The sequence below is a fragment of the Sitophilus oryzae genome, unplaced genomic scaffold (genome assembly GCF_002938485.1).
Source record: "Sitophilus oryzae breed Bouriz unplaced genomic scaffold, Soryzae_2.0 scaffold_358_pilon_pilon, whole genome shotgun sequence".
Lineage (NCBI taxonomy): Eukaryota > Metazoa > Arthropoda > Insecta > Coleoptera > Curculionidae > Sitophilus > Sitophilus oryzae.
The window spans coordinates 3,282,314-3,426,492 of record NW_022146927.1 but is presented as its reverse complement, the minus strand read 5'-3'; positions in this window follow the sequence as shown (position 1 = coordinate 3,426,492).

Sequence of the window (144,179 nt, the reverse complement as noted above, 5' to 3'; positions counted from 1 at the left end):
CAGTCGTGCAGTAAATCATCATTATGTACAGAAAATTTGGCCAGAAAGAAGTGAATTTCAACCGGGTTCCCAAAATGTCAAGTATATCCCTCTTGTAGACCCCAAAGACGTCCTCCTGCCTCCTCTTCATATCAAACTTGGCCTCATGAAAAACTTCGTGAAAGCTATGAATAAAGAAGGTGATGGATTTAAATACCTAAGGCAAGTCTTTCCCCCAGTTGAGTGATGCCAAATTGAAAGAGGGTATTTTTATTGGACCACAAATCAGGAAATTGTTGGACGACACAAATTTCACAGACACGCTTACCAGGCAGGAACTCAGAGCATGGACCTCATTTGTTAGTGTAGTGAGGGGATTTTTGGGAAACAATAAGGATGCGAACTACGAACAATTGGTTAATGAGCTTTTAGATGCTTATAAATCGCTTGGTGCCCGAATGTCTTTAAAAATTCACTTTCTCCATTCTCATTTGTCATTTTTCCCTGAAAATATGGGTGCTGTCAGTGATGAGCAAGGTGAGAGATTCCATCAAGACATAAGGACAATGGAAATTCGTTATCAAGGACGATGGGATCCAGCCATGATGGGTGATTACTGTTGGTTTTTGAAGAGAAGACGCGGTCCCTCATAAAAGGAAAAAAGTAAAAGTTTTTGTTTATGTTTTGATCTCGTTTCGATTGTTTTGTACTTTTAGGTATAAGTAATGTTTGAGGAGTGTAAACTATAAAATATAATCGGTATATAGGCTTAAGAAGTTCTTAAATCATGTTTTGAATAGCTATCTTAATATATTGAATATTGTAATATTGAATGATGTTTTATTAATGTAACAAAAAAACCTTACGTGTTACGACTTTTTTTTTGCCACTTTCGTGATTAGATAGGTTCATTCTACCACAATATCCTATTGAGCTTTGTGTTACATCGAAAAAATTTTTTTTTGTCGGCCTGTGTTATCTTTTGGGTTTATATAATACCCGCCTAAATTCTGCAATAAATGGATTTTTATTCATTATATTTTTTTTTCAAAAGTATTGAATAATAATAATATAGATTGTTGGAAAATACAGAACTCTTACAAATTTCAATGACAATTTTTTTTCATGGTTAGGAACCATTATTTGTAATGTTGATTATTTTATTAAAAAGTATTTAGAAATATGTTTTGATCGTGAATAAATATGTTACTTTAAATGTTAATTTTGCAGTACTCGCATATCTGGGGAAAATTATTCTGATACACGCTCGGAATATATTGTCCAAAACATATTATTAAAATAATTTAATATATTATTATAATAATTTAATAACATGATAACTAGTTTTCAGAAGCGTTGTTGTGTGACGCATTGTGTCAAAATTTTAATAATGAAATATTACTTGATTCGCAAAATAGATTTTACTTATATTATACCGGGTGCGTCTCAAAAGTGGCTCACCCCTATAACTTTTTTATTTTTTTCAGTTAAAAAAACGAGATTTGGTAAGTTAGTATATGACATAAATTAGGATTGATCGTATTCAATTGTTTTCGGTCACTTGCTGTTTCACCGGAAATGACTACAACTTTGGATTTTTAAATGACACCCTCGGTATTTTTTACTTTATTCAATAGAAAATGACATTCTGAATATAATGACAGATCATATGTTAACTTTTGACATTTCGCATATGATTTATTTGGAATTATAACTTGAGGTTCGTAACGAAAATTTGACTCGAAATACCAAGTGTGTGGTATCAAATTAATCGTAAAAAATGCTTTTTCGACATACGAAAAAACTGAGATATGATTAAAAATACGATTTGTGCATTGTCTAACTGGTAAGGACAAGACACTAAAAACATTAGACGATCAAATCTATTTTTCCAAGGCTCCTTGATTAAGAATTAGTATTTTTAACATAGCCATGTCACTCTAGATTGAATTTTAAAATACGATTCTTTATTAAGCAAGAATGTCAAAAGTTGACATATGATATGTCATATTGATATATAAGATATCTGATATGAGATATCTGGGATAACCATGATTGAATGTATTTGGATAGTAAAAGTTAATTACATTGATATCAATATTACCACGATCATAGACATACATACTAGGTACTTATTACTCATTTATGAGAAAGGGAGAACATTATTTGAAATAAACATTTTTATTAGACAAATACACACATACCTATGTATACCTAAAATATTCAGTAATTACATGGAAATGTTTTAATTTATAATGGCCCTAGCGGTCATATTATGCAGGGTTTTTTGAATGGTGAATCTACATAGGTCGTTTGCAATGATATTAATTATGTAAAGGCCGGAAAGGGATAGGAAAAGGGTCACCAAGAATTCAGTAAAAAGAGCAATTTATTTCGTCATTATTACCTCGTTTATTATGAAAGTTATTTTAAGGTTTACCTATTTTAAAATCCACATATGCTATAAAAGAATATATTTTTGAGAAGTTAAAAGTTAATTTATAGTAGATAATTTTTTTTTATTTTTCTATTTCTAGAAATAAAGTTTTAGTTATTTTAAACCAAAAATTTAATAGTGTCTTTCTTATATAGTAAGCTCAACAATTTGTTTTTAGTTTTCTTAATTACATCAATAATGTTTTCGAATTATTGTTTGATGGACAATTCAATGTCAATTTAATGCATTTTTAGCAAAGTGGATACACATCACCAATCTTCAACATTAGATTTTACCCATAGTACTTATATAAACTGATTTGATTGAATGTATATTAATTCGACAGAGAATTCTCTTATATTTACGTTATGGTACGTATATATTGGCCAGTGTTCTTTTATTGCTTTATCGAACATCCTGCGATCCATAGAAATCCGGCGAACAATCGTTTAGTCGAGATATTAATAAATAATATAAATCTATATATATATATATATATATATATATATATATATATATATATACAGGGTGGCCCATCGAAAGCGTTCCGCAAGGCATAACGGCTAGGGTACTTTTTTTCAGAAAATTCAAAAACACGTCAATTTTGTTTGTGAGAGGGACAACTTTTGCCCCAAAAATGATTGCAAAATCTCCAACCCTCTAAGCGGGGGTGTCATCCCCCAATTTTTTTCAAATGGAAAGGGTGGTCAAGTGGTATCGCAATGAAAAGGGGTAAAATTTAACGATATTGAGGAGAACTTCAACGCACAAGTCACAGAACAGCTATCTAGCAACTACCGCACCTAATCGTTCAACCTTGTGGCAAGTGAAAAAATGCGTAAACATCTAGAAATAATAAGAAAAAACCTCAAATTGGTCGAAGGAATTTATCCTTATCATTTATTCTGATAAATGTTTAAATTAACTTTTCAAATTTCAATCCTTGATATTTCCTCAATCACTCGACCGATTTTCAAAAACAAGGCGGGGAAATATAGAGAATAGAAAGCTCTTTTCATTGCGGCGCCACTTGACCCCCCTTCCCATTAGAAAAATGTTGGGGGATGACACCCCCGCTCAGAAGATTTCGCAATTATTTTTGGGGTAAAAGCTGTCCCCCTCACAAACAAAATTGACGTGTTTTTGGATTTTTTGAAAAAAAGAGTACCCTAGCCGTTATGCCTTGCGGAACGTTTTCTATGGGCCACCCTGTATATTAGGTATTTACTTTAGATTTTCTGTACTTACTTCGTTATAAATATAGTAATAGTCAATCATACAGGATGTACAAAATTCTACGCCAAACTTTATAAATTAATTTTTCTTTGTTTTATTTTAAATGGAACACTCTCTATATTATTTTTTCAGTAGATGGAGAATTAAAAAATTAACATTTTTTGTATTTAGAGTATTTCAAAATTTTGAACGGCAGATATTCATGGTTTTATATTTTATATGGCATCTTCCACATTAATTTTTTTTCAAAGCCACTCCATGATTTTTCTCTCGTATTTTACCTATGAGAGAGCCATATGAAATAGTACTGCATGTATCTACAAAATCATTAAAAATTTTGGAATACTTTAAATACAAAAAATGTTCATTTTTAAAAAAAACAAAGAAAAATTATTTTATATTTTAGAAAGTTTGGGGTAGAATTTTAAACATCCTGTACGATTTAAGATAACGATATTTATAGCAAAGTAAGTATAAACCATCTAAAGTAAATACCTAATATAATTTTGATTTCAGGACAGTTCTTGTATTTGTAATTATTTTTTTAATAAAGGTTGAAAAATATTTATTATTTATTTATTTATTAATATTTAAAATATTTTAGACTTATGTAAGGCGATCTGAAAGGACGCCAAAAATGTAATAATATACAGTGTGTTTCATTTAAAAAAGTCATCCCGATCCACTCACACTTTTTTGAGCCCCCCTATATAAGTCAACATATTTTCCTGAAATACATCCTCGTCATACTTTAGGTTTACACTTAAAAAAATCTCTATTAGATATTTTATTAGAATAAAAAAGTTTTTTATTCTAGGAGCTATAGATGCCCGACGCACTATTGCCGGACCCTGTAGGGGAAAAGTAGCATGAAAGAGACAAGTTTTGAAAGAGCCGTTATCATTTCCGCGGTAGTTTTTGAATGTATCGTGTAGGTCTTAGTATTTTACGATAGTAACACTAGCCAGGTGTCGCCCACAAACATTTGACAGTTTACTGGAGATGAACAGCGCCTATATGACGTTTTGAATATCTTGTCGCCAAAAAGTAAAATTTCTAGTTAATTTTATTTGTTTTTTTTTTCAACTTTTCTTTATACAAATCTAATAGTTATATGATACTGTAACTTTATAATTATATTAGGCCTTATAGTAACATATATCTTTTGTCAGCAAACCTTTAACGTTATTTATTCGTCATTTTCGAGATTATGTTTCTTGAGTAGATATGTTTTTGAAAGAGTCGGGCAGCAGTGTGATGAAAAATCCAGTTTCAATAGGAATGTAATGGTCGAAATCAAAGGGAAACTCCAATTTCTTGCTTTTACTTAATGTTGATCTTTATTAAACAAATTTTTGGTATGAGTATAATGTATAATAATTCGACTTCATATTGACATAAAAGTTATTGCCTTACATCTTGAAGGAGATATATCAGATGGTGTATCGGCGTCGGAAACAGGAAATCCCATGCAAATTTTCAACTGTCCAAATATTGGCTCCCCTGTTTATTTTAGAGTAAAATCGTAAATAGGTTTATTAAAGGTTTGCGTATGCTTAATACACATACCAAATTTGAACAATTTTGGACAAGCCGTTTTTAACTAATTTAAGACAAACTACATTTATTTTTAAATTAAATCTGAACAGGTAACAATTCAAAACCAGGTAAATGTTGTTGTCCTGTCTACGGTGGTTTTATAGTACGTACGGTTAGTTTGTCCGATATGCATTTTTGTAATTTAAAACTTGTTCAAATTAGACAAAAGCCTAAGTTTTAGGAAATATAATTTGGCACTAACAAAATTATAAGTTAACAACTTAAGCTTTGTTGGCATTTAATTGGTTTTGCATTGTTATTTGTTAATTTATAAATAGATGCAGTTTTTTAAATTAGTTAAAAACGGTTTCCTCAAATTTATAAAATAGGGGAGCCAATATTTCGGCAGTTCTAAATTTACACGGGATTTCCTATGTTTCCAACACCGATGTACCACCGGGTATACGTTATTCTGATACATACTGTCTATTATGTGTATTATGGGTGTTCTGATTGCATTTTTAAATCTATTTTCTGTATTATTTCTTAAGAACGACTTGTTATGAAATAATTATCATCCACCGAATGGAAATTTAGGATAATCAAACAGAGCACTCATTTTTAGGAACGCTGCTATTACGAAATGCAGCAAAATTATTTTTGTATTTGTTAATGCGAATGCGAAGTTTAAAGAATTTTATTACAAGATTCTTACGCACCTGAATGTGTTTTTTGTGTCATTACTTTATACTATAATAATAACTAATGGTTTGTTAAGAAAAGTGTGCCTTAATCATTAAACACGAACATTAACGAATATTTAATGCGATGATAATAAAGATTTGCATGGTTTTTGAATCAGTATCTGCATGTTTATGATCTTTTTATTGTAAAAGGCTATAAAAACTTTATGGCTAACAATACCAAGAGACTTACATTTTTTAATGTGTTAGGTAATAATAATTTAGCCATATTTTTTTTTTCTCAATGAAAATCAGCAAGATTACGACTTATTTATGGCAACAAGAATACATTTTAGAGAGAGAGATTTCAAGAAAATATACAATAAGATTGCTTGTTAATAACAGTTGTCAACTGATGTACAGTAAAACATAAAAACTACTTGTACAGAGTATTCGAATTTCTTGTATTTTACGCGGTTTGTCGTTAAGAGTAAAGATACAAAGATGTAGTTTTCACTTCACTTTGCTATTTTTTATGAAACCAAAGATGCTACACGCATATTTTTCCTAGCCTTCTTAGTTCCTGATCTCAATTCCCTTCGTATTTCATTTATTTTAGACTTATCGAAAAGGTGAGTTTTATAGAGTTTTTCAAGTAGAATTATTCAGTGCCGCAACTAGATTTTCGCAGGAAGCTGTCATTCTTGAAAGGTGAACTAAACTTATATTTTTTTTAAATGGGATACACTATATATTATTTTTCATTTTATTAGCCTTGGGGTTATGATGTTTCTAAAAATACAATAAACTTATTTTATAAGGTATACTTATTTTTATAAACAAGGTAAAAAATGCATTATTTAACATTTTAACATAGGGAACCGGCTTAAATTGGGCAATCAAAACAATCAAATAATTTATTCGACGTCAAATTTTAGTTATTTGCTATTCCACGCTAGTTTCTGTCTTTCTGCGTATAGTATGATAGCTATAAATATGATGATAACACGAGAGAAAGCAAATATATCTGGTTAAATACAATAAAATAAAATAATAATACTCTTTTAAACTAGGTTGATTTATATTTAAAAGTTAAATAATGCATTTTTTATCTTTTAATGTCCCATTTGGTTGTAAAAACGGTTATTTCGCTTATTAGTGAAGATAGAAACTTGCGGTTTTCGCCAACATGGGGTACTTTTTTGTGTAACTTAAAATTCCACAAATAACATTTCAGAAAATTTTGCAACTTCAAACACCCTACGTAATCAAAAAATAAAAAACAAATTCTTATACAATTTTTTAACCGGAATTCAGTGACGCCAGTTAATGTTATACTTAATATTACTCTTTTTTGGATATTGATAAATGGTACAGCTTCTTAAAATTAGACCATAGTAATGTAGTGTAAGTTAAAGTCTCCTTTTTGCTGTCGAATTGAATGGCGAATTTGGAGGAAATTTACTGTATCCTTGGAGTCCGAACCTCGGTTTTCAACAATATACCTAATACCTTACTAACTTAGCGAGTGTTTAAATGGATACTTGCAAGATATTCCATCTTATCCGATCTCTAACCAGTACCGAGGTGAATGAGCAGTTCGTATCAATAGATTATAAACTCTTATCTTGAAACACAACGAAGATTTTCAGACGTTCGCCCCACTATACATCAACACACTGACTAACGTTGCTTAACTTTATCGTTTATCGGTTGTATATCGGTAAGTAGTCTTAATTTGTAATTACATATCTTACTTTATTTTAAAACATATAGACTATATAGAGATGATTATTGTTTATTAAAAAAATTGTGTCTGCACCATATGCGCATATCTGAAGTCAAAACTCTTACTAACAGCTATTAAATGAAGGGTTTGAAAGACGTGTTTGAAAAAGGGTAGTTTGAAATGTCGAAAAAGTAATATATTAAAAAATATATTTTTTACGCATAAAAAATAGCTTTTTATGCGTAAAAAATAGTTCCCATGTATAACAAATAGTTTTTTACAGGTAAAAAATAGTTATTTGTGTGTAAAAAATAGTTTTTACGCATTAAAAATAGTTTTTTACGTGCAACAAATAGTTTTATACGCGTAACAAATAGTTCTTTACACGTAAACATTTGATTCACTTTTACAAAATTTGTATTAAAATATCAATATTTCTGATAAACATGTGGACTTACAAATAATACACGACGCGTCACTAGATATTTCTAAAGGTATGATTCCGAAAACGGCGACAGCGATAAGCGACCGCGACAGACGCCAGCGATACCTGTCGTTACTGTGTTGCGACTCACTGATCTTTTAGAATCCCATGGAGTAACGTCGGAGTCCGACGACAGGTGTCGCGCGACTGTTTTTATCCAACATGTCGTCTAAAGGTATGATTCCGAAGACGGCGACAGCGACAAGCGGCGACGACAGACGACAACGATAGGCGACAGTGTCGCTTATCGCTGTCGTCATATCATTGTCGATGTCGGCGACAATGTGAGCGAGATCTACGATGTAGTTGTCAGTGTTAAAAAGACGTTCGCGAAGTAGTTATAATAATTAATAAATATGTCTGGTTACGTGATCGATAAAAATGTGTTACTTGAATTACCGATATGGAAGAGGATGAAGAGGACGAAATATTATTGTTACTTGTTGTAAAGAAAAGAAGAAACCCCATTTTATATATCATTATCCTTAATCAAATTATTTTATAATTCTCCACACTAGTATCATAGAGAGTAGGACATTTATATAATAAATTAATTAATTTTATCTTCTCCCTCCCCGGTAAAATCCATTTTTTGTCAAAAATCTGCGTGTGCATATTAGTGTTGGTAGCGAATATTTCCATTCGAATTTTGCAGGAAATTTCGGTCCCAAAATCGCGAATATTCGCAAAAATCCGAATTTTGCAAGAAATTTGGTTTACTAAAAATTTAACGAAAGTATATCAAGTATGCCTATTCTTAAATCAGAAGAAAAAGAATGCTTCCCCGCTTTACAAAATAGAAAACGTGTGGCTCTTAAACATATACATTGTGCCGCGAATCTCTTGGACCCCTGTTTCCTGGAAGAGCACCTTAACAATGAAGCAAGTTCCATAGCCGCTATGGAATTTATCAATAATATCACCAACAAACATCCTCAGTTTGTCAATAATAAAGAAATCATGTTTAGATATGTAACAAATTATTGCTCCAAATCGGGTTTATGGGCTCTCGACTACGTTTGGATGTCAGTTAAAAGTGTAGACTGTCTAAGTTGGTGGCAAGCAATGTGTAAAAATACTCAGTTGAAATATTTAGCTGTTGCTCTGCTGTCTTTAACAACGTCATCTGCAGCCACTGAGAGAAGTTTCAGTACTTACAGTTTTATCCATACTAAAAGAAAGGTATCGCTTAACTGCACAAAGAGCCGGCAAAATAATGTTCGTAGCTCATAACAATAAATTATTACTACAAAAACAAAAAGTGGATATGGAGCATGATATTCAACATGAAACTCCTCCAGAACCACTACAACGCGTAGAGGTAGAGGTCCATCCTTCAGAATCAGAACCAGATGATACATCAAATATATCTGATTTGGAAATAGAAACTGACGAAGACAGTACTACTACTAAGTATACTATGAAGATGGGACTAGCTCGGCGCCAGAAAGTTTTCCGAAATAGAATAATTCATTTATTTGTGTTTTACGTTTTTTAAATTTATACGTAATTATAAATTATTTCGTGCTTTTTTGTTTTTTTAAGTTCATAGTCATAGTTCATGGTTTATATACAAAGTACAATGTTACCAAATGATGTGTGACTTTTGTGAGTTATGTATTGTTTATTAAAAATATAATAACTAATATTATGTTTATTGTTTTTTTTTTCACTTACATGTTGGTATCAAATGTCTATCTAATTTATTCCTTTATTGTATCAACAAAAATATGTAAAATTATAAAATTTCATAAATTTCTGAAAGTTCCGCAAAGTTTCGGAAATTTCCTGCAACAATCAAAAATTTCTGAAATATTAACATCACTAGTGCATATGAATGACGACACGACAGTACTGGATAAATACCGGTAGCGTTGTAGGTCGCTTAGACGACATGTTGGATAAAAACCGTCGCGCGACACCTGTCGTCGGACTCCGACGTTACTCCATTTGATTCTAAAAGATCGGTGGAGTCGCAACACACTAACGACAGGTGTCGCTGTCGTCTGCTGCGGTCGCATGTCGCTGTCGCCGTCTTCGGAATCATACCTTAAGCGACCGACTACGCTACCGGTATTTGTCCAGTATTGTCGTGTCGTCATTCATATTCACACGCAGATTTTTGACAAAAAATGGATTTTACCGGTGCGGAAGAAGAGAAATATAATTAATTTAGTATGTAAATATCCTACTCTCTGTGATACTAGTGTGGTGGATAGTCTTCTGCAGTTATTACTTCTCGAGTAGTTTTAGGTTGAAGTTCGTTACGAATTAAACTAAGTACACAGTTGAATTGCTTTTTATTTAACGGACAATAGCTTCTAAAAGTCGTCTCGTCGCTGAATAAATGTTTTTTTTATGAGTAAGGAATAACTTCCTTCCCTAGGTCTGTTTTTAAACAGAGCTAAAATGTTTTTTTTTCTTTTCTTTGCAACAAGTAACAATAATATTTCGTCCTCTTCATCATCTTCCTTCAGTAATTCAAGTAACACATTTTATCAATCACGTAATCAGACATATTTATTAATTATTATAACTACTTCGCGAACGTCATTTAAACACTGACAACTACATCGTAGATCTCGCTCATATTGTCGCCGATATCGACAATGATATGACGACAGCGATAAGCGACACTGTCGCCTGTCGCTGTCGCCGTCTTCGGAATCATACCTTAAAGGCTAAGGCTAAGAACATAGTAGAGTGACGAGGATAGCGGCGAGCAAGCAGCGCGACATCGCGCCCAAAACAAACCTGCAAAGACAAGTACTTGCGAACATAGTAAAGCTATCTGCTCGAGCGGTTAGATCGAGCGGCGAGATCGATTCAAATAACTTTGTTTTCGTCGCTCTGTCGCGCTATAGAAAATGATGTATTCCCAAAAATTAATAGATTTAGTATTTCTAAGAGAGTTTTTATGGGATCAGAAAGATAGTAATCACCATAATCGGTACATTTTAGATAAGTTATGAGGTGAAATGGGCAACAAATTTTCGTAAAAATTATAAAACTTGCCACACTCTCTCCGGTTTTTGAAAATTTCATATACACTACACCTTTTGGTTTGTTGGTTTCAAATAAACCAAATGTTTGCGACACTACTGCCAACACTGATAAAAAAGATAAACTTGAACTAAAGTCGTCATCGTCCTTGAAAAAAAAATTAGTGGCAAGAGAATTTATTTTAGCGTAAAAGAAAATATGTTCCCTGAAGAAAAACTCTCTTAACTCAAGAAAACTTGTTCTCTTGAAAAATCCGAAAATTTCTCTTGAATCTATTTTCATTCAACCAAGTGCAAGTTACTTTGTTTTATAACAAAAATACGCTAGGAAGTACTTCATTCAAGAAACATGGTCATTTTTCCAATAGCTAAATACTCTTTTGATGAAAAATAATAACGACACGCAAAGACGATGACGAAGGATGGTATATATAATCAGTCGGCAGTCCGATCAGTCTCACGTCGCATTTGATAGGTCGCACATCATATTACGCACGGGTTTTGTTGCTTGGAATTTTGCGTAATTTGCTTTTTAAACGCATATAAAAATATATCCTAAAATTTGCCCATAAAAAATGACAAATACATGTTAATAACGATCACTAATTTGTTATATGATCTTTATCTTTAAAGGATTTTCTGAAAAAATGGAAACTAGAGCATTTATTTGCTTTATTTGAAGGTAAGAGACATTTACCTAATACACCTGTTTAGATAATACATGCCTGACTATAGATAGAATAAGAATATAGGTATCGATTTTTTTATGCAAATAATTACAAAAATTTTAGAATTTCAAGTCGTCGTATTAAAAAATAGAAAATGTGACCAAAGCTTATAATTTTAATAATTTGTTTGCTTTACTTTGATTAATCGTGATGTAACATTTTTTTGTAATTTGTAGAGTGATGAACCACCCCAAAAAATACCAAGGAATGAAGAAGCAGAAATAACTACCTACTATCGAGGAAAATAATATCACTTTACTTACTACAAACTAGGAAAACCTAAATTTATCAGAAAATAATATACCTCGTAATATGCCTGTATATGATGTACAGACTTTTCTTAGATCAAAATAAATTTTAGTTGAGTCAATGGTATTCGCTATTGGTTTAAGAGAGTTCTCTCTTTAATCAAGAAATGTCCCTTTTCAATCAAGAATTTTTGCACAAATCAATTCTTTTTGCATCCTTTTTTCAGTGTAGAATTTTAGCTACTGTTAACATTTTAAATTATCAATAAACAAATGAACATAATAAATTTGCAAGTACCTCGCTATTCCTCGCCGCTCTATGTTTCAGTGCTTCTAGGTTTGCTCGAAGCGGTATCGCGCTGCTTGCTCGCCGCTATCCTCGTCGCTCCACTATAAGCCTTGCCGTAGGTAGTCCTTACTACTTTTTCGATCATTGTTGCCTTTCGTTACCACTAGCTTATGCGTCAGAGCCTTGAATGTGTAATTTCACTTCAAAAATGACCACACTGTATAGTTAAATGCTGTTTTGTAATATCAGTTGAAAGGTTAAATAGTTCGCGTATAGAAATATTATGTGACCAATTTTGGAAAAAAGTTGGTAAATTCAGCTTCTTTTTGCTCTTGAAGATGTTTTATAAGTCAGTAGGGTACCGAAGTTCTTGTACTGAAAGCATTTTTATTTTTTAAAGGCTGAAAACCTGTATTATTTTATTATAAGGGTTAGATCCCAAATTTCGTTGAAAAAAACTGAAGAGCGTTTTTTTGCATATAAATGATTTTTTAGCCTAATAAAGGCTATAGAAAAGGGACGCTCTCGAGACGGTTGTTTTTTTTAAATATTCTGTAATTTATAAGTCAGGCATTTTTAATTATTATTTTTTCTCTTTCATGGAATACATTAGTTTATCAGGTTTGGGGTAATGCCATTGAGCCAGGAAGGAGATTTTTTTCCTGTGTGTTTTATATTTTTTTATTAAAATAATATCTACTAAATTTATGGTCAATATCGACTTCAAATTTTTAAAAGAATTAATTTAGAAATAATATATTTCACTAATAATGTGTTATCACGTACTTAAACACTACGAAATTATAACAGCTTTATTACTTTAACTTTTAATGTTCGCGTCGCAGCCACTCTAAACAGTAAATATTTACTGGCCAACTTGGAGTGAGTATTAAAAATTTAGAAAGACTTCGTTGTTTGAGACAAGTCACGTCCTAATTAAAATATCTTAAATGGTAATTACTCATTGCATTTAAAATTAAAATCTATTTTTAATGCCTTATCAAAAATTAAAGAACACTAAACATTACAGTTGAGGGTTGGAACCTTTGGTGTTACACATCAATATAAAAACACTAAATCACCACAATACACCAAAACACTTTTACTTTTACACTGGACGCGCGTTTCGCTAACCATGTTAGCATCATCAGCAGATGATTATAAACTAAAGTACAATCTACAAGTTGAGCGTTTATATACTCGCTCAGTGGGCACCGAGTGGGCGTGACAAAATCTAGCCAACCGAGTCAGAGCCAACTGAGCGTAACAGTTAGATTTCCGCCACTAGAGTAGTAGGAACAAAGAACTTGAAGGAATTGGACCGTTGACTCTGTTCATACTATCTTTACATTTATTAATTCTGATGCTTTCATATGCATCTAATTGCCTGTAATTTGAGACTTGTTTAATTAATTTTAAATTATTAAGATCTATATAATGTTCATTATCAACAATATGTTCGGCAACGTAAGATTTATCCGGTCTACCATATCTTATCTGAGCTAAATGTTCTTTAAATCTAGTCAATATTGATCTTCTAGTTTGCCCAACATATTTCTGATTACAATCTTTACAAGAAATTTCATAAATACCCGACCTTTCCAGTGGAGGTGTTTTATCTTTTGGATTACCTAATAATTGTTGTAATTTATTATTAGCACTATACACAAGTTTATAATTGACATTCTTAAAAATTCCTTTTTAGACCACGGATAACTCTCTATCAAACGGTATCGAAAAATATTTAGACGTATCTTTCTCCACTTGAAAAGTCGAATTTTCAGAAATCATTAATCTATACCTACGTTTTCTAATTAATTTATCAACTAGTGAAGGAGAATATCCATTACACTCAGCTACATTCCTAATGTAATCTCTTTCTATTTCATATCTTTCGTTGGAAAGTGGGAAACTAAGTAATCTATGAACTAAGAAATTTAAACTAGCCATTTTATGTTCAACACTATGATGTGATTCATTAGGAATATATCTGCGTGTGGTCGTATTTTTCCTATAGATATCAAATTCCAGGCAATTATTAGTATTTCTAATAACTAATACATCTAGAAATGGTAATCTGTCGTTATTCTCAATTTCATGCGTAAATTTAATGGAAGGAAAACGATTATTTAACTTAGAAATAAAATTATCTATGGTGTCTGAATGTGTGTCAAAAACAGCAAAAATATCATCCACATACCTAAACCATACTCTTGGAAAATACTCAAACTGATTCTTAGCCTCCACTTCAAACCTGCTCATGAATAAATTAGCCAAAAATGCAGACAATGGATTACCCATTGCTGTACCTTCCCGCTGTTCAAAAAAGTTGTTATTAAATTGAAAACAATTTTGTTTCATACATAACGATGTAAGCTCTATATATTCACTCACAGTTTTGTTGTGGAGACCATTTGCGTTCAGTAATTCCTTTAAGTAGCCTAAAGTATGTGGAATTGGAACACTTGGGAACAACGAAGATACATCAAAGGAGACCAAAATTTCACCTTCATGCAATGTTATATCTTTAATTTTGTTAATGAATTCAATATTATTTTTAACTGAGAAAGAAGGTTCATGATCAGGTAAATTTTCGAACTCTCTTGATAACCATTTTGCCAAATTATAAGTCGGAGAACCTACAGCCGAAACAATTGGGCGCATAGACTTTTCCGGCTTATGAATTTTTGGCAAAGCATACAATTTTGGTAATGAGGGATTGGATACTTGTAATTTCCTCTTTAAAGAAAGATCAATAAGGGTGTTACATTCTTTTAGAGTTTTTTTATCGTCTGCTACCATCTTAGACAAAGGATTCTTTTTCAAATTTATGTAGGGGCCATTATCGATTAAATTGTTAACCTTATCGTACTAGTCTTTTTTATCTAATATAACAACCTTATTTCCCTTATCAGCTTTTAGATAGAAACAATCTTTGTTACGCAAACTCTTGACAATATTGTGCTCTTTGTTAGATTTTAATGAATTACTTGAAACGATATTTTTGATAACTGATTTCTACAAGCTTCTCTTGTGTAAATACTTTAGAAGCCTCGGGCAAGTGCTGAATAGCAGTTTCAACACCAACGACGATTTCCTCCAAAGCGTACCAGAGTTGGGCAATGCATACTTTAAACCTTTGTTTAATAAACTGAGCTCTTGTTTATCAAAAGTCTGCGAAGAAAGATTTTCTACTATGTTTATGTCTCTTTGGAAAACATGTTTGTTTTTAGAGTTTTTTAATTTTTTAAACTTATTATTCAAAATGGACATTTTCTTAACAAATTTTGAATTGATGGTTTTTTTTGTTTTGTTTTGTTTTGTTTTGCAACACTAAACACACAAAAAAAGCACATAAAAATAAAAATATAGATACTGTCTTAATATAAACGCCAGGAAAAGTAGCACGTTATTTCAATGACTAAAATGTTGATTAAAATGTTTTTAACTGAAAATTTCAAAATTTCATATAAATGGTACCCGTATTTATCACACGCCACCCAAAATGGTATTGCAAAGTCGCGTTTCTTGTTTAATGGTGTCAGCCAGTAGCATTGTTATCCCAAACAATAAATAGCAAAAGCTTACCTATATGATATTTAAATAGAATTTTATGCTATTAAGTTATTATTTATTATATTTCGCAGTCCCGTCTCATATTACAAAAACACCATGTAGTTGTAGCTTGCTGCACGATTTCGGTACGACGTTTAAAGAGCTGAAAATAAAAAACCAACTACCTACCCATTGCGTCACCTGACGCATGCTATCAATCTCAGTGTTGTTTGTCGTACGATAAGGTGCAGATCGTTTTGTAGTGAGTGTTCAAAAATTGTTTGTTATCAGTGTGTTTTGGAAATTGTACACTTATCTATAATGGGAAAGTATAGTGAAAATAGAAAACGCCTTAGTAAAGCCAAAATCGACAAGGTTTTGAAGAAGCTACGTCGGGAATTAGCCCGGAGTAGCAGTAGTGAAAGTTAATTTTTAGATCTAGATGTTTTTATAATTTTTCTTTTTGTTTTTGAAGGCAAAGTGTTGGGTTACAAGACCATAAAAGCCATTTAGGCATTTAAATTTTGCATGTAGAAGACTCTTTATAGGCAAAAAATTTTTGTTTTTTGTGCGGAAGGCGACGAGAAATAAATAGTATAAAAATATTCTTTTTATCGATCGCCTGAACCGAGAATGTTTTTGTTTACGTTTCAAATTCTTATCAATTGACTATTAACATTCTAAAATTAAGAGAGTTTTTGCGTTTACCCATTGTTTTGACAAACTTTTTTTGTTAATTAAAAGGGTTTACTTTAGTTGTCACCTTTGTGATCAACGATGCAAAAACTTGGCCACCCTTTGTGTGCCACTTTGGTTTGCCGCTTTTTGTGTGCAAGCTCGAAATCCGTTGATGATATTTAAAAATTATCGAATAAGAGAGTTTTTGCGTTTACCCATTGTTTTGACAAACTTTTTTGTTAATTAATAGGGTTTACTTAAGTTGTCACCTTTGTGATCAACGATGCAAAAACTTGGCCACCCTTTGTGTGCCACTTTGGTTTGCCGCTTTTTGTGTGCAAGCTCGAAATCCGTTGATGATATTTAAAAATTATCGAATAAGAGAGTTTTTGCGTTTACCCATTGTTTTGACAACTTTTTTGTTAATTAATAGGGTTTACTTAAGTTGTCACCTTTGTGATCAACGATGCAAAAACTTGGCCACCCTTTGTGTGCCACTTTGGTTTGCCGCTTTTTGTGTGCAGGCTCGAAAAACGAGAATGTGCCCGAATAATTTTTATTTTTTTGTTTATTAAGGGCCAATGCTACCCAGCTATTGAAATTTTTGAAAACACAGCTCCTTAATACATACGTACGTTTATTACAGGCTCATCAGATATAAGTTCTTGTTCTTCCTATGTTTTGGGATCGGAGGAAGAGGAGCAAAAAGATACTAATCCTATAGTTACTCAAGCAGTAATAAATGAGGACCAGCGGGGAACCTCAAAAATTAGAGACTGTTTGGGGAGGATCCAATAAAATCTGTCAAAACGGGGCCTCCCGTAAATGAAGAGACAGCCACGTATTGGCTGTCAATTCTAAAAAATGGCTTAAATACGGACAGTCGGAAAGAACTGATGGACAAACATGCTATAACCGAAAACTATAACCGAAAAATGAAGAAGTTTCAGTGGTCCTTACAGAGGCTGTCATCCGTCATGATAATTTTTTCTTGCATATACAAAACCAGATTGGGGCAGGAATAAGTGCCTTAGTCAAGCCAATTGAAAGTCAACTTCAGCAAGAAGCGAATGGTACCAGTGAAATTCTACAAAGCTTAGTGGACTCATCAAAAATATTGGCGGATGTTCACTATAAAATATCAATCCATAGGCGATATTTAATGGTGAATTTTCTTGATTCAGCAGCAAGAAAGGTCAGCGAAACATGCCCAGTTGACAAGAAATCTAAAAATCTTCTAAAGAAATGCAGAGAGCAGGCCTGGGATTAAAAAGACCTTTTTAATCCCAGGCCTGCAGGCCTGCAGGCAAAAAAAAAACCTCAGCGCCCGGGAAGGAAGGTTAGGAGTCAAAATCAAGGAAATGAGTCTTTAAACTGGAAGTGTCAGAGAGGGAAGAAATGGAAGAAGGAGGAGGGTAGCAAATACAGACACACTGTCCGAATCAGGAACGTGTACCCGGAACGGTCGTTCCAGGAAATAGAGGTACAATATTCTGGTAGATTATATAAATTTGTTGGCAACTGGGAATCTATTGTTAAGGCAAATTCAGTTGTTCTTAACTGGATTAAAGGTTGCAAAATTCGTTTTTGTAGTATGCCTAGGCAGGACTTTGTTCCTAAAAGTAATATTACCCAAACGGATAAATACATAGTAGGTAAAAAAATTCAGGAGCTATTACAAATTGGAGCCATCTCTCCTTGTAATCAGTGTGAAGGTGAATTTTTATCGATTTTTTCTGATTTCAAAGCCCGAGGGTAAAAGTCGATTTATATTAAAAAAAAAAAAAAAGTTAAATACATTTTTAACACCTCCTCATTTTCAATTAGAGGACTACAGGCGTGTTAAAAATTTATTATGCCAACGTGCTTATATGGCTAAGATTGATTTGAGAGACGCCTATTTTCTATTGAAAATGCATGATAGTTCCAAGAAATATTTAAGATTTCAACATAATGATTATATGAGTTTAATTGTTTGCCCGTGGGCCTAAGTACAGCACCATTCATTTTTACAAAGCTTCTGAAACCGGTAGTTGCACATCTTAGAAAAGAAGGTGTTATATCAGTTATTTATTTGGATGACATTTTAGTAATCAGCAGTAGTGAAGAAATTTGTCATTGTTTATTAGGTTTTATAATAAAAGGGGAAAAAACTAATGGTTTCTGGGATAGTACAGACTCGGATAAACATATAAATTATTTAGAGTTATTAGGGGCTTTTAATTGTTTGAAATTTTTTACCAATCATAAAAATAATCTGAATGTTCTTTTAAGAATAGACAATACAATTTCATGGAAGGACCTCTCATTTTATGCTTTTCCTCCATTTTCTCTGGTAGTTAAAGTCTTAAAAAAGTTAAAAATGACCAGGCAAAAGGTATATTGATGGTACCAAACTGGCAAGGGCAACCATGGTTCCCAGTTTTCCATCAAATGTTAATTGCAGAACCTTTCTTTGTGGGGCCCAATAAAGAACTCTTACTTTCTTCTACTAGGCAACTACATCCGTTATGGAGGAAGCTTATCCTGGTTGCAGGGCTTATATCAGGAAAGCATTCTTAGAGAGGTCATTTCCAGAATCTGGTATGAGTGGAATAATTTCTTCCATTAGTACACAAACTTTAAAACAATATGATAGCGTCTACCGAAAATGGTGGAGTTTTTGTATTCATAGGTATAATAGTCCTTATAATTATGTGTTAGGAGATGTTATAACTTTTTTAAATGAAATTTTCCAAACAAGTGGTCCTTATTCTTTAGTTAACACGCATAAGTCCGCATTAACCTTAGTCTTACCAATACATAAGGCTGATGAAGATCTTATTCGTAGATTTTTAAAAAGGGTTGCACAATATTAAACCCCCCCTGAGCCAGATATTCAAATACTTGGAACCCTCATCCAGTCCTTATGTACCTCAAAGACTTGTATCCATTAGAAAGTCTATCTCTGGAAAACATTACATTAAAATTAGTCACTCTTTTTGGCTCTGATTTCAGCGCACAGAATGCAGACGTTAACAAAGATAAAACTTACTAATATAAATAAGACGGAAGAGGGTATCAAAATTTTAATAGATGGATTAATAGAAAGGATCAAAACGTCAGGAAAAAATACACCTCAACCGGTTCTATTTTTGCCTTTCTATAGAGACAATTTAAACTTGTGTTTGGCTTCCACATTAGAAATATATACGCAAAAAAAAAAATCGACCAATTGGTCTTGATTACCTTGTTTTAACGACTAAAAAACCGTTTCACGCAGCTACTTCACAGACAATTAGTCGTTGGATCAAATTAGTATTATCTCGAAGTATATAGCATTATATACAGGCTATAGCATTAAGCTTTCGGCAGTGTCCACAGCTAGCTTAGCTGGGGCTAACATTGAGGTAATACGGAAAGTGGCGGGTTGGTCGAAAAAATCCACCGTTTTTTGCTCTTTTTATAATAAACCTATTATAGCTTCGTCTGATACCTTTGCAAAGGCTGTTCTGGCGGGGGCGGGTATAAAAATATGATTTCCTCTTTTTCACTAGTTTATAGTGCTTGAATTTATTAATTATAGTTAAGTGTTACAAGTTTACATTATTTAATTAATTGTACTGTGTTGGTTCAATTGTAATTTTCCAATTGTCTAAGGGTTTTTCTTTTTAGATATTTTCAAAAAGTTAATAAAATATTTTTTTGCAATAATTGTAATATGTGTTTAAATTATGCAAAATATTTTTATTATAATAATTATATGATTGGCCCTAATTTTCTTTAAACATCTACATGGTGTTTTTGTAATATGAGACGGGACTGCGAAATATAATTATAAGATCAATCGACTTACCTTAGGAAGGTTGATCATAATTATATGAGCAGTCCCGTCGAAATATTACAAAATCCTCTCCCAAATATATGTATTTTTTATTAATTGCTAGAGAGTAAAACCCACCCTATACAAATTAGGGGCCAATCTCGCCACGTACTTCCAACCACTGAGATTGATAGCATGCGTCAGGTGACGCAATGGGTAGGTAGTTGGTTTTTTATTTTCAGCTCTTTAAACGTCGTACCGAAATCGTGCAGCAAGCTACAACTACATGGTGTTTTTGTAATATTTCGACGGGACTGCTCATATAATTATGATCAACCTTCCTAAGGTAAGTCGATTGATCTTATAATTATATTCTTAATGTGCAAATCCTGCCTTATCTGTACACAACACAGAACACGAAAAACGAATATCTTCCCATTTTCTTAAACACTCACGAAATGTACGCATTTACTAACAAAATATATCCTTGTGAAATCGCCTTTTTAAGATTTTTATACCTTTTTTATGTCGGTATATGGGGAAAACTTTTAGCTTTTGTTGGCTTATTGTTTTAGAGACTTGACTCTTGACTGATATATCTACTCGGGAATACAAGCGTTTTTTTTTTCTTAAACTATAATTAAACATGAATTGTATAAACTTAAAATGACTTAGTAAAACACCTAGTAAAACATGCTGTGCTTTCAGCTGTTTTAATAGCGTTTTATTTGCTTTACGGAGGGCGCTGTAGCCGGTAGGGCCGGGCCGAATTTATTAAATTAAAAACATTCTGTCGATAACCCTTTATGGTTCGAAAACGTGTAAGTGAAATAACGTGGCTTTGGCACAGTTTGTTTATACATATATTTTTTATATTGTTACATGCTGTTGAAATGTAGTTTTTATAATACTGTATGCAATAATCATAACTAACGATTCTCTAGTAAGAATGTCCTTCTCTAATAAGATATTACATATTACGTTAAAACTAACACTTACTTGACAGTGATCAATTGACAGAATAACAAAACAATGTCAAATCTATTTTAATTTTAAAATAAAATAAAAATCGGTTTTAATTTTGTTAAGCTCATTATTTCCTTATTTGAAAAATTGCCATACATTGCGGGTGGAGTACACACAATACCACAAGGAGATGTATAGGTAGGAAATTTTGAATTCCAACGACATTTTAATAGACGCAAATTCTCAGAAAAGTAAACATTGAATAGAGATTGGCTTGTGCTGACAAGGTAAGACACTTAAATTCGAGCAAAAACAATTTATTACATTCAAAACACACGTTTTATGTGTTCGTTATTAGAGGTATTAATAATTAAACTTAAAACTGGTTAAAGGGGTGTGTTTTATTCTAGAGTTATTTATTATGTGAATACCGAAATAGATAAATTAATCATAATGGCACAACTAGTATTTTTGCACTTTATAATACAGGGTATTTTATTCACACCTTTTCTGAATTTGTCACACCTTTTCAGCAATTTTTACTTTGTTAATTGCATTTTCTTGGATGAATAATTAGAAATATAAGAAGTGGCAATGTTGCATCCGTTTTAGTACCGTAACAATGCTAATATCAGAGATTAAGAAATTAGACCGTGGGAAATTTTGCGATGAACTGGCAGTTCTACAAAGTTTTCGAAAAATATACATGGAAATTTAAAAGAAAATGCCGACATCTTTTTCTTGGGAAAAAAAACCTCATATATAGTGTGACCAACGGATCTGTAGCTACGGGGTATCGGCAGGGGAACGCAGTTGTAAACAAAACACGCCCAATTTCATTCATAAAATAGGCATGGGCGTACGGTGTTATATGAAAATAATGTGTATCATAAATATAATACTCAGATTAATAATTTTTTTCAAAAAACTTTATGCTGTTTGAATCGTTACTGTTGAGTTAGCAGATACACACTAAAAGCTTTTATTAAAGCTCCCCTTAAATATTTTGAATCATTTTATTATTGTGTTGTTAATATAATAGAAGAAATAATTACAGCTGGGGGTTGGAACCTTTGGTGTTACACAGCAAAATAAAACACTAAATCAGTACAATACACCAAAACACTTTTAATTTTACACTGGACGCACGTTTCGCTAACCATGTCTGCCATCAGCAGATGATCAAGACTGAGTCTTGAGGTATATTTATTGTTACGTTTTTCGTCGGTTCCGTGTGGATAGAAAGTCACAATTTATTTAAACACTATTTATTTAACACTAATTAACAAAAACAATAACGATAAAAGACTTATAGAACTATTTACAAACGATTTATAACTAAGAATTTATTTTGAATTTTAGCGCGTCAACTGCACTGGTATATTTATAACTGCCCTCTCTAGGCCACTGCCGCCGGCTTTATACCGACAGGTAAAAGAAATCTAGAATAGTCCAAAGATCGTTAGGCGCATAGAGAAGGTTTTCGAATGTTCTCGTATGTACTAGTCCATTCCAGTGGGACTCGATTCTTCTCGAACGAATGAATCATTGCGGTGTCTATGCGATGTTAAGGTCATCCGAGGGCGGGCCATATTGTGAGGTTAGGTCGAGTCCACACCGGCCCGCAACATTATTTATATATCTGTACTAACTATATTTTTTTCTATAATACATAATTTTAGATATAACTATTTCCAGCAAAAAAAAATCTTGAAAATAGTTAACTTTGGAAGCGCAAACAAAACATAATTTTACTCATCAGTAGATCTGATATTGCCTATTACACCAGATATGGTATCGCTCCGCCAGCAGTTTTTAAAGGTTAGGTCATTGTCTACCCATATGTTACATCCAAATAGATAATACTTGGCTATATTTTCGAATTTCGCGTATATATATTTATATCTCTCTCTGCAATATAATGGGCCGCTCCATTAATATTTATCTGTTATTTTAACATTTACGCCAAAAAAATTCATTTGATTTTAATAACCCCCTAAGCGTTTCCCTGCAAAAGGAAAATTCGATTCTTCCTGCAATTTTTGCAAAAGCTTTCTAATTGTGGGGACGAGTTTGAATTCGAGATAAAATCTATTTATCAAATTCCTGACCACTTCGAAAAAGTCGTTGAGCTTTTCGACAGCAGTCTCACGTGGTCGTTTCTTTCCAGAGAGGATATCATTTTATCGGGGTTAGTTTTCAGCCTTTTTTTTATCTTCTGTGTGAATTTTTTTATAGCCGATACGCTAACTCCGGTATAAAGAAATATCCGCTCAAGTTTACGTTTAAGCGGCAACTCAAGCGAACTCTCTGTAGCTTCTTCATCGCAAACCCTATTATGAACACAAGGAAATACACCAAATGAGATTTCATCCACGTTATTATTAACTTACCTATATAAATTAGCTATTATTTCTCTTGTCTGACTATGTAGCGTCTTACCCTTAACAAATTTATTCGTTTTAAAACACAAATATACGATCAAACTTGATATTAATAATTAAAAACTACGAACGAAAAACATTATAACAAGATAACAAAACAATAAAACACAACTTAACTATCAAATATACTAAAAATATAGGAATAAAGTTTAGGATAACCGGTATAAAATAATGAAATAAAGTAATAATGATCAAAAAAATGACACCGCCACTGGATATTTCAATAGTATTCAATATTCCTACTCTTTTCAGAAGAGACCGTGAAGTTGGGGATAAAGCAAGCGAATAGGAAAGGCGTAAAAGCCATGGCAACCGCGTGGTAACAAATCCTGTGACGTACTGCCAATCATGTTCGATGAATAGGCGGCCATGCGCGGCGATGCCGGTTTGCCAATGATATCGTTGAAAATCTTCAACTTTCATAATAGGCAGATTATACAGAATGAAAGAAATGCATTTTCTTAGATGAATAATTAGAAATATATCGAACAATGTTGCATCCGTTAAAGTACTTAGTAACATACGTCAGATATCAGAGATTAAGAAATTAGACCGTGGAAATTTTGCGATGAACTGGCATGTTCTACAAAGTTTTCGAAAAATATATATGGAAATTTAAAAGAAAATTCCCGATTTTCGACATTTTTCCTGGGAAAAACCTCATATACCTAGACGTGTTCCTGGGGTCGAAATATATAGCACGTCTGAAAATATTTGCATTTATTTAAGACTTACCCTGTATAAGTTATACGTGTTTGCTAAGCTGTGTCAATGCTACATATATAATATTATTTCGAAAAAATAAAATAAAAATATGCTGGCTGTATTATTATTCTGAGAATAAAGTTGTAGAGGAAAAACAGACAGAAAGATATTGTTTCGGAGGAATTAGACACGCAAACTTAATCAGAAAACATGTAAATTACGGACGTGAGCCATTTCTTATGTAAATTTGCGGTTGGTTTCATTTCGAGGAGTGTCTCTATTCAGCACGTCTTAAGAGGAAAAAAGTAGATTATTTGTTCATTTCTTTGAGACCTGTGGTGTCAGTTGATAAATGTCAGTTGTTGTCTTATATTATTGTTGTTGTCTTTACAGTTACAAATATAATAATAAGCTGCATTTAAAAGTAAAAAATGTCTATTAAAAAAAATAGAAAAACAGGTGAGCTCCACAAACCAAGGAAATAGCTAAAAGTATCAAAAGTCAGATACATGAGATACATATTGTAATTCATTAGTTATTAAAGTTACTATAGAACTCTGTCTTATATTAAACGTGATAGTATTAAAAGAGTGACATGATGAGTGAGTAATGTAATATCAATGTAAATCAAGGTATTTTCATTCACTGAAAAAATTAATTGGTGAATTTAATAACAAGATCGAGGGTTATTTCTTGCCACAGATTATTGTAGTAAATTTACCATCCGTTCTTTATTTTTACAACTCGTTTGTAAAATCCTTGTATTTCTTGTTTGTAAAATCCTTGTACTACCTTGTGGCATGTATGTAAATATGTTGTAATATATCTTTATTTTCACCAATATTCTTTGTGAATTTATTTAATAAATGTGGATCTCATAGTAAATTTACTCATTCATTGTAAATTTATCTTTTAAAATCGCCAACTTCTTGTACTATTACTATAGAGTAACAACAAATTAAAGAATTTAGATCAATTTATTATAATGGTTAATAAAAAATCACAAAACAGGGGCCTGTAACTCAAAATCTACAACTGTAACAAGTGTAGAACTTGTTGAAGATTCACTTGTAGCTACAATTCCTGTTAATTTCTGTAACACAAAGTTCTCAAAATGACTTGTAATAACGGCGAATATTTCTGACAAGTGTAGCTAAAGCGCACAAGAGTTGTAGGACAGACGCACTAGATCGGTAAACGTTCGTTTGTGTATTATTGCGTATGGGATAAAAGACTTGTTTAGACAAGTTCGTTCTAAAATTAATTTTGGTAAAAATGTCTTCGAAACAAGTGGTGTTTGCTAGAAAAATGCAATGGCTTATGCAAATTAAAGAAAATAAAGAGGTTCTTTTTGGGGCATTCTCGGATACTCTTCGAAAAGAAGACAAGGTGAAGCAATGGAAAGAGTTAGCTTCTCGTCCTTAAAGCGTATGCTTACTGCCCTTAGAGAAAGATTGGACATGCGCAAGAGATACCCCCTTTGGCAAAATCTAAACAGTACAGTGTTTTATGTTGTATTTTGGATTAAAACAGATTCTCAAAATTACAAAAATAGAAAGCGTCTAATCGCGTATCTGTTTTGTTAGTGTATGTTATAATCATAGAGTGTTTTGCAAAAAAATACCTACTAATCCATAATCATTTAGGGCTTCTATTAGCTTGCACAATACATATACTATGACTATAGTATAGTGAAAGCTTGGCCATTTGTTTCTTTTTCATTTACGCTGAAGAACGGAGTATTTGTTGGTATCTAGAAAAATAGATTGCTAACCCCATTGCCTAACCAGTGTAGTGCAATCAACATTTTCTGTAGAGGCTGCAGCCCATACCACCGATTACTGCTGTTTTTGTAGCTCCGGGGAGAGGTCTTCTACGAGATCCTGGCATTGCGCTCTACTTAGTCGAAATCGCTCCTCAAATTCTTTATCGGAAAGGAATGCAAAGTCAGTTCTCTCTCTGAATCGATATGGCAAACTTTTTTCAACATTTTCGTCATCACTTGACCACATTGCGCTAGACGTGTGAATAAAGCAACGACTTCTTCTAAACTGTTTCTTGTAGAATTTTGTACCCACCTTTTAAGCATGGTTAAAATTTTCCTACAATTGTAATTGAATGTGTAACATAAACTTACAAGTGTTATCTTTGAGTTACAGAACAGAACTACAATTGTAAAATATTTTCCGTAATTATAAGTCCTACACAGGTAAGTACAAGTTGCCGTGTGTTACGAAACTTTACAAGTCTATATCCAAAAGCGTACAAGTGTAGCACTTGTAGGTCTTGTGTTACAGGCCCCAGAACTTATGTATGTAAGGTACTCATTGCATTTCTTCTTTTCTAGAAGCACCTTACTGTAATTCTGCGCCTAACCAAAACAGAAACAAATTTGCCATTAGATTTAGCCAGATCAAACCAAAATAAAAAAATATACAAATAAAAGATATCTAATTAAAACAGTCAACTTACCAACTTAGAGAATTCGGATGTATAGAGTCTCTCTTCTTCTACTCCGGTCCTCTATTAAATTTGTCCTCCGAAACACAGTCTGAAAGAATAAATAATACTTGGAGACAGGTTGGATATAGAGAGATCATGGAAAAATTATGTTTACATAAAAAAATCTCTAAAATTAAAATGCATATAACTATAATAAATGGAAATTGAAACTTAATATAATATACTTAGCCTTAAATTATAAAAACACTAATAACCCAAGCTCTGAGACTCCAACCTGTTCATAAAACTTCTTAGATCTTTCCTCTAACTACGTTTTCAATCTATTACTTATTTCGCATCAGCTTTACAAGAAGTCACGTGACGAGGCGTCATTTTTTACTAAATCTATTATGGTAAATTCATTCTAGTTTTATGAATATGTCTAGAGACATGCAATTTTACTACAAGATTGTATCTCTAATTTAAGTTTAATTTTTACACTCACGAAACTCATTGTGAAAATAATATCGTTTAGTTTGATAAACTGTTTTGTAAAATTACATTTTTTTGTGAAACTATGCAAAGATATCTTATTTTTACAAGTTTCTTATTAAAAATAATATAATATATCAATATGTTTGTTGTTGTTATGTTAAATTCAATTTTTGCTTTTAATAGTTCACAAAATAAAATCACTTTTAGCACACATATCATACGTTTACATAAGTTTATGCTCGTATATATCAAGGTATTATTACTTTTTACGTTAATGAATAATTCATATGTCATTCTGAAATCAAATTAATTATGAAGTTTATGGTTGCTATGGTAATTGAAAGATTCCAAACATTCGATCATTTGTTGTCAACTAATATCAAATTTGTGCCTCAACTCTTGTAAAATGATGGAAAGTGATCAAGAAACTGAGTGTTTCCCAGCAGAAATTGAAGAAGCGGCTAATAGAATTACTTTTGATTTATTACCCAGCAAGTCCAAAGATCAGTACGAGTTTTCATATAATCGATTTTTGAGATGGTGTGACCTAAAAAATGTTAGTGGCACTGGCAAGTTCAGTGAAAAAGTACTTTTGGTATACTTCGAAGAAAAGTCCAAAATATGGAAATCGTCATCGCTATGGTCAAATTATTCCATGGTTAAGGCGATGATAAAGATTAACAATCAGGACTTTAAAAAATATTACAGGCTTTTTGCTTTTTTGAAGCGAAAAGGTGAGGGATATCGTCCAAAGAAGTCGAAACTATTGACCAGAGAACAGATCGACAAATTTCTTGCAGAGGCGTTGGATGAAATATACCTTATGAAAAAAGTTGCCGTAATTTTCGGCATATTTGGAACGTGCCGTCGCGTCGTGAAGAACTATGCAACTTGGCATTAAATAATATCGAGGATGTAGGAACTTCATTAATCGTGCATATTCCAGATACAAAAACTAATGTGGAACGAACATTTGTTATTACTGGCACATTATATTTTGAATTATTACAAAAAGTACATAGCTCTCCGTCCAGCAACCATCAACCATTCAAGAATATTTATAAAATGTATTAAGAATAAATGTGCCAGGACTCCAGTTGGAATAAACACATTTGGTAAGATGCCTGCCAATATTGCTAAATTTCTAAATTTGCCCGATTCTCATCTTTATACTGGACATTGCCTCCGAAGATCCTCGGCTAGTTTGCTGGCAGATTCTGGGGCTAATCTTAATACAATTAAGCGACACGGTGGATGGAAGTCCAGTACCGTAGCGGAGGGTTATACAGGGTGGTCCGAACTGTATTCTGGAAACTTCGGCAGCATATTTTGCAGATCAAAATAAGTAAGAAACTTCGTATAAAAGTATGTCCTAAAATACTTAGTTTTGGAGATACAGAGTGTAGAAGTTACAATTTTATTTAGATTTTTTCCAATTTCTGAAGTAACGTAAACATTTGGATGAAAATTGGTGTCTGGGATTTTTTTGACATGTCAAATTTGATTTTCATGTCAATATGACTTCTCCTTGTAGAGGGCGCCACCTACATATTTTTAACTGTTTTGAAGAGTAATAACTTTTCGTCCGTACCTGTATTAGACAACTGAGTAAAAAATATGCATTTACAACGTTTTTTACGTAAAAAATATATCTTAGTAAAAATCGCTACGAGTAATGGTTCTCGAGATATTTGAAATCGAAATTATCAAAACCTGACATCTTTGTCATAAATTAAGCAGGTTGACTAAATAGTTATTAGGTTGAAATCATAAATTTGAAATGTTTTTGTGCTAAAAGTTCTTTATCATCATTTTTTCTCAGAAAAAATTAAGATTAATTTAAAAAAAAATATGTTCCCAAATTTATCATTTCAGTCAAATATATGTCTACTCAACATGCTTATTTTTTTGTCAATAATGACATGTATTGACTATTTCCATTCTAAATATCTTGAGAACGGTTGTTCGTAGCGAATTTTACCAAGAGACATTTTCTACGTAAAAAATCACGGAAATGCATATTTTTTCACTCAGTAGTTTTATACAGGTACGGACGAAAAGTAAATACTCTCCAAAACAGTTAAACACATGTAGGTGGCGTCCTCTACAAATAGGGGTCATATTGACATCAAAATCAAATTTTTCATGTCAAAAAACTCCCAGGCGCCAATTTTCATCCAAATATTGACGGTACTTCAGAAATTATTTGGAAAAAATCGAAATAAAAATGTACACCTACACTTTGTATCTTCGAAACTAAGCATTTTAGGACACACATTTATACGAACTTTTTTACTTATTTTTATCTGCAGAATATGCTGCCGAAGTTTCCGGAATACAATTCGGACCACCCTGTATATAAGACTCTTTACAAAATAAAACGAGTATTGCAGGTCAAATTTTATCTAGAACCTCAGCGGATACTACCATTGCTTCTAATCTTGGTACAAAATTCACGTCAGAGATAACTTCTACTTGTACTACAGCTATAAATGAAATTGACCATGGAATAACTTATTCCAATTGTAATTTCACTAATTGTACATTTAATTTGAGTAAATAATTATTTTACGTTGACTTGATTTTTCTTATTTTTTTTTTCAATTATCGCTTCATTGTTAAAAGTAAATCACGTGACTTACTTTTAGCACCAGTGCGAAAAGTAATTTTAAGCACTGAAAGCATGCGTTAAAAATTACATTTTTACTGACGTTTATAGAAAAAACTGTTTATTGAAGTATTTCCAACTGGGTATAATATTCTATCGCCTCTCCGTTCTCGTCTGGATCAAGGCTGGAACAATATATTGGCAAATTTCTGGATATGCACGTAGCGGCACGAGGACAAAGACCAGCGCCGCCGGTCATAATCCGCTGAATAAACAGACACGCATACAAAACGATGGACGAAAAATAAACGTCCTTTCAGAGCTGACACGGTGCTGATTCTGTATGTTCCACCTCATTGTAGAGGTGACCGTGCATCAGCCGCAGGCCATGTCTACTCAAAGAGGTGAGAGTACTGACGTTGGCCATTAACACTGCAAAGGAAAGGGTTAAATATAAATAGCGGCAGGGTTTTCAACTAACATCTTCTATTAATAATGAAATAGAAAGTAATATATAGACAGTACATGAAATACTGTATAGACTCTCTTTTACTTTAATGTCAAAACGGGAAATACCATATCAATCTAATATACCGCGTGCGTCTCAAAAATGGCTCACAAACTTTTTATTTTTTTAGTATATGGCATAAATTAGGATTGATTGACGTATTCAATTCTTTTAGGTCACTTTCTGTTTCACAGGAAATTACTACAACTTTTGATTTTTAAATGGCACCTTTATTATTTTTTTACTTCATATATGATATATCCTCGATTTGGTATGTTACTATATGACATAAATTAGGATTGATTGACGTATTCAAATGTTTTTGGTTACTTACTACAACCTATAACTTTTGATTTTTAAATGACATCCTTGGGATTTTTTTACTTTATTCGATAGAAAATGCTAACATTAACTAACGATAACGATTATGCTAACTAACAATAACACGCTGAATAGAATGACATATCATATCTCAACTTTTGACATTTTCGCATATAATTTATTAAATTGCGTTTCATAACGACTATTTGACTCGAAATACCAAGTGTTGTGGTATCAAATTTTATTCGTAAAAAAATGCTTTTTCCAAATATGCTAATGCGCCACCCTGGTTACATTTGAAAAAATGAGATATTATTAAAAATACGATTTGGGCATATTTTAACCGCCCAGGACAAGACACAAAGATATTAGATGATCAAATATATTTTTCCAAAGCTCCTTGATTAAAAATTACTATTTTTAACACAGCCAAGGCACTCATTGAAATTTAAAATACGATTTTTTAAAGCTAGAATGTCAAAAGTTGACATATGATGTTATTCTATCCAGAGTGTCATTTTCTATCGACTAAAAAAATACTTAGGTTGCCCTTTAAAAATCAAAAGTTGTAGTCATTTCCGGTGAAACAGGAAGTGGTAGAAAACAATTAAATACGTCAATCAATCCTAATTTATTTCTAAAAATAAAATGCTAAAAATAACTTTTAAGGATAGAAGACAGATATCAACAATAACGTACGACATATAAAAAAAATGAAATATTAAAAGAATGATAATAATAAATTAAACAAAACGTCCATTGACCTAAAGTTGGTTCATTTTAATGGCTATCCTCAACCTCAAATGAGAAAATCAGCAAATGTGAGAATATATGCCTTTTATTCCCTTATTTCAGGGATGGCCATTAATAATAAATCTACCAGGAAAAGTAGAATATTTTGATTGGTTTGATAATCTCTATCTTTAAAGTCATATTTCACCCGGATATCATGGACGCGCAACTAGTATCTGTCAACAAGAACGATCTTCGGATTGTCATGGGTTTTTAACAGGACAGTCTCCTCAATGAACACCTCAATAGATTGAAGCTAAGAAACAACGGCGAATGCAGTTTCTGTGGGGAAAATGGGGAAACACCAGAACACCTCATCACTGAGTGCGCCGAGACAATAACCATAAACTTTGGTACCACTGATATCGGAGATGGAGAACAGTAAAACTAGTCTCAGATACTGGCATTACTCTGTAAAACAGTCTCAGATACTGGCTATTGTCAAAGTCCTGACACTGTATGATGAGTGATAACTCAGGAAAGAATAGATATACCGGGTGCTCACACTACAAAAGTGGCTCACCTCTATTTTTCAGATAAAAGAAAACGAGATAATATGGTATGTCATAATGTTTATATGACATAAATTAGGATTGATTGACGTATTCAATTGTTTTTGGTTACTTCCTCTTTCACCGGAAATGACTACAAATTCTGATTTTTAAATGACACCCTCGGTATATATTTACTTTATTCGATGGAAAATGACACTTTGAATAGAATGACATATCATATGTAAACTTTTGACATTTTCGCTTAAAAAAATCGTATTTTAAATTTCAATGAGTGCTTTGGTTTGGTTTGCGCAAATGTCAAATGTTGACATGTGATATGTTATTCTATTCAAAGTGTCATTTTCTATCGAATGAAGTAAAAAAATACCGAAGGTGCCATTTAAAAATCAAAAGTTGTAGTCATTTCTGGTGAAACATTAGGTGACCAAAAACGATTGAATATACGTCGATCCTAATGTCATTACCAACTCTCTTTTTTTATCTGAAAAAATGAAAAAGTTATAGGGGTGAACCTCTTTTGAGATGAACTCGGTATAAATGTCCTAGGAAATATGACACTTAATATCGATGAGACAGTATTGGTAATCTATTTGCTGCTTTAATTATTGAAACTTGTATGTTAGCAGAGAAACTAAGTCAGTTTCTATCAGCTCATACAAGAGAACTTAATTATTTCTTCCCGTTCCCATTTGTATTTGCACAAATTGAACAGCATTCCAGTTCTTATCAGAACGAACTTATTCCGGATCTAATATTGGCTTCCAACAAGTCACCGCCGACGCGACGTCGTTAACCCTTGTGGAATAACGTTGCCGACGGAGCCGGCCAAAAAGAAACGCTAATTTCCAGTCTTGTCAACTGCAGAGATTGTTCGCGCTCCGGAATTCGAATAGAATATGCCGGGGGAAAGCGACCGTGCCCAAATTCGTTTTAAATAAAATACAAGCGGGAATTTTGTTGTTCTTTTTATCCTGCCAAGTAAATATTATTTTGAACAATAATTTAATTAAATAAGAAAATGCTCGGTATAATATAGAGTTCCAATGAAAAAGAAAAAAAAATACTGTGTGTAGACTCTCCTTAATTTGGACATTCTCCTTAATAACATAACATTAATTTGATTGTACCTTTGCAACCGCAAGAAAAATAAAATTGAAGATATGCAAACAACTCAGTTTAAAAACTCTTTTTAAATCTCGAATTGGGGTGATATGGAAATGTTAACCAAACGGTTCTAAAATCTACACTAATATATAAAATCCTTAAGCGACTGACATACTGATTAATCACGATCCTACTCAAACCACTCAACGTAAGAAGCTCAATTTTGGCATACAGGGTGATTCTAGGGTGTAGAGGTTCGATAAGAAGGGATTTTTCGAAATTCCAGTTCGAAGAGGGTGAAACTACCCCTCAAATATTTATTATTTAAAAAACGGTCAAGTTTCCGGAAAAACGCTTAAACACGTATATTTTATTTTGTTTTTTTACCTATTTTAAGATTTTTTAAAAATGTATACAGGGTGTTTCGAAAAATCTGGTCATTGATTAATCACGATCCTGCTTAAAGCGCTTGACGTAAAAAGCTGATTTTTGGAAAACAGATTGACTTTAGGGTGTAGAGGTTCGATAAGAAGGGATTTTTCGAAACTCGAATTCTAAGGGGTGAAACTATCCCTCAAATATTAAAATATTTTTTATTTAAAAACCGGTGAGTTTTTCGGAAAAACTCTTAAACATGTATATTTTATTTTGTTGTTTTACATATTTTAAGATTTTTTTATAAATTTATACAGGGTGTTTCATAAAATATGACCATTGAGTAATCACGATTCTGCTTAAACTGCTTGACGTTTAGCCGATTTTTGGCAAACAGATTGACTGTGGGGTGTAGAGGTTCGATAAGGAGGAGTTTCTCGAATATCAAATTCCAAGAGGGTGAAAAAGGCCCCTCAAATATTACAATATTTGTTATTTAAAACAAGGTTAGTCTTTCGGGAAAACGTTTGGACAAGCATAATTTATTTGTTTTTTTACATATTTTGAAATTTTTAAAAAAAATCATACAGGGTGTTCCAAAAAGTTGGGTAATTTCTTAACCACGATTCTGCTTAAACTGCTTGACGTAAAAACGAGCGTAAAAAGCTTATTTTTGGCAAACAGATTTTTCGAAAGCCAAATTCCAACGAGATGGAACTATCCCTCAAATATTACCAACTTATATAATAATATCGCCATATTGTTTTTTCTCATGCTGACATAAATGTGAGAAAATTTTATCCAGTTTGTATGTTAATGGAAATTCTTGCTTTGCTTTATCATCACCATTACAAATGATTAATTCGACGCGAACGAAGTCGCTGGTACACGCTAGTATAAATATAAATAGTAAAAGTTTACAAAGTAGTAGATCTGTAGACTACAAACATAGTCTACAGAATTAAATCTTTTAAATGGCATTAAGCTTCTGCTTACAACACTTTTCCTTTTCACTATCGTTGGCGAAAAGGGCGAACGGAATATACATGAGAATGGAATGGGGTGTTAATGATAGAGAGATATATATAGAAATATATACAGGGTGTCACAGAAAAAAGTGCAAGTATTTTAACTGCTAGTATAGTTCAACCCCAGAAACACGCCTATGAGTTTTTTTCGCAAAAAGAATTTGAAAATTCGAAATTTTTGGAAAATTTTTTTGGAAATTTTTTTAGTTTTTAGTTAAAAAACATAATTTCTTGATAATATGGCAACATAGGTATTAGATTAAATTTACAAGAAAGAAAATTCAGAAAAGATACAGTGGTTCTCAAAATTTTAGCAAAAATTCATTTTTTTTTAATTTTCTAAGTAAAATTACTCCGTTATTTTGGACTCATTTCTGGGACACCCTGCATAATAAAATTACAAATATAAAGACGTATTGAAATATTGTCAATGTTGAAGAGATTTTTATTGTCAATGTAGAAAAGAAATTTATGGGTTGGGTAGGATTCCATTTCAATTAATAATTTTTTAAAATATTACTTATAGGTTTCTTGACTTTTGATTGATATTATGTCTTCAAAGAGGCGATTGTAAAACTTCACTCATATTATTGGATTTCTTTCAGTTACGGTGAGGCAATGAGAAGGGAACTTGGCATCCTGGGGCGCTATTCTGTACAATCGTCGGTATCGGTAAGTTACCGACAGCTATCGGTACGTACGGCCAATGAGCGTCGTGTTGATTGTTGTTGTCATAGTTTTAGCTGTCATTAATAGGACATATAGCAAATTTGTACCGACGAATCTCGGTATCTCTACCGTGGGGTTAACAAGGACACGGTAGAGATACCGAGAGTCGTCGGTACAAATTTGCGATATGTGCCATAGGGCCGATCGGTAACTATGACAACAACAATTAACACATTTTTGCTATATACAAATACGTACTGAGAGCTGTCGTAACTTACCGATACCGACAGCTATCGGTACGTACGGCCAATTAGCGTCGTGTTGATTGTTGTCATAGTTACCGATTGGCCCTATGGCAGATATCGCAAATTTGTACCGATGACTCTCGGTATCTTTACCGTGAGGTTAACAAGGACACGGTAGAGATACCGATTTTCGTCGGTACAAATTTGCGATATCTGCCATAGGACAGATCGGTAACTATGACAACAACAATTAACACATTTTTACTATATACAAATACGTATCTAGAGGTGTCGTAACTTACCGATACCGACGATTGTACAGAATAGCGCCCCTGGATCTTGTTTGGTATTCATGAGATTTTTCCATTTTAAGTAGGGACTGATGTTTGAATATGAACATTAAACACTCATAGAAAGAGCTGGAACCGTCATAATTCCGAAGGGTTTAAAGTGTCCTCGGGAGCCATTCTATGTACTGAAGTTTCTTTATAAGTTTTGTAATTCTTTTCTGTATCACAAATATTTTGGCAGTTTCTAAGAGAATAATCACATTATTCCACAATTTCCACAGTATGTTATTATAACACCGTAGTGTTTTCATTGAGTTTGGGTTCACATAACTTGACACAATTACTTGAGCATACACAATTCTTAAACATAGTTTGTAAATATGTTGGGTTAATAAAAGGCTTAAGTACTCATCTATTCTAAGAAACATGCTTTCTCCATCAAGGCTGACATCCATCTCTCCAATTTTCAAATTGCTCGTTAATTCAATTTTCTACTGTTGTATTCGAAAAAATAGTATATTAGTTTTTTCTTTATTTAACATTAATTTCTTATCAAACCATTTATCCACGCTCATGAAAGCCTCAGTGCCATTTTTCTTTGGAATATCTTGTGTTGTGCCATCAGTAAGTAATTAGTGTCATCATGTCAAAACATGTAAGGCTAAAATTTTCATTGACTAATATTGTTTAAGTAAATGGTAAAAGGTTGAGGTATACCAATAAGTATTCAATCTTTGTATATTGGACTTGCTAATTTTTTCGTATTTTCTTGTTCTCCATTTGTCAAGTATGATGTAGTCCATTTAAGTACTGGACCTCGTTTATTAGTAGTATCACCTGTAACAATGAATTGTACGAATAGACATACAAAATTATCACCGCGTTGATTTTGGAAGGTTTTTTGGTTTAATATAAAAGATTGAAAATATATCCTGATGCAGCTCTTCTTTTTTCTTCCTTAGATAAAATTCTCGTGGTTATCGTCCTGCAGCCCTTTTGTAAATTAATTGACCAACCATGTTTACCTTGCTGCCCACCTATATATTTATTAATTAGAATTTAGAATTTAGAATGAGTGGGAGGAGGTGACATTTAATCGGCGTTAATCACTGCGACCTTACAGATCTATTGTGTCCCCCTTTCTTGAGTTATAACTCATCATACAGTCCCATTCTATCCCTTGGTGAGCAGGCACCCAGAGTAGGAGGACTTTTTTTTCTTTGCCTAATTTATTCAGCTTCTCTATGCATTCTTGGACCAATTTCGAATTGATTGATACTAAGTTGATCGCTTTTAACGCTGCTTGACTGTCAGATAAGATGGCTATTTCTTGTTTCCGATAGTTCCTATCTAAGATAAGTTGTACGCATCTTTCGATAGCGTAGATTTCTGCCTGTAGGATGTTGGGTAGGTACCCATTGGTTCAGAGTATTTAGTTCTCGGCCCAAATACTCCGATCCCTGTTCCCGCATCGGTTTAGGAAGCATCAGTATACCAAGTTATGGTATGGTCTTTTAACTGCTGAGCAGACGTTTCTTTCTTCCAATCCTTTTTATTGCTCAATACTACATTGAGATATTTCTCAAAGTTGTACATTCTTGGCATATCAGCCAGTGGGAGTTGAAGGAATGGTATTTCCTTTTCGAGGGTGTTCCAAGCCCCTGATCTGACAATTCTCCCAGTACTGATTCTGTTAGTGACCATTCTAATCATTGTCGCATTGGCATATCTACGGATGACAATGTGCAGTGGTGTTAGATGTAGAATGACCTCCATTGCTGCTGTTGGACAGGTTCTCATGGCTCCTGTGATACAAACGCATGCCAGTCTCTGGACTTTGCACATGTTTAGTCGTGCCGTCCGTTGCTCTAGTTTTGTGTACCAGGTTTGTGCTCCATAAGTAATCATGAGTCTTACTATGATGGCATACATCCAGCGCAAAATGTTAGGGGAGCAGCCCCACCTATTTCCATTTATTAATGTAGTATCGAATTTTTTCCTGATTTGTTGAAAGGGAAATAATACGCGTATACTTAAGTATACATGTATATATTAAATTAATAGCATTATATGCACATAATCTACTATCAAATACACATATTTTCCTAGTAAATAATGTCATTTAATAAACGGACTTTGTTACGTCGTTTTAACAAAAGGAAATTTCAGTAGAAAAAGCATGCGCCTCTATTTAAATTCCACCCTATACTTTGTGGTGTTAATAGCCAACGTCAGTGCCCTCATCCCTTTGAACTTGCCACAACCTCAGGCTATTACACAGTCGCATCTAGAATGACAAAGAACGGAGTGTGAGAACATATACCATCACTGCGTCGGCTTTGAAAGAAGCATACTTTTTTCGCCTCTCGGTTTCTATGCGTATCTGTTTACTCGTTAGATTATAACCTCGGGCGCTGGTCTTTGTCATCGCACCGTTACATGCACATCCAGAAATTTGCCAATATTTTTTCCAGACACGTAGGAAATTAGACTCGCGGGCCATTTTTGATTTTGTGGAGGTTTTATTGTGAGCTATCAAGGTAAACAAGGCGAAAATTTTAAATTACAATATAAATCGGAATTTCAAAAAAAAAGAATCTCCATCTAGATTATGGATTTACTTTTACTAATTTGCGACGTAATATTAATACTATACCATAGAGAAAGTCAATTTTTACTACCAAAAGGAGAGATCTCTACTACCAGAAATCAGCAGAAAAATTAAGTTAGCATGTAGTACTTATGGAAGAAACTCAACTATATTCAATGTGGCATTCAACTCAAGAATGCCACTCCATCTAAAGAAGAAAACATTCGACCAATATGTACTACTACTTAAGACGGACATCATATGGAAACTACAGGTTGTACAACTCTCAATGGACGAAATATGCTGGGAATAACCAAGAAAGACAGAATATTTTACGTTAAGGTAAAATCGCTAAACATCTGATGCGGTAACTCTTGGGTCGAATCGTTTCTGCGTCGGTTGAAACGAAATTAATATATACAATTTTTTTTATACCAGACAAAGTGCTTGTTTGTTCGTTGGTCCGTTAGAGGCCATTAAACTTATTTGATGATATTTTAAGAAGTTTATGATATTTTAAGAACCATTTTATTCCGATGTGGATCAGATTTTGGGTGCCTATCTTTTGCTAAGTGCTTTAACATTTGACTTTCACAAAGACCAATATAAAGTACAGGGAAGGGCTAAAACTATCCCCACCCCTACATAAATTTTAGTATAAAATATTTTCCAACTCAACCGATGACCGATTTTTTTCGTGATCCTTTTAGTATTTACATTTTTTGTTTCTTGTGAAAAACGCCACCGCGCATACTTTTTGAGGAAAAACAAAATTTTTCCGAATCTGACTTCCAAAAAATGTTTCTTGTCTACTATAGTGCGTCTTAAAAGTGACTTGCTTCTATAACTTTTTTATTTTGTCAGATAAAAAAAAAGAAATTTGGTATGTTCGTATATGACATAAATTAGGATTGATTGACATATGCAATTGTTTTTGTTCACTTCCTGTTTCACCGGAAATGACTACAACTTTTGATTTTTAAATGATACCCTGGGTATTTCTTTACTTTACTCGATAGAAGATGACATGAATAGAATGACATTATCATATATGTAAACTTTTGACATTTTTGTATATGGTTTATTTTAAATCGTAACAAGCGGTTTATAATGACAATTTGACTCGAAATACCAAGTGTGTGGTATCAAATTATTTGTAAAAAATGCTTTTTCCAAATATGTTAATGAGCCACCCTCGTTCCATTTGAAAAAAATGATTAAAAATACGATTTGGGCATCTTTTAACCGACCAGAACAAGACACGAAAAACATTAAACGATCAAAACTATTTTTCCAAGGCTCCTTGATTAAAAATTAGTGTTTTTAGCACAGCCATGACACTCTAGAGTGAAATTTAAAATACAATTTTTTTTAAAGCGAAAATGTCAAAATTGACATGTGATTATCGATATAAAAAAATACCGAGGGTTCCATTTACAAATCAAAAGTTGTAGTAATTTTTGGTGAAACAGGAAGTGACCAAAAACAATTGAATTCATCAATCAATCCTAATTTATGTCATACTAACATACCAAATCTCCTTTTTTATTTAAAAAAATAAAAAAGTTATAGGGGCGAGCCACTTTTGAGACGCACCCGATATAGTTTCTATACTATGTAGGCGCATACAATATCTTATGCGCTAATAATCTAGTTGGCAAAATTATGGAATTTTAAGTATCACATAAATGATGTTCGACAATAAGCTGCATAAATTTTAAATTAATTAAATTCGGGTTTATTTTTGATTATTGCCCTCTAAGGGACAAACTAAGCACTTTTGTATAGAGGTAAATTGCGTCCAATGAACTTATTTTGATTCTAAAAATACGTAGTAGTCGGAATATAATAATATAATAGTCTATGGACACGGAATATTGGGATACCCGGTATATTTCTATAATTTTTTTAGATTAGGTCAAAGAATAATTCCCCTAATATATGTTATTAGGAAACACCCGGTACACCATTGATCTACAATCAAACACTACTACTACAAAAAGCCCAAAAAATAATCTAAAAAAAGTCCAAAAATAATATTTTTTAATGTATTTTTCCTGAAGAAGTATAACGGTATTATGGACTTAATGAATATGAAAAAAAAATAATTTGATAACTAATAATTCTTTGAAGACGTGGATTTTTCCTGGAAGAAATCTAGCCAAATGACATAAATACGCCAAAAATTGGACTTGATCTATCTTTTATATCTATCTGTTATCGATAGAACGATGTTATATAACAAAACATTTCATGAAATTATTCAGGTAGAATTGCCAGCTCTAGAACAGGACATTTTTATTCTCAAGATTCCCGAAGGATTTTCGCTTTATTTATTCCAGATCGACTAGAGACAGACATATTTTTATTTCGTTTTTCGGACACAGTGTCACGGACGCGAAAGCCTACGACGACGCGGAAAGATTCAAAAGAGGAAAAGCTAGTTTTCCATAAAGTCGTTGCCTCGTAAAGAGGGCGAGAACACAAAAGGAGAAAGGACAAAGTAGTTTAGCATAAAGGCATTTCTCGCATTGTGCGGACGACGCTATTTAGGACAATTCTGTAAAGTGATATAAAAGGGCATGCAAATGGGAGGTCAGAAGAAGCAAAAAAAATCAAGATGTGTTTTTGTCAACAGCCAAGTAACTAGAAACTGTAAAGTGACGCTGAATATCTGAATTAATTAAATGAAAGAATGAAAAATAATTTTCTAATAAAATACTATTTAAAAGAATAGTCATTTTTTAATAATCTATTATAGTATTTCCGAAGTCATTGGGAATACTGAGACTCTTAATTCCCTTCTCCCGACGATACCTACAAAGATAGTGCCGAAATTAAGAGTCCCAATCTATTCCAATTAACTTCAGATAAACTATACCTACGTAATCTAAACTAAAGTAGCCTATTAAAAAAAATATTTCACAATATACAGAAATTATAACACACCCTCTACACTATGGGCGAGACAGTCCGAAGCAGGTCGAAGGTCGTGTTTTGACGCCTAACAGTGTCTTCGGTTGTCTCGGTTTGTCTATGCGTTTCTGGGCCTCTTTTTATTTCTTAAAAACGCCTCGAAACTGTTCCTGAAATTGCCGATAAGGACATGGGCGGATTTTTTTGGTGACTTTCGTTTGTCTCCTGTTGTCTCGTTTAATTCAGTTTTGTCTCGAGTTACTTCCACAACCTGTCGCGTCACCACAACAAAACATTTCAGGAAGTTATTCAGGTAGAATTGCCAGCTCTAGAACAGGACATTTTTATTCTCAAGATTCCCGAAGGATTTTCGCTTTATTTATTCCAGATCGACTAGAGACAGCCATATTTTTATTTCGTTTTTCGGACACAGTGTCACGGACGCGAAAGCCTACGACGACGCGGAAGGATTCAAAAGAGGAAAAGCTAGTTTTCCATAAAGTCGTTGCCTCGTAAAGAGGGCGAGAACACAAAAGGAGAAAGGACAAAGTAGTTTAGCATAAAGGCATTTCTCGCATTGTGCGGACGACACTATTTAGGACAATTCTGTAAAGTGATATAAAAGGGCATGCCAATGGAAGGTCAAAAGAAGCGAAAAAAAAATCAAGATGTATTTTTGTCAACAGTTATCTACATAATTTTATAACAAAATAACATTTGAATGAATAGTAATTTTTTAATAATCTATTACCTACGCAAACTAAACTAAAATAGACTATTAAAAAAACAAAATATTTTACATATTCAGAAAATATAATACACCCTATACACTACGAGCGATACAGTCCGAAGCTGGTCGAAGGTCGTGTTTCCTTGTCTAACTTTGTCTTCCATTGTCTCGGCCTGCCTTGGCCTATTTTTATTTCTTAGGCCGGCCGTACACGAGCGACATTTTGCAGTCATACCGACCACAATACTGTGGTCGCGTCTCAGCGAACTGCAGCTCATCGTAGTAGTTACAGTATATGCAATACACGGGAGTCGAGTTGCAGGCGAAGTGGGCATCTGCAGTTCATTTGTGGTCGACACCTTCGAGTGGTCGCGTTTTTCTGCAAAGTACTTGTACTGCAAATCGTCTTCAAGAATGTGGTCGAGATGTAGTCGAATGAACTACAAAAGTTGGTTCGACTGGACAGCAAATTGTGGTTGATTAAACTGCGAATTTGTGGCTCGTGTACGTCGCGCGTCGGCTTTTAAAAACGCCTCGAAACTACTGCGTGAAATGTGAAATTGTGGATAAGGGCGTGGGGCGTCACAAAAAACGCGTTTTTGGCGACTTTCGGTTGTCTCCTGTTGTCTCGTTTAATTTCGTTTAGAGATTCGAGACAACGTCGCCGTCGGTTTCTATACCCGAAGCGAAATATTTCAAGAAATATTTCGCGAAACATTTCGGGAATATTGTAACATGCGGTTCATATAGACAATGTCATGTGGTTCATATTAGTGATGGGAATGCCGGTTCCACATGAGTCCCGTTACAATAGCGACCGTTCCAGAAAAATACCGCGACAAAATACCGCGATTTTGTAACCGAGGTTCCGACTTCCAAAGTTGTTGCGGTCCTCGCTAAAAGTATATCTAACTTACCTATATTTGTAGATTAATGTAACTTTTATCCGCCACTCATTTTCCAAATATCGAGTTTATAATTGTGTATAGCCAATCAATCTCATTTTTAGAAAAACGATGACATTCCTTGTTATTTTTTTTCCTTTATCAATTTTCGTTTAAATAAAATGAACGGCTCATATTTATGTGTATTGTAATATAATATATTTAATGTTAAAATCAAGAACAAAATCCAAACCACTGTCAAAAAAAATGTTTATTGGTCTAACCTAACCTTAAAAATAGATATAAACAATAAAACATATAAACGGATAAAATCAAATAGAACAATTTTATTTTATTTGCTTTTGCGTTTCATTTTTCAAACAACACTATTTTATATCATGCCTAGTACATACCAAAAATCTCTATTTCGAAAGTAACGTAGCGACGGGGGCACCAACGCCAATAGTAACCGACCATATCGCGACAGACAAAATCGAAACCCTAGAAGCACTCTAGTGACTGCTGGAACGAAGTACGTGGCCGCCCAGGTCGAGCGTCGATAATCAGTTATAGCAGTTACTTCTGTTCGCGACAGGGAACTAAAACTCTAGGAGCGCGACGGCTGCGGCTGGAGCGAAGTACGTCGCCGCCGAGATCGAGCGTCGATACCCAGTTAGAGCAGTTACTTCTGTTCGCGACAGGGAACTACAACTCTAGGAGCGCGACGGCTGGAGCGAACACGTCCCGATCGAGATAGCGCGGCGCTACGGACATACCAGTTCCAGATACTACTGTTCGCGACCGACGAAATCGCGACGGCTGGAGCTAAACACGTCGCTATGCGGTTACTACGGTTCGAGCTAACTTCAAGTGCGATTATAAATAATTTATAATTTTGTCGTAATTATGATTCTCGTTCTTCAGTAACAGGTTCCTGATTCGTTGTGGAGCGCGACACGACGTTACAAAAAAATACCGCTCCAAAATCGCGTTGCTCAAATACCGACACATCACTAGTTCATATAGACAATGAAATACCAAGTGTGCGGCATCAAATTATTGGTAAAAAAATGCCTTTTCCAAATATGCTAATGAGTCACCCTTGTCCCATTTCCAAGACACGAAAAACATTAGACGGTCAAATCTGTTTTTTTTTCAAAGCTGCATATTTGATTGATTTTTCAAAGCCCTTTGAAAAATTGTTTTGTTTTTAACACAGCCATGGCACTCTAGATTGAAATTTAAAATATAATTTTTTTAAGCGAGAATGTAAAAATTCTATCGAATAAAGTAGAAATATGCCGAGGATGCTATTTAAAAATCAAAATTTGTAGTAATTTCTGGTGAAACAGGAAGTGACCAAGAACAGTTGAATACGTCAATCAATCCTAATTCATGTAATATACTAACATACCAAATCTCGTTTTTTTATCTGAAAAAATAAAAAAGCTATAAGGGTGAGCCACTTTCGAGACGCACCCGTTATACTACTTCAGAATTTCATACAATTTAATAGTATTTTTTTCGTCCTTTTATTGAGATTGGGAGTAAAGTTAAGTATTCTAATTTGGACAGTTCCAATTTATGGTAAAACTGACAAATTTAAATATACCCAGGAGTTTTACTTTATGATAATTCTAACATAATTATTTTACAATTTTATTAGATTATGATGTGGGTGTTTTGTAATCAGACTATTAAAGATAAACCATATTTCTATTTCTAAAAACCGTCAGTAGGTGTTAATCACCTGTTTTTTTAAATATTATATACACTTACGTCATGCCACTACGTACACTATTCGCTATTTAAAATAAAGAGTCTAATAAACATTTAAATGAGCTAAATAGAAAATAAATATTAGAAATATTTAATAGCATGTCCAAACCCCGCAATATAGTCCGTTTACTATTCGGTGTTCTGTTGGCAACCCAAAAATCGCCAAATGGAATAACAAGAAACCTTCGTTAACAAAGGTAGAAGAAGGACTTATACTTAAACAGTTGATAGCAGTAGCTGATTAGGGTTATTCTCTAGACAAATATGACCTAAACAAACCTTAATTAACCAGGGAAATATTTTGCTACTTGAATTAATGTACTGGTTCGTTAATTTTAGGTTTCAAGATTTTTAAGAATTTTTACTCAATAATTTTAGTTAATTTTCTTTTTGCATATTGCATAGTAAAAGTTAAACACGGTGCTAGAAAAAATAAACTTTAAAAAAAACTTTAAAAGTTGTATACCTTTTTTATGCTTAACTACCTATCGTACCACATAAAATAATCTTAATTACTTAACCTATCCTAACCTAACAGCGCTTTCCATGATGGAGCGGAACGTCCGCGCGGACCGGACCGTCGCCGTCGGCGCTGTTCGTCCGCGTGTTTTTTCAAGATAGCCCTCGGACGAAATTATCCGGACGGAGCATACACTGTAAAAAAAATTGAGTGAAATTTCACTCAGATTTCACTCAATACTTTCTCAATTTCTGTCCACACCCGATTGAGTGAAATTTCTACTCTACAGAACTGAGTGAATCTTCAATTCACACAGTGAAATGCACTGAGTGTTTTCACTCAATCGAGATTAGACGAAAGACTCGATTTTGATAATTTATTCACTTTAAAATGAGTGAACTCACTAAGTGTTGAGTTCAAGTACACCTTTTATTGAGTGACTTTTACTCAAATTTGTGTTACACTTAACTCGATTAGTACTCATATCTGAGTATTAATTTCACTCAGTATTGAGAAATATATTCTAAATGATTTTTTTTAAAGCTATATGTAAGCTAACTTGTTATTTTAAAACAGGTGGGCAGGTGCCTTTCAAAGGTAAGTTTCAGTTTAGGACATGGTCTCGAACATGTCCATTTCCTAAAATTCACTTTTGGGAGGCATCTGTTCATTTGTAATAAAATAACAAGTTAGCTTACATATAGCTTTTAAAAAAATCATTTAGAATATTTCGTTTTTTTAACAAACCAAATGAAAAACTGTAGAACCTTCAAAAATATTTTTATTTGTCATTTTTATTTGAAAAAACCAAATAAAACCAAATATAACACTATTATTATAATATCAAAAACATTTTAAAAATTTTTCAACTCTTTATACAGGAACTTTTTTAAGCTAGACGTCTAGAAAAGTTGCACCACATCGCAAAAATCCGCTTTATTAAGAGCATTCGTCAGCTCGGCCACCTTCTCGAATATTTCTAATTTCTAAACTAACTTTTAATAACGAAAATCCCTCGGAAAATCCAGATACTTTTGCTCCTGAAAATTAAAAAAAAATTGTTATTCTGCCAAATGTTCCAGTTCCCAATTCATGATTGAGAGAAAGTACCTAGATTTTCGCTACGCTAATTAGTCAAGGAAACATCAGCATTGCGGCATTGGCGCAGTCGAATTTGAATCTATGCTATGTTGGGCGGATTTCTGCGATGTGAAAAAAAAATGTTCTTAACATAAAACATATTATTAACAGTCACACTTTACATCACACTTTACACACACACTATGGGCTTGTGACCTTGGCACCTTCGAAGGGACAAGACAACCTACGACGTGCTACGACTCGAACAGATAATTACAAACTGAGGAACAGGGGAATAGCTTATTCGGTATCGAAGAAGCGCGTATGACGTATGATTAGTAATGAGCGAAAATACTCTAAACTGGGAGATTTCACTCAAATTTTTAATGTGTTAAACTATAACATGAGTTTTTAAGTTAATTTTTCTATTCCATTACTCAAAGATAGGAGATATAACTCGAACATGAGCTTATTCAATCGCTATTGATTAAATAGAGATCATATTTGAGTAAAATGATGAATTTACTCTATTTTAGATGAAAATGTACTCAATTATTTCACTCAAAAAATTCACTCCCTGAGAAATATGTGTTCACTCAGGCTGATTTTTTACAGTGTACGTGACCCATGTGATATTGTTCATATAAACTCATGGTACTTACTCGAAGTCGCGGACGGTCCGCTCCATCTGAAAGCGCTGTAATAAAATCTTATTTATTTCTTTACAGATTATCAGTTTTATAAAACAAAAGTTTGTCAGCAATGTCAGCATTCATGTTAAAATATATTTATAAATACTTATGTTCACTGTATTTATCTTTTTAATTGAAAATAATATATTCAGTATACAGGGTGCTACAAATTCGAGGTACGAGCAATGGTATCTCGGTAACCGTAATAGATACGAACCTGGTTAAATTGGGGCAAAGTTGCGCTTTCGGATGTTCACCAAAATGCCATCAAAAAAGTTTTAAAAATTTCAAGGATTGCTGAGTTTTTTGGAAAAAAACGGATTTTTTTGAAAATCAATTTTGTTTTTTCCTGTCGTTACTTTTTAGAAAATCAAAAAACTAATTGCACATCATCATAGCCACTTCATTAGGGCAATTTAATAGTATTTTTAGATTTTCAAATTAGCTGATAATGTGTGAGATACAGAGGCCAACATAATTTTTTTTAATACAGACCTGCATTTTTTATTTCAGATTTTGAAAGAACTCGGCCTCTTGAGTACAATGATATGCCACACTTAATATTTTTTTGTTTTGGACATTTGAACACAGTTTATTTAAACTAATTTCAAGTCCGCCTCTGTTTTAAAATATTTCATCTATTCACATTACAATACTGATAAGCTTTCAAACTTAACAATGGCGTGGGGTTAAACATTGAATACAACAATTGCAAAACAATAAAAAATAATATAAACAATCAAATCATTTCTCCGGAATATGGATTGGAAATGGTAGAGCATTATAACGGCCAGCGAGGTTCCTGGACCTATCGCCAAGGGACGGGGGGACATTACTTGAAGTCATTTGTAAAAGTGAAATCAATATATCTCAACATTTACAATAAAAAGTACAAAATACATTCGTAAGTACTTATAAGAAGAAAGTTCAAAGAGCTTTAAGCCGTAAAATTAAACGAAAAATAAAGTTGTGCAGTAAGGAGGGTGGTAACTCTTTCGAACATGTAGGGCATTTGAAACTAGTTTGTACAAGTTGATTTATTTATAATAACTACGATTAATATTATGCATATTATTAGATCGCACACTGAGATTTCAAATTCACAATAAAAAAAGTTAAAAATATTATCTTTAAATTGTTCACGTGGATATTATTTATTTGATTCTTCCGATTGGCTCGATTTTCCTTATTCAATGTTAATTAGCGCTGATCAATATTGGTGCGATGAATATAATCAAATTAAATAATTTAAAAAACCAGAGTCGGATTTGAAATTATTTTAAATAATAACTAAATAGTTTTATTGGTGGTAAGGTACCTAAAACAAAAAGAAGTATTAAGTGTGGCATATCGTTGTACTCAGAAGACCGAGTTCTTTCAAAATCTGAAATAAAATATGCAGGTCCGTATTTAAAAAAAATAAGTTGGCCTATGTATCTCACTAATTATCAGCTAACTTGAAAATCTAAAAATACCATCAGATAGCCCTTATAAAGTGGCTATGATAATGTGCAATTAGTTTTTCGATTTTCTAAAAAGTAACGGCAGGAAAAAATAAAATTGATTTTCAAAAAAATTCTTTTTTTCCAAAAAACTCAGCAATCCTTGAAATTTTTAAAACTTTTTTGATGGCATCTTGGTGAACATCCCAAAGCGCAACTTTGCCCCAATTTAACCATGTTCGTGTCTATTACGGTTACCGAGATACCAATGCTCGAACCTCGAATTTGTAGCACCCTGTATAGTATCATATTTTGATCAATAGTATATTATTTGCGTGTATTTAGTTGACTATCGAATGCTAGATAAATGTATGTATTTGCAACTCAGCGCGCTGGGATTTCCCTGTAGTTTGCTTTGGAATGAATAGATGCTTGGTTGCTAGGCAACTAGGCAGTTCATCGAAATAAAGAAACTTGTCATTTAACATTGAATATAATCGTTTAGTGTATTAGTGAATTTATTTTAAGTGTTTTATTTGCTGGTTATTGCGTCCTAAAATTTTCATGTGAGATAATAACTTTATAATTAACATTTTTGTGCCCTGAACATATACTAACAGCTTCATCGATACTTCTTAGCGAATAGGGTTTATTTTTACAATATGTTAATATCAGTTAAGGTTAAATAGCATTCTCTCATAAGATATAGATATTTTAAGTTAAGTAGTTAGTTAATTTATATTACAGTAGAACTTTGATAGTTCGGACACATATTGGAACAGCTACCGCAGAATTAATGAAGTATCCGGATTACTGGAGAAATATTTTTATATAATGTTATTGTTTCTTATACTTTAAACAAATTTAAACACATTTGTATTTATACCAAAACGCAAAGCACTTTATAAAACATATTAAAACTTCTTTTTGTTCTTATAAATTATGCTCATTGTTAATTATACTTTTATTGTTTCCAACCTAAACTCCAAATTTAAACACATTTGTATTTATACCAAAACGCAAAGCACTTTATAAAACATTTTAAAACTTCTTTTTGTTCTTATAAATTATGCTCATTGTACCTACATCCTACATGTGTACCTATATGCACCCATATAAAATAATAAACTTACCTAGTTCAGCGGCAAAAATATATAATTACCTAGTTCAGCGGCAATTCTGCTATTTTTATTTGGAATGTCCGGTTGAGTGCCGTGTCCGAATTAGAGAAGTTCTACTATGTACGAATTTTTTGTCACTTTTTTGGACGAATGTTAAAAGTTATTTATATTAGCCTAATTGCATAGTGTACTATTAATTTTAGCTTATTATGTGTTTCTTTCTTATTATATGTTACTCTTGTTACAGATTAAACAACAAAGTGTTTACAAGTTGCTTCGCAGATTGTTCAGACTGTGGTGATGCATAAAAGGTAGGAGATTATGCTATTTTGTCTCTTTGTTTCATGTTGTAAATGGGACTAACTGAACATCTATTTATTTTACATTATTTACATAATAGATTAGCGGTTTTAGCAATTTAAACCACTAATTGCCGTGCGTAAAATAAATTCACGCATTATAAATCCATTTATTTTTATTTGGGTTATGTTAAACTTTTAAAGTTGTTATGTAAAAAAACTGGATGAAATTTTATACTCGTTTTGCAAATCAATTAAAATTTTATTGGATTTTGCCATTCTGATCATTATAAAAATCTCCATGACTGAATTTAATATAATAGGATATATTATTCAAATATTCATTGCCACTTTTGATTAATATCTCGATAATACCGAGGATATTACGCTTCGTTATTAATTTTTTCGATTGCTAAATTGAGTTGGCTAAAATGTTTATTATGTTATTAATTAGTAATAAAATGAAATAAAAAATAAATCATAGTAAGCAATGAATTGCAAATCAAATTATGGGCCATATATTTAAATATTATTATATTTTAGGTTTTTTGTACTAAAATATTTTGCAGTGTTTAAAATACTTAGTTAATTTTTTAAACTGTTAATATAGTCAAATCACTTCACTCAATCACTTGCCAACCAGATGAAAGAGATTGGTGACATCATTTGACGACATATTCTTTTCAATAATTGTCATTTGATTTGGGATTAGAATTTCATTGACGGCCGTCGATCAATGTCAAAATTAAAATTTGATTGTTGCTGTAAAACAAGATTCAAATTTTTTTATTGCAAAAATGCCACAAAGATTTAACCAAAATGAACGAGCTCATTGTTAAGGTTATAAATTATTTTTTTCGAGAAAAAGACGCTGGTAGGACACTCTTGCCCGTATATGAACTGAGTACCACGCAATATGAACTGAGTGCCGTATATGAACTGAGTACCACGCAAAAGTGGTATATTTCTATGTAAAATACATATTGATAATGTTTTTATAGAATATAGCGAGTTGCTGATACTTTAGAAATAGGAATTTCAACAGTGCAATGGATTGGAATTAAAATGATCGTAACTGATAAAGAGTTCAAGAAAAAATTAATAAATGCCAAAAAAACGGAACTCGCTCAATCAATAATATAGGAACGTACTTAAAAGTTTCGAAACAATATGAACTGACTTCAGACTGAATCAGAAATATTTATTATTTTCCATGCAGATTGCTGTTTGACATAATTTGACACCAATATAACCTTTAATTTGACAAGAGCTTGACAAATTGCAAAAATCTTTGAGTTCATATGCATCTGACGCAATAAGACTGGTTAACAACAACAAGCGACGAGGTACGAGCATTGGTATCTCCGTAATAGATACGAACATGGTTAAATTGGGACAAAGTTGCGCTTTGGGATGTTCAACAAGATGCCATCAAAAAAGTTTTAAAAATTTCAAGGATTGCTGAGTTTTTTGGAAAAAACGGATTTTTTTGAAAATCAGTTTTATTTTTTCCTATCGTTATTCTTTATAAAATTAAAAAACTAATGGCACATTCTCATAGCCACTTTATTAGGGCTATCTGATTGGTATTTTTCTGGTTCTGGTATTTTTAGATTTTCCAATTAAGTGATATTTCGTGAGATACAGAGGCCGACTTAATTTTTTTAAATACGGACCTGCATTTTTTATTTCAGTTTTTGAAAGAACTCGGTCTCCTGAGTACAATGATATATCACACTTTATACTTTTTTTTTGTTTAGGACATTTGAACACAATTTCAAGTCCGGCTCTGTTTTTTTTTAATATTTATTCATCATTACAATATTGGTAAGCCTTCAAACTTAACAATGATCTGGGGTAAAACATTTAAAACGGAAAATCAAATGCAATAAAAAATTATGTAATATAAACAATCAAATAATTTCCCTGGAATACGAATTGGAAATGGTAGAGCAGTATGATGGCCAGCGAGGCTCCTGGACCTGTCGCCAAGGGGAGAGGGGTATTACTTGACGTCATTTCTAAAAGTAAAATCAATATTATTTAATATTTACAATTAAGAGTACAAAATGCATTCGGAAGTATAAAAAGAAGATATGTTCAAAGAGCTATAAATAAAATTGAACGGTTAATAAATTTGTGCAATAGGGAAGGTAGTAACCCTTTCGAACATGTAGAGCATTAGAAACTAGTTTTGTTACGGGCGAGAATTAAGGGGATCAGTTCATTAGGGTGAGTTAATGTATCAGGACTGTGGGCACTCACCTTTATTCCCGTTCTGGACTCGTACTTGTTGATTTTTTGCTTATAAAACACTTGAGGATAGCGCGCGCTTGGAGATGTACACTGTGTACTCGGCCGATCTTGTCACTCTGCGTATTCGACTACGGCTACGTACCGCTGATCAATATTGGTTGCGATGAATATAATCAAATTAAATAATGTAAAAAACCAGGGGAATCCCGATTTGAAATTATTTTAAATAATAACTAAATAGTTTTATTGGTGGTAAGGTACCTAAAACAAAAGAAGTATTAAGTGTGGCATATTGTTGTACTCAGAAGACCGAGTTCTTTCAAAATCTGAAATAAAATATGCAGGTCCGTATTTAAAAAAAATAAGTTGACTCACTAATTATCGCTAACTTGAAAATCTAAAAAATACCATCAGATAGCCCTTATAAAGTGGCTATGATAATGTGCAATTAGTTTTTCGATTTTCTAAAAAGTAACAACAGGAAAAATAAAATCGATTTCAAAAAATTCTTTTTTCCAAAAAACTCCAGCAATCCCTTTGAAATTTTTAGTAAAACTTTTTGATGACATCTTGGTGAACATCCCAAAGCGCAACTTTGCCCTAAATCTAATCCATGTTCGTGTCTAATATTGGTTACCGAGATACCAATGCTCACGTACCTCGAATTTGTAGCACCCCTCATAGCATCATATTTTATCAATATAATATTATTTGCGTGTATTTAGTTGACCATTATCGAATGCTAGATAAATGTATGTATTTGGTAACTCAGCGCGCTGGGATTTTCCTGTAGTTTGCTTTGGAATGAATAGATGCTTGCTTGCTAGGGCAACCGGCAAGTTCATCGAAATAAAGAAACTTGTCATTTAACATTAAAATATAATCGTTTAGTGTATTAGTGAATTTATTTTAAGTGTTTTATTTGCTGGTTATTGCGTCCTAAAATTTTTATGTAAGATAATAACTTTATAATTAACATTTTGTGCCCTGAACATATACTAACAGCTTCATCGATATTTCTAAGCGAATAGGGTTTGTTTTTTTTTGAATATGTTAACATCAGTTAAGGTTAAATAGCATTCTCTCATAAGATATAGATAACATTTTTAAGTTAAGTAGTTAGTTAATTTATATTACAGTTAGAACTTTGATAGTTCGGACACATATTGGAACAGCTACCGCAAGAGATGTAATAAAGTATCCGGATTACTGGAGAAATATTTTTTATATAATATTATTGTTTCTTATACTTTTATTGTTTCCAACCTAAACTCCAAATTTAAACACATTTTGTGGTATTTTATACCAAACGCATAAGCACTTTATAAAACATATTAAAAAACTTCTTTTTTGTTCTTATAAATTATGCTCATTGTACCTACATCCTACATATGTACCTATATGCACCCATAAAATAATAAAATTACCTAGTTCATGCGGCAAAAATATATAATTACCTAGTTCAGCTGACAATTCTGCTATTTTTATTTGGAATGTCCGGTTGAGTGCCGTCCGAATTAGAAGCTCTACTATGTATGAATTTTTGTCACTTTTTGGACAGAATGTTAAAAGTTATTTATATTAGCCTAATTGCATAGTGTACTATTAATTTTAGCTTATTATGTGTTTCTTTCTTATTATAATATATTTACTCTTGTTACAGATTAAACAACAAAGTGTTTACAAGTTGCTTCGCAGATTGTTCAGACTGTGGTGATGCATAAAAAGGTAGGAGATTATGCTATTTTGTCACTTTGTTTCATGTTGTAAATGGTACTAACTGAAAATCTATTTATTTTTTACATTATTTACATAATAGATTAGCGGTTTTAGCAATTTAAACCAGTAATTTCCGTACGTAAAATAAATTCACGCATTATAAATCCACATATTTTTATTTGGGTTATGTTAAACTTTTAAAGTTGTTATGTAAAAAACTGGATGAAATTTTATACTCGTTTTGAAAATCAATTAGATTTTATTGGATTTTCCACATTCTGATCATTATAAAATCTCCATGACTGAATTTAATATAATAGGATATATTATTCAAATATTCATTGCCACTTTTGATTAATATCTCGATAATACCGGAGGATATTAGGCTTCGTTGTTAATTTTTTTCGATTGCTAAATTGAGTTGGCTAAAATGTTTATTATGTTATTAATTAGTAATAAAATGAAATAAAAATAAATCATAGTAAGCAATGAATTGCAAACCCAAATTATGGCCATATATTTTAAATATTATTATATTTTAGGTTTTTTGGACTAAAATATTTTGCAGTGTTTAAAATACTTAGTTAATTTTTTAAACTGTTAATATTGTCAAATCACTTCACTCAGAGTTCTTTCCAAAACTGAAATAAAAAATACAGGTCCGTATTTAAAAAAATAAAGTCGGGCTCGTATCTCACAAATAATCAGCTAATTTGAAAATCTAAAAATACTGTCAGATAGCCCTAATAAAGTGGCTATGAGAATATGCAATTAGTTTTCTGATTTTCTAAAAAGTAACGACAGGAAAAAATAATTTTGATTTTCAAAAAAATCGTTTTTTCCAAAAAGCTCAGCAATCCTTGAAATTTTAAAAACTTTTTTGATAGCATCATGGTGAACATGACAAGGCGTAACTTTGCCCCAATTTAACCATCTTCGTATCTATTACGGTTTCCGAGATAGCAGTGCTCGTACCTCGAATTTGTAGCACCCTGTATACATATAAACCTATCCCTAGTTTTGAACGCTTTTCTAGGAATACTTTTACCCCTAAATCGGAGCGCAGGACGCCCATAAATCAGATATGGCCTGACATGCTTGAGACGCAGAAATACTTAGCAGGCACAAACTCTTAATATGTGTCGTTTTAAAACCTATGTTAAAAGAAATATTATTGGGAAAATAAACTCACGTTATAGGACATAATTTTTATTAGATATAAGATCCTGCTTTTTTAAACTAAAACCAATTTAAATAATCAAAAAGTGATTTTCTAATCATTGCTTATGTCGAAATTTTATTCCGTTTGTTTGCTATAAAAACTCATTAAGTCAAAAATGTCAGTCAGCTAAAAAGTTAAAATAATAAAATATCGACGACCTAAGTGGTTTTATTGTAAAAATTCGTTTATAGATTTCTGTTTTTAGAATTAAAATGAGTTGTTTTCATTATGGTTTTTCTGATAGTAGTACAGTGATAATTAATTTTTTACTACTATTTAAAATAATTAATTAAATGATAAGTAAAAGTAAAATAATAGTTAAGTAAATTTCTAGGTTAAGTTTAAATGATTTAAATCTTAAGTCTTTAACTTAAATCATTTTGTTTTAAGTAAATTCATATTCGTAAAGACTTAAATCAATATAATGCAATTTAAGTCGTTTTATGACTAAAGCCTATATTTTTTATTTAAATCATGATGATCTGCGAGGTAAGTCGACAAAATGACAAATCAAAATAATTACCGTCAAGATAGCCAAAATTCAATTTAAGTACCTATTTTTTAATGTTATTATAAATTTTCTTGTATTAGCGATTGGGGAGGGACATATTTCTTTATTACCTATATTATTAATTTATTATAATTCTTATTACCTATATTATTATTTTTATAAAATTTAACCGATTTTGTAGTACTTTATATGTATCCATTAGAGTTTATGTTATGGAAAAGTGGTTGTTACAAAAACTCGTGATATGTTTTGATCACCATGTAATATGTTGATGGCATAAGGTAAGAGGGGGGCTGAGGAATTTTAATGTACTCTTTAATGTAACGTCTTTTGAGTCATATGTATAACCAGTAGCGTAACTGCAATTCATCCTGGGGGTGGGAGCCTGGGGTTGAGCCCAAGGGGGACCTAGAGTTTTTTTTTAAATGAAAAATAATTTTAAAAAACACATTTTTTGAATAAAACCTTTACTTGAATTTCTCTATCAATAAATTTCATAGACTTGGTTATCAAACCGTGTTCACGTAGATTACTTAAATACCTAGAAATTTTCTAAAAAAAACTAAAAATTAACACATTTTTTGAACACAACAAAATAATATTAACTAAACAAAACTAGAAAAAGTCATTTTTAGTGCATCAACACATTTTTTGAACGCAACAAAATAATATTAACTAAACAAAACTAGAAAACGTCATTTTTACTGCATCACAAGCAAATAAAAATTAATACGTAGCCAAGAGTCATAATTCAAGATTTTTCTGGGGTAGGGGGTGCCCTGCAGTACCTGTGGGGCCCGGCACCCCTGTTGTTACGCCAATGTGCATAACGGGGTTAGGATGATTCACTTGAAAAACAACAGACTCATTATCATAATGAATAATCAAAACCGGTTCCGAAAACCTAACTTTATTTGCTAGTGGAAGTCTTTTATAAAAATATTTAAATCTTATTTAAGCCTTTTTTAATGACTTACTTTTTTTCTATTTTGAAATAACGATTTAAATCATATATCATTTTGAGAATTACTTTAATTTTAAGTTTCAAGTCAGCTTTTTTATTTAATGTCTTTAAAGTGTATTTTAAAGAACCGTTTTAAATTGTATAATCAAAATTGTCAATGATGAAAATATACCATTTTTCACTCGAAGATTTGCTAAATAAAAAAAATGAGGTGGGTTTCAGAAAAAAATCTAGATAAAACAACAAATAAATCAACAGCCATCGATTTTTCTTGTCGAAAGTCAAACCGAACGAATCGCCGACCATAATCGACTAATGATTTACGTCAAAATCGTCAATATACGATTATCGTCCGTTTTAGGCACGATACGTTGTGCGTGTTAATAAAAGAAATCTCGTTTTTAGCACTACGGTTCGGATCGGTGGTTCGCGGACTTATCGGACCAACAAAACAATTAATTACATATTATCTGAACAGTGTTTGTCCGCGAGTTTTCTACATACGATACTACATTTCTTTATAAATGATTTTGACTGATATCAAATATAGTGTAGTTGTTGTCTAACCAACGAAGTTTGGTTATAAAAATAGAAAATTCCTATTAATTTATTGAATAAAGGATACCACAGGACCATCCTAGCATCCTGCGGGCAGAAATCTACGCTATCGAAAGATGCGTACAACTTATCTTAGATAGGAACTATCGGAAACAAGAAATAGCCGTCTTATCTGATAGTCAAGCAACGTTAAAAGCGATCAACTCAGTATCAATCAATTCGAAGTTGGCCAAAGAATGCGTAGAGAAGCTGAATATATTAGGCAAAGAAAACAAAGTCCTCCTACTCTGGGTGCCTGCTCACCAAGGGAAAGAAGGCAATGAAAAAGAAAATGATCTAGCTAGAAAAGGAGCGAACACTCCACTATCTGGACCAGAACCGTTCTGCTTCCCAAGTGGTAACCAACTTAAAGCGGAACTCAAGCTTACTCAAGAACTCGGGCTTACGACCAAGAAAAATCAAAGATCTTCCTGGATTTAAGTAAGAACAATCTTCGGATTGTCACGGGGTTTTAAATAGATCTCTGTCTCCACAATGAACACTTCAGTAGATTGAAACTAAGAAGAAACGGCGAATGCAGATTCTGTGAGGGAAATGGGGAAAGACCAGAACACCTCATCTCTGAGTGCACCGAGACGACAACCATTCGTGCCATAAACTTTGGTACGACTGATATTGGAGATGGAGAACTACCCTCTGTTTGTCCCAGATACTGGCAAAGCCCTGCACTGAAAAAAAGGATCTCTCAGTCGAAATGAATATGACTTTGACCCAAAAGATTGGGGCTTTTCAATAGGGCCAAGAACGACGTTTCTTTGCCCAAAGCATTAACTCTCTTTTCTTAAGCTTTAAAAAATTACTTTAGAGAATAGAAGAATCTATCTATCCAAAGTATTTCACTCTTGACCCAAAATTAATATGCAAAGAAGTTCTTGCTACAAGAACAATAGTCTCTGTGATTCATGCAAAAATTCTTGATTGAAAAGGGACCATTTCTTGATTAAAGAGACACTTTTCTTAAACCAATAGCGAATACCATTGACTCAACTAAAATTTATTTTGATCTTAGAGAGGTCTATATATCATATACAGGCATACAGGCATATTACGAGGTATATTATTTTCTGATAAATTTAGGTTTTCCTAGTCTGTAATAAGTAAAGTGATATTATTTTCCTTGATAGTAGTAGGTAGTTATTTCTGCTTCTTCACTCCTTGGTATTTTTTGGGGTGGTTCATCACTCTAAAAATTGCAAAAAAAATGTTACATCACGATTAATCAAAGTAAAGCAAACAAATTATTAAAATTATAAGCTTTGATCACATTTTGAATTTTTTAATACGACGACTTGAAATTCTAAAATTTTTGTAATTGTTTGCATAAAAAAATCCATACCTATATTCTTATTCTATCTATAGTCAGGCATGCATTATCTAAACAGGTGCATTAGGTATTAATGCATTAGGTGTCTCTTACCTTAAAATATAGCAAATAAATGCTCTAATTTCCATTTTTTCAGAAACTCCTTTAAAGAATCCATATATCCTAAAATTTGTCCATAAAACATGACAAATGCATGTTATTAACGATCACTAATTTGTTATACGATATGCGTTTAAAAAGCAAATTATGCAAAATTCCAAGTGAAAAATTCCAAGCAACAAAACCCGTACGTAATATGATGTGCAACCTATCAAATGCGACGTGAGACTGATGGGACTGCCGACTGATTGTATATACCATCCTTCGTCATCGTCTTTGCGTGTCGTTATTATTTTTCATCAAAAGAGTATTTAGCTATTGGAAAAATGGCCATGTTTCTTGAATGAAGTACTTCCTAGCGTAGTTTTGTTATTATCTTAAAACAAAGTAACTTGCACTTGGTTGAATGAAAATAGATCCAAGAGAAATTTTCGAATTTTTCAAGAGAACACGTTTTCTTGAGTTAAGAGGGTTTTTCTTCAGGGCACATATTTTCTTTTACGCTAAAATAAATTCTCTTGCCACTATTTTTTTTTTCAAGAACGATGAGGACTTTAGTTCTAGTCTATTTTTTTTATCAGTGTGGGACTGTATGATGATTTATAACTCAAGAAAGGGGGACATAATAGATCTGTAAGGTCGCAGTGATTAACCCCCTCCCACTCATTCTAAATTCTAATTCTAAAAATTCTACCACAGGACCAAGATAATCCTATGCTATAATTTTACTTTGTGATACATACCTTTGATCGGCAAAACGTTTGCAACTAAGTAATTAGATTTTCTATGCTTGGAATTAATTGAAACAAATTAGCGGAAATAAAAAAATAGTTCTGCATTTTGAATAATAAAAAATGATATAGGTATAGCATGTTAAAAAGAAGTATAAAAAATACTCAAAAAAGTCTCGGTCTCAACGTTTATATTAAGTTAAACAGTAACACGTGTTTCGCTCATACGAGCATCATCAGACAAATACAATAAAAGTCAATCCACACACACGTTCACATTTTACATATTAAGTCACTATAGTAGCATATGCCAACAGTCTATAAAAATATTGAAAAGTATCAGGGATAAAAGTTGTTTAGATATTGATTTTCTTGGAATGTCTTATGGATATAATTAATTTATGAATGTCTTATGGATAAAATTAATGTCTTATGGATTAATTATATAATTAAAGTTTGAATTTGGTAGATTTTGTTTCCTCTATAGACCATTGTAAAGAAATTTGTGTTTAGAGAATTTAAATTTTCACCTTTATCAATACTTTGCGAGACACCGAAAAAAAAATAGTTCATTGGGAATTGTATTTATTAAATCCGATTTTCTTATACAGTGTGAGTTTTCTACGATGTTCTCTATGGGTATCTCGGAAACTACTGGAGCTAGAGGGTCGGTTAAACGGGGAAAGAATTGCAGTTTTGTGAATTCAAATATATTCGCCTTTCGGATTTTTGAAAAAAGTTTATTGCTTACTAGATATTTCGAAAAAAAAACAAATTTCGGCTATTTTAAAATGCTCCCTAATTGTATTATAATCTATTTTAAAGATTTCAGATAAAAGTTGTAGATAATCACATCCTTAATGAGATTGTTTTCTCCGTTTTTTGACATTGAAAATGTTTCTGTTATCCTATATAAGGGAGCCCAAATCGAATTAAAATGCTACATTTGCCACACCATGACGTCATATATACAAGGGTATAGGAAATCTCGGCGCAGCGGCGGCAGTCGGCCAGCGCGCGCAAAAACCATTACATCGCTAATTGTTTATTGATATATCTTTATTAGTTTAAAAGCAAAAAATATGGGGTTTGCTTTGATACCTTGTCAAGACATGAGCGAAACTTTTAAATTGTTTCTTTTTTTCATTTAGGCCTTCGTTTTTCGTTAAATGAAAGTTATATTAAAAAAAAATCTCTATTTTTAAACCAAATTTTCGCATGATTGAAATGATTATTCATGTTTAAAGTTTTTTTTTGGTCATAAGCGCTAATGGAAATGTTTTTTTGTAAATAATTATAAAAAATTACTCCCTACGAAGACTTTATTCTGTACTGGATCAAAAAATAAGTATTTGTTTTCTCTATACGGTGGTATTAATATATCGATTTTTGATGATAGTGCCTTTTTACCCTGTTTAATTTTGTACTACTTTCGGAATAAGGGTCCCCATATCATGTACTGTGATGTACTGTACTTCCATCCCTGAAAAATTCAGCTTGTGACACCGAAGTGAGAGGTAACGTCAAAATAAGCTTTAATCTACCTACATCATCATAGGTAGGTGTAGGTACTCTAGGTAAATTCTACCTAGACAGTAGCTGAACTAGCTGACAGTAGTAATTAATTTGTTATCCGATAAGTAGTTGTCATTATATAAGTTTAATCGTCTTATACCTCCTATAACGGTAGGTTTTGGATTTTTCCTGATTGGTTTGTTAAACAAAAATATACTGGGCATATAAATGTCTGTTACAGGTTAATTCGTTAAAGAAATATGTTACACACATATTATTTTAATAATAATAGTATAATAGTAATGGCTATATTATGTTATAACACATTATTGAATTAACAATTGAAAACAGTATTGAATGTACTTATTTTAACCAATGCATTGTTTTGTTTTTTTAATCTCACAAATAAGAAATATTTTATAGTTTTTATTATAAAAAACAGTGATTATACAATTTATTTACACCCCTTACACTGTTTTCTGTAAGGGGTGTAACCAGGAGTATATTTCGTAACCTTTTACGATATAAGAGGGCACAAAGTGTTTTATTACTTAATGCTTAAAATTTAATAATATATTTGTACATAAAATAAAATAGACTAGAAAGTCAATTAATTAATATTGACGTAATTACTAAATAAGTACAAGATTTTTTTTCTAATTATTTTAGTGTATTTTTAGTCACCGAATTATAAAGGAGAGATATCCAACCATTGCATTATTTTACTCACAAATAAATGTTTTATGGTTTTTATTATAAAACAACGATTAATTTATTATACACCCCTTAACCCAAACACTCCAAGGAGGATATTTCGTGACCCCGTATTTAAAGTGGACAAGGTTTATTAGTCAATGTTTTAATTACCCAGCGTCTTTAATAAAAATCTAATGTAATTTTTCATAGAAATGATCTGACATGAAAAGCAAATTTTATCAAAAAACTTTTTGATTATCTACAAGGAGTAAACCGCTGACAAATGTCTGTATACTAATGCCAAAGTAATGCCAAAAATACAAATTAAATACCAAATTTCTCATATAATGCCCCACTAATGCCAAGCTGATTCCAATATAATACCACTAATACCACGAATAATATGTAACACATTTGTTTCACGAATTAACCTGTAACAATACTGGTAGGTACGTGCACAGATTTTTTCCTAGGTAACTTAAAAGTCGTTAAAAAGTCTAATTATATTTAAAGAAGATATAATTCCAACAAATTACATTATAAGGCCAATAATGCACAAGTAATACCATTAAAATTTTAGCGTTTTTAACTTGTGTAACATATTTCTTTAACGAATTAACCTGTAACAATAGTGGTAGGTACGCGCACAGATTTTTTCGCTAGGTAACTTATTAAGTCGTTAAACAGGCCTATAAAAGCTATAACAACATAGGTAACTAATATTTATAATTTAATTCGAGTTTTAATCTCAAATAATAAATGTTTTTACTGGTGTATTTCTGAAGTGTTCATTATTAAAAGTAGATATTCTTCAAGTTATGCGAAGTAATAAGTAATGTTTCCGGTGAGACCGCGTATATGTCACCGGATTCTGGTTAGTATAAAGACTTTTTCTATAGAAAGAGTTTTTTCTATATTTTCCTTTCAAAATAAGACTAATTTCTTCTTATTCTTTTAAATATTACAGTGTTTCTTTTTCCTAAAATGTTATACTTAATTTTCGCTTAAAATTAAAAAATCACAAATGGAGGAAAATATACGTTATTGAATAAAGTTTATACAAATCACTTTACCATAACAAAAAAGTAAAAACATGTCATGGCGGAAGATATTCAGGTGGCATTTCACACATTTATCTATTAAAATCGAGATTAAAATAATAAACTTGCGTAACATGTTATACACGAGATAGAAAGTTTCAGAATCGATTAATACGCAATACGCTACGCAGTCAACTTATTCCTATGCGCGGATGAGCGTCTTCAAGACTCTTCCTTCGGCCAGGGTCACGACGCCGCCGAAGAGGAATCGGCCTACGTTTGGCTAAACAGGCTGGACACGGTGGAGTACGATATTGGCGAGTCTGAATATTTATAAAAATTTGCAAAGTAAAATATGTTGGAAAAATAATTAATCCATACATATATAAAAGCTCAAAGGGTTTTTTTGTTGCATCCATCCCGCCGAAACCGCTTTACCAATCTTGATGATTCTTTTTTTAAATGAAAGGTATATATGTGTAGATTTGTTATGAAGTATTTTTATAGTGCTTAATGGCTATTTCTTTGTGTAAAACGACTAAATACTAAAACATACCTGAAAAACACCTACACACAATACCTCCAGAAATAAATTATTTGTCATTGTCAGTGGTGTGTCAGTTAGATTATATATTACGTTTTTAGATATTTTAGAGTGAGTTCATGCCGCCAGCTTTAGATACATAAATATTAGCACAAAGGTTCGTTTAAACGACATTAGTGAATTAGCTACACAAAGCGATTTTAGGAAATTCATCCTCTTAGAGAGTAAAATTATCTCGGAACAGTTTGTTGTATGAAAATTCCTTACTATTTGGTCTAGAAGAATGAAATCCTACAAAAAGAATTAGAAGAAATTTTTGAAATTCATCAACCAAATGGGTAAAGTTAGTAAAAATTTATATAAAACTTGGTGACTCTGGATTATACACACATAAAATTGGCACAAAGGTAAAAGCGAATTTATGAAATTTATACCCTTAGGGAGTAGAATAGGGAATGAAAGTTTGCTGTACGAAAATGCAATACTAACATTATAAACCAGACAGTATAAAATTTTATACAAGGGTTTATTTAGTGACATCATAACGAAATATATCTTCGTCAATTATCCTTCAAAGAATAAAAAATAACCTATAAAGAGAGTATTAGTGCTCTTAATAAATAAAAAAAAGATGAAAATTAAAAAACATCTATGCTCACTAGCTCTCTATAAAGAAGTAAAAAATCATTTAAATCAATGCATAAACGATTCGAGGTGTAACGCGAACGTAGTCGCGAGAAAAAGCTAGTAATTTATTAAATTATTTTATTTAACTCATTAATTTTCACTGAAAAGGAATTTTTGTAATTCGCCACTATATTAGTAAAAAACTAAGAAACTCATATCAAATTTAAGTTTTGCGATTTTGACTTATACTTTTTACAAAATCTGAACACATTTTAAAAGAAAAAAATTTTTTGATAATATTTGTGTAGATTGACTACAAGTTGTATAACATAAATTTCTACGACCGGTCTACCTAGTGGTCTGCAGCATCGCCTTGTGGTGCAAACGTGGGCCTGTTAATCTGTGACGTGACGCACAACAGCCAAGAAAAACAGAAGCGTGGCTAAGAATTTAGTAATTTAAAAAAAGTCTTTTAAATACAGTAGTAGGTATTAAAAAGTTTTGTGTTTAAATGGGGTTTGCCTTTAACAGGTAAAAAGTTATATCGTAAAGTGTAACTTTCCGTAAGAATTCTTTATCTGTCATTGATCATGATCTGTCATCATGTTAACCTGATGTTTTGTATGTTATTTTGTTTTTTTCGAGGTTTTTTTGCTTGCTTGTTTTACGGATAGGTGCGATCGCATAATTATTATTGATAGTGTTATATTTAATGTTAACATTACTACTTTTTCAGTGAATCTTTAAATCTGTTGTTTTTTGTTAAGTTCGTTATTTAAACATATGTATGTAATACACTCATATTAACACTAATCATATTTTTACGTTTTTATTCATCATTTTCAATGCCCCCCCGGTTTCATCTTTGTAAAGGACTGTGAATTTTTTTCTAAAGCCCGTAATTTTTGACATGACACAAACATACGTATTTTCTAAATGGAAATCATTGTGCCATGACTATAAAAGGGGCCATTTTTTAAGCTTTTTAGCTATATGAGAATATGTTTTTTTTTCGAAATATTACTGAGTTATAGCCAATTCTTATCTTTTTTGGCTAATTTCACTTAGGTATTCTTATTTTATCATGATTTATAACTTATAACAAGACTAAGAATATATTATTAAACGGTTCTTTATAATTTACATTAATTCGTTAAACAAACCCCTTAAACAATTTAAAACTTAAAAACTAATATAACTACATACACTTTAAGTTATTTTAACAAATGTTCAATAAATCCGCCATTGTTTTGAGTACATAAAATGCATCTTTTTAAAACTGAATTACAAGCTTTTCTCGCAGTTTGGTGGTTGACATTATTAAACTTCTCCCGTATGTACCGACTCTTCTAGTGCCTCTCTTGATTCGTAAGTTCCCTTTTACACCTCCCTCGTTGTTAACCATACTGCAAAAAAAATCTAAAAGAGATAAGTCAGATGACCGAGGGGGCCTATTGAACTGGTCCACCTCTTCTTATCTTTGAGTTTGCATAATTATAATCTAAATAATTGTTAATATTTCTTTCATTATGAGTCGAAGCGTTATAATGAAAGTCATACTGGAACCACTCTATTGATGAACGAGTCTCTAAATTTAAATAAACATGTCTTGGAAACCGTTCTCTAAAAAGCGTAAAAGTAACGTTCACCGGTCAACGTGTCCTCGAAAATGTATGGTCCAAGAAGAGATGAACTCACACGCTTTTCTTCATTTGAAAAAATCATATTCACAATTTAGTTGCGTCTTGATAATATACAGGGTGGTCCGAACTGTATTCCGGAAATTTCGGCAGCATATTCTGCAGATAAAAATAAGTAAAAAAGTTCATATAAATATATGTCCTAAAATGCTTAGTTTCGAAGATACAGGGTGGGTGGAGAAGTTTCTTATGAATGAATTTTACTGCCAAAAAAATGATGACAAAACAGTTTCTTTTGAACTTTTGACACAAAAACATTTAAAATTTATGGTTTCAGTCTAATAACTATTTAGTCAACATGTTTAATTTATGTCAATGATGACAGGTATTGATAACTTCGATTTCAAATATCTCGAGAACTATTACTCGGTAGCGATTTTTACAAAGAGACGGTTTTACGTAAAAAATATCGCAAATGTAGATTTTTTTACTCAATAGTTTTATACAGGTACCGAAGAAAAGTTATTATTCTTCAAACCAATTAGAAAATATGTAGGTGGCGCCCTCTACAATGAGCATTGCAACTCATTTGCAATGAGTCATATTGACATCAAAATCAAATTTCTCATGTCAAAAAACTCCCAGACACGAATTTTCATCCAAATATTACGAAAGCGTAGAGCTGCCATCGCAACATTGAAAAATATTTTTAACAAAATTTACACTTTTTCTGTAAATTTACAAAATTTCTGTAAATTTACAGATTTTCTGTAAATTTACACTTTTTCTGTAAATTTACACCTTTTCTGTCAATTTCTGCGTTAGTGGAAACAGTGGTGCGTTATTCTACGAGTAGTTCCCATCGAACTCTCCAGTTTCTAGTTTTGTATTGGAGACATGCGATCTATATGACAAGATTAAGCAATATCCCAGTATAAATATTCAAAGGTATATTTTGTTCTGAAATCACACTCCCTTTAAAAATACTTGAAGAATTATTCCTCATCGTCTATACTGAACCTGGGACTAAAAAAAATTCCGGTGATCTCTTATTTTAGAGATTATCTATTTGATTTGGAATGTATGTGATATAACACATATAATATGCTTTTAGGCGACCCGGAAAGTATTGTCACCCTTTCCGCTGTATTAGTATTTGCAACAGGATCTGATTGTCCGCCACTTCTGGGATTTCCCTTAATGCCACAGATCATGTTTTTGCATGAAGATCAATCACAATTTCCTATGGCAAATGCTCCTTGCAGTTAAAACTGCCAGTCATTCATAAGAATTATGAATATTTTAAAACAGATATGGATTTTGCTATAGGTAATGCTAAAACATTTGGATTCGCCTAATGTTTTAGCGCTACCCATGTTTTGGTTTATTTTATTCGTAGGATAATAATTGATTTTATTTACGTTTTTATATTAAGAATACTCTGTTTTGTTATACAGTTACAATTTGGTTATCTATATTACATTCTAACATTGATGTAGATTTATAATGTTAAATAAAAATATTTTTATGCATACTTATACAGCTGAGTACTTAAAGAATTTCGAAATAAATTAGTTCGTCCCAAATGCCTTCGCAAATGACGTAAACTTAGGGCGTAACAAAGGACATAACCATCCTCTAATGTCAAAATTTCTTTGTGACTTAATCCGGTTTGAAAGTAGTTTTTAATGTATTCGTCCATAATCTCTGATGAATATCTTTACTTCGTCGGCACAATGGCAACTTAACCAGCAGAGAACAAGGCTCACTTGTAACTAACGAACAGGTCAATGCCGAGAGGTAACGCGTCGTCCTGCTGGGTAGTAAATTTCGCATGCAATTTAGAGAAAAAGTGTAAATTTACAGAAAATCTGTAAATTTACAGAAAAAGTGTAAATTTACAGAAAAAGTGTAAATTTGCAGAAAATCTGTAAATTTAAAGAAAATGTGTAAATTTACAGAAAAAGTGTAAATTTTAAATTTACAGAAAAAGTGTAAATTTACAGAAAATCTGTAAATTTACAGAAAAAGTGTAAATTTTGCTAAAATTATTTTTCAGTGTTGCGATGGCAGCTCTACGCTTTCGTGAAATATTGACGTTACTGCAGAAATTATTTGGAAAAAATCGAAATAAAAATGAAACTTCTACACCCTGTACCTCCGAAACTAAGCATTTTAGGACATACATTTATACGGACTTTTTTACTTATTTTTATCCGCAGAATATGCTGCCGAAGTTTCCGGAATACAGTTCGGACCACCCTGTATATTTGTTTGTATGTGACAGTTTGACATCTCTGAGAGCAACGACGATTAAACATATTTCCATGGCTAACTGAATGAAATTGTTTAAAAAAGATAATAATTGGCTATATCTCAGTAATTTTTTGAAATAAAAAACATATAGCTTATATCGCTAAAAAAGTTTAAAAATGGCGCATTTTATGAAGACATTGCCAACTATGGTTTGCATTAAAAAAAACATATATTTGAGTCATATGTCAAAATTGAATTGACAGCCTTTAAAAAAACGGAGAAGACAGTCTTATTAAGGATGTGATTATCTACAAATTTTATTCGCAAATTTTTTATCTAATATAGGTTATAATGAAATTAGGGAGCATTTTACAACAGCTGAAATTTGTTTTCAAAATATCTAGTAGCCATAAACTATTTCAAAAATCCGAAAGGCGCATATATTTGTCCTCTAAAACCGCAATTCTTTCTCCATTTAACCGATTCTCTAGCGCCAGTAGTTTCCAACCATATCAGAACATCATAGAAAACTCATCGTAGTTATTATTCAAACAACACTTTCGTTTACATGGTGCCGCGCTAGTCACATTAACAAAAAGTGTTTACAAGGTGCCACTAATATGCAGGATACTGGCGCCAGCTACTGGATACGTGTAAATTGGTCTCTAGGTTTTAGCGCTTCTTACCTTTTTGTGCCATAGGTTTAACAAATTTTTGGCAATTTTTTGACATGGCGTGTTTTTCCAGTAGTACTGAGAATGGGCAAATACAACCTTTTTACACTGTCCTTTTTCAAGTGACTTTTAGTAGTGCCAGTGAAATCTTCAGATACACGAAGGGGATACACGCGCTCTCTTTTTTGAGAAATAATTAGCTAGTTCATTATTTTTGAAGTGAAACTTCTTTACGCGCGGTGGGAGTAAACATTAAAGGCCGTGCCACACGAGACGGGAGAGGAAGAGTGGTAACAATCTTGGAGTGTCATAACTCGGACTCTAAGTGAGCTAGTGTAAAGAAACTCTGAATGTAGATGGGGCTCGAAGAGCCTCATCTTTTCATGATATTTTGACGACGTTTCGTGCACTACAGAACCCCATCATCAACGAATAAAATTAAAAAAAATTGCCCTATTTAAATGACATTTGGTATCTTTAAGAAATGTCGCAATAATGCATAATATATTAGTTTTAATAAATTTAGTTACTTAAAAAACTGTCGATAAATTCAGCAGTGGAAATTCATTTACTTCGTAAGTTTTAAGTTTTGAAAGTTATGTTTTTTTTTCAAACGTCACAAAAGTATTAACTTTTGCGACGTGATGACAACATAAAAAAGTCATTTTAATGCCTAGGCACAAAAGTAAATCCCTTTTACGGCTAAGAACAAATATACCAAAATATATTATTAAACTGACATAAAGTGTGTCAGATTCAACGAGCGTAACCATAGTTTCTTGACATACATGTAATTATTGCTTATAAGGTATTACTTCTAATTTTTTTAGATCTGTTATTTGGAACGTTTGAAACTGTTTAAAAAATTATTTGTGGCGTTTGAAAAAAAAAATAGCATGTTTTTTGTGCCTTGTCTGTATGGCTAGTATACAGACTAGTATACAGCTGTATACATCATTTTTACTCCTAATAAAATAATATATGTAGGTACTATTTTTGCTCTTATATCACTAAAAAATGTTGACGTCCGTATTTTGTATTTTGTTCGGATTTTTGGAAAGGCTTGTCCGGGGTGGACCAGTTTTCATCTGGTAAGTAAGAAGAAGTTTTACTTCAAATATGCGCACATAGTGTACACAATTTTTTTTTTATATAACCACCCGACATAGTACCCAAGTTTAAAAAAGAACGAAAAATAATTATGAAAGACACAATTAGGTAGTAAACACTGTAACATCTCAAGATAAATGTTATCAGAAAAAAATATAGAAAAATAAATTTAAAAAAAGATAAATTCCCAGCATATCGAAAAAAAAATGCAAGATATCTATATCATTGTACAAAATGTGTAAAAAATCCAATCTAGATTTCCTTTTTATATTTGTACTTTTGAAATTTCTATTAGCAGGTTCAGCTCTGGACATTGTATATCAAACAATTACATTTTCTATTGTGTACGTTCGTATAGAGAACCAGTATTGTAGTTTGTAACAGTAAGGTAAATATTTTAATTAAATCGTAGAATTGAAAAGAAACGGCCACCTTAGAAACTCGATTTATTTCGACCATTCCAATTAATTCTTTCGCAGTGTAAAATCGATCTAACAGAATAACGGAAACGGTAAATCTGTCTCGAGCTACCTTAATACCAAGACGGTGAAATAATCGGGCACGACATTCAAAAAAACAATTCGGCCGGTATTAAACTCTGGCGCAATATCCTCTGAATACCGAATTGTTTTTTGGTCTCCATTGATTGATGCAAGAGAGTTCCGAATTAACAATTTACAGAAAATCGGTGTCTTTCGCATAAAAGATGAGGTTAATAGCCTTAACGTTCGATTTTGTCGGTACATTGTCTCTCTAATTTGTATCTAACATTATTAAGGCCCATAGATGTTAGCGTTATCAATTTGTAATGCTACCTTTCGAAAAAAGTTATATTTTAGTAAATAGTTTTAAACTTTTATAGTTCTTTTTGTTCCGTTATTTTTATTATTTTGGTGAAGATTTTCTACAGTATGTTCCTGGATTGTATTTACAACAGGAAAAACATTAGTGGCATTTTGAGAAAAATACATTCTTCATAAAACTTGTTGCTTATTCTAAAGTGGTTAATCCCGTTTATACTTCTCCAAATTTCCATATATTGTTTTAGAGAAAATTAAAAAAATGTATTAAAATACAGTTGAATATTTTCAAGGCAACGGCCCAGCTACATCGAAACACCGGTTCCCATTAGAACACCGAAGTTAAGCGACGTACGGCGATACTAGTGGATGGACGGGTGACCGGTTCGAAACTCTGTATCGTGCTGTTGTCCAATAAAGGCAAAAGTGTAAAATGTATTGACACACACTGCTCATTCACGCCGGTTCGAGGTCGGATGAGATCGGATATCTCGTGAGTAAGAGTTGATTTAGACACTTGTCAAGTCGGTAGGCCATTGACCATGATATGGCCGAGGACCGCGGTTCGGATTCCGCGTAAACAAAGTAGGCCTCGTCCAGATTAGCCCTGGCAGCAAAAAGGAGACGTTAACTGAAAGCTTTACTTTACTTTGCAGTTGAATATTTTCAAAAATCCCGAAAATCAAAACGCCTTTCTATACAGGGTTGTTCACCACATACGACATGGAGTATTGTAGCTAAACGATTAAAAAAAAGTTTTGGGTTCGTTGAAGGACTATTAGAGCTACAATTTAAAAATAATTTTACAAGATACAGAGTGTCCCAAGTAAGTAAAAAATATTATAGTTTTATTTTTTAAATGGAACACCCTGTATATTATTCTATTTTCAGATTCTTCGGTTGCAATAAAGGTCAATTTGATTAAGGTTTATAATACTTAAACCTTACAATTTTTTTAAATATATTCAATTTTGTGAAATTGCAGTAAAAAATTTAAGGCTTCATTTCTCCAAGGGCAGTTTTTAATAATCCTGTATATATATATATATATATATATATATATATATATATATATATATATATATATATATATATATATATATATATATATATATATATATATATATATATATATATATATATATATATATATATATATATAGAATTTTAATTAACGTAATATTTTCTTCTGTTTTAAAAATGTTAGTGAAGCACAACATTTATTTAGTTCAATGCTACCGAATGTGTGATAATAGTCGGAAAATATGATACTTTAACGACAGCAAAAATATGACCTTACGACAGCAAAAATATGACCATTCATAATATAACCATCTACCAAAGAATGAAACCTAAATTATATTACCACAGAAAGGCGTTTTGATTTTTAGGACTTTTTTTTATAGGAAATTTAACTATAATTTCATGTTTTTTTTTAAATTTTCTCTAAAACCGTATGGAAATTTGGAAGAGTATAAACGGGATTAACCATTTTAGAACAAGTCAAATTTTTTACGCAAAATGCTTTTTTCTTAAAATGTCTATATCAAAAAAGTGTTTTCTCTTGTAAAGACAATCATGGACATACTGCATACTATTTTTGTAGTAAATTTGGTGTTATAAATAGGTTTGATGTATTAGGTATACTGAATTAAAACATGCTCAAGGAATAGCCATTTTAGGGCTGTTAAGTTTGTTCCTTTCTCATAAAATATATTATTAATAAAATCCAGTTGATGTTGGAAACTCTGGACTCACAACAGCAAAATACCAAGTTAAAGAGGTGGAGAAAATGGATACAGATCCTCCCGCCTCCACCTCACGGGTTCCTCAGTCGGAGGAAAGCTCCTCGACTGTGAAGGGCAGCACGGAGGGCCAAACTCCAACCGTGGAAGGGTGTGTCCCTCGGAGGAAGAACTGCTGTCAGAGGAGGATGGGAAATACCCTGTCCCTTCTACAACAGGGGTATGATTGGCTATAGACTATGTGATGACTCAAGGAAAGGGAGCACACACACAATAGGTCTTCATTCTACATTCTACAACGGCAAAATAGCTCCACAATACACCAAACACTTTACTATTATTATTCTGGGGTTGTACTTCGTTAACGGTGTTATACACAAAGGTCCATTTTGGTTGTGGATATTCCAGATCATGAATTTTGTGCATTGTGTGATTTCAGCTGCCCTTGGATTTCCTCGCCTCTGTCCCAATGTGCGCGCTGCTTTACAAGAAAGTTGAAATTGGAGCTACACCGAATTAATTTTCTGAAAAGTAAATTACATATCGTACATTTTTTTTGATTATATGCAATAGTGCTGTAACGAATATCAATCTAATTAATCGTGAATGTGAATATCTGCAGCCAAATTTATTATATTCGAGGCTAATGCCAATATTACAGGTGGTATAATTATGAAAAAAAAAAAAAATGTTAAATATTTCCTAAAAGTAATTTAATTATGGAATATCTTGGTTGGTATTAGTATTTTCGGTTATAAACGAAGACATTCTTATATATAAAGTTGAAATTAAATGTTGATTTATATAATAATGGGTAAGAATATAATTATTCTAAACCAATACCGAATATTACACTAAAGGCTGAATCTTATTGATGTAATTGCAAGACTATGTTAAGTTACAAGGATAAATGTAAAGATAAATATTTCGTAATAAAAATATACGCATATTCCTTTGTGCAATTTATCTAATGTTATTTATATTTTTCAAATGTTGATGTTCTCGAAATATTCGCATAAATTTTGGGAATGCAAATTAGAATATGTGTATCAAAAATGTCTATCACTAGCAGGTGCCTTGTATTAGGTGTTCAGAAAGTGTAGAAAAATAGAACCAATCTGACATCTGACTTTACACAAGGAGTTACACCAAAGAGTGAGTTTCTCATTACGTTTAGAATGTAGAATGTAGGAGAGGGGGTTTAATGACTGCGACCTTAAATATCTATTGTGCCCCCTTCCTTGAGTCATTACACAGTCTATAACCAATCATACCTCTGTTGTAGAGGGGACAGGGTATTTCCCATCCTCCTCTGACAACAGATGTTCTTCCTCCGAGGGTACACCCTTCCACGGTTGGAGTTTGGCCCACCGTGCCCTTCACAGTAGAGGAGCTTGCGTCCGGCTGAGGTACCCGTGAGGTGAAGGCTGGAGGATCTGTCTCCATTTTCTCCACCACTTTAACTTGGTCTCTCCTTAGACATGATACCGCTGTTGTCCCATATCTATAATAGAAGATATGCCTCTCTTTCTCTATTGCCTCCTTGGATTTGAGGTCAGTTCCTATTGTGAGGACCTGACCATGACCCTCCTCCCCCGAGTTGGTGACTCGCCAAGTCAATGTCCTTACATTGAAGTTCTGACCCTGGATAAGGCTCAGCAGGTAGGTGGTGTCTTTCCCCTTGCTCCTCGGCAAAAAGACCGTGATGGCCGCCCCTTTAGGGATGTTTTCTCCCTTCACTGCAACCAGTTCCGGCCCCTGCCAATTTTTAAGCTTAGGTGCGATTTCCACCAACCAATTCGCCGATTCTTAAGATACACAATCTATGATGATCATGCCGACCCGAATGTGTATCCCCGCAATACGCAACTGACCCACATTTTGTAGATCGTTGTGTTGCGATCCGATCGCCACTACTTTGTTCAGTATAGCCTCTTCTAGAGAAGTTCGCTGGTCGGTGGTCAGAGCAACCTCTGGGAAATCCTTTGGCAGCACCGCCATTTTTACTTGTCCAGCAATAGCGACAAAACTGGTGATACGTCCCTGCTTGCCTCCCGGTGTTGGACGGTTTTCTATCCTGGCTTTCTTCTCTCCCTGCCGGAGAAGAGGTGGGCGGTTCTCGCTCCCTCTCTTGTCCTTTGATGGAGATGACTCAGGTTGTTTCTTGATTTCATTACTCTCCCCTTTTCGGAGGAGTGTTTTCGCTTTTGCTTCCTCTGGAGCAAGTCCTTCTTGGAGCAGTCGGAGATGTCTCCGTGCTTCTGCTCCGCTAAGACCTACTCTCAGAGGATCGTCTAGCCCGCCTGGTTGACCCAGGTCGGGTAGACGAAACGGCAGCTTGTGTTGCTTATTAGGTCTAGAGGTAGACTCCCGACCCTTACTAGAGGAGGTGGTAGCTTGTGTGCCACTTGTGGAAGCTGGCCTCGCGCAAGTGTCAGCCGCCTCTCCTGTAGTGCATGATGTTCCTGTTCATTCATAATGTCCCCAGTGTTTACTAGGGGGTTTCCCCACAGCTTCACCAGTGCTGTTTTTATGATTGTTTGATCTCATAGTGTTCCCACGAATAGCTAGGGATAGTCGGTCCACTTCTCCAGAGCCCCGCATGTAGAAGTAAGTTTATGGCATGAATGGTTGTCGTCTCGGCGCACTCAGTGAGGTGTTCTGGTGTCCCCCCTTTTCTGGATTCGCCGTTATTTCTTAACTTCAATCTACTTAGAGGTGTTTGTTGAGGAGACAATGTCCTGTTAAAAAAACCCTGACAATCCGAAGACTGTTCTGACTTAAATTGAGGAAAATATTTGAGTTTTCTCGGTCGTAAATTCTAAGAAATATCTTCGAGTGTCTTAGACCGTGGGAGGATTCTCATTTCAGGTTCTTGAGTTCTGATTGTTCTGTTGAGTTGGTTCCCACTTGGGACGCAGAACGGTTCTGGTCCAGTTAGTGGAGTGTTCGCTCCTTTTCTAGCTAGATAGTTTGCTTTTTCATTGCCTTCTGTCCCTTGGCGAGCTAGCACCCAGATTAGGATGATTTTATTTTCTTTTCCCAATTTATTCAGCATTTCTAGGCATTCTTTAACCAACTTCGAATTGATGGTTACCGATTTGATCGTTTTTAGTGCTGCTTGACTATCGGATAAGATGGTTATTTCCTGTTTCTGATAGTTCCTATCTAAGATAAGTTGTAGTTGTCCATCATTACTTTTAACCGCAATAGCGATTTACAACATTTGAATTGAAACCATTAGGTGAGCGGACTAAGAAGCACTGTTTTATGTATGAGAATATCCGCAATTTTTTGAAAGGACTCTACTGTTAAAAGTGGAATATCTTTAGACATTGTGTACTTTTTCGCGGCAAACGTATTCAGGTCTTCATGTAACGTGCTGTGAAATGCCTTTTCCTGAAAAATAACTTTTGTTTCGCTCCAGTAGGCAGACTTTCATTTGGCGTTATGGATAATTACTGTACTATTATGTGCTAATACGAATACGTTGTTATGCGTAATCCTGTTTAAAGTAATTGTTTAATAGAAAAATAGAACTAAACGCTAATAAATGAGCACATTTCTAAAGTAGTTATCTTCTTCTTCTTCTAGTGCGAATCCATTAATGGATGTTGTGATAACATTTTCCATCGCTTCTCTATTCCTGGTAGCAGCTTCTCTATTCTAAAGTAGTTAACGATAATGTAAATATATCCCCAAATTTAAACTTTGTAAATAACTTCTTTATAGAGGGTGAGTCTTAAATAAGTGCAAATATTTTTTGGGGGTGGAATATTTCCACTTTTTTTTTAAATTTGGATTTTTTTGAAAAAAAATGATTTTTTTAATTTTTATTTAAAAAACATAATGCCTTGTTAATATGGCACGTAGATTATATTTACAAAAAAAAACACAAAAGATCCAGTGGTTCTCAAAATTTAAGCAAAACAATATAGATCTTTTTAATTTTTAAACTAAAATAACTAAGGTCCGACCGAGATCTCGGTCTCGGTCTCGGTTACAGTCATTCTCGGCGAAATATCAGGCCGAGATCGCGGTCTCGTTCTCGGCATAAAAAGGCCGAAGGAGATTATCAGCCACGACCGAGACTGCTCACGACCGTCAAATTAGCTTATTTTTGAGCGTATCGCTCCACTATCGATGCGTAGATGAATGAAATAATCGTCAGTCGCAAGTCGAAAATAATAATGGTTCATATCTGATCCATAATATTATGATGTGATCGAATCACGAAGTGGATTTCCCGGACGGCTGAAGAATCGTCTTCGTATTTCGATGCGTAAACAATGAAGGAAATGTTAGATGTTAGTGTCTTTTATATAATAATGTAAGTTATATAAATTTAACAGAATTGTGTTTTTTTTTGTAAAACACTCGTATATTCTGCTAATAAGTAAAATTTTTGTGTGTAATTATTCACCTCCATACAGAGTACTGACACCAACAGCTTTTAATGCTTGTTGGTGTGCACCACCAACAAGCGTCTCTTGCAAACAACTATTTAGAAAGAATATAATGAAACACTATATAAATTGAAAGGATGCAATGCTGAAAAATTATTTTTTAACATATAAACATAGACTAAAAAAAGTAATTATATTGGTATTAGTAATTTTATAGTATTAAATCTCAATAAAACCGTTTCTGCATGAAAATAACGTTTTTATTACATTATTGTGAGATTTTTTTTCACATTATAAATTATTAAAAAAATATTGCATCGTGTCTTGGTCTCGGTCTTGTTCTCGGCCGAGAATTTCTTTTTTTCTCGGTCTCGGTCTCGGCCGAGACTGAAAATTCAGGTTCTGTCGGACCTTAAAAATAACTCGGTTATTTTGGACTTATTTGAAAAACGGCGAAGAGAAAATAAGTTTTTTTACCGAGATCTACTAATTCTGAAATATTTGCCCTTGTTTAAGATTCACCCTGTATATATAAATAAATTTCCTAAAAAATATAACTTTTTTATGCGGCTCGGTGTCGAAAAGCGCACTTTGTTACATTAATACATTTTCTTTCTAAATTTAATTGAATCCAAACTGAAGTAACAGGGAAATCATAAAGTAAAGTTGATAACTCCAATTTAGATACAAGTCACTAATCTTCTTCGGCAAAGATATGTCGGTTTTTGAGCTCTAAAAGATAGCACAAGAAAAAAATTTATCTAGGATTTTTTTAAATAACTATCAAAGGATATAAAATAATGCTCTTTTTAGCATTGAGAAATTATACCGTGTGGTGCATCGGTACGCGGGACATAGGAAATCCCATGTAAATTTTAGAAAGGTCAAATATTATCTCCCCAGATGATTTTGTGCAAAAATTGTATTAGGATGTTTTGAGAGAGAGGCGTTAAAGTTGTTCTTTAACGCCTTAAATTCATTTACCCACTAGTAGATATAAAAAGCATTTTTGGTAAACTCTGTCTCAAATAGTTTCTGAAAAATAAAATTAATTTTCTTAAAAAGGTCCGATTAAATTTATATCTCCGAAACTAAAGTTCCAAGAAAAGCTTGTCGTCTAGAATGTCGTTTTATTTGGAATAGGCATCTAAAAGTTATTTACAAAAATCTACCTTTAAATTACTAAAAATTTATAATACGGCCCAGAGGAAGCTGCAATTAAAATACCAGCCAAAAAAAAAGATTTTGTCATTGTGAAAAAAGAATTTGAATTTACCAAATAAAGTAATTTTGTATTTTTGAGTGTGCTCGACAGGTATGGAATAAGTTGTTCGGCGAAAGATCCTGTAATGTTTTCCTACTGTATCCGACAATAAAGGGAGTCAATGTTTTTCTTTTCTTTAACATGAAGAATATTCAAGTCATTGTTATTTTCATCCTGTTCAATTATTATTGTCTTCACACTTCCAGGTGCTAATACCTTAGTGCCTTTAGTGCCAAACCAAACCTCCAGTTTAAGGTTGATTCTCACTATACCTTCCATATCCATAATTCCACATCCATTCCATATCCGTTCCGTATTTTTATTGTATTGACGCTATACGTAAACTTCCGTTCCGTGTCAGTTCCATACTTTTTATTGTACAATTTACATAATTACGAAAGTTTTATTTTAAAAATTTGTATCTTTTGAAAAAGGTACTAGATTTAATTAAGAGGCGAAATAATAAAGAAATATCAGCAAGATTTTCAGAGAGCTGGTACAAATGTCAGAAGTTGACAACGCTGTTTCCGATACCTTTCAGTCCGTCCGCCAAAAAAATGTATAGAAGGAAAGGATATGGAACGGAAGGGAAACGGAACGGATAGTTTGCATTTTCCTATTCATTTACATAATATAATATTTTATGTAAACGGAAGGGAAACGGTAGGGAGCTGATATGGAAGGTATATGGTGAGAATCAACCTTTATTCTTTAAACTGTTTACCTACTTATTCGGTATAGGCTTTTCGGAGACTGAGCTGTGAACATAGCTAATACAGCGGGAATACTTTTTCAAGCAAAATGCCGTTTAATCATCGCAACCTGTACAGAAGTGGCGAAATTCATAATTATTTTATACAAAATTACTCTGTTTGGTACCTTCAAATTTTTGTAAACAAAATGTGACATCGAATTTGACAATGACGCAATCACTTTTTTTTCTGGTATTTTATTTCTTTCTAGTTTTCTATGGGCCGTATTATAAATTTTACTAATTTGAACGTAAATTTTTGCAAATAACTTTTAAATGACTATTCCAAATGAAATTAAGTTCTACACAAAAGTACAATTGTAACGCCTCTTCCAAAAAGTCTAATACAACATTTGCATAAAATCATCTGGGGAGATAATATTGGACCTTTTCAAACTTAACATGGGGTTTCCTGTATATTCTAAGAAAGATATAAAAGTTTGAATTTACGCACGCATATTTATTTACGATATCCGAGTTTTTTAGGCGAGTTAAAAATCAAACTTATTAGGTTTTCAAAAAAGTAAATTGCATAACAATCTACCCACTAAAGAACAACAAATTAGGGAAAGTTCATTTCCTGCGCGAACGGCTTATGGTTACGATTCTGTTTCTCAACTTCCTTGTAACTCGACTTCGCCAACTTGGATATCTAATAGCATCCTCTCTAAGGAAACTATCGGATCCACATCAGATTACAGCAATTTACTTGACAAATTACCGAGTAACGGGTCTCGGTAATATCAGGACAGAAGGACCTCTTTGAATAAATAGTCGATTTGCAGTCGGTTCGGCGTTTACTTATTCTTCCGGTCACTGTTTTTACTGGAAGAAATAAACTTTGTTGACCTATTTCTATCTAGTCAGACGTTTATTAGAACAATTACGCGAATACTTTAAATAAACAGTCGACAAGGAGATTTGTCTTTACTATAGATTCACTGTCATTCATTTGTCTTTACTATAGACACACTGAAAAAAATAATTTCTGAATTTAATAACAATATTGGGGGTTATTTCTTGCCACAGATTATTGTGGTAAATTTACCATTCGTTCTTTTGTTTTACAACTCATGTTTGTAAATATGTTATAATATATCTTTATATTCACCAATATTCTTTGTGAATTAATTTAAAAATGTCTATCTCATAGTAAATTTCCTTATTCATTGTAATTTTATCTTTTAAAATTGCCAACTTCTTGTAAATTACTATAGAATAACAACAAATTAAAACATTTTATTATCGTGTACAAATGTAATTGTAAATTCACAAAGCGTTTAAAATAATTTTTTAATAAAATTTTAAATTCACAAAGCAATTAATAAATTTAATAAAACACGTGTTTATAATTATAATCTTTATTTATAAAGATTATATAATAAAAAGTTACAAAACAGAATTTATGTATGTAAGATACTCATTGCCACCTCTTGTTGTCTAGAAGAACCTTACTGGAATTCTGCGCCTAACAAAAATAGGAACAAAATTGCCATTACATAGGTTTGGTTAGGTTAGAGTCCTCTATAGTCCTCTAATCGGGTGGTCTAATAAATTTGTCCTCCGACACACAGTCTGGAGGAATAAATAATACTTAGAAATATGTCAATATAGAAAGATTATGGAACAGTAATTATGCTTACATAAAAAAATCGCTAAAATTAAAATGCATATAATTATAATAAATATAGATTGTGTTTTCTAAGAGAGCTGGTTTTGATATTTACAGTATAAACTACATATATAAACGTAATTAGTATAATATAAAAAGAAGAAATAGCCTCTAAAAGAAAAATAAAAGAGGCTTTTGTAATACAATCTAATAAAAATAAATGTATACTGTTCATGCACCTGTAGATGTTAAGTAATGTATGGCAATCGTTTCTTTGATTTTAAAGAACACAACATACGTAAATATTGTTATCAGTTAGTAATTGTTCATTTTGAAATTTAACTTGACATAATGTCATTTTAACAGAACGTCAACGGTTTTTGTAGACGTATCTGTTTAAAAAAAAACAAAGTTTTCTCGAATAGTTGCATTTAGATATTTTAAATAATTTTTTTCTCTCTTCTTTGTATTTTTTTGCTTCCGACGACGGAAAGAGATATACTTTCCGAAACGTTAAGCATTTTATAGCGTTTTTAAACCACTACCACTACGAACGGCAGCTTTTCATCGGTAGAGCAGTCGTGGATACTGTACTTCACTGGTGAAAAAACTAATTAACAATAATAAATTAAAAATATAGATATTGGGCACCAAGCATGAACAGAGAAAGAAAACACAGTTGTATATTACTTAAAATTAATGACTATATTTATTCATGAGGGACTCTGTTGATAGTTTACTTACTATTCTACAATGTCATTTATGACATTGTAGAATTCTAGCAATTATAGTTGTTATAGGTCGAAGAAAGTTATATTAAAAATAATATTAAATATGTTCAATGAAAGACTATGGAAGACAATATAGATAGAGCTATTAAAAATATATAAAAGGTAGCATTACTTTTTATACGATGTTGAATCCGAGATGTTGCAAGCAGTAGATTGTAGAATTTATTCGGTTATCCATCTATCAAAGTTAGTCTATAACATATAGAAAGTAATACTATTACAAAACGTAATGTTCGCATAGAAACTAAGATCTAAGTCATATTTTAAATACTAATCTGACATAAGTATTTTAACCACTAAGCATAAAGTCTGTACGATATTAAGCATAAACTAAGACTTAAATTTAAACTTAGCTGTTCGTTCTTTAGGTAATCCTGCTTCAAACAATACAGCGTGAGATGGGACTTGTATCACTCCCTCTCGGCTTCGCCGTTGGCTAATATAACAAAAGAGGTCAGTATGAGTACACCATGAACCATTATAGCCGTAACTATCACCTTAGGGCTTAAGCTACATCCATACTGAGATACTACAATCTATACATGAGATAAACTATTCGTACAGTGACACTCGTCCATAGGACATCCGTACATAGGACACTGTCCGCACCTTGGACACTACCCGTATATAGGAAACTACTACCCTTACATGGGACATCCGTCCACACCTTGGACCCTCGAAATACTTTCGAGGGCTTAATAATACACAAATTCATCTGTCCTTTCTTCCATTCAATATTCTGGTACGAGTTGAGTTGGGTCAATCCAAAACTCTACCCTAAAAATACGCAGTAATAATAGCGAATCTAAAAATGATAATATCTCATCTTTACCTGTTTGAAATAGCAGCCGATTCAAATTTTTCAGCAAGATTTAAACAATTACAATTTCTCTAAGCCGGGTTGCTGATGGCGACAGAGCGGCCAAACCAAAAGTGAGGTTATATCTCGGAGAGCAAAACCTTGAAAATGAATGTCCACAAAAGCAGCGCAGGGTTGTCTGAGAACGTTGAAACTACGCCAAGCGTTCCAAATAAATTATCAGGCCTGAACGATACGGAATCCGGTGATGATACACCAGACATCATATATTATATACCTATAAAGGACATGTAACGAACTAAAGACGTTACAATTTTTTTGTTTATTAGTAAGCTACTGCGCTGACAACTGTCTCCCTTGGATTAACGCAGCAGTGTTTACGAAAAAATAACTATTTTATTTTAGTAGATTTTCTTACAGTTGTGAAATACGTATATGACTTTTTGGGAAAGATTAAAATGAATGAAATTTTGAGACATTAAAATATGTTACATAAATACGACATATCTTAATGCTAAAAAAGTGCCGACATATTTACCAGAGACGTGCATATGGGTTATCACTGGAATATTTTTCTTGTTAGCGAAATAGTGTAAGCCATATCAACATAGGTCCGATTCTGCTTTGTTTCGTAGCTACAGGGTGTTAATGTCTTAATATTTTTTCGATTTATTATAATTTTCTTCCAAGTACTTTTAGCGTTTCGAATGAAATTTTGAGGGTAAAAGTTACTATAAATGCGACATATTTTAAAGCCTATAAAAGTGTCGACATATTCACCAGGTACGTGCACATGGGTTATCACTGGAATATTTTTCTAAATAAAGCATGTATGCCACTGACTTTTTTTTCTTTTGTTAACGAAGTAAGCAGTTCAATGCCGATTAAAAGTTGTTTCTTGATATTTTTTCGATTTCGGCCTCCTTGATGAGATAAACGCACTTTAGAAGATGACGAACGCAAGATAAACAAAGCTATATCGGACCTATATTGGTATGAAAAATAAATCTTATTTTTACGCGAGGGGGGTGTCTCCCACGAGAGATAGCACATGTTTTTTGAAACACCCTGTACAGGGTGGCGCTTCTCATACGCAGCGGAAGATCCAAGGACAACGGTAGTTTATATCGAAATGAAATTTTGCCAGCGTATGTAGGTTAACTGAAAGCATTTTATAAAAATATGTAAAATTATACAGGGTGTCCCAAAAAAAGTTACACATCAAAGTTGTGTTTTTCTAATGGAACAACCTATATATTAATTGATTTTCGGATTCTAGGAAAAAAATAAAGGTGAGTTTTATTAAAGAAGCATATACCTAAAATCTAAGGATTTTGACATATTTTATATATTATGAATATGATGGGAAAATTTAAAATTTCGATAACAGTTACCTAAATTTTAGTTGACTTTGTATAGCCTCATATTTAATTACATTAACCATTGTATGTTAAACCAAATTGAAATTTGACGCGAAAAGTTATACAGGATGAGTCAAAATTAATATGGAACATTAGTCCCTTTAAAAACCAAGTTACTTCTTTATTTTAAATGGAACACCCAGTATATTTTTTCGGTGTTAAATGGGGACTTTATATATCTTCAAAATATGATTAAGGTTGCCTACACCTTAGACAAAGATTTTCCTAGATATTTTAATTTTTATGATTTTGTGTCTTTTTTTAATAATTAAATTTAATAATTAAAAAAATAAAGATTTTAGAGTTAAATACTCAAAGGTAATAAAAAGATACACGTTTAAAACATATTTTAATAATTACAGAATTAAAACTAGATATAAAATTTATAATTATGTGACAAAAATTAGCTAGAAGAAATGAAATGCTCAAAATGCTTCCTTTCCTGTTAACTGCATAAAATGATTGTCTTTTTAAAAGGATCTTTTCATTTTAAAAGGCCTATATGGAGTTCTACCTCGAAAAAAGCAGCTACAGTAATTTCTCTCATGTTGTCGACAATAGTTGGTCGAGTTTTGTAAACACTGTATTTAACATATCCCCATTAAAAAAACAGACTAGATAAAATCAGGAGCATTTAAGAATTCTAATAATTGGTGAATGCACACTGCATTCGCCATTGAATAGAATAATATCAATTCTTTCTGATGTAGGATAGGTTTGCATTTTCGGCAAATTTCTGAGAATTTTTTTGTTTTAACTGACACAAAATGATAACTAGTTGTTAAAGTTGGACTAATTAGACAGATGTGTTGAAGTTACGCCAGACATATCACAGCCACCTAGATTTTATCAAATTATAAAGATCTACTCAGATCAAATCATGTAAATGAAATTATCTGGGAAAATCTTTGTTTGAGGGGTAGGCAACCTTAATAGTATTTTGAAGAGACATGAAGTCTCCATTGAATATCGGAGTAATATGCTGGATGTTCCATTTAAAATAAAAGAGTAATATGCTTTTAAAGGTGACCAATGTTCCATATTAATTTTGTCTCACCCTGTATAACTTTTTGTATCAAGTTTTAATTTAATTTAAATTACTATAGTTAGTTTAACTGCATATTAGGCTATACCGGGTAAATTCCAATTTAGGTAGATTTTATTGTAATTTAAAAATAAAATTGTTCTTTATTTCTAGAAAATGTTAAATGAATGTGTCAAAAACCTTACATTTTAATCATATACTTCTCTTATAAAACTCACCTTTATTTTTCTCCCAGAATTCGAAAATCAATTAATATACAGATTCATTACAAAAAACACAACTTTGATATGTAACTTTATTTGGAGACACCCTATAGAACTCTCTATATTTTTAAAAAGTGCTCTGAATTTCTTACAAAATTTCATTTCAATACAAACTGTCTTTCTCCTTGGAGCCTCCGCGGCGTATGAGAGGCGCCACCCTGTATAGGAGTCAAATTTCTACATTAATAATGTTATTATTAGCTTTCTCTTGTAAAATTACAACATACCCAATCACTCCCTGTCTCTTGGGGTGTAATTCGGTTGATAAATATCGGTTCCCGACCTCAGGCTGACCGACAGTTTCTTCATTTCGAAACTGTCACCGCAAAACTGGGGTATGGACAGTAACCCGCTGGACTGTTCCATCCAAATTACCTCCCTGTCCACACGCGCCCTGTTATTACTAAGATGGTCCTGCCGACCGGTAATTTGTCAAGTAGATCGCAGTAATCTGATACCGGTGTGATGTTATGTCGCGCGGGCGAGATGGACCCCATTAGGATTCCGTCTTTGGATAAGTCGAACTGGAGGGAGATGGAGATGCAGTTTCGTAACCTTAAACGCTTTTACGGACTTTCTCTAACTAGCGACATCGATCAAACAAGATTGAGCTGAATTTGTTAAATAAATAATAGTTTATTGCTCGACAGGTTAATAATCCAAATTAAAGACAATTAGGTAAATAAAATGTAAATTCAAAAGTAAAACAATAAATATTCCTTCAAATAAAATAAAATGAAATAATTGAATAAACAGAACATTGATAATTTATTATTGGAAATTAAATTAATGTATACCGGGTGCGTCTCAAAAGTGCCTCACCCCTATAACTTTTTTATTTTTTCTGTTAAAAAAACGAGATTTAGTATGTTAGTATATGACATAAATTAGGACGTATTCAATTGTTTTTGGTTTTGGGATGACTAAAGGTTGTCCTATTCACCGGAAATGACAACAAATTTTGATTTTTAAATGGCACCCTCGGTATTTTTTCACTTTATTCTATAGAAAATGACATTCTGAATAGAATGAAATATCATATGCCAGCTTTTGACAATCTCGCTTAATAAAAAATCGTATTTTAAAATTCAGTATAGAGTGCCATGGATATGTTAAAAACACTGGTTCTTAGTAAAATAAAAACACTAAATCACCACAATACACCAAAACACTTTTACTTTTACACTGGACGCGCGTTTCGCTAACCATGTTAGCATCATCAGCATGGTGTATTGTGGTGATTTAGTGTTTTTATTTTGCTGTGTAACACCAAAGGTTCCAACCCTCAACTGTAACTAATTCTTAATCAAGGAGCCTTGGAAAAATAGATTTGATCGTCCAATGTTTTTAGTGTCTTCTGGCCAGTTAGAAAATGCCCAAATCGTATTTTTTATCATACCTCAATTTTTTCAAATGGAACGACGATGGGTGACTCATTAGCATATTTGGAAAAAGCATTTTTTAGGAATAATTTAATACCACACACCTGGTATTTCGAGTCAAATTTTCATTACGAACCGCAAGTTATAATTTCAAATAAACTATATGGGAAAATGTCAAAAGTTGACATATGATATGTCATTTTATTCAGAATGTCATTTTCTTTCGAATAAAGTAAAAAAAAATATCGAGGGTGCCATTTAAAAATCAAAATTTCCAGTCATTTCTGGTGAAACAGAGGAAGTGACCAAAAACAATTGAATACGTTAATCAATCCTAATTCATGTCATATACTAACATACCGAATCTCGTTTTTTAACAGAAAAATAAAAAAGTTATAGGGGTGAGCCACTTTTGAGCCGCACCCGGTATAGAGGATTTTTATTGATAGCCTGGGGGATGACTAAAGGTTGTCGCCCACTAGACCACGGCGCGACGCGGCGCGGCGCCATGTGGGAATTTCTTTTGTCTGCTTGCCATGTATTTAAATGGACCAACGCACATTAGAGCGCGCAGCGCAGAAGCCCGCCGCGGGATTTCCGTCAAGAAGTCGGAAGACTTCTCTAGCAACTTTTTTCCGTCTCCCGCGTTACGGCGCGTTGCAGTGTGCGTACTCACAAGGGAAATAATTTTGCATTCGAGTCTTTTCAGTTGGCTTTTTGACTAGGAACTAGTGATATGTATCAATGGCAGAATTGTATTTTTAAAGGTAAATTAGGCAAATCGATTTTCATAAAGGAATATGATATTTTTTTTAGTCTTCCCTCACTAGAGAGAGATGGACGAAATGCCTTTCTATCAAAGATTTAATATAATTGAGGGGTGTAGAGGCAAAACTGGCAATCTCCACTTTTTAACAAAAGTGACAATCTCCATTTTTAAATTCTAATTACCTAAATATATAAAAAGATCAGGTTTTTTTGACCACATAACTAATATACACATCAGAATAAATAAGAATTATCAAAAATATTAGTAATTTGTCTCTTCAGAAAAAATATGATGAGTAGATATACCCGGTGTTTTTTCTTCTAAAACCCTCAATTGAGGAGTGCGTAAAATGTTTCCTTTATATTTTGTAATACTGAAAAAAAAATGATTTTGTCTTTTATTAAATCTGGAAAAAGATGGTAAAATTCTCCAAACTTCTTTCTTTTTTTGTTAATCGTATGAGTCTAAACTTTTCCTCACCCCCTCTTCCTCTTCCTCTGTTAGAAGAGCACAAAAAATACGCTTTCGTCCGTACTTGAACTCATTGCTTTAAAAACTAAACTACAGTAAGTAAAAAACACTTCGACTATAACTAAATAGCGTTGCCGCGTTTCAAAAGCGCGCTATAGTGGGCGCAGTCCCGTCGCAGCCGGAAAAAATTCTCTTCCCAGCGCCGCGCCGCGCAGCGGTCTAGTGGGCGACAACCTTAAGTCTCCAAGTAAGACCGGCTAGGATCTTCTCCATCTCGCGTCTAACTCTGTTGATGTCTAGATTAATATGTGATAACATTAAATAATGAACAGGCTCGGTAAATTGATGACTTTGTGGCAGTGCAAATTTATGAGGTGTGCAGGTAAGGTGAATAACCCTGCATATATACCCATGAAACTTAAAATTAAAGCTTTTGGGTTATACAATAAAAAAGCTGTTTTATTATTGGATTTTATATTTATGTGTAATACCGCAATACCCAGACGTTTTCAAGAGTTAATTATTATGCTGTGCTTTTTATTAGGGCGGGGTAATATATTATATGGTAGCTATTACAACTTGTTTACATTTATGCCATAGGAAAATCAAATATTGTCCTATTTTGTGGTAAATGTAAACATATTTTTTTAAATGGGGTAATAATGAACCAAGAACTATAGAAGTTTATTTTAGTTGAATTATAAGTTTATCAATGTGTTTACAATTTGTTTACAATTTTCCCCATGGAGACAAAATAAAACATTTTATTATAAAGACAAATTTTTTATTACTGTTTCATTAAAAGTGTATTAAAAATATTAAGGTTTTCAAAAACAACTATCTTTCCGGAAAGCGAATATATTATCTTCCTTCCTACAAATTTGATTTGTGGTTGTAGAATGGCTTCGACCATATCAAGATTAACATAATGATGTGGCTTCGTTAATGTAGAAATCCGTACTAGTCCCGTCCTCATCTGTCTATTGTACCACACATACATACTTATACTCGATACAATGCAGTACAGTGTTTTTAGGAAATCCTTTATATATTTTACAAGAACGAAGGTGTCCACTTGTAAGTCATCCCATTTTTCCTACTAACTACTGTTACTACTGATTACTAATACCCTACTAACTAGTTTCTATGGTAATATCAATACATTTCATTCTTTGATTGATGGTAATTAATAATGTTGATTAACGTCATATTCTTTGCTGTTGTTAAAGTATCAGATTTTTCGATAAGTGTCATCACTCTTTCCGTAGTATTGAACTAAATAAATTTTGTGCTTCTTTAACATTTTAAAACAACAAAAAATATGACGTTAATTAAAATTCTATGAATAACAAAGAATGAAAACGAAGTTAAATTACCATAGCAACGCGTCTTGATTTTTAGGAAAAAATTCAACAATATGTTCAGGTTTTTCTTAATTTTCTCTAAAACGGTATGGAAATTTGGAAAAGTATAAACGGGATTAAACCATTTTAGAACAGCAACATTTTTTATGAAGAATGCATTTTTTCTCAAAATGCAATAAAGAAGTTTTTCCTCTTGTAAAGGCAATCCGGGGGGACATACTGTAGTTATTAATACAACTCCGGACTTTATTTTTCTTGCCAACATATACTTTTTTACTGAAAAGCTTTCTTAAAGTTAGTACTTGTGTTAAGGAAATTTGAGCTCGTTTGTTTATCCAGAGGCGCCATGTTGTCTTACTATTTTCAAGTCTTCGCTATTAGGTAGTTTGTCAAGTAGATTGCAGTAATAGGATGTGGGCGGGATAGTTTAGCGGCGAGGAGGCTATTAAGAGTCCGAATTGGCGAGGTCGAGCTACAAGTAAGTCGAAACGTAGGGCTGTAACCCTAAACCTTTTGCGGTGGCGAACGGAAGCCTTTCTCTAAATTGTTAATTTGGAACTCCGGACATCAATCAAAGGGGCCGGACAAAATTTGGTATTCATGAGGCAGTGCGTTCAGACGACCTTAAGGTTTTTCGGTTCGCAGATTAAATTATTTTGTTAGTCTTTAAATTCGCGTAGGACCAACTTGCCAGTTGTGGAAATTGAAATATAAACATTGAAATATAAATAAAATTAGTGGTTGAGTAATACCGCATGGTTGGGATGATAAAACGGTGTCAGCGATGGCTATGAAATGAAGATCGCTGTCATTTTATATGTAAATTTATATGGGAAATGTCATCGATCGTCATTTCTCAGCCCCCTAGATTACCGTACGCACTAAAACATTATATCCCTTGATCTAGCCACAGCGCGAAAAACTGACCAATCAAATTCGATGTTCTGTTTCCAGGGTCAGAATATTATTGTGTGCGAAAACATTATGACCCTTGATCTAGCCACAGCGCGATTCTGCCACGCACTTTAGTATACAAGATACAAGTAATACGTGTTTGCAGCTGTTTATTAGTAAGACTATAGGCTCTTTTTGTAAGCACCAGGCAGGAGTTCTACATTACTTTCAGAGGGCATCTTTAAATGCTCCAAGCTGTAGTACAGAATCAAGATACTTAATGGCTCAACTAGCTTTTGGAGAAAATGTACAGCCGAAGTAGTTTTATATGCCATTTATAAATCAAAAGCTAAATGAAACTATGAGTGGTGCTCCTGAGTTTTCAGATAATATGAGTTCAGATATTAGTCTGCTACCCAAGAATGATACGACAAATTGTCAAGGCTTCACTGAACACCAATCTGGGGAAAATATTAATGATTTTCATTCGAGTCACTTATTAATCTGTTGAAGGAAAAAAACAAAATTTGGTACTACTACCCAAAGTGTTAATAGATATTCACGTACAACCAACGTCTATTGCTAGAAGAAGACCAGGAATTGTAAGGGGATGCAAAAGAGCTCCTATAGGCCGCGAAGCAGAATACGATCCCAAAAAAAGACCAAAACGGCACAATTTGGCAGATAATGTCAAAGGAAATCGCCCTAATGCTATAAAACATGGCACTGCGCATTGAGCATGGTCTCATACTTAATGATTAATGTTGTACGTTTTTTAAATATTTATTTTAATAAAAACTTGTTTCTTAGGAGGTATTTATTTATTTAAATAATTTTTTACCATGAAATATTCCAAATAAAGTATATCCTGCTTAATGGTGCTCGCTGTATTGTATGCAACGTTCTGACCCACGATTTGACGCACAATACCATTATGACCCTGAAAATAGAACAACACATTTGATTGGTCGGTCGTTTGCCATGACGTGGCTAGATCAAGAGTCATAATATTTTAATGCACACGGTACTAATTCTGTAATTTTAGCCCAGAATGGTATGGAAAAAGATATAATTTTTGCTTCAGAAAAAAAACTGAATAAATATTGTCTAAGCCTTTGTAGCAGGTCCTTTTCTTTGAAAAAAAAATGGGTATTTCGCCATTGAGAGACCAAAAAAAGTTATTTTCCTAAACACCGTTGTGTAGGATGAAAACGGAAACTATATTTGATATCAATTAACATTTAGTTTTAGACATATGTACTTGACGCCAGGCTGACCAATTGGAATTTAAATTTCCCGCTGGGATTCAGGTGGTAACTCTGCTGTAAAAAATGTCAAGTTTCCACATTTATTTATTTATAATAGACAGGCAAAATATCAAAATAAAAACTTGTTATACAATTTTGTATATACGAATATATTTTAGTGTACCAGTAATACTTCAATGTCACTAAGGTTTGCACAATAGTAAAATATTTAATTTATGCTTGTTTTAGTGGCATTTCGTTGAAGATTAAAATCAGAACTTTTAATATCATATTGTTACGAAACTCCTTATATTTGTAGAATGTTTACCTCTATTAGCCCTTTTTATCATTTCCCGCGGCATTGTAAAGCATTGTTCTCGATCCTTCAAGATGGGCTACGAATAATCCAGCACTTACTAAACTTACCATAGTCCGTAGAGTAGAGGTGGGCAAAGATTGAACGAGTCGTTCATTTGAACGAGTATTAAAAACGAATCGTGAGATTCGATTCACCATTTAGAATACGGTTCGTTCAATTGAATCGTGGCCAGGACGGTGTTGTATTACCGTTTTGTTGTATTTGAACGAACGAGTTGTAAAAAAGAGCTGTAGGAATTATTGAATCGGATCACAAAGAGTCGTGAGAATTAATTCATTGCTTACGATATACGGTTCGTTTAGTTGAATCGTGCCAGCCCGGATCCATAAACTGTGAACGATGAGTCGTTAAAAAGATTCGTAAAATTGAATTGGATCATAAGGCAACTCGGTCGTTCAAAGAATCGTGAGAGTTAATTCATTACATACAATACGGTTCGTTCAATTGAATCGTGGCCAGCACGGCAGCACCGATCCATAAGATTTGAACGATGAGCCGTGAAAAAGAATCGTGATTTCTCACAATTCTCACGATTCTTTTTTCGGATTACAATGCGACTCTGATTTGGAGCGTGTTCCTACGACCGGCGCCGACGGTGGCGGCCGCGGTGCGCGGTGATATAGGCATAGAGAGATCGGTCTTGATCGGTCGGGTGTCGGGTACCATATTTCGACTTGAACAAAAGCCCTAAACAAACAGCATAGGCATAAATTTCCCGTTTAAAGAACATCAACCCATAGACGAGGAAACAAGAAATATTCCTCTTCGCTATTTCAACACCTATGCTTCATGTAGTATACATGATCTTCACTATATTCAACCTTGGCCTACTTCGATTTACTTCGTGAGTAATGCAGAGGACGTTTAATGTTAAGCAATTCTTAGCTCACCTTGAAAAAAAAGTAAAAAGAAAATTAAGATTTACAGTGTAATTGAGGCTATAATACATCAATTTTATATTACATGTAGGTATACATTTTTTCAGTCGGTTGCTCATTTTATGATTTGGTAGTTAAATGTTAAAAATACATCTACCATATTCTTTTCTGCTAAACGAAAATATTTCCCCGCGAGGCAAGCGTGAAGGAAAAAGGTAGTATAACATTTTCCGCCACATGCTTGTGCCCTTTTAAATATTACTTGATGTTTATTACATGAGCAGACTCCTATCGATCAAAACGGAGCGATGCGCTATTGTTCGCGTTACCTTTTCTGAAGAAATCATTAAATACATTTTTACATTATTTGCTGAGTTTGAATGTACAGAAATATATATGTACAGGTTTTTTTACGCAACTAATTTATTATAAGCTCTTTAGGATCTAATATAGATACAAATTTGAATATTTCAAATTATCTAAGTTTATTTCGAGATGTAGTTTCTTTTTAAAATAACCTTCTATTTTCAACTTTTTGGCACTTCGGTTTTACCAGAATTACTCGACATCTTTATTATTTTAGATAGAATTGATAGATAAACACATGGAATCTAAACATGCGGAAGAAAAAGATCTTTCAATAAAGTTTAAAACATTCAGGGTGTTCCATTAAAAAAAAGTGAAGTTATTATTTTTCTTAATTTTCTGATCCTCTTTTGTAAGCCAAGTTTAAGTCTTCAATAAGCCAATTTAATGTAAACCCAAGGGAACCGTTCACGTATACGTGAGTACCCTATACCAAAAAGGGCCATTTACACTCTCAGTTAATTTGCGTAAACTGGTTTGCTCATACCAAACTGCACCAATAATATTAGACTATCTTTAAAAACTCACCACAATTAAATACACATTCGATAAAGAAATTGTGACGTGAAATGTTCACCAAAAAATGTGACAGCTATCTAAAACCGTGCTAACGCTCAGTTAACAACGACGGCTAGACAGATTTTTATTCAAGCCAAATTTTTGAACCGCTATGACAAACTAATAGTCTTTTGAAGTAATAGGCTTTGAACTGCTATGACAAACTAGCGAGATATGAAATGTCTCGTGTTTTTTTGGGGGGAAAATCTCCAGTAGATAAGACTGCAGGCATGGTACTAAATATTTGTGAAAACCATGTACCTAAGTTTATCCCATTTTGGAATAATTCGAGTTTTACGTTAAATATGATATTTTCAGAGCGAATGATAATTAAATATTCTTCAGTTTCAGTGATTTTTTTTCATTCAGTGTCGGTCATTTTTCATAACCGGCTGATCTATTTCGGATGTTCAAAATGTCTTTATTTTTTTTATTTCACTTCTTTTTATGTTAAGTCTATCGTTAAAATAGTAGTATTTTGAGAGCCAATTTTGGAAATTCCATTTTTTTACTTTTAAATAAATTTAAAATATATTATATGGAAGCAGACATAAATAATTCCTTTCGTCGATGGATCGACGTGTTTACGAATTTGCACCGTAAATGTAATCAAAACAATCCATATTCATGAGTCGGTCAAACAAAGCGGTTAAACAAATATCGCCGTACTCTATTCGATGCAATTCGCTCGCCAATGAAAAGGAAGAAAATAATTGACAATTGTGCTTATTCTAGGGATGTGGTAAGTGTTCTCATTTACATTATTACTACACACTTATTTTTACAGGTGTTTTTTTAACATAATCTATACAGGATCTTCCATTCAACTTGTTTATTAAAGTTTTTTAGGATATAATTTAGATACAAATGTAAATGTTTTAGGTGGTTTTGAGGTGTAAGGATCTCTTGAAGTGTAACTTGTAAAATTGGAAACTTATTGAGTACTTATATTTAATATAAGCATATTAAATTAACCATAATATAAAGTAATTCTTTACTAAAGAGATGCTGTTGATGACTTACTTTTGATCTTAGTATCTGTATCTGGTATGTACAGGGTGTCCCACTAAGAATAGCTCTCTAAAATATTTATAACTAAAGAGACTATGACAAATTGCTGGAAATTATTTTCAAGTTTGTAGAACGCCCGCTAAGCGGCGCAACTGCAACAAAAAATAAGAAAATGGAGTTTTACACAATTTTGCCTAGATAAGGTGTACTATAAGTAATAGCTTCTTAATCTTCAGTAAATTTTAAATATTTTTTGTTAGAGCCATTTTTACCCTATCTACCAAAATAAAGTGGTAGGGGAAAGTTAGATCTATTTTTAAATATTAATAACTCTGGACTGTATGATCGGAATCCAACAAGCGAGGGCTCGTTTAAAAGAGCGTTTCTTACTCTATATTATACCATATAAACAATAATAATAAACTTTTGAACGTAGACGCTAGGGGGCGTTGTCTTACAATTTAACAAACATTGCGCGTTTTTTCAAAAAAATTAAATGCAATAGTGTATGTAATTTTAGCTGATCGTAAAGAATAGTAAAAGCTTAAAAAGTCAGCGAAAACCTCATCTTGATATCTTCTTTCAAACCGAAGATATTAGCAAAATTATAATCTTCTTCTTTACGTGCCGTCTCTTTCGTGGAGGTTGGCGATCACATTGGCAAAATTTTCACCATTCTCGGCTTTCCTTATGAGTTCTTCAAAAGTTAGGTGAGTCCAGTTTCTGATGTTTCTCAACCAAGATAGTTTCTTCCTGCCGAGACCTCTCTTTCCTTCAATCTTACCCTTAACTATCAATTATAAGACGTGGTATTTTTCATTTCTCAATATATGTCCTAAGTATGATGTTTTTCTTATTTTTATTATATTGAACAATTCTCTTTCTCTGCCTATTCTGTTGTAGACTTCGGTATTTGTGATATGGACTGTCCATGGAATTTTAAGCATTCTTCGATATATCCATGTTTCGAACGATTCGAGGCGATTCATCTCCTGAGCTTTCAGTGTCCATGTTTCTGCTCCGTATAACATGATTGATAACAGGATTGACCAAACATAACACTTAAAATTATAATATATACCAAAAAATAAGCTCTTAATTACCTTACTTTTACAATACGGTATCAGTAGCCCTCTTGATTATGTCTATTCTAACATAAAATAAGATAGAAACAGTTAGTTTATTTTAAAATCGTCGAAATACCAGAATACCATAATACCAGAGGTATTAATATCTAATAATTAAGATATTAATAACAGTGGACAAGAAACGATAATTCAGTGAAGTCATGGTAGGTTTTGGAAAAAAGTTGCTTTTCACGTAATAGTATAAACGTCAAATTGTTATTAGATCAACATTTTGATAGTCTTAGCAGCGTTTTTTTTTTATCTTTTGATTGCTTTTTCAAAATGCCAACAACTTCAACTACTTCAAATAATAAAATTAAATAACTGGACTGAATCATCGTTTCTTGTCCACTGTTATTAATATCTTAATTATTAGATATCTGGTATTATGGTATTCTGGTATTTCGTCGATTTTAAAATAAACTAACTGTTTCTATCTTATTTTTTGTTAGAATGGACATCAAGAGGGCTACTGATACCGTATTGTAAACATAAGGTAATTAAGGGCTTATTTTTTGGTATCTTTATAATTTTGCTAATATCTTCGGTTTGAAAGAAGATATCAAGATGCGGTTTTCGCTGACTTTTTAAGCTTTTACTACTCTTTCCGGTCAGCTAAAATTACATATACTATTGCATTTTATTTTTTTGAAAAAACACGCAATGTTTGTTACATTGTAAGACAACGCCCCTTAGCGTCTATGTTCAAAAGCTTATTATTATTGTTTATACGGTATAATATAGAGTAAGAAATGTTTTTTTAAACGAGCCCTCGCTTGTTGGATTCCGATCATCCAGTCCAGAGTTATTAATATTTAAATAGAAACAGATCTAACTTTCCCCCACCACTTTATTTTGGTAGATAGAGAAAAATGGCTCTAACAAAAAGTATTCAAAATTTACTGAAGATTTTGAAGCTATTACTTATAGTACACCTTATCTACGCAAAATTGTGTAAAAACTCTATTTTCTTATTTTTTGTTGCAGTTGCGCCCCCTAGCGGTCGTTCTACAAACTTAAATAATTTCCAGCAATTTCTCATAGTCTCTTTAGTTATAAATATTTTTTTCCGCAGACCCTACGGCTAATACTTTCCGAGATACAGCCGAGAGCTATTCTTAGTGGGACACCCGGTACATGTGTATACAGGGTGTCTTCATATTCCGTGTACATAGAACTACTACGTACTTTTGGAATCAAAATAAGTGCATTGGACACAATTTACCTCTATACAAAAGTGCGTCGTTTGCCGTCAGAGGGCATCAAACTTTAAAAAAAAAAAGGCATTTTTTTCAGATATGTAAAGAGCCGTTATTCTGATTAGAATGAGATTTTGGGTGTCTATATTTTGCTAAGTGCTTTAACATTTGACTTACAAGAAATCAAGAAAAAGTACGAGAATGGTAAAAACTACTCCCACCGCTACATAAATTTTAGTATAAATATTTTTCAACTCTACCGACGACCGATTTTTTTCCGTAAAATGACCCTTCTAGTATTTACTACATTTTTTGTCTCTTTTAAAAAAACGCCACAGCGCATACTCTGAGGAAAAAAAATATTTTTCTGAAGCTGACTTCCAAAAAAATGTTTTGTCACATCAAGCTATGGAGGCGCATAAAATATATTATGCTTTAATAATTTAGTTGGCAAAAAATTGAATTTTATGTTAGTATGATTAATTATATTTGACAATAAGCTTCATAAAAAGCTTAAAAGTTAATACCTACATTTTAAATTATTTAACGTTCTGGTTTATTTCATATGCCCCCTAACGAACAAATGAAGCACGGTTTTTTGTATAAAGGTAAATGTTGTGCAACTAGCTTATTTTAATTCAGAAAATACCTAGATGTTCTATGTCCACGGTATATTGGAACACCCTGTATAATTTTTAAGTCTGCTGTGGAAAAATAAATTCTCTAAACATTTTTTTCTCAAAAACTATGCGGCGCTTTTTACAATAGACAAAAATTGTAGTAAATACTAGAAGGACCATTTTACGAAAAGAAAATCTGTCGACGATAAAGTTATAAAATATTTATACTAAAATTTACGTAGGGTTGGTGGTAGTTTTCACCCTTCCCGTATTTTTCTCGGATGGAATGGAATGGAAATGGGAATAACGGTTCTTAAAATATTTGTAAAAATGTGTTTATTTTTTTATTCCCTCTAGCGGACAAACTAAGCAAATAAGTATTCGTTGATATTCAATGCATAGATGAGTATTAATGAAATTCTATATTATCTGTTTAGCAATTAGTACGTAAATTTAATTTTACACACAAACTAGCTGTGTCGGGCGAATTCTCTTTATTTTTAATTACTTTCCTGGTATCTTTATTTATGAATTTTTGTGTAGATACCGTATGTTCGTAAATAATTATAATTAAGCAAGTCATGGATTAATATTTTGAAACTAAAATATGGTTTGGTTTGGCTGCTTTTTAGCTGAATATGTTTTTTCTGGCCTAATATGAAAGTCCTTTTTAAATGTTTTAATTAATCACAAGCTCCACAATGCAATTACTTCTGAAAAGAAACTTTCTTCTTGTTAAATTGATTTAATTTTAAGATTTTATACGGGGTTATTAAGGTAATTCTATACAGGCTAAATGGTTTCATTTCTAGAAAATGTAGTATTAAACTAAATTCCGTATGGTTCAGAGTCTGCCATATATTGTGGGAAGGATATTAAAATTATATGTTTTTTTTTAAATGGCGCACCTTGTGTATTAATGTACTTTTTGTTTCTATGAGTAAAGGTCACTTGGATTAATGTTTATCTTAATCCAATTTTTGGTGGAGACTGTAGGTAAATATCTTACCATCAACTAGAACGTCAGCACGCTGACTCAGAAACTGAAAGAGTATAACTTTATAGTTTAATTTAAGATCCTGCTGCAGGATTATTACGCTCATCATATTTTTAATCAAAACCTAATGTTTACATATATTTATGAATAGGGGAATACACTTTTAACAGGGTGCCAATCAAAAAGTTTAAATCTGTATCTCATGTGAATTACAGTCGGGTATTTTATTGATGAAAGAGCCATATGTAATAAAAACGCAAATATTTGCGAAACCGTTAAAACTTTTGAAATACTTTAAATATAAAAAAAATGTTTATTTTTAATTCTCCGTTTAACAAAGGAATAATATACAGATGTTCCATTAAAAAAAATCATCCCGATCCATTCACATTTTTTTGAGCGACACTGTAGAAGTTAAAATATTTTCCTAAAATACATGCTAACACATACTTTAGGTTGGCACTTATATAAAATTCCTATTTTTTATTATAGGAGCTACAGATACCCGACGCACTATTACCGGGCCCGTATAAAGTATTAGCACAAATTATACAGATTATAAACTTTGTTTTTTCTTTATTGTTTTTCGTGGTTCCAATGTTCGGAATCGGGCACTAGTTAAGTTACTAGTTTGCGCACATAGCACGCCCACTTATGGCCTCTAAAATTGTGCACAGCGCCTGACCGGCACAGTTATTAGAGAGATATCGGAAAACCGAATAGCGTCTTGTAGTATTTACGCGTACCTTATCATGGTTATGATATGCGCGACTCGAATTTTTAACGCAACACCCGCTAATAACGTTACCGCCTAACGTAATTTGCGGATCAGTTACACCAGGCGCTATTTCTAAATAACGTTTAAAAATTGCTTAAATGGGCATGTGCGGGTATTTGACAACCGGGGCCGGCCGGCTAGATCTTTTATTTTAGGTAATGTTTGAATTGTTTTGAATTTAATGGTATTATATCAAATTGGTAATTTGATATTTAAGTAATTGGGATTAGTTTTAATTAAATAAATATGGCCCAAAATATGGATTCCACCTCTTCCAATATTAAAGTATCTATAAAGAGGCTTAGATTTAGAGCAGATGAGACTACTTAGCCCTTCTAAGAGAATTTGTTGCTTGTTGCCCTAAACCCACTGGCAGACGTTGAACAATAAAGCACTGGAAATAAGCACTTTAGCTCTTTAGTTTTAAAATACCTAGTAAACAAAACAATTTCAAAGTTAGGTTAAGTTTAAATAGCGGGCGCGACGGGCACAGAATTCTTTCCGATCCAATAACTATAGATGAAGAGAGTTAATACCACCTCACGTAAAGGAAATAACACCTGGCCTTATTAACGTCCATGCACGCTATTCGGTTTAGCAATATCTCCCTATTACGCTGTTTATTGTTATTTTACGCGAGTTTATTTTTGCGCACAGGAAATTTTACTCGTTTGCACATCGTCATAAAAAACAATTTTCGTATCACGAATTAGGGACAAGATTTTGATCTGTATACTTATAGGATACCTAATCTGTGGTATTAGGAACTTGAACCCACTATTAGGGACTTTGAACCCAGGCAACCCCTATTTGCGGCAACTTTTTCATAGACACCCGTATAACATCATGCACAGACAAAAAATAGCTTTAATTTGAGATGTAAAATGTAGAATGTTTAGGAGGGGAGTTAATCAGCGCGTCCTTACAGATCTATTGTGTGTTCCCCTTTCTTGAGTTAGAACTCATCATACAGTCCCAGGGCTTTAACAAAAGCCAGTATCTGAGAAGGCTCCACAGAGGCCAGCTCTCTATCTTCGACATCAGTCGTACTAAGGTTCATGGCACGAACGGTCGTCGTCGTCTCGGCGCACTCAGTGATAAGGTGTTCTGGTGTTTCCCCATTCTCCCCACAGAATCTGCGTTCGCCGTTGTTTCCCACCCTCAGCCTACTGAGGTGTTCGTTGAGGAGACAGTGTCCTATTAGAAACTCCGTGACAATCCGGAGATTGTTCTTACTTAAATCAAGAAAAATCTTTGATTTTTTTCAGTCGTTAGTTCCGATGAACTTTTTCGAGTATCTTAGACCGTTGGAGGACACCCATTCCAGGTTACGAATGGATTCATCTTCATATAAACGATCAAAAAAAATTATGAACGTAATGTCATCTCCAAAATCAGTTATTATTATTATATTATTAATTAAACATAGTTGCGGCAAATTTTTTATTGGCACCCTGTTAAAAGTGTATTTCCCTATTCATAGATACGTAAAAATTAGGTTTTGATTAAAAATATGATGAGCGTAATAACATGCAGCCGGATCCTGTCTTATTACTGACACTTAACTTATTATATAAATCAAAATGTATACTTGCAAACACGAATAAGTTTATAGTATCTTTGTTGCCCGTGCCTTCACCAATAGATTACCATTACCTTTCAAGTCTGACTTCTGACCGCTTAAATTACACAAAACAACCTAGCGTGTCGACATAGCTGGGCTGTTGCCCCAAGAAAGAAAGCGAAACACAAATAGAAAAAAAAACGAATTTAGTTACAAATTAATTATTGTCTATGTTTGACTCAAGAATAATTGTACAAGAACAGTTTTGTTTCGTATATCGGTTCATTTGAATAACAATGCTTCGTTATGGTGCCAATTTTCTTAATCGAATGACATGGCAATTAAAAGGAAGGAAATGTCAAGGACTTGGTGCGGCACTATTCCCGGATCTCCCACGGTGCAGCCGCTGCTGAAGTCTTAATGTTGCCGACGATGCATTTTCCATTTCCTGCGATGAAAGAATCGCTCTCCCGAGAATTTTCTTCTAGCATCCCTAATTTCCAATTAGATAGAGGCAGTCTAAAAGCTTTTTCGTGTTTCTGTACAACAGAAGAAAGATTTGAGTCGCTCGGTATCTATAATTTTTGTCGCTCGGTTAGGGCTGAGACCGTATATAGTAAACTAACCATTTATTACATAATTTACTGCTGCAGTAAAATGTTTGTGTTGTATACTATGTATGTTAGTGCTGTATGCCTGTACTTGTCTTCCCTTTTTATGACAATGTGGGAAAGCTGGGGTTTTTAGAAAACATTTTAGAAAAAATCGCTACATATGCAGAATAACCGATTTTTTAACTGCTAGAAATTTATATTTATGGTTCATTGAGTACAGATAAATAGTATTCATATATTTATCCATAAACAACTAATTTTGGATATTTGAAATAGTAGAAAATACAATTTGTTATTCTTTTAATTATATGCTAAGAAAAATATGTTGTTTAGTTAAACAAAATCACTAAAACATTATTTTTTGCACTTCCTTATGTATTGTTGCCATCAGAAATAATTCAAATTGTTTACATTAATCATTTACAATTAATCTTATAGCACAGCTTAAGTAAAAACCAGCTCGGACAGTGTAGCGTGCCGCTTTGATCTTTTTACGCTCGGATTTGCGATTCGAAAGAGGGGGAACACTAGAGCGGCGAGGTCTCTCGCCAAAACCAATAGCCGCCTAAGCGCCAGTCAGCCCAGAGATGTATTCAAAAAAAATTTACACGTGACGTAAAAAATTATTCGACTGGTGCTAGAACATAATTTAGATACACGTTTTTTAAATTGTTGACTTTCAATAAATATGCATTCTCAAAGAAAAACATTTAAAAAACAAATTAATTAATTTATTTCTAGAAATAACAGCAAAATGAAATAGGTACATTGATTACTTATAGTTATTTACGAATGTTTCTAAATAATCTAAAGTTTCTAAAAAAAAAAAAGCTTTCGGTTTTTGTTTGCTACATTTAAGTTCTTATTAATATTCTTTAAGGTATAATAAATTCTAACTTTTGCGTATAATTTTAACAAAAAATACATTATAGGAAAATTTTGATTGATGGTTGAATTTAATTGTCTGAAATAATTTAACGAATTTACATAATATATTTTCATTTAAGGAAAGTTCTTCAAAATTGTTCTGAAAAATTTTATAAAAAAACTTTTTTAAATCAAGTTTTTATTTAAATACACTAAAAAGAACAAAATAAACTTTTTCTTTAAAACTTTTATTATGAACTTATAACGTCATTACACAATTTTAATATTATATAAAAGCTTGTCGCGAGATTTGAGTGTACAGTTGCACTCATAAAAATCTGGTACGACAACTTTATCTTGTAATTCCTGGTCTAGTGGTCTATCATAACACAAACTTTGAAAATGAGACAGGGTAGACACAGGTTTTAGTTAATTTACTTGTTTATCGATGTAGAGAAATTTCGCGACAAGCTTTTATATATCTAATATTAAAATTGTGTAATGACGTTCTAAGTTCATAATAAAAGTTTTAAAGAAAAAGAGTTTATTTTATTCTTTTAGTGTATTTAAATAAAAGCTTGTTTTTTAAAAAGGTTTTTTAAAAATTTATTTTCTACTTTTTAGTTATGCTGGTTTCTCAGTGCCACACACTTAAACTCAATTTTTCTTAAATAACTTTCTATGGGTATCCTAATAATATGTATATCGATTTTCATTAAAAAAGGAGAACTTAAAAAAAACGACAGCTGTCAAATTTGACAGTTCAAATGTGAGACAAATAAAATGAAAACCGACTATGGGGTAGGGGGCATCAATATATCGATTTTTATCAAAATCGGACAAATTTGAAATTATTTGATAGCTGTCACATTTGACAGCTCAAAATTTTTTTTCTTTCATTTTAGCCCACGGCCATCATCGATTTTTATCAAAATCGGACAACTTTGAAATTTTTTTGACAGCTGTCAAATTTGACAGCTCAATTTTTTTTTCTTTCATTTTAGCCCATGGCCATCCCATATATCAATTTTTATGAAAATCGGTTGACTTTGAAATTTTGACATGTCATTAAACTGTCATTTTTTCAAGATGGCCGCCCATATATTTTTTTTCATATGTATATACCCACAATATACCTATGCAGGTTGTTAAATTGTTCATTACTCGCGGCAAGAGTTTTATGGTTTAAATAACCTCGGCCCGCTCGTCGATAGACGACGCGACGGGACGAGTCGGTAGAAAAATCAATAATGCATACGTTCTCAATAGGCAGTGTTGCCATTCTGTTTCCCTATAAGTAACTGTCGAGTTAACAACCTGTATATATTTATATATATATATATATATATATATATATATATATATATATATATATATATATATATATATATATATATATATATATATATATATATATATATATATATATATATAATTTCAGCCCGATCCATTCATAAATAGAATTTTAAAAAATCAAAAACCTCAAAAATGCCGCCATTTTGACAGCTGTCAAAAATTCGGGCCATGCCTTGCAAAAAAATGTATTGTCATCGGGACTGAACCTACATGCCAAATTTCAATCTCCTATAATAAAAGGAAGTGGTTTTAATTTAGCTTACAAGATTTGCCCCGAACAAACATACATACATACAAAGCAAGTTAAATAAAAGCTTATAAAAATAGCATCCAATGAGGAAACTAAATAAAAAAATGGTCACTTGGCATTAGTAAGCCTCCAAATAAGTAGTCTTCATCGTTTTGAAAAGCTCTAAAGTGTGAATATACTTTTGAATTGAACATTAATTTTGAATTGAATTGAAAATTAAACAGACTATATTTTGAATTATTTCCATAATTATTTGTGCAACCAGCAGCCGCACATCCCGGAAAACCTTTTCCCATTCCATCAATAAAAATAAAATTGAAATAAAAGCACAAATACCTATGGTTAAATATAAGAAAAAAAATCGAATTAAAATCTTCCGTAATACGGCCCCACGCGCCACCGGTGGAGGCTATGCATCGACTGAATGAGGCTGACTGTCGGTCGCTTAATTCAGTTAGCGCATCGTCGGAGTAGGGCGTTTTAAATTCGAGCGTGGGAAAAATTGGCGAGTGTCCAAGCTATATTATTCTGTAAGCTGTGCTTATAGCTTATTCCGCTCAGTTTGTCCAAAACGTTCCACTACCCTTTTGGTCGTAGAGCGATGAGCCACATATTCATATAATATTTCTTATCTTCAACAAGAACAACGATTTTTGCACAATCTTCGACATTAAAATCAATATTCAATCGTAGGTATACAAAATGTAATTATCAATATGATATTACGATGATATTCATTAAAGCCACCTCGTCATATTAAAAAATAATATCAAAAACTGATGATGACTGAACAAATTTGCAAATTAGTGGTGGCAAGTTTATTTCCCTCTTAAAAATTGACCAAGGCATGTGTTGATGTGAGCCAAAAAACAAATACTCAGTAGTCATGGATGAAAAAAAATGTTTATAGGAAAATTTAGTCACGAAATTATTGAACAGGGTGTTTTAAAGTTAGGTTAAAAAACAATCCTTTGATTAGTCCTGCATAATAAGCCCACTACAAAAGCTTTTAAAAAAGTGATTTGCTAATTAAAGTAGATATGTATATTTATACCGGGTGGTGCATCGGAATGCGGGTCATAGGAAATCCCATGTAAATTTTAAAAAGTCAAATATTATCTCCTCAGATGATTCTATGCAAAAATTGTTTTAGACTTTTTTGAAGAGGCGTTAAATTGTACTCATGTTGTCCTGTCCTCTAGAATTTCGTTTTATTTGGAATAGGCATCTAAAAGTTATTTGCAAAAATTTACCTTCAAATTACTAAAAATTTATAATACCGCCCAGAGAAAGCTACATTTAAAATACCATCAAAAATATGATTATGCCATGGTCAAATTCGATATTACATTTTTTTTGTTTACAAGAATTTTTATGGTTTGAAAAGGGTGGTTAATTTTTTTCTGAATTGGAATGATTATCCACAAAAGAATTAGTTGACTTAAGAATAGTATTCGCGGTGTATGACTTGCTGTTCATTACTCGATCACTTGCATGCTTCGCTCATAAATCCACAATAATTAACGAATAATAGAAATATTTGTAACTAATGGACCTTTATTAAACTATGCTAATTAATAAAATGTTTACATAATCCCCTATTCACAGCCAAACAATACCCCAAATGATTGTGAAATTTACGCCTCACAATTACAAAGCTGTCAAAGGGAGAATCTTTCGCAATCCACAGAGATGTCGATTTCAGTCTATCTAAATTTCTGTATTTATGCCCATAAAGACGGTTTTTGAGTGTGCTCCACAAGAAGAAGTCCTTCGGCTAAAGATCCTGTGGTATTTTCGTACTGTATCCCCAATAAAGGGGAGTCAATATTTTTCTTTTCTTCAGCATAAGAATATTCAAGTCATTGTTATTTTCTTCCTGTTCAATTTTTTTTGTCGTCACACTTCCATGGCCTTAATACCTTAGTACCTTTAGTTTCAAACCTCCTGTTTAGTCTTTAAACTGTTGACTTATTCGGTATTATAAGAACTGTAATTATTGTTGGGGGCGATTATGCATAATATAACCGGGTGTCCCATGTAAATTTTGAATATTTTTTGTTAGAGCTATTTTCCCCTATCTACCTAAATAAAGTGGTGGGGGAAGGTTAGATCTCTTTTTATTTAAATATTAATAACTCAGGACTGTATTATCGGAATCCAACAAGCTAGGGCTCCTTTAAAAGAGCGTTTCTTACTCTATATTGTACCATATAAATAATAATAATAAGCTTTTGAACGTAGACGCTAGGGGGCGTTGTCTTACAATTTAACAAACATTGCGCGTTTTTTCAAAAAAAAATGCAATTGTATATGTAATTTTAGCTGATAGTAAAGAGTAGTAAAAGTTTAGAAAGTCAGCGAAAACCGCATCTTGATATCTTCTTTCAAACCGAAGATATTAGCAAAATTATAATAAATACCAAAAAATAAGCCCTTAATTACCTTATTTTTACAACACGGTACAGTAGCCCTCTTAATTATGCCCATTCTAACAAAGATATAAGATAGAAACAGTTAGTTTATTTTAAAATCGACGAAATACCAGAATACCATAATACCAGAGGTATTAATATCTAATAATTAAGATATTAATAACAGTGAACAAGAAACGATGATTAGGTGAAGTCATGCTAGGCTTTGGAAAAAAGTTGCTTTTGACGTAATAGTATAAACGTCAAATTGTTATTACATAAATATTTTCATAGTCTTAGCAGCGTTTTTTATCTTTTGATTGCTTTTTCAAAATGCCAACAACTTCAACTATTTCAAATAATAAAGGCATTTCGAAAAAGCAATCAGAAGATAAAAAACGCTGCTAACACTATGAAAATGTTTATCTAATAACAATTTGACGTTTATACTATTACGTCAAAAGCAACTTTTTTCCAAAGCCTACCATGACATCACCGAATCATCGTTTCTTGTTCACTGTTATTAATATCTTAATTATTACATATTAATACCTCTGCGATGGTATTATGGTATTCTGGTATTTCGTTATAATTTTTTTCCGCAGCCCCTACGGCTAATACTTTCCGAGATACAGTCGAGAGCTATTCTTAGTGGGACACCCAGTATATACGCCCTATGTATGCATAATGAAAAATGTTTTAACTAGCCTCAACAGAAAAAATCTTCTGGAGCTGATGACATGGCACTAAATAAGCCCGTAAGTTGATAGAGAGCGAATTATGTTGATTTCTTTCTCCATCTGATAATGAGCATAAGTAAACTCATTAAAGCTGCTTTTCAGACAAGAACGAATTGCGAAAGTCGACTTCCGGCGGCCAGGTCCCGACGTCGGCTGAACGTTCGGAAGCTGCACCTAATTCGACTTCCTTCCATGTTTTTGTGACGCGAGCTCCTTTCCAGGATGCTCGAATTCACTCGGCATCCTCCACCTTAATTAAAGGCAGTCTTGTATAATTCACTGGCAAACTAGGGCTTTTGGAAACCTAATAGGTGTACTTCCTGTGCCTTGCCGTGTAATCCGCGTGAAAATATCGCTTGTTTAAAAAATATCTTCTATGAATATAAACGAACTTCGTATAAGGGATGAAACTAAAAATTGAATTTTGTGCATAGTACTGTTTTATATTTTCCAGAGTTTGATGATTATTATGTATTAGGATATTAAGATACATTTTTTCAAATCTGTATCAGGGTCATATGTATCAGGTTGACATACTTTCCCAAACCATTTGTATATTTTGTTTTTCCTTCATTAATTTAAATATAAATACTACGAATTATTTTGTTTTCACTAAGCAAAGTATTTCTGACAAATCCCAATAACAAATACTACCAAACCAAGCCAAAATATAATATATATTTGTTGAAGACAATTTCAATCCAACTCCCAGTGGATAACATATCGAGAATGTACAACTTTGAGAAACACCTCACCGTAGTATCGAGCAATAAAAAGGATTGGAAGAGAGAAACGCTTCCTGATGTGAAGTTTGTGTGAAGGAATCATCATCTTTCAGGCAGAAATTTACGCTATCGAAAGACGCGGACAATTTATCTTAGGAACTCTCGAAAATAGGAAATAACCGTCTTATCCGACAGTCAAGCAGCACTAAAAGCGATCAACTCTGTAACCATCAATTCGAAGTTGGTCAAAGAATGCCTAGAGAAGCTGAAAAAATTACACTATAGAAAATAAAGTCATCCTACTCTGTGTTTGGTTTGGTTGGGGCTTCCTACTCCGGGTTGGTTTTGGGTTGGTTTTGGCTTTTGGTTTTGGCTTCCTACTCTGGGTTTGGTTGGATCGCCCATCACTTAACCAAAACCGTTCTGCTTTCCAAGCGAAAACCAACTTAAATCGGAAACTGAAGAATCTGGAGGACTCTGCATCCGTAACCTGGAATGGGAATCGTCCAACGCAACGGTCTAAGACACTTGAAAAAGTTTCCCAGAACTTACGACCGAGAAAAATTAAAGAATTTCTTTGATTTAAGTAAGAACAATCTTCGGATTGTTACGGGGTTTCAAATAGGACACTCGTCGTCTGCTCCACGAACCCCTGAGCAGTTTGAAGTTAATAAAACAACGGCGAATGCAGATTCTGTGGGGAAAATGGGGAAACACCTTATCACTAAGTGCATCAAGACGACAACCGTTCGTGCCATAAACTTTGGTACGGCAGATGTCGGAGATTGGAGTGCTGACCCCTGTGGAGCCGTCTCAGATACTGGCATTTATCAATGCCCTAAAACTGTATGACGAGTTAAAACTCGTTGTAACTCAAAAAAGGGTTACATTATAGTTAACGTCAGTTGTAAAAGTGAAATCAATACACCTCAACGTTTACAACAAAGAGTAAAAAATGCATTCGGAATCTGTTGAAAGGGCTATACATAAAATTGAAAAAAAAATAAATATGTGCCATAGGGAAGGTGGTAACCCTTTCGAACATGTAGATCATTAAAAATTAGTTTGTAGAAGTTGATTTATTTATTATAACTATCGATTAATATTATGCATATTATTAGATCGTACATTGAGATTTGAAATTCACAATAGAAAAAGTTAAAAATAATATCTTTAAATTGCTGACCTGAAAGTTATTTATTTGAATCTATCTTTCAATTGGCTCGGTTCCATACCAACAGGTATGGTAGGCTACTTATAAGATCGGCAAAATTTTTTTTTTTAATTTCACTCAAAATGAGTTATTTGGGTCATAAATGACCTATAAATACAAAATATTTTCATGGTGTCTGTCTGTCTGTCTGTCTGTCCGTCTGTAACACGATAACTCAAAAACCGCTAAACCGATTTTAACCAAATTTGGCACAATTTGGTAAGGGGGTGTGGGAGGGGGTTACAAATTTTAAAAAATTGTAACTCCAAAATTACAGTAGCTAGCGAAACGCGGTTTCAATTTAAGATTAGGAATATTTGCAACAAAATTTGTAATAACATCAGAATTAGTCAAAGTCGCAGTTTTTGAGATATTCCGTGTTTCCGTAGTCCGTTTTTGAGAAAATCCGTGTGAAGAACTCCAAACTCCTATCGGACGCGACCTCAGGTGGCGGATAGGGGAAATTACTGCGGACCAAAATTGGGAAAAATTCCTTTACTTTGAACCTAAAAGAACTGCCTACCAACTTTTTTAGTATGGGCCTATATTATACGTGCCTCCCGTCGCCAATTTTTTGATAGCATGTTGGCGAACATCCCAAGGCGCAACTTTGCCCCAATTTAACCTTCTTGGTACCTCGAATTTATAACACCCTGTATAAATCAATTTTTCAGAATAATGATTTTTAACCTAATCGTGCTATGTTTACATGACAGTGTGAAAAAATTGCATATTCAGAAATCGGCTACTCGATCTACAACGAAAATCGTTCGCTGGTTCGACTTTTTCTTTCTTTTACCAAAAACACGGAAAAGCTTTTAGTCGGCCTACGTCTAATTGAAAATTAGAATAGTTTGAGAAAAACTTGCTCAAGACGGTCGATCGTTGCCGGTGCTCGGATCGAAAATGCATCGTTAGCTACAATGGTCGGAGCATTCATTTGCAGATCTCGCAGTTCGAGGCAAATAATCGACGTTTCCCTGCTCTTTATTATGCCAACGATTGGAAATTTCAAAGGTTTAATGAGAACTCTAACTACAAGAGGAACAGTAAAAAGAACAACAAAAGGAGGAGCTTTAAATGAATGAAGAGATTGGATATCCTGTTTCGTTCAGGATGCACAGGAAAATCTAAACTTAACTTTAGTTATTTTTGTATTTGTAGTATTTTAATTCTGAATTATTTAATTTTGAAGTAGTGATGGGCAAAACTGTTATTTTTAGATAACAGTTGAAACTGTTATAGTTATTTATAAAAAACAGCTTAAAATAACAGCTCAAAAATAACAGGTTTCTTTATTTTATTGCTAAATATCTGAAAGAGTATGAAGCGGTCGCCGCCAGGCGTATTAACGCAGTTGCAAGTTGCTACAATGACATGCTCGGTGGTAGTATTTCCAGGGTGTCTAAAAATTTCTAAATATCGATTGTTATCTAAAATATCTCTCTAAAAACGGTCGTTGTTTACAAATAAGCGCTGTTTACAAATTGCGATATAAAAAAGCCAAAATTCCGCCACTCGTCTATACGTATACATTCCGATCTACCTACGCCTTGCCCCTCGATCGGCGTAGATCCTGAATTGCGTAGCAGTGTACAGGGTGCATCTCACTCGACGGACAAGAAGCTCTTAGTTATAATTTTACCATTTGTGGTCAAAAATAGCAATATAAGAAAATGTGTAGTATATTCTTCATAAGTAAACCAACTATACACTAGAGTTCGAATTAATTTTACACTTAAACTAGCGTGTACCCGCGACTTCGTTCACGTCGAATTAATAATTTGTAATTGTGATGATAAAGCAAAGCAAGAATTTCTATTGACATACAAACTGGATAAAATTTTCTCACATTTGCCAAAAATAAGCTTTAAACGTCGAGCAGTTTAAGCAGAATCGTGGTTAATCAATTACTCAACTTTTTGGAACACCCTGTATTATTTTTTAAAAAATTTCAAAATATGTAAAAAAACAAAATAAATTATGCGTGTCCAAGCGTTTTCCCGAAAGACTAACCGTTTTTAAATAACAAATATTGTAATATTTGAGGGGCGTTTTCACCCTCTTGGAATTTAAGATTCGAGAAACCCCTCCTTATCGAACCTCAACCCCACAGTCAATCCGTTTGCCAAAACTCAGCTTTAAACGTCAAGCAGTTTAAGCAGAATCGTGATTACTCAATGCTCACATTTTATGAAACACCCTGTATATATTTTTAAAAAATCTTAAAATATGTAAAACAACGAAATAAAATATACGTGTTTAAGAGTTTTTCCGGAAAACTCACCGGTTTTTAAATAAAAAATATTCTAATATTTGAGGGTGGTTTCACCCCCTTTGAATTCGAGTTTCTTACCGAACCTCTACACCCTAAAGTCAATCCGTTTTCCAAAAATCAGCTTTTTACGTCAAGGGCTTTAAGCAGGATCGTGATTAATCAATGACCAGATTTTTCAAAACACCCTGTATACATTTTTAAAAAATCTTAAAATATTATTCTGAAAATTTTTCAGAATAAATAAATACCTAAATATTGAAACTTAATAACGTACTCAAACATACAGCGCCATAATATCTCGACCTCCGCCCGTTATGCTCGTAACAGGTTGAAAAACAATATATCTAAAACAACTGATGCGTTATTCTCCAACCTGTTTCGAACTTCCATCGACAATCGACCGATGCAGCAGCCTTCCTTTCCCACTCCTGTTATCTCGACCGCCAGGCGTTATGCCCGCAACTGTTTCAAAAACCTGCTTCTTTTATATCCTATTATTTTTAAGCTGTTATAAGCGCAATACGACCGTCGACGGGATCGACCGAAGCAGCTACGTTCGCCGTAGCGCATTCCCCACTCCGTTGTCCGTTGTCTCGCCGCCTGTATCGATGGTTGACGAAATAACAGGTTTTCCATCCATACTAGTTGTTTTTTGGAATTGCTTCGAGCAGCATAGAATTTCGGGGCGGTGCAGAGCGCCGACTTCGTTTTTCGTTTCACGTGCGGCCGATCTCTACGTGTCGTTATTTTATATCTGTTATTTTTTAGAAGTAGTAACGGTTGCGTTATGTTATTTCTAAATAATTGTTATAAAATAACAGATAGTTAAATAACAACCCATCACTATTTTGAAGCCATTGTATTGTATTTTAAAAAAGTTAGTTGTGGTGTGAAGGAGAGAGATATCTATTATCTAAAAAGGTTATTAAAAAATATTGGAAATTTTATAATTTTTATTTCTTAGTAGGTACCTATTATAAAATATTTCTAAATTTTATACCGGGTGCGTCTCTAAAGTGGCTCACCCCTATAACTTTTTTTATTTTTACCGATAAAAAAACGAGATTTGGTATGTTAGTATAAAATAGGATTGATATTATTAGACATAAATTAGGATTGATTGACATATTCTAGTGTTTTCGGTTTTCGGTCACTTCTTGTTTCACCGGAAAGGACTACAACTATTGATTTTTAAGTGGCACCCTCGGTATTTTTTACTTCATTCGATAGAAAATGACACTCTGAATCGAATGACATATCGTATGTCAACTTTTGACATATTCGCTCATAAATAAATTGTATTTTAAATTTCAATCTAGGGTGCCGTGGCTGTGTTAAAACACTAATTTTTAATCAAGGAGCCTTGGAAAAATAGATTGGATTGTCTAATGTTTTTAGTGTCTTGTCCTTGCCGGTTAAAAGGTGCCCAAATCGTATTTTTAATCATATCTCAATTTTTTCAAATGGAATGCGAGTGGCCCAATTGGATATTTGGAAAAAACATTTTTTTACGAATAATTTGATACCACACACATGATATTTCAAGTCAAATTGTCGTTATGAACCGCATGTTAAGATTTCAAATAAACCATATGCGAAAATGTCAAATGTTGACATATGATATGTCATTTTATTCAGAGTGTCATTTTCTATCGAATAAAGTGAAAAAATACCGAGGGTGTCATTTAAAAATCAAAAGTTGTAGTCATTTTTCGAAGTGACCGAAAACAATTGAAACGTCAATTAATCCTAATTTATGTCATATACTAACATACCAAATCTCGTTGTTTTATCTGAAAAATTAAAAAAGTTATAGGGGTGAGCCACTTTTGAGACGCACCCGGTATACACAAAATATATTTTAAAATAAATATAATAAAACATATATTCTGTCAATCTTTAAAAAAAAATCAAACACCACTAAGATTTCTTAGATAATCAAAAATTAATTGAATTTACTATTTTAAAAGTAATTTTGATTAATAAAATTATTAATTTTTTAAAATTATTCATTTAATAAAATTGATAATTTACTAAAGTATAACTTAATCATCCATATTTATCAAAATTCAACTAAAAAATGCCGATTTAAATAATTTAAAACAAAATAAAATTACATTGAAGCGTAGCAAAGGGTGTATATTTATTTATTATTTATCCCAATTAAAGTTAATGTATAAAGTGATTCTGGGTGAGTTGGAGCAAAACGTTTTTGATCTCATTATCAAAATAATAATTGTATGAAATATCTTTTGAAAATAAAAACCATCGCATCTAGAAATGATAGGATACATAATATACCTATTTTTATACAGGGTAGTCCATTAGTGCGAGGAAGTCCAATATCGTCGTTGGTGTGGCAGATATAAAAAAAAACTTTTATACAAAAGTGCATATTCTTAAAACATTATGATGTATACAGGGAGTCCTAAAGAAAGTAAGGTTTAAGTTAATTTTACTCCTGTTTTTAACCACTTTTCGGATACAGTGTTTTCAACCAAAATTTCAGTTATTAAGAAATAGAATGTCAACACCGCTTAGTCGCATCCAAATAAGAATAGCGTACGATATGCAATTTTTTTTGCTGAATCAAATTCTGTACAGAAAAATGGGGGTTGCAAGTTGCAAAAGAAAAAATTAAAAACTTTTATCATTACTATTTTTCGAAGCTCTTGCGTACAATTAAATATTTTTGTACTTAAACTTTCAGATCTTCTATAATAAAGGCAATATTGGACTTCTTTGCACTAATGTGCCATTCTGTATGTATTTTTATGGAAAGGTATTAACTTTATTATGTTGTATGATCCTAACAAAAGCCTAAAAAAATGCAACGGAAATTTTTTTCGTCAAATTTATAGTGTTATATTTTTTATTTTTAGCTCTATTTTCAAGATTTTTTTTTATAAAAATAATTACTAATAAAATAATTTTTATTTTATAAAAATAAAAATTTACATAAACTCTAAAAAATAAAGTTTTTTTATAAATTGTGGTATTTTTTTGTGTTTATTATACAGGGTTAACCCAAGGGTTGTTTTTTTACCCTGTAAAACACCTTGTGCTGTTTTTAACTGTAAAATACCCTGTGCAATAATTTCACCCTAATCAAATTTTTCTAAAATATTATATTTTCTAAAATATTATCTTACAACCATGTCTCCTGAGCATTTTATTTTTTGGATCATGTCAATACATGCCTTGGTTAATTTTTAAGAGCGAAATGAATTTCCCACCAACAATTTTCAATTTTTTCAAGTATCATTTCTTTTTTATGATGCTTTTCTTTGAGGATTATTGTGGACTCTATACTGCTATGAATTGTCCAGCATGTTCGACAGATCTGAACTCTATAGAACACGTTTGGGAAATGCTTCGCAGGAAGGTTAGAGGTCGCAAAGTGGCACCAGCTTCATTAAATAAACAGCTGTGCTTGGTTTTTGAAGAAAAATGGGAAAACCTAACGCAATATGATATATGCAGATGCAGCCTCATTGACGTATGAACGGACGTCTCAGGCAGTTATAGCATCCAAGGGAGGCAATACAAAGTATTAGAGTATTTTCTACACTTTTTTTTTCCTGTTTGTATACTTGATTAATACAGATGTTTTCTGTATTATCTTTAGTTCTGTTATCGTTATTAATCTAGCGTAATATGATGACAATAGTCATCAAGGCCACCTCGTCATATTGAAAAATAACATAACCTAACCTAACCTAACCAAAAGTAATGATCATTGAAAAAGTTGCAAATTGTTGTTGGAAAGTTCATTTCGCTCTTAAAAATTAGCGAAGGCATGTATTGACATGATTCACAAAATAAAATGCTCAGGAGACTTGGTTCTGACCGAAAAATAATATTTTAGGCAAATTTGCTGACGAAATGATTGCAAAAGGCGTTTTAAAATTAGAGTAAAAAATAACGATTCGATAAACACTGTATAATAAAACACAATAACTAAAGTTTTTAAAAAACTGCATTTACGGCTTAAAATTGATATATTCTTATACAGTTTGCCAAAAGAATCATAAAAATTGGGCTAAAAAATAAAAAAAATATATAACACTTTAAATTTGATGAGAAAATTTTCCGTTGCTTTATTTTTGTATTCTGAGTGTATATTATAAAGAATAAGAAAATTCAAAAACTTAAAAAATCTGTTTTTATTTAAAAGTCATTATTATCTACAACCTTCAAACAAATCGCTTTATTATATTACACTGAAATGTAGCCTTGATACGATTTTCATATTCAATTTATCTTTAGCGGTGTCACGTTTTCGATATAAGGACTATACTAGAATAATCCCTGTCGAAGCATTTTACAAGGGTCTCATAAAAATAGGTATTAATCTATCGTTTTTTCGCCTACTGGCGGTCTGTCGATCGGCCGGGAATCCGCCCCAGTAAAACAGTTGGCGTCAGCGGTGTTCCGGAAGCGACGGTGCATTTCCATGCGAACCTGCAAGAGAAATTGATAAATCGACCAGTCAGAATGAGGATATCCGAAAGGACGTTAAATTTTTCAATTTATTTTGACAAGGAAATTTAACATTTCTTGATCTTAAATATTTTTACGAGTATTTTTATCTATTTTTTTAAAATTAAGAACTAAAGTAAAACATTACAAAACATTGGTAATCTCTGTATTTTGTTATACCACTTTATAAATATCTTTTGATATTAATATCTATTTATATTATTAGCTTGTAGTTTGTATCTTTATCGTAATGATAAAAGTATTACAAGTAGAGGGGATGGTTGATTCTGCCTCCACCATATAGTACGCGAGCTAGCAACGTCGGGAAAAAAGTATTTTGAGAAAGCTGGGCTCTTTAATATATCGTTTACTATGCTCTATAGAACAGCATGCGGCCCGTCTGGCTGCCGGTAAACGTTGCGTTCCGTACTTCGCATTGAAAGAACCAAACCAAACCAAACTCGCGTCTAGTGCAAAGGTAAAGTGTTTTGGGGTATTGTGGTGAATTAGTGTTTTATTTTGCTGACATTACATAACTAATAAACACTATTTCATAGTTTTGTTGACTAGGACCAAAAGCAAAGGCATAGTTGTAATGTAAAGATTACGAAAACATGTTTGTGTTTTCATAGTTGAATATCTCCAAATAAAATATAGCTATTGAGATGAACCAAAAAACAAACTATCAAGAAGAGATGCCAGATGGGAACTTTTATTTTTAATTTAGAAAGGTATACTGAAAAGTGAAATAATTTAGCTACGAGTTGTTTAAAAAATCAAGTCCATTAGAACACAATATAGAGGGTGTTTCAAAAATATGTGCTATCTCTCGAGGGGAGATTCCTTACGTAAAAATAAAATTTATTTTTCATATCAACATTAAGTCCGATTCTGCTTTGTTTTGTAGCTACAGGAGGTTAAAGTCTTAATAATCTTTCGATTTATTATAATTTGGTTCCAAAAATTTTTAGGATAAAGCTGCATTAAGAACTTCCCAGTTAGTGGAATAAATTAGTGGTTTCAATTACACTTTATACTTTTTAGTTTACGATCATTCACAATGTCTAAAAAACATAATTAAAATTAATAAAACATCCTAGCAACAGTAGCAGAGAAAGCATAATATTTAGCTTATAAAACAATAAACAACGGCCAAAATGACATTCCGCGCAAATTTTGAAGTATAATTAGTGGAAAAGTCAAAAGTTTGTTAACTTTTTCCACTAATTGAAAATTACTACAACTCATTATGACGTTCTGAATGCTTACATTACAATTAGGTGAGCAAACTTCTACGGCAAATTGAAACTACTAATTTATTCCACTGATTTCCAGGTTCTGAATGAAGCTTAAAAGTTACTAAGTGCTACATATTTTAATGCTAAAAAAATATCGATAAATTTATCAGGAACGTGCATATGGGTTATAACTGGAAACTTTAAAAAAAACATGTGCGCCACTAATTAAAAAAGTAATTAAAAGTTATCTCTTGATATTTTTTTTCGGTCTCCTTGATGAGATAAACGCAATTTTATTAATCATAATAAATAAAATTAAAATAAAAATAAAATGAATAAATTACATATTTTACCTAATTTATTATTACTATTAGTTATTACTATTAGTCCAACATGCAGCAATTAAAAATAAAAAAATAACGGTATTTAAGATAATTACAACAAAACCTAATTTTAAAAAGTTTTAACATCCTGTAACTAAAACTATGCATTTCCATACCCATGTTTATGGGATTTTTTTTTCATATTTTGTGAGGAATCAATGAGTACTTATTTAAAACTTTCGCAAGTTAATGATATTGAATTTTCTAAATGCTGCTATTATCTCATCAAGGTGGCCGAAATCGACAAAATATCAAGAGATATATTTTAATTAGCATTAAACTGCTTACACAATTTCGCTAATAAGAGAATAAAAAGTCAGTGACGTACATGCTTTTTTTTAGAAATATATTCCAGTGATAACCCATATGGAGTATGGTCCCTGGTAACCTATATGGGATATGGTTTCTGGTGAATATGCCGACACCTTTTAACTTTAAAATATGTCGCATTTAAAGTAACTTTTACCTTTTACTAAAATATCATTGGAAACGCTAAAAGTACTTGGAAGAAAATTATAATAAATCGAAAAAATATTAAGACTTTAACATCCTGCAGCTACGGAACAAAGCGGACCTATGTTGATCTAAAAATAAATATTATTTTTACGTGAGGAATCTCCCCACGAGAGATGGCACATGTTTTTTGAAACACCCTGTATAAACTGTAAACCTTTAAAATATATCAAAATTTTAAGTTGCCCGTTTTTCGTGACGGTGGCGGTGAGGTGTATTTTTGCATTGTTTTTACATTAACTCTCAAGGATTTGAAAAATGTCCTTCCCCATAAATTTTCCCTAATTTTAGCCTTAGAAGTTAAAAGATAACTGTATTTAGAAATGGTGTTTCGAACACAAAGGGGAGAAGAACCTTCCAGAGAAAAATGAACAATTTCTGCGGACAGACGTCGCGTCGAGACATAAAAGACTAGAGCGGAATGATTTATGGCTTAGGGCTGGAAGTTATCTTCTCTTCCTGCTAAGAAAAATAATCCGTATTAAGGAAAATATTGTGCTGTGAAATAAGAAAATTATTGTATCGTTACGAGTTGGGAGAGAGTTGCCATTCGGGTCGGAGCATCTGCAGCGTGACGATGAAGAAGCTTAAGAACGTTTTCGGATTGTATTACAAGCTTGCGCTTAAATTGGATAAAATATTTTTTTGATATTGATAAATTTATTAGAATTTTATAATTTTTAATGGGTTTCTCGTTTATTAGTAGAGATGGGGGATTTTTACTTCAGTATACTACTTTTTATGAAACTAAAGATGCTACACATAAATTTGTCCTAGCGTTAATTTTAATTATGTAAAATATAGGTTTTATCCAAATATTACAAATGTATATCAATCTATTCCGCTATTAACTTTAGTACTAGCTTTTGCCGATGACTTCGTTCGCGTTACATTTCGAATATGTACCTATACGTTATGTATTTTGAAAAAAATCGGAAAATTTAAATAACGTGTTTTATTTTTTCATCCTCTGTGTATTACCTTATGACAGACTTTTTTTATACCAAAAATGTAACGTTTGATTATACTCTTCGGAAATAAACAATCTTAATAATACTGAAAATTATCATATCAAGTTATTTTAAAGAATTTCAATTTTGGCCTCAAAATTATTTCGAAATCTTGCTTTTTTACACTTTTTTTTAAATTTTTGGTTGGATAAAGGATGGATGGCGCTCTCCCATGCCGTTTTTTTTATTTCCTAATTATATATAGAGTATTTTAGATGTCAAATCCGCGCGCGAAAATACAAATTTTGCAAAATCTGAAAAAAGCAAATCTCTCAAAGATAACAAATAGTGAAATGAACGTTTACTCTCTATGGATAGAGCTAATAAAGAGCCCTACAAAGAACTTACTTCTTACAGTGCCATTTCTATATGGGGCATGGTGGTGTATGTGTCTACTGCGCAGAGAACATAAAATTTACTGAAGTAAAATTTATTGTTGATAGTAGCATTGAGGGTACAGTGGAGTATGCCTGCGCTGTAAACAAAGAAAACAAAATTATTGTAGTTTGTGTATATAGAAGAGGACTGAGTTGTTTTCAAGAATATTTGGTAAGCTTTGAGCAAATTTTAAAACACTTATGTACAGTTTTTTTTAATTATAAATTAGTCATAGGAGGTGACTTTAATGTTAATCTGCTTGCCAATGATAATCAGTCAATAAGTTTTTTGGATCTAGTAAATAGTTTTAATTTAAATCAGTGTATCTTTCAACCAACTAGAGTAGGAAAGTATTCTTCTACAGTAATTGATAATTTTTTTTACAATAACGACCAAGATTTTCAGGGGTTTGTTATTGATACAGCGCTATCTGATCATCATGGTCAAATTCTAGTAATTGATAGATATTTACAACCAGATAATAAAATAAACTTTCAAGTTAAAAGAATATATTCCCAATCAAAACTAAATCATTTTTATGATGAGCTCTCACAGACCACTTGGGTGTCAGTATATGAATGTGACGAGGTAAACTCAGCCTATACAGCTTTCTTTCGGGAATTTATGATTCCATTTAATCAAATATTTGTAAAGAAAAAAGTTAATGTTTCTAATAAGAGGCATAATAATTGGATTACATCTGGTATTAAAATATCATGTAAAACTAAAAAGAAATTATATGCAAAACAAATTAACGCACAAATATCAGAAGAATATTATAAAAAATATTGTAAAATTCTTAAAGAGGTTATTGTTAAGGCAAAGAGCATATTCTCTGAATTTTGAATGCCCATAACAAGACCAAGGCAACTTGGAAGTTAACAAGACCAAGGCAACTTAGTGTATTCGCAAATTTTTCGGAAAAATATAATGAAGACCTTATCTTAAATAAACTAAACGAATATTTTGTTTCTTCCTCTCATACAGTATTAAATAGTAACAAAACAGAATTTCAGATTAAAATAAATAACAATTCCTTATTCTTACTTCCTACAAATCCAACAGAAATTCAAAAAACTATCCTCAGCTTAAATAATAAAACATCGGTTGGTGATGATGAAATACCGATTAAAGTTTTAAAAAAAGTATCGAATATTATTTCAACACCTATAGCATATGTGATAAATCTTTGTTTTACTACCGGATATTTTTCTGATGTGTTAAAGAACGCCCATGTCAGGGCTCTATACAAAAAGGGAGAAAAAGACCATGAGGAAAACTACAGACCAATATCCTTCCTCTCAAATGTCAGTAAAATTTTTGAAAAAATCATATCTAGCAGGTTTATTGAATTCTTTGAGCGACACTCACTACTCTCGGACAGACAGAATGGCTTTAGAAAGGGCAAGTCTACGATACGCGCAATTTACCAAGCTTTAGAAAAAATATTAAATTCATTAAATAATAACAACAAGACTTTAGCAATGTGACCTTTCTAAAGCTTTTGATAGAGTGAACCATCAAATTCTATGCAAAAAGTTGGAAATCTACGGTGTTAGGGGGATGGCTTTGGATTTGATTAGAAGTTATTTAGAAGGTAGAACTCAGCAAGTAATAGAATATAACGACCATGGTACATTATGGAGGTCAAAAAAACTTTCTGTAAGTCATGGAGTTCCACATGCTCTATTCTCGGTCCTTTCTTATATATAGTATATACTAACGAACTCCCACTGGTATCCTCTGAATATATTACACTTTATGCCGATGATGCAAACATCGTTTTTAGTGAGAAAGATAATTATGAACTGGAGTTAAAGGCTGTTAATACTTTGGAAACCCTGAATGATTACTTTTTGGCTAATGACCTTTTACTGAATGTTTCAAAAACACAGCTATTATTATTCGGAAACAGAACAAGGGAGATTATTAAATTGCTCTACAATGACAACGAAATTGTTTCTGCCGAAAATGTATCACTTCTGGGAATTAATGTATATAGAAGGTTAGATTGGAAATATCACATAGCATGTGTTGTTTCTAATATAGCTCGTTATAGTTACGCAATGAAAATTATCTCTGAAAATATATCTGAAGCCGTTGCAATAACAGCATATTATGCCTACATAAACTCTGTAATACGCTATGGCTTGATGTTCTGGGGGAACTCATCGGATGTTAATAATAGGATAATGATTGTACAGAAGCGCTGTATTCGAAACATTTTCAAATTAAGTTATCGTGAAAGTTGTCGCAAATTTTTCATAGAAAGGAAAATACTAACAATAATCCCTATGTATATTCTGGATTCGGTAGTATTTGTTTACGACAATAAAAGTCTCTTTAAAGAACCAGAGTTAAAACATCAATACTCTACTAGAAATAGAGATATGTTACAAACCAACAAGAGCAACTACACGTATGTACAGAAGAATGTGAAGCACAGCCTTGTAAAGTTATATAATACTTTCCCACTCTCAGTTACTGATTTACGTAGACCAAGATTACTGTTAACCCTAAAAAATTATCTATTAGACAAGGCATTTTATACGCTAGATGAATTCTATGCAGACAAGGGTAAGCTGTTAATACAGCATTTAATATTATTTGTAGTAAGTATTATTGTGTTTTCAATTTATTTTCTTGTTAAAATTATATAAATATTGAAACTAGTAAATTATAGTTATGTAATACAATATAAAGACTCTTCAGAAAAGTATTTTAGGAATCATGTTTATATTACGATACATTTAGTAGTATTTGAGTGTTTTAGTATCTTGAGTTTTTTGTTAACATGTTCCACACCCATCTTGGGTCAATTTATGTAATTGTATTACTTGGAACTAATAAAGATTTATCTATCTATCTATCTATCTATACAGAGCGTCGGTTACCTCTCGCATGTACTTGTGATGTGTGTCATCGAGTGTGTCATCAGTGTATCACAAGTACTCGACGCTCTCACACTACAAAAAACAAAAATAGATAAATATACAGGGTGCTACAAATTCGAGGTACGAGCATTGGTATCTCGGAAACCGTAATAGATACGAAGATGGTTAAATTGGGACAAAGTTGCGCCTTGGGATGTTCACCAAGATGACATCAAAAAAGATTTAAACATTTCGAGGATTGCTGAGTTTTTGGAAAAAATGGATATTTTTGAAAATCAATTTTATTTTTTCCTGTCGTTAATTTCTAGAAAATCAAAAAACTAATTGCAAATTCTTATAGCCACTTTATTAGTGCTAGCTGACAGTACTTTTAAATTTTTAAAATTTAAAAAAAATAAGTCGGCCTTTGTATCAGTTAATTGTATCAGCATTGTAATTATCAGCTAATTTGAAAATCTAAAAGTATTTATGGTTTTGAAAGAACTCGGTCTCCTGAGTACAATGATATGCCACACTCTATACCCCACCATCCCATCAATTGTTTTAAGTGTTCACTCAAGGATAGTTTGTGCAGAGTTTCATACTTCTACAACAGATAGCAAAGGCATTTTCATACAACACACTTTCCAAAACTATTTTACTTTCTAAGAGGATGAATTTCCTAAGATCGCTTTGTCCAGCTAATAAAATAATGCCATGATTTATAATTTATATGTATAAACTTCAGGTATAAACCGACCTCTTACTACAAATAAAAACTAACGAATCCAACTGACACATCACTGACAATGACCAATAATTTATTTCTGAAGGTATTGCTTGATGGCTGTTTGTCAGGTGTTTTTTAATATTTAGTAGTTTTACATAAAGAAATAGCCATTCAACAGTATAAAAAAACTTCATTTCATAACCTATCTGTAAATATATACCTTTCATTTAAAAAAAAAAAAAACAATCATCAAGATTGGTGAAACGGTAGTTGCGGAATGGATGGGGCAAAAAAAATTGAGCTTATTCGTTACAAAATTTATCAATAAACATCTCACATACCTACTATACAGGGTGTCCCAGAAATAAGTGCAGATATTTTAACTGGTAGTATAGTTCAACCCCAGAAACACGCCTATGAGGTTTTTTTTGCGAAAAAAAAATGTTGAAAATTTAAAATTTTTCTTGACATTTTCCGGGAAATTTGAAAAAACTTTTTAGTGCCACTTGTTTATTCACCTGAGATTTCTCTACGGTGTATCTAAACCATGCAGTGTTGTAACCTCCTATGTTATCCACATTCTACATAGTTCTACATTTATAAATTCATAGAAAAATTTCTACTCAAAAATTAAGAATGTTAAATTTTCATCAGTGCTCATTATTAATAATTATTATAGAAAAAAAACACATTAATTATTTTTAGTACTTACCCTTTCAATGAAAACTTAACAAAAACCACCGAAAATTAACTAAAACATTACGTTTTTCGTAATTTAGAATTCAATATTTGTTTTCTTTCATGTTTCTCTGTTTTATTTGAACCACTGATTTACAAAACACCTTGAAAAGCGCACATTACTTTGAATACCGTCTCTTATCGCCACTTTACGAACTACTTTCAATTTAAGACCTGTTTCACTCAACAATTTTAAATACCTATTTTATTTTTTCGCTATTTTTTCGATGTATTTTGACAGACCGACCGTCGCGCGTCGGCCAAGAGTGCCACGTGTGAACTGGTCCTTTGAGCCGCGCCGTCGTGGCAGGCTTGCGTCAGACGACGATGTTAAGCAACGTTGCCGTAGTTACAACAATTTCAAATTCAAGAGATTCGAAGCAATCAAATTTGTATTAAATTTTAAAAATAAAACAGAGAAACATGAAAGGAAACAAACAAAACGAAAATGAATTGATTATTCGTCGGGCTGTTTTCGATATATTGAATTCTGAATTACGATAAACAATTTAGAAATTTCTTTTTTGTGACCTTATCAATAATCAATCATTTGTGTTTTGTTTGTTTCCTTTCATGTTTTTCTGTTTTATTTTTAAAATTTAATAAGAATTTGATTGCTTCGAGTGTCTTGAATTTGAAATTGTTGAAACTACGGCAACCTCGCATGACGCAAGCTCGACACGCCGGCGCGACAAAGAAGCAGTGAGCAGTTACCAACCAGTGATGCGTGGCTGTCTTGGCCGACGGATGGTTGAGCTGTTGACGGAATTGTCGAAATACATCGAAAAAATAGCGAAAAAGCAAAATACGTATTTAAAATTGTTGAGTGAAACATGTATTTTCTTAGATTGAAAGTAGTTCGTAAAGTGGCGGTAAAAGACAATAATTCTCAACATTTATTCATTCAGAAAGATATTCAAAGTAATGTGTAATGTGTGCTTTTCAAGGTGTTTTGTAAATCAGTGGTTCAAATTGTGATGAAGCCTATACGAAAATAATGTGTTAAGTTAAAAATGGGGACTGTTATTTTAGCAGTTTTTATAATAGCACGTACAAGTAAAGCAGCACAATGAAGTGTATTTAGTTAAGTGTGTATCGAAAAAGAGAACTGTCGCAGTTACATCGATCTGTCATAAGTATCTTTTTTAATGTTGGGTAAGTTTTTTAATTTAACTTTTAAACATTTAACTTTTAATTTATTTTATGTAATAATATCACAATCTTAAAATGTAATGCATCTCTGCAAACTCCTCAGGTGTTGTGATTTTATGACTTACTTGTAAACATAGACTTTCTTGTCCATATGGCAACACAGTGCGTCGAATTAACTGAAATCCGGGCTTGATCCGGGTAATTGGATGTAGTTGGCAATATCTGCCGGCGGTTCTCAAAATGTTGCGATTATTTTTTTAAATTTTCAAAGTTCAAATAACTCAGTTATTTTCAATTTATTTTAAAAATGGTAAAGAGAAAATATGTTTATTTTGACCAGATCTACCACCTCTTAAAATATCTGCACTCATTTCTGGGACACCCTGTATATTCTGATTTACCAGACTTATAACGCAAATATCTATTCTTTCAACTGTAAAGAATTTTAAATTTAATTTATATTGAATGGCATATAACATTAATTTATCAACTATTTTATTAATATCTTATTTTCTTTTTAGGTAATGGGGCATTCTGTAGACTAATCAACTTATTAGGTAAGTTATACGAGTAAGAGAAACGAGATATTAAGGAGGTCGAAAAATGGGATATTTTAAAACTTACCCTATATTTTTCACGAAGTAACAGAGCTAGGATAGATCTGTGTGTAGCATCTTTAGTTTCATAAAAAAGTAGCATAGTGATGCGAAAAACGCATCTTTGGATCTCTATCCATAAACGAGAAACCGTGTAAAAAACACGAAAATGGGACACTCTGGACTTACTTACTTACTTTGTTTAGAGTTGCCAGACGTCCGGGATTTCCGGGAAAACCCGGATATAGGTAAGTTGTCCCGGATCCCGGAAAATCAATCTATCCCGGAAAGCTTCAATTTACTTATAAAATCAAATGTTATAAAGTTTACAAAATAAAAAAATACACACTTATGTTATTTTGGTAATTTTATATAACTACCTTCGTTTTTAGACAGCGTCGTTTTTTTGCCCTCCCTATTTTGCTCTATAAAAATCTGGTCACCCTAACTTTGTTTACATATTTCTCATTTGGTGATTTCGCTCCAAACATGGAGAATAATCAATTGTCACATTACTTCATAGAAATGAAAATAGTTTGTTCATTCCAATAGACATATTCCTTTTTAAGGGCGTGGGAGATCCAATAAAATATATTTGTCCATTCTTAAATTTATTTTTATCTCACATGGAAATGTCCTTCTTCTATTTTGAACAAACCGGTATGTGTCGTATTAGTAAAAAGATAAAAGAAACCGTTGTCCGCTCGTTTTATTTGATTTTTTCGGTCCCAGAACACAACAAAAAATAAGAGAAGTGTCCATCTTCGTTAACGAACGAACCCTTGATGCGAAATACTTGTGTAAATTCTCTAGAAGGGATTTTTATTTAATTTTGTGGGTTCTGTATGTCTAGCGAGTTTTTTGACGTTCGCGGACGGCTACGTAAATATTTCTTTTTCGAAATGAACAAAAAACGTCTAGAGTGATTTAATTTTTGTCGAGCTAAAGTGAGTTGTGCAGGTAAAGGCAAAAGTCTTCAAACTAATGTTTTTTAAGCGTTTTGTTTCTTTGTTGACTTGGTACATTATCATGACTTTGAGGAATGAATTTTTTTGGATTTTTTAATCTTATTCACATTTTACAAACTAATAGTTAAAAATAGCATTACCGTATCTGTCAATACCGCAACGTCAAAAAGAATTACACCGTATGTCCGAATATGTTTCAATTTTGTAATTAAGATTAAAATTATACGGTTAAAATTATGTCGTTGACAGACAATTCTAAGGCATTGATGCTGTTTTGTTTTTTGCCATCATTTGGTATACTGGGTGCGTCTCAAAAGTGGCTGTTTTTATAACTTTTACACTTTTTCACATAAAAAACGAGATTTGGTATGTTAGTATATGACATAAATTAGGATTTATTGACGTATATTCAATTATTTTTGGTCACATTCTGTTTCAGTGGAAATGACCATAACTTTTGATTTTATGGTGCTGATGGTGCCATTTTTTTAATAGGCACCATCCGTATTTCTTTACTTTATTTTATAGAAAATGACACTCTGAATAGATATAGTCGACTTTTCAAATTTTCTCATATGGTTTATTTGAAATTGTAACATGCGGTTCATAACGATAATTTGACTCGAAATACCATGTGTATGCTACCAAATTATTCGTAAAAGAATACTTTTTCAAAATATGGTAATGAGCCACCCTCGTTCCATTTGAAAAATATTTGAGATATTATTAAAAATACGATTTGGGCATCTTTTAACCGGCCATGGCCAGGACTAGACACGAAAAACATTAGACAATCAAATCTTTGTTCCAAGGTTCCTTGAATAAAAATTAGTTTTTTAACACAACCATGGCACTCTGGATTGAAATTTAAAATACGATTTTTTAAAGCAAAAATACGATTTTTTAAAGCAAAAATACGATTTTTTAAAGCAAAAATGTGAAATGTTGACATATGATATGTCATTTTATTTATGTCATACATCATGTCATTTTCTATCGCATAAAATGAAAAAATACCGAGGAAAAATTAAAAGTTGTAGTCATTTCCGGCGAAACAGGAAGTGACGAAAAATAAGTGAATATCTCACTAAACCCTAATTTATGTCATATACTAACATACCAAATCTCGTTTTTTATATGCAAAAATAAAAAAGTTATAGGGGTGAGTTTACTTTTGAGACGCACTCGGTGTAAAACCAATTTCCCTGATTTGACAATAGTCATTCAAATATACTTGCTTATGTAGTAATACATTTTCTAGATCTTTCTAGATTAATTTTCTAAATCTTCTAATTTTTCTGATTCGAAATATTCAATTTCTATATCGAGAGTTCAGTTAACGAAATAGAAATAAAATTAGCTAAGTAGGTATGTATTTTGTATCGGTACAAATAATAAGTTCAAGGGAAAATTAGTCATTACAAATTAAATTAACATTAACTGTCGAAATATTGAATTTGATTTTTTTTAAATTAAGGGAATATACATATTATGATTCTAAATAAAATATATTATGCGAATATCAATTTGTAGAAGCACTCCAAAAATAGTCTATATTGAAGAAAGGTGACAACTGGGGGTATTATGCACAAACCATTTCAGGAAGACGGATGACACACTTCTCAAATGTGTCAATTTTAGTCGATTTGCTACCGAGAAACGAAACTGCAAAATTTCTCGGTTCTTGAACAGGGATTTTATATGGACAGGGTTGGGTTAGTATAGAAATTTTTCAATATATGACATTGGCTACATGCATTGTTATTTACTGTATTTTACTACATCTTGTAGTAATAATCTAAATTAGTTAGTAAAAAGTTAATAGTAATAAAATAGTAATTAAATCTATAGCTCATATAGTAAGTCTTCTCCACTGATTTCTAAGATAAAAAGTGTCTCTTGCGATCCAGAGCCTATACTGGGTGTTTCTCAAAAGTGGCTCACCCCTATAACTTTTTCCGATAAGTAAACGAGATGTGGTGCATTAGTATATAACATAAGTCAGGATTGATTGACACTTCTAATATTGTTTCGATCACTTTCTGTTTCACCGGAAATAACTACAACTTTTGATTTTTAAATGTCATCCTTGGTATTTTTTTACTTTATTTGATAGAAAACGACACTCTCAATATAATGACAAATCATATGTCAACTTTTGACATTCTCGCTTAAAAAAATCTTATTTTAACTTTCAATCTAGAGTACCATGGCTGTATTAAAAACACTAGTAATTTTTATTCAAAGAGCCTTGGAAAAATAGATTTGATCGTTTAATGTTTTTCGGATTTTGTTCTGGCCGGTTAAATTATGCTCAAACCGTATTTTTAATAATAACTCAATTTTTTCAAATAGAGCAAGAATTCATATTTAAAGATTAGCATATTCGAAAAAGCCTTTTTTTCGAGTTAAATTGCCATTAACTTTATGGTTATGACACTTTTGAGGAACATCCGGAATATGTGCCTTCTGTTTTAGTATCTTTACTTGTTTCTTTTTATCCTCGTCTTTATATATCCTAGGACCAAGGGAAAATAGCACGAATTATGGTTAAAAACGTTACAAAAATAGTACAGGAACTTATAAAATAATTTATTCTGAAAACACCTAAAGTATTATATTCTAAGAAAGTAAAAATTGAGCTTCCATCGTCCTGGTTGTTGCCATATTGATAGAAACGATGGTATATTTCCTGTACTCGGTAGACACCTAAAAAGACACCTCTTCTTTGCTTGACTTGCTTTTTTTCCTTTATAGTATAAGTTTGACGCTATTGTATATCTAGGCTACGTTTTCCCAGTTTAGCGTTTTCCAAAGATGTTTACACTCACTCTGAACCGAATGCACCGAATATTTAATTATACCAAAAAATTGACTTACGTATTTTTCCCCTGACCCTTCATAAGCTTTATTTTGTGAAGACGTCCATGAAGTTTGCAATGCCGGATTAGATTTGCAGTTGCATTTCGAAGACTGCTTCTGAATATTGCCAAAAATGTCATAGTTGCTCTCTTATTGGGATACTGCAACATTTCTTTATCTCGTTTGCAACTGTCTGTTTTAAACCAAAATATAAGGTTATTGCTAAAGATGCAACTAATATATCTAAGAATATTTTTACAATTTATTAGAAGTGACGTCTTGCAAATAACTTCTTTTGTCAGTTTTCATTCACGTTTTACTTGACACTTTTGGATTTGATTTTAGTTTGGGATTTCAGTTTATTTTTTATTTTATGTTATTTCTTGTATTTTTTTATCTAATTTATTTATGCAACTCTATAAATCTGGAATGACATTATATCAGGACTTTAATTATTGTGAGATTATTGTGAATCTTAGAAAGAAGCTTCAAAGACCATTACATAATAGATCGTTTTCCAAAAAATAAAGTTGAAAAATAATACGAGTAGAAAACCAAAATTATCTGCAACTATTTGTTTTATTCCACAATATACGGTTATTGCTAAATATACAACTAATATTCCTGGAAGAATTTTTTACTATTTATTACGAGGAGGTTATTAAACAGTAAACAAAACTATACATAACTCTTTATAAATAAAAAGTGTGAATTGTGTAGTATATTTAGTGGGAAGTGGACAACCCTGTGTTGGGTATGTGCGGTTGCGGTTCCCTGCCAAATATTTTATTCCTTTCGGAGGGTAATGGGTTATTGATGTGCGTGGGACAACTTCAGGTAGGATGCAAATGGAAATCGAACGGATAATTTATCAAATCGCGTTTTTAAAATGTCGAATTTGTATTCGTATTTTGTCGGAGCTTTTAGATATGTAAGATCATATGTTCTCCGATAGCTAATCGATTTTAGACGATATCGCAGAAATTGGTATACAGGGTGGTCCGAACTGTATTCCGGAAACTTTGGCAGCATATTCTGCAGATAAAAATAAGTAAATAAGTTCGTATAAATGTATGTCCTAAAATGCTTACTTTCAGAGATACAGGGTGTAGAAGTTTCATTTTTATTTCGATTTTTTCTAAATAATTTTTGAAGTAACGTCAATATTTGGATGAAAATTGGTGTCTGTGAGTTTTTTGACATGAGAAATTCCACTATGGTGTCAATATGACTCCTACTAGTAGAGGGCGCCACCTACATGTGTTTTAACTGTTTTGAAGCGTAATAACTTTTTGTCCGTACTTGTATAAAACTACCTAGCGAAAAAATATACATCTTTGTGACTTTTTACGTAAAAAATATCCCTTTGTAAAAATCGCTACGAGAGAGCAACCGTTCTTAAGATATTTAGAATGGAAACAGACAATACATGTCATTGTTGACGAAAAATAAACACATTGAGTAGATAGTTATTTCACTGAAATAATAAATTTGGGAAATGTTTATTTTTTTTTAAATTAATCATGAATTCTTCTGCAAAAAAATGATGATAAAACAGTTTCTGTTGAAATTTTGACACAAAACTTTTCAAATTTATGATTTCAGTCTAATAACTATTTAGAAAGTCAAGATGTTTAATTTATGTCAGTGATGACAGGTATGGATAATTTCGATTCCAAATATCCCGAAAACCATTACTCGTAGCGATTTTTACCAAGAGACCTTTTTCACGTAAAAAACGTCGTAAATGTATATTTTTTTACTTAGTAGTTTGATACAGGTACGGACGAAAAGTTATTACTCTTCAAACCAGTTAAAAAATGTGTAGGTGGCGCCCTCTATTATTAGTAGGAGTCATATTGACATCAAAATCAAATTTCTCATGTCAAAAAACCTCCAGACACCAACTTTGATCCAAATATTGACGTCTGAAGTAACGTCAATTTTTTTTCAATTTACTCGAAAAAAATCAAAATAAAAATTAAACTTCTAGACCCTGTATCTCCGAAACTATGCATTTTAGGACATACATTTATACAAACTTTTTTACTTATTTTTATGTGCAAAATATGTTGCTGAAGTTTTCCGAATACTGTACTGACCACCCTGTATATACCGGGCGGCCAACTAAGAATGGACGCCGGCTGTATCTCGGAAACTACTTATCGTATAACTTTGGGAAAAAAATTCTAATAAGTAAATCGATCAAGAGAAATCGCTGGAAATTATTTTCAAGTTCGAAAAATGCCTGCTAGGGGGCGTTTATCTAATAGCCAATCAGAAAACAGGGTTTTTCTCAAAAATATGCAGGTGAACAGATATTTTAAATATTACTATTGTAATCATCGAGAAATTTGTAATCTTTTTGATACAAAGTATTTTGCTCTATCTCATATAAAGTGGTGGGGGAAGGTTAAACTTGTTTTTTATTAAAATAAGGATAACTCTAGTTTAGGTCACCCGATTTAAACAAACTAGGGGTCGTTTAAAAGAGCTTTTTTTTCTTAATAATCTCCAGTATAAATTTAGTTTTTACAATTTTTTTCGTGGCCGCTAGAGGGCGCTGTTTTACATTATAACAGATATTGCGCTTTTGCATAAAAAATTTAAACAGGAGGCTATATTTCTCTTTGCACAGTTAAATAGAGCACAAAATTTCCAAAATATTTGCGCAAACCGCAACTTTCTATCTTCTCTCTAACCGGAGATATTAGGAGAACAAATGATGTTAGGCTGTCGCTTAGGATTATATTGGCTAAAAATTATAGTAGTAGGCTAGGAAACTAAAAGAGGTAAATTGGTTACATCAAAATATCAAAACAAATAATTTAGTTTACCTTTAATACCATTTAATTATTATTTATCCATGTTCGTTCTTGATTCGATCCTATAAATTAAAACCCAGGCATATTCAATCCGATGACCTAGCTGGCCATGGAAGTATGCCGCTCCAGCGTCTCTATCTACTAAAGTAAGTGGTATCTAAGAAGCCCCACACATTCGTAGCAAAATAAGTGGCACAACTGCTGATGAAATTGCAACAAATGCAATTTCATCATGATGAATCCCCTCGCAAACAAAATTGACAATTCATTTCTTAGAAATTATGAATAGTTCATTTCATCCTAGAATTCCTGCGTAAATATTTACCGACCAACGGTCTTGGTGTTAAACTATTTGCATCAAGGGACCAGTAATGCATATTGTTAAGATTCGCACCTTCGTTCGGTGCTATATGAAAAGTGACCCAAACGACATAAACTTTATAATATAATAACAAATAACACAAACAACAGGTAAAACACGAAAACAAGTGAAATCAAGGACGAACTTGGATTAATAACTAAATGGCGTTACATGAATTAAACTCCTAGTTTTCGGCCATACGAAATTCGGCCGTTTTCTATTAAAAGCAGTATGGCGGCACAAAATTTCTGGAAATTTTAATAAAATTATTGATTGTCGGACATTTTAATCTGAGAACTATTTACGTATAATTAACCAAGAAAATCGTAAAAATTATATGGATTGATGATAATGTTACATAAACGTATTTAAATAATTATGACGTAATCAATATACCTCTTTTTGTTTCCTAGCCTACTACTATCATTTTTAGACCATATAATCCTGAGCGGCAGCCTAACATGATTTGTTCTCTTAATATCTCCGGTTAGAGAGAAGATAGAAAATTGCGGTTTGCGCTGATATTTTGGAAATTTTGTGCTCTATTTAACTGTGCAAAGAGAAATATAGCCTCCTATTTAAATTTTTTACGCAAAAGCGCAATATCTGTTATGATGTCAAACAGCGCCCTCTAGCTACCACGAAAAAAATTGTGGAAACAAAATTTATACTGGAGATCATTAAGGAAGAAAAGCTCTTTTAAAGGAGCCCTAGTTTGTTTAAATCGGGTAACCTAAATAAAAGCAAATTTAACCTTCCCCCACCACTTTATTTTATGAGATAGAGCAAAATACTCTATATCAAAAAAGTTACAAATTTCTCGAAGATTACAATAGTAATATTTAAAATACCTGTTCACCTGCATATTTTTGAGATAAATCCTGTTTTCTGATTGGCTATTAGAGAAACGCCCCCTAGCGGGCATTTTTCGAACTTGAAAATAATTTCCAGTGATTTCTCTTGGTCGATTTACTTATTAAATTTTTTTCCCCAAAGTTATATGATAATTAGTTTCTGAGATACAGCCGGCGTCCATTCTTAGTTGGCCACCCGGTACAGTTTTTTTTGTATAAATGTATGTCCGAAAATGCTTAGTTTCGAAGATACAGGGTGTAGAAGTTTCATTTTTATTTCGATTTTTTCCAAATATTTTTTGAACTAACGTCAATATTTCGATCAAAATTGGTGTCTACGAGTTTTTTGACATGAGAAATTTGATTTTGACGTCAATATGACTCCTATTTATAAAGGGCGCCACCTACATATCTTTTAACTGGTTTGAAGAGTAATAACTTTTTGTCCGTACCTGTATAAAAGTACTTAGTAAAAAATATACATTTACGACGTTTTTTACGTAAAACAAGTGTCTTGGTAAAAATCGCTACGAGTAATGGTTCTCGAGATATTTTGAAACGAAATTATCAATACCTGTCATCATTGACATAAATTAAGCATGTTGACTAAATATTTATTAGACTGAAATCTTAAATTTGATATGTTTCTGTGTCAAAAGTTCAACAGAATCTGTTTTATCATCATTTTTTCGAAGTAAACTATGATTAATTAAAAAAAAATAAAAAGTTCCAAAATTTATTATTTCAGTCAAATAATTTATCTACCCAACACTTTTACTTTTTTGTCAATAATGACATGTATTGACTATTTCCATTCTAAATATCTTGAGAACGGTTGCTCGCAGCGATTTTTACCAAGAGACATTTTTTACGTAGAAAATTACGGAAATGTGTATTTTTTCACTCACTAGGGGGTTATACAGGTACGGACGAAAAGTTATTACTCTTCAAAACAGTTAGAACACATGTAGGTGGCGCCCCCTACTAATAGGAGTCATATTGATATCAAAATCAAATTTGTCATGTTAAAAAACTCCTAGTCACCAATTTTCATCCAAATATTTACGTTACTTCAAAAATTATGTGGAAAAAATCGAAATAAAAATGAAATTTCTACACCCTGTATTTCCGAAACTAAGCATTTTTGGACATACATTTATACGAACTTTTTTACTTATTTTTATCTGTAGAATATGCTGCCGAAGTTTCCGGAATACAATTGGGACCACCCTCTATATGTCCTAAGAGTATTAATAAAAAAATAGAAAATAACTTAAAATGTGATGAAAAATATACTTTTACGTCTACGTTTTGCTAAAACACTTTATTGGGTACTAGTGTTTTAGTTTGGGTACTTAGAATTTATGTTCATTAGCTGATCGTTAATATTTGATGATAAAATATTTTGAAATGCCCTTCCGTTTAGAATTTAACTCGGTTTCCAAACAAGGTTTTTAACAATACCAGTGCACCAATACCAGTAATATATACCAGTGCAGTTGAAAGTATAATACCAGTGGAGTTGAAAAAACAACAGAATACAATATACCTCTACATTTGGCCTTTGTAGACTACCAAAAAGCCTTTGACAGCATCGAAACCTGGTCATTTCTAGCTGCAATGGAGGACGCCAGAATTGATTCCAGATATTATTCCATTATTAAAAATATCTATGATAGTGCAACCTTCCAAGTTAAATTAGATGATGACCTCAAAACAGAAAAAATACCACTCGGCAAGGGCGTGAGATAAGGAGATACTATCTCTCCCAAGTTATTTACACTGGCACTGGAAAATGTCTTCAAGAAATTAGAATGGGAAAATAGAGGTCTAAACATCGATGGGGTACACCCTAGCCATCTGAGGTTCGCAGACGATATTGTCTTGGTGAGCACCGACATTCAAGAACTGAGCACCATGCTAAATGAGCTAAATGACCAATCCCAGAAAATTGGCCTTAAAATGAACTTGAAGAAGACCAAGATAATGAGCAACAATATCCACAACATTACCGTAGACAACGTTATTATTGAAAACGTAGACCATTATATAATACATGCAGAATGTTATGCTTGTAGAATTTTTTAATATCGTAGACTTCCTCGCACTAATGGGCCACTCCGTATTTATATTCTGCTGTTTACTGAAGCACAGATCTATAACATAATATGCAAAGTCTCTCGTCGATTATGATTATTCTGTCGTAGTTGTGGACTACTATTTATAGGTTAAAAAACGTCTATACAATTCTCTTTAAACTAGGTATTTACTTTATTTTTATTATATATTAAATTTACTAACCATGGTACAAGGTTTTGTTACATCATCAGCGGTAGACTAGAAAAATATACCGTTTTTCTTTGAAATCCAATTTTATTTTAGCACTGAAGCTTAACTTTACGAATATAATAAAGCAAAATCTGAAAAAGAAATAAATACAAAACGCCACGAATTTTGCTTCTTTTTGTGAGGCCGAAACGTTTCTTTTTTTATATATTTTTGCTCTGAAGAAACACGTCTAGCAGTAAAGACAATTGGATTCGAGCTTTCCAGTTTACTTAGAGGTCACACTTCATTTTTATCTGTCTTCTACGTCAACGAAAAATGAGAAATTGGTTTGAGAATAACCTGCGAGTTGGAGAATAACCTGCCCACTGTGAGGAAGTTAAGGCGGATATTAAAGATTTTCCAAGTTTTTAAAGGAATTTATTTATGTGTTTCTTCGTATTTTTTTGTTACGCGCAATACTGTCAGTTAGAGCTAGTACTCTTTTTAACAGTACACTGATTTGTTGATTATATTTCTGTCCCTCTCTAGATTACAAAATTTCTTTGTATATCACTATATGATTAGTGCGAGCAACACTACATAATATCGTTTATAGAAGAAATGAGAAGATGCGCAACTTTATGGGCGATTTCGTGGCACAAAATATGTCCGAGATGTAGCTGGCGTTACCGTTATAGGTCCGAAATTTAGTTTAGCTCTGCGCCGCGGCCGCTGCGCGCTGGTCGTTTACAGCGCAGCGGATAAAGAGTACTGTATTATAGTTCTGCTGGGTGGTTGCTAGAGACAGTGATGCCAGAACTACGGATTAATCCGTAGATTTCGGATTTTGGATACAGTACGTTAATAATACGAATTTTTTATCACTAAACAATTTAATATAATTGTATGGTTAAACAAAGAACGGCGTCAGAGTTGGCTTGGAAATGAAGATCGCTGTTTCTGATTTCATATGTTAAATATTATGGTAAATGTCAATAGTTCTCATTTTCAAGCCAACCAAACCACTTTTTTCGATCTTACGAAATATTCAGTACCTATATGAAAGAATTTTAATTTTTGTTGTTTATTATATGTTTAACACGAATAAATTTTCAATGCATAAAGGATGATTTTTCTTCCAAAGATATTTTCGTCGAAAACGCTTCATTTTCATTTGATTATACAATGTACCGTACTTACAAAACAACAGATTTATTTTGATAAATCAATATTTTAGAATAAAATACAATTTTTATATTTTCAGACTTGTTATATTTTCTAACTGAAATATTTATATCACTACTTCAACAAAATACTTGAAAAATAAAAATTCAGTTTTTTATGCAATAAAAAACATTGAGTTCACAATACATGACCACGATTTTCTGAGTTATTAATTGTACTTAATTATGTTGTGTTGTTGATCAGACAAACTTGTGTTCAAGTAGAGAGCCACTAAGAAATTAATAGGTATCTATGGATCTTTAACTCAGCTTTTTTCATGAAACATATATTTTAATTACTAAAACAGCCTCTACAGTATCATCGAAATGTTTTACGAAATATTTCTAAAAATGTTTCGTATAACATTTCGCAAAATATATCTGGAAATACTTTCAGAAGTAAACTCAAATATAAGCCCGTGTTATACAAATTAGTTCTCACGTTTCCCGTAGTATAGATCGAGACGCGTCGTGATTGGTTGTTGGTTTTTTATTGTTAATCTGGGTTGGGTGTTAACGCAGATTAACAATAAAAAACAAACAACCAATCACGCTCTTCAGGAAACATTATTAATTACAATCTCGGATCATAGAAAAAAATCATCTATAATGCGATCCTGAAAAGCGTAATGTTATATGGCTCTGAGGTATGGCAGTTAAGCGAAAAATAAAAAGAAGTTATTTCCGAAATGGACTTCTGGCGAAGATCAGCCCGAATATACAAACCGAAAACCAGATAAATATCTACTCTATATATTATAAACACGTGTTCAACTATTAATGTTTTAGTTTTTTGTTTAAAGGTTTTGTTTCTGTTTCTGAAAATATCAGAAACTCCCTCTATTTACAAATGCTTTTAAGTCTCCATCAAAATTCGCTTAATAACTTTTATTTTTACTGTTTATTTAATATATTTTCTCTTATAACAAGAAAATGAAATAATGACAAATAGATTGAGGATTTCTAGTTTGCTTTAGTGCACGCACTTTATTTTTATCTGTTTACTACGTCAGCGGTAAATGAGAAATTAATTAAGAGTTGTCATGTTCGGTTTTTGGTCGGGTTTCTCTGCTGCTATACAAACGTTAACGGTTTTTGTGCTTTACCGGTTATGAAAGAGTTTTTATTCTGTCATTTCTGGTGATATATCATGGGGATTAGAAATTTTCTTTCGAGGAAATAAAAATAAATCTTCTTCCATGATTGATATTTAGTTACTCTTTTACGGAATAATGGTATGTGAAGTTGAGTAAACTAATTCAATGTTCTAGAGTGTATGTTACGAAAGCGTAGAGCTGCCATCGCAACACTGTCTTCTGAAACTGAAAAATAATTTTAGCAAAATTTACACTTTTTTTGTAAATGTTAAATTTACACTTTTTCTGTAAATTTACACATTTTCTGTAAATTTACAGATTTTCTGTAAATTTACACTTTTTCTGTAAATTGCATGCGAAATTTACTCCCCAGCGGGACGACGCGTGACGTCTCGGCCTTGACCTGTTCGTTACTCGGTAGTTACAAGTGAGCCTTGTTCTCTGCTGGTTAAGTTGCCATTGTGCCGACGAAGTACAGATATTTATCAGAGATTATGGACGAATACATTAAAAACTACTTTCAAATCGGATTAAGTCACAAAGAAATTTTGACATTAGAGGATGGTTATGTCCTTTGTTATGTCCTAAGTTTACGTCATTTGCGAAGGCATTTGGGACGAACTAATTTATTTCGAAGTTGATCGAAATGCTAAAAAAAGTACTCTAAAATAATAGCTGTATAAGTATGCACAAAAATATTTTTATTTAACATTATAAATCTACAGAAATGTTAGAATGTAATATAGATAACCAAATTGTAACTGTATAACAAAACAGAGTACTCTTAATATAAAAACGTAAATAAAATCAATTATTATCCTAAGAATAATATATGAATAAAAATAAATCAAGAAATGGGTAGCGGGGGCTAAAACATTAGGCGAATCCAAATGTTTTAGCATTATATTAAAATATTCATAACTCTTATGAATGACTGGCAGTTTTAATTGCAGGGAGTATTTGCCATAGGAAATTGTGATTGATCTTCATGCAAAAATATGATCGGTGGCATTAAGGGAAATCTCAGAGGTGGCGGACAATCAGACCCTGTTGCAAATACTAATACATCGTAAAGGGTGACAAAACTTTCCGGGTCGCCTAAAAGCGTATTATGTGTGTTATATCACATACATTCCAAATCCAATACATAATCTCTAAAATAAGAGATCACCGGAATTTTTTTTATTTCCAGGTTCAGTATAGACGATGAGGAATAATTCTTCAAGTATTTTTAAAGCGAGTGTGATTTCAGAACAAAATATACCTTTGAATATTTATACTGGGATATTGCTTAATCTTGTCATATAGATCGCATGTCTCCAATACTTAAATTAATTGCCGCAGTGGTTCCCTAATTGTGTCTTTACTAATGAAGACTTTTGTGAATAAACTGGAAACTGGAGAGTTCGATGGGAACTACTTGTAGAATAACGCACCACTGTTTCCACTAACGCAGAAATTGACAGAAAAAGTATAAATTTACAGAAAATCTGTAAATTTACAGAAAAAGTGTAAATTTACAGAAAAAGTGGAAATTTACAGAAAATCTGTAAATTTACAGAAATTTTGTAAATTTACAGAAAAAGTGTAAATTTTGCTAAAAATATTTTTCAATGTTGCGATGGCAGGTCTACGCTTTCGTAGTATGTTTATGTTTTTTATAATCTCAATATTTTTGAGTTACATGTCTCTCCGATTTGAAATAATATTTGTATTTGTGGACAACCAATCTACAATTTTATTGTATGGAGTAATGAAAAAATAAAGTTGTTATGATATATAGATTTGGCAGAGAGGCAACCTTGCTTAAGAGTCTATTACGCTGTACTTTCGGGTCGCTCTCAGTGGTCGGGTAAAGCGGGTGTGTGGCCTCAGGAAATATATATTATATTTTAGAAATCTGCCTAAGGCTTATTAGCCCGATCCTGTCGTGTTAAGCCACACCGAAAATTCCAAACACACGTGCTTTGATTAAGGCTTGATTAAGGTTTGCAGAGCTTCAGCATTTGCCATAAAATAGCGAGCAATTTGTTACAAAACCATATGTATTTTATATCACTGTAATCACAAAACTTCAATCTATTTCAGTATTCTAACGGAATTTAAAATTATGTCTTTATCTTCGAGAAAATTTAGACCAAACATAAGGAATATTTTTTTGATGTTTGACCATGAAATACTTAAAAATAAAGAAGTTGTCTAAAAATGTGCTAAATACGGATATAGTTATAATCCTTTATCTTTAATTTTCTTCTTCATTTGTGTAAAAATATGTAAAACTTGGAAAATAAGTTCGTTACAATAATGCTTTTATTTATTCACTATTCTAATAAAAAATATGCTTTCCTTCAGAAACTCTCTATTTATTTATTAGTAATGCTAAAACACTCTATATGAAACTCGATTAGAGAAAATAGTATGATTCATTGGCAAGCGATGTAAATATTTATGATCAGGTAAAATTGTGATGTAAGAGGAGGCTTAGCTTGCACGGGCGCGGCAGGTCGGTCAGTCGTTGATAGGCCGGCCGGCTGTGTAGTGTTGTGTTTTGTCACAGAGCTGACAAATGGAGGTTGTGAGTCTTTTGACTAATATAGTTGCAAGTCGTTTGACTGTAAGCCAACGGGGTCGTTTGACCACGGTAAGAAAACCTCTTGGGACGTCCTGCCTTCGAGTTGGTCTTGAGAAGTTTGAGGTCTCCATAATGTCTTCTCGATTGACGATGCGGCGTTGGGATAGTGAGCTACCCAATAGCCTATTCGATTGGGATGCGAATCTGTTTAGCGGCAGAGTTGCGTCTGGGGGAAGCCCCTATACTATTTCAGGTGACACTAGCTAGTTGTTGAAGATTATTAACCAATAGATCCGAATAATATTTGAATTAGATGGAAGATATGGAATGTGATATATTGAATAGAATATCAATGATGTCAGTGGCTAGGGGGCGGGGTACCCCCGGGTTAGTCTTACTATTTAACTATCAATTTTATCCAGATCAGTAAATGTTTTTTTGTTATTTTCATGTACAATGAGAGAGTGCTTGCCAATGACCAACTAAATGGATATTTGAGGTGAATTTGCATTGTGAGACCCGGTTGAGTAAGCCCCAAAAATATCGATTTTACAAATACCTAGTCAGTTTTATATAAAACGTTAAATACCTAACACTTATTTTGCTACTTTTTCGGACTAGTGAAATGGACTTTTAAAGCATTAAATTCTACGTTAAAAGGTGCTTTAGAAATGTTTTTATGAAAACCGAGATGAAAATACACAATTTTCCATAGCAAAAAAGTTACAGCGATTTGTTAAAAATGCACATTTTTGAAAAACACCCTGTAACTCCGAAACGATAACAAATATCGATGTGCGGTTTTAACCATAATTGAGGTACAGACACCCGTATTAGTTTTCGTCTTATCTTCTTTAGAAAAAGGTGTTTCTATTTAAAAGGGTCCAATTTGGCCCAACCTGAAGAGCTACATTACAAAAGTTACAATAAAAATATGTTCAGCATTTTTTTTTATTTTTCACTTTCATTCGAATCTAGAAGCAAACTTTCAGCTTCCTAAAGTGTATTTGCAGGTAGATTAAAAGCTTTAATCGTCAAGTTTTCCCTTGCAGTAGAATTCCATATTTGAGAAACTTTAGTGACGTTTTAAAGTTAGCAAACTATTTCACTTATCTATGAAGGAATATATTTTTAATCTGTCGATGCACGAAAGATTTTAAAACGGTTGGAAGATAAACTTTTATGTCACTCGATATCTTGTCACCCTGGAATGAGACAAACCTCTTCGAAATTCTTTCTAAAGGAGGACGTCTTTTCTTACGTAAATACTATACGTATTTTGGTTAGAAATTATAGAAATTTTAAATTGATTTACCAATTAATTATACTATGTGGGTTTAAAGAAGGAATTTTATGTTATACCATATGATCGAAAAAAAAAACGGCGTCAAAGCCGGCTGGGGAATGCTAATCGATGGTAATTTTGCGAGGTCAATTTTTAGACGTCATGAAAATTGACATAAAACTTGTTAAAATTAACACTAATTATAGAAAGATTAAAAAGGATTGAGACACCACAAATCTTTCCAAAAAAATATATTTTTCCGAATTTTAAACAACACTATTTAAAAATCAATTTTAACACATTTGTTTATTTCAAATTTGAAAAAAATAATAAAAATAAAATAGAAAGAAAGTATATTAAGAGGATGGTCTGTGAAACCATATATTTTGAACTATTATCAGGCAAGTCGAGGAACCATGACGTTATATTTTTATTGTAAGTTGCTCTTTTCCTGCATATTTTTATAAATAGTTTTTGAAATAATTTTGAAAATAAAGATTAAGAAAGGGACATATCGATTGGTACACCTAACCAACCCAATACCTAACCAAACCAGATATGATTTTATTGGATATTGGGGCTCATATGTAAAATTTATTGTAATTTTATTTTTTGACATGAAGTAATAAAAAAATAGTTAACTTAAAACAGATTTTTTAATTGATTAGTTGTCTATGTCAGCTTTTAACATATTATTATGATGTACACTTACTTATTAGTGAAAGGTTGTTACGTTATTATGTGTTTAACGTGATACCAACAATACGCTGCACTTTAACTATTTTTAAGCTTCTTTTAAAGATTCAAGTTTTGACAAAAAATTTTTCCAGAGGCATTGATTTAGCATAAAACTAACAGAGAACAAACACAGAAAATTCCATCAAATTCGCACAAATTCAAATATGTCACAAGTTGAGTGAAACCATAGATAAATGAAAATAACCATCTATTAACATAGATATTAAACTTAATAGTAAATTTTTGGGCCGAAGCGTTCCTCCGTGTCCTTAGTCAAGACTACGTTTAACCCAGAGCCTTCGCCTTTTCTGCTGCAAATGTTTTTTTTGTATTTTTATATTTGCATTCAAAGGATTTATTTTTAAAGTTATTCTGATATATTAGTATAAATTTATATAGTTTATTAAAAATGCATTTGGTCTACATGCCAGTAATTAAATCACAATATTTTTGATAAAACCTAAAAAAAGTATAGTTAACAGAAATATACAGGTTGTTAACTCGACAGTTACTTATTGGGGAACAGAATGGCAACACTGCCTATTGAGAACGCATGCACTTATAGGGTTTTCTGCCGACTCGTCCCGTCGCATCGTCTATCGACGAGCGGGCCGAGGTTGTCATATTTCAACCATAAAGCTCTTGTCGCGGGTAATAAATAAATTAACAACCTGTATAAAAGTTAGCTGATGCTTGCCCACTTTGCTATCCACAAACATTTGGAACGATATATTTCTTTATATGTTGAATGTTTCCTTGACTAGTAACTCCAAAAGTACTTTGGGACTTATTTTATAAACGTAATAATTTTACAGTAAACACTTCTAAAATATTCATGAGAGTATAATAAAGCAATTTAAAAACTTTACCTTTTGATATTGAAGGCGTTTGTATATCCATAGATGTCAATTTTGTTTTCAATTCAAAAACAAACCAGTATTTTCTCGACGCCCAGGTCCAAATTTAATATAACTATTTTTTACTATTTCTCACTGCAAGTTGACAATTACGTCAAATATATTTAAAGGACATTATATGTATTTTTTAGGAAATTAGTAACCTAAAAATTGTTTTTCCTACCACTACTAGTGACGTACCGTGTCCTTAGTTAGTACTAAATTATGTTGTCAAAATTTCACCGTATAAGTTTCCAGGCAATTGGTGAAACGCATGTTGACATGTTTAACAAAACTGACAACAGAGACGTTCTAATGACGTAGGTTCCGCTTTTAATCTATTAATATGATAATAAATGACTTGCCTTCCGTAGCCCTTCTATTCAATGGCTTTGTTAGTATAATAAGGAGTTCTGAACATTTTTATGAATGTTAAACTCCAAACTTCTTCTAAAATTGCCTTTTATTTTGGAAAACTGTAATATGTACAACTTGAAAGACCAGGTTCTTTTTAATTTGCGGATGCACCCAGGCTTTCAGCGCGGTTCGGAGGATGAAAACTCCAGTTCCCTTTTAATTACTATCGATTCCTCATTTATTTCTCTTGCCTGATTTAATGGTGACTGACCGAAAACAGATTCGTATTTAATCGTTTGGCCGTCGTTTCATAAAGGTCAGATTAGTTGCTAGTATAGCTTTAAATTCAATTCAGCAGCTGCTTTAAACTAGCCAACGTACTTGAAATTCCGTTAAGGGAAGGATGGTGCTCTTTTATAGCAATTATCCAGAATTTCATTCATTTACACTATTTAATTAGATATAAAGGAAAATTTTTGTTTGTAAAGAGGAAACAGTTATTTCTTGATAAAAATGGGGTATTATATATTTCCACTGCCAAAATAATTTTAAAATTTTAAATAAATTTACTATTTTTAAAATAATTTACTATTTTAGACTTCCTGGATCGCCTGTACCAGGTTGTCAACTAAGAATCGACACCGGCTCGGCTGTATCTCAGAAACTACTTATCGTATAACTTTGGGAAAAAATAGTAATAAATAAATCGGTGATAGCCACCACAGGTTTTTTCTCAAAAATATGCAGGTGAAGAGGAATTTTATTTATACACTACTGGTCCAAATCTACTCTTGAAGCAAGTAGTTTGGTATATGTTTAGGCATGTATTCTAGGATTGCGAATGATTGAATCTTCTGAATGGAATGAAATATCCACAATTTCTTAGAGAGGAATTGCCAATTAAGTTAAACTAAAAAATTAACTAAGGAAGTTATCATTTCATCAGTATGATGATTCAGTTGGTGTAGTTGTGCCGCTTATTTTGCTATGAATATATGGGGCTCGGGTGCCCGGTGGCGTAGAAGTATAGGCTCTCGTCTACCAATCTCAAGGTAGTGGGTTCGAATTCCCACACCCGGCATTTCATCAGCCGACTATTTTTATTAAAATAAAAATAGTTTGGGTACCTAGGTCGACTCATCCTTAAATGAGTACTTGGCAGAATCCTCAAGTAAGGCAAGCCGTAGCTTGCTACTCTCAAGGCGTTAAACGCTATATACGGGAGCTATTATTATTATTATACAGGGTGGTCCGAACTGTATTCCGGAAACTTCGGCAGCATATTCTGCAGATAAAAATAAGTAAAAAAGTTCGTATAAATATATGTCCTAAAATGCTTAGTTTCGGAGATACAGGGTGTAGAAGT